At 50.3% G+C, this 120977-nt stretch overlaps 2 protein-coding genes and 2 long non-coding RNA genes across 6 annotated transcripts; 3 read left to right on the top strand and 1 right to left on the bottom strand.

Annotated features, from left to right (window-relative positions):
• Nucleotides 1-5111: 5111 nt before the first annotated feature.
• ppp1r35 (protein phosphatase 1, regulatory subunit 35) lies at nucleotides 5112-22167 on the top strand. 3 transcript variants are annotated; one of them, XM_078200850.1, is made up of 5 exons: nucleotides 5112-5274; nucleotides 8343-8620; nucleotides 11197-11647; nucleotides 13669-13799; nucleotides 20704-22167. In XM_078200850.1, the coding sequence occupies exons 2-5, from the start codon at nucleotides 8378-8380 to the stop codon at nucleotides 20878-20880; spliced, it is 1002 nt and encodes a 333-aa protein (XP_078056976.1). In that variant the 5' UTR covers nucleotides 5112-5274; nucleotides 8343-8377; the 3' UTR covers nucleotides 20881-22167. The 3 variants fall into 3 exon arrangements, with proteins under 3 accessions (XP_078056976.1, XP_078056974.1, XP_078056975.1); XM_078200848.1 differs by having other exon boundaries at nucleotides 5112-5283; XM_078200849.1 differs by having other exon boundaries at nucleotides 5182-5246.
• Nucleotides 22168-23381: 1214 nt separating this feature from the next.
• On the top strand, nucleotides 23382-34280 carry LOC144481724 (uncharacterized). The gene is made up of 3 exons (XR_013495760.1): nucleotides 23382-23474; nucleotides 26784-26876; nucleotides 29418-34280. It is a non-coding gene; the product is annotated as an uncharacterized LOC144481724 (long non-coding RNA).
• An 11024-nt stretch (nucleotides 34281-45304) lies between these two features.
• Nucleotides 45305-49135, top strand: LOC144481728 (uncharacterized). Its single transcript, XR_013495763.1, has 2 exons — nucleotides 45305-46102; nucleotides 46158-49135. It is a non-coding gene; the product is annotated as an uncharacterized LOC144481728 (long non-coding RNA).
• LOC144481697 (7SK snRNA methylphosphate capping enzyme-like) lies at nucleotides 48762-74813 on the bottom strand. The gene is given in 5 exon segments (XM_078200836.1): nucleotides 48762-52699; nucleotides 58993-59119; nucleotides 63743-63961; nucleotides 73177-73677; nucleotides 73679-74813. Coding segments are annotated over 5 exon segments (1890 nt in total). The 5' UTR covers nucleotides 74666-74813; the 3' UTR covers nucleotides 48762-52643.
• Nucleotides 74814-120977: the final 46164 nt, after the last annotated feature.

Here is a 120977-nt window from a genome sequence, read left to right as displayed (position 1 = left end):
CCCCTCACTCTCTCTCTCCCCCCTCACTCTCTCTCTCCCCCTCACTCTCTCTCTCCCCCTCACTCTCTCTCTCCCCCTCACTCTCTCTCTCTCTAACTTATCTCTCTCTTTCTCTCCCACTCTCCCCAGCCCCTGTTTGTTGACCTGCCGTCCGAATTGAACCAGTTTTCCGTCGGCAGTCGATTTGCAATGTGTAGGATGAGCGGATATAGTTTCCCCAGGGAGTTCAAACTCTGCCGGTCCTGGGGGGTGGTGGGGGGGGGTGTGTCAGAGACCCCTCTCCGCCTTGGGCTTTCACTGTCGGTCTAACCCTGAGCCGCACGCAGGCTCCCCCGCGCACAGTTGGTGGGATTCTGTGTTTGTTTGTGAAGGGTGCGGCCTGGGATTGCGATGTGCGGACCCCGTGTGGACAATCAGGGTGAGTGGGGAAGCTCAGAATTATTTTAATTTTGCTCGTTAGCTCCCCCCCCCATGGCTAAGCTGGTGACTGCATAACCCCAGTGCCCCCCCACACCCCCCTCACTCTGTGTGTGTTTCAGGGGGAGGGGAGTGCGAGTGTCGGGGGGGGATGGGGTTGTGAGTCGATCGCGGAGCGGCCCCAGATTGGCTGCCAGTTACCCTCCCGGTACCGTACCGGCGAATCCTGGCCCCCCTGCTTACGGCCCGTTCACTGACGAGTGACCCCCCAAGAGGGAAGGGCGGATTGCCAGGATGGCAGCGGGCTTGGCAAGGGGCGATTGGCGGGGTTTAACTGTTTGAGCTTGGTCCGGGCCGCAGGGGAGGTGGGGGTGTCTGTGTGGTGGGGGGGAGGGGGGGGGTGCTGTCCGAGAGACCAGTCCCCAACTCCGGGGTGGGGGTCCCTGTCTATGTGGACTCCACGCAAGAGGTTGGGGCAGAGAGTGGGGGAGGAGGGAGGGGGAGAGCGTGTGTGTGTGGGAGGGAGGGGGAGTGAGTGTGTGTGAGGGAGGGAGGGGGAGAGTGTGTGTGTGTGGGAGGGAGGGGGAGAGTGTGTGTGTGAGGGAGGGAGGGGGAGAGTGTGTGTGTGAGGGAGGGAGGGGGAGAGTGTGTGTGTGAGGGAGGGATGGGGAGAGTGTGTGTGGGAGGGAGGGGGAGAGTGCGTGTGTGAGGGAGGGAGGGGGAGAGTGTGTCTGTCGGGGAAGCGGAGTGTGAGGGGGATGGCGGTTGTGAGCATCGGGGGTGAGCTGAGGGGCACAGTAGCAGTACTGTTCAGCTCATCTCTCTCTCTGTCTCTCTCTCTCTCTCTGTCTCTCTCTCTGCCTCTCTCTCTCTCTCTGTCTCTCTCTCTGTCTCTCTCTCTCTCTGTCTCTCTCTCTCTCTCTGCCTCTCTCTCTGTCTCGCTCTCTCTCTCTGTCTCTCTCTCTCTCTGTCTCTCTCTCTCTCTGTCTCTCTCTCTCTCTGTCTCTCTCTCTCTGTCTCTCTCTCTCTCTCTGTCTCTCTCTGTCTCTTTCTGTCTCTCTCTCTCAGATGTTACCCAGTCACAGAGCAAGTGGACATTGCACCACAATCTAGAATATATTACCCCAAAGGCCTTGGGGGAGGGGGGGGGGGGGGGGGGGAGATTTGGGACAGATTCTCCTTAATCTTCTATATGAGGTGCTTTTTAAATTATTAACCATATTGGTGTCACTCTGAGAGACAGCCCCCCTCACCGCCCCCACCCCCCCCTCACCGCCCCCACCCCCCCTCACCGCCCCCACCCCCCCTCACCGCCCCCACCCCCCCTCACTGCCCCCACCCCCCCTCACTGCCCCCACCCCCCCTCACCGCCCCCACCCCCTGTCTCCCAGGCCAGACCGACGGAAAGCCAGCACCTTCTGTTACAGGGTCAGGACAGAAAAAATATATATTGAAAAGGCTTTGCTATTGAGTATTTTAATTAATATAAATTCACAATAAAAGTAATTCTATTAAATTCCACCCGTGTGTACGCTGTCTTACCCACGCGCTAGAGAGAGCCCAGGCTGGAGGGGCCAGTTCCTCCCACCGTTTCCCCACAGTGCTCCAGCAAGATTAACCCTGAGGGGGAAGTGAGAGGGGGGACAGGGGGAAAGGGAGAGGGGGGACAGGGGGAGAGGGAGAGGGGGGGACAGGGGGAAAGGGAGAGGGGGGGACAGGGGGAAAGGGAGAGGGGGGGACAGGGGGAAAGGGAGAGGGGGGGACAGGGGGAAAGGGAGAGGGGGGGACAGGGGGGAAGGGAGAGGGGGGACAGGGGGGAAGGGAGAGGGGGGACAGGGGGAAAGGGAGAGGGGGACAGGGGGGAAGGGAGAGGGGGGACAGGGGGGAAGGGAGAGGGGGGACAGGGGGAAAGGGAGAGGGGGGACAGGGGGAAAGGGAGAGGGGGGACAGGGGGGAAGGGAGAGGGGGGACAGGGGGGAAGGGAGAGGGGGGACGGGGGAAGGGAGAGGGGGGACAGGGGGAAAGGGAGAGGGGGGAACAGGGGGAAAGGGAGAGGGGGGACAGGGGGAAAGGGAGAGGGGGGACAGGGGGAAAGGGAGAGGGGGGACAGGGAGAGGGGGGACGGGGAAAGGGAGAGGGGGGACAGGGGAAAGGGAGAGGGGGAAAGGGAGAGGGGGGACAGGGGGAGAGGGGGAAAGGGAGAGGGGGGACAGGGGGAAAGGGAGAGGGGGGACAGGGAGAGGGGGGACAGGGGGAAAGGGAGAGGGGGGGACAGGGGAAAGGGAGAGGGGGGGACAGGGGAAAGGGAGAGGGGGGACAGGGGGAAGAGAGAGGGGGTGGGGGCGCAGGGGGTGTGGCAGGAAGGGAGAGAAGCAGGGGGCAGGGAGAAGATGGCAGGGGAAGGGAGAGGGGGCAGAGGGAATGGAGAGTGGGGCAAAGGGGTGGGAAAGGGAGAGGGGGCAGAAAATATTGCCGGGAATGGTTCCAGCGATGAGCTTCAGTTATGCAGACAGATTGGATGAAGATGGGGCTGTCTTCCTTGGAGAAGAGATGGCATGGAGGTGGACGTGATGGAGGTGTTGGTAACCACAGGAGGGTCTGGGACAGAGTGGATGGGGGAGGCAGTGAGGGGATGGGGAAAACCGTTCCTGTGAGTTTGCGAACCGGAGGGGTGTAAAACTATCGGCAAAGGCAACAGGAGGAAGAAAAACCTTTGCACCCAGCGAGTGGTTTGGATCTGGAATGAGCTACCTGAGAGTGAAAGCGGGTTGGGGGGAAAGCTTATCACACTGCTGTTTGTGGGAATTTGCTGTGCACATTACAGTGGGTCATGGGGGGTTATCACACTGGGATCTTGCTGTGCACATTACAGTGGGTCATGGGGGGTTATCACACTGGGATCTTGCTGTGCACATTACAGTGGGTCAAGGGGGGTTATCACACTGGGATCTTGCTGTGCACATTACAGTGGGTCAAGGGGGGTTATCACACTGGGATCTTGCTGTGCACATTACAGTGGGTCATGGGGGGTTATCACACTGGGATCTTGCTGTGCACATTACAGTGGGTCATGGGGGGTTATCACACTGGGATCTTGCTGTGCACATTACAGTGGGTCATGGGGGGTTATCACACGGATCTTGCTGTGCACATTAGTGGATCATGGGGGTTATCACACTGGGATCTTGCTGTGCACATTATAGTGGGTCATGGGGGGATTATCACACTGGGATCTTGCTGTGCACATTACACTGCGTCATGGGGGTTATCACACTGGGATCTTACTGTGCACATTAGTGGGTCCTGGTGGGAATTATCACTGGGATCTTGCTGTGCAAAGTACAGTGGGTCATGGGGGGGGGCTATCACACTGGGATCTTGCTGTGCACAGTACGGTGGGTCATGGGCAGGGGCTGTCACACTGGGATCTTGCTGTGCACAGTACAGCGGGTCATGGGGGAGGGGCTAACGCTGTGTGGGTGGGGATACCGCCCGCCTGCACTGGTCTGTCAATCATTACATTATTCGGGCTCCGATTGGTCGAAGTCCCTTTGGCTACCGCCCCCTACCCCGTCAATCACTTCAGCTCCGCGTTCTGATTGGTCTATTCCCCTTTGGTCACCGCTCCCTGTCAATCAGTTCCAGCTTGCTGATTGGTCGGCGTCTTGTTCAGTTACCGCCCACTTGTCCTGTCAATCACCTTTACACTGCGGTCCGATTGGTCGTTTCCCAATCCGCTTCCCACCTCCCCCGCTTGGTCACCGCCCCTTTCCCTGTCAATCACTTGCAGTGGCCCCCGCGCTGATTGGCTGTTACCCCTTCACCCCGCCCACTTGCGCTGTCAATCACCTCAGCGCCGCGCTCCGATTGGTCCTTTCCCACAACCGCCCACTTTGGTCACCGCCCCTTCCTCCATCAATCACTTGCCCCGACGGGCGCGCTATTGGCTGCCGTTACTTCACCCCGCCCACTCGCACTGTCAATCACCTCAGCACCGCGCTCCGATTGGAAGCTTCCCACGCGCTCCTCTTTGGGCACCGCCCCTTCCCCTGTCAATCACTTACCGCTGCATTGATTGGCTGCCACCCCTTCTGGGTCCCGCCCCCACATCCGTCAATCAGCGACCACGCCGCACTCTGATTGGTCTGTCCTTCCCCCATTTCGTTAAACGCCCCTTCCCTTGTCAATCACTTGCCGTGGAGCCCGCGCTGATTGGCTGCCGCCCCTGCTTCACCCCACCCACTAGCTTGTCAATCACCTTCGTTCGATGCTCCGATTGGTCTCTTCGCACACGCGCCCCTCTTGGGACACCGCCCCTTTTCCCTGTCAATCACCTGCCGTGGACCCCGCGTGCTGCCGCCCCCTTTCGTCGCCCCGCCCCCTACATCTGTCAATCACTGACTGCGCCGTGCTCTGATTGGTCGTTGCTCCTGTCAGTCACTGACTGGGCCGCGTTCTGATTGGGCGCTGCCCGGGCTTTGGTCACCGCCCCTATCCCCTGTCAATCACCTGTCAAGGACCCCCGCGCTGATTGGCTGCCGGCCCTTCCCCAGCCCGCCCCCACGGCTGTCAATCACTGACTAGGCCGCGCTCTGATTGGTCGCTGCGGCCTTTGGCCCTCCCCCCACTGTCAATCAGCTCCCAGGTCCGCTCTCCCATTGGCTCCTCCTACCTGTCAATCACCCGGCCCCTCCCCCCGAGTTCCCGGGGTGACGGTTGGGCGTCCTGCAGCCGCTTGTCTTGTCAATGAATAGATAATTAAATGATTCAAATGGGCGGATGGGATGTTGGTTAAAGCCCGGCTCGGCTGCAGCTTTCCTCGGCCGAGGGTGAAGCGGTTCGAGCCCGGATCGGAGTGTGCGTGAGGTGAGAGAGGGGGATGGGATGGGGACAAGATGGCGGCTGGTGGGGGGGTGGGGACAAGATGGCGGCTGGTGGGGGGGGTGGGGACAAGATGGCGGCTGGTGGGGGGGGTGGGGACAAGATGGCGGCTGGTGGGGGGGGTGGGGACAAGATGGCGGCTGGTGGGGGGGGGTGGGGACAAGATGGCGGCTGGTGGGGGGGGGTGGGGACAAGATGGCGGCTGGTGGGGGGGGGTGGGGACAAGATGGCGGCTGGTGGGGGGGGTGGGGACAAGATGGCGGCTGGTGGGGGGGGTGGGGACAAGATGGCGGCTGGTGGGGGGGGTGGGGACAAGATGGCGGCTGGTGGGGGGGGTGGGGACAAGATGGCGGCTGGTGGGGGGGTGGGGACAAGATGGCGGCTGGTGGGGGGGTGGGGACAAGATGGCGGCTGGTGGGGGGGTGGGGACAAGATGGCGGCTGGTGGGGGGGTGGGGACAAGATGGCGGCTGGTGGGGGGGTGGGGACAAGATGGCGGCTGGTGGGGGGGTGGGGACAAGATGGCGGCTGGTGGGGGGGTGGGGACAAGATGGCAGTGGTGGGGGATGGGGACAAGATGGCGGCTGGTGGGGAATGGGAACAAGATGGCGGTAGGGGATGGGAAGAAGATGGCGGCGGTAGGGGATGGGGACAAGATGGCGGCGGTAGGGTTGGGGACAAGATGGCAAAGGTGGAGAGAAGATGACGGCGGTGGGATGGGAACAAATTGGCGGTGGTGGGGACAAGATGTGGGGGTGGCGAGATGATGGCAGAGAGGGACGGGGCATGATGGTAGAGGTGTGGAGAAGGTGGGGGGTGTGGGGAGAAAATGGCAGCTGGTGGGTGTGGGCGACCAGATGGCAGCGGTGGGGAGAAGATGACGGCTGTGGGGATGGGGAGGATGGTGACGGGGACGGGATTGCAGCTGGGGGGATGGGGACAGGATGGCCACGGAGGGGGTTGGGGACAAGATGGCAGCTGGGGATGATGGGGACAAGATGGGATGGCACAGTGATTAACACTGCTGCCCCACAGCACCAGGGACCCGGGTTCGGTTCCCGGCTTGGGTCACTGTGTGGAGTTTGCACATTCTCCCCGTATCTGCGTGGGTTTCCTCCGGGTGCTCCGGTTTCCTCCCACAGTCCAAAGATGTGTGGGTTAGGTGGATTGGCCATGCTAAATTGACCCTAGTGTTAGGGGTCTAGCTAGGGTAAATGCAAGGGGTTATGAGGATAGGGTCTCTGTGGGATTGTGGTCGGTGCAGACTCGATGGGCCAAATGGCCTCCTTCTGCACTGTAGGATTCTATGGTTCTACGATAAGATCAGTAAGAAGTCTCACAACACCAGGTTAAAGTCCAACAGGTTTATTTGGCAGCACAAGCCACAAGCTTTCGGAGCACTGCCCCTTCATCAGGTGAGAGGGAGCTGTGTTCACAAACAGGGCACATATAGACACAAACTCAGTTTACAAGATAATGGTTGGAATGCGAGTCTTTACAGGTAATCCAGTCTTAAAGGTACAGACAATGTGAGTGGAGAGAGGGTTAACCACAGGTTAAAGAGGTGTGTATTGTCTCCAGCCAGGACAGTTAGTGAGATTTTGCAAGCCCAGGCAAGTCGTGGGGATTACAGATAGTGTGACATGAACCCAAGATCCCAGTTGAGGCCGTCCTCATGTGTGCGGAACTTGGCTATCAGTTTCTGCTCAGCGACTCTGCGCTGTCGTGTGTCGTGAAGGCCGCCTTGGAGAACGCTTACCCGAAGATCAGAGGCTGAATGCCAGTGACTGCTGAAGTGCTCCCCCACAGGAAGAGAACAGTCTTGCCTGGTGATTGTCGAGCAGTGTTCATTCATCCATTGTCGTAGTGTCTGCATGGTTTCCCCAATGTACCATGCCTCAGGACATCCTTTCCTGCAGCGTATCAGGTAGACAACGTTGGCCGAGTTGCAAGAGTATGTACCATGTACCTGGTGGATGGTGTTCTCACGTGAGGTGATGGCATCCGTGTCGATGATCCGGCACGTCTTGCAGAGGTTGCTGTGGCAGGATTAGGTGGTGTCGTGGTCGCTGTTCTCCTGAAGGCTGGGTAGTTTGCTGCGGACAATGGTCTGTTTGAGGTTGTGCGGTTGTTTGAAGGCAAGAAGTGGGGGTGTGGGGATGGCCTTGGCGAGATGTTTGTCTTCATCGATGACAATGTTGAAGGCTCCGGAGAACATGTCGTAGCTTCTCCGCTCCGGGGAAGTACTGGACAACGAGGGGTACTCTGTCCACCGTGTCCCGTGTCCAAGGCGGCCTTCACGACACACAACGCAGAATCGCTGAGCAGAAACTGATAGCCATGTTCCGCACACATGAGGACGGCCTCAACCGGGATCTTGGGTTCATGTCACACTATCTGTAATCTCCACGACTTGCCTGGGCTTGCAAAATCTCACTAACTGTCCTGGCATCTCTTTAACCTGTGCTTAACCCTCTCTCCACTCACATTGTCTGTACCTTTAAGACTTGATTACCTGTAAAGACTCGCATTCCATCCATTATCTTGTAAACTGAGTTTGTGTCTATCTATGTCCTGTTTGTGAACACAGCTCCCTCTCACCTGATGAAGGGGCAGTGCTCCGAAAGCTTATGGCTCGTGCTACCAAATAAACCGGTTGGACTTTAACCTGGCGTTGTGAGACTTCTTACTGTGCCCACCCCAGTCCAACGCCGGCATCTCCACATCATGTCGACAATAAGATGGCAGGGGTGGGGAATGGGGACAAGTTGGCGGCAGCAGTGGAAACAAGATGGTGGCGTTAGGGATAAGATGGTGGCTGTGAGGGTGGGGAGAAGATGGGTGACCCGGTTCTTTCTTGTGGATGGTTATCTTATGGGAAGAGGCTGTTTTCCCATCTGAAGCCTCAGTGTTTAACTCATTCCCTCCCACTGAAAACCTTTACCTTTCAGGTCTGTAAATATTATCTTTGTTGTATTTCTGTGCCGGCTTTGAGGCAGGAACGTCTACGTAAGTGAGCGTTTTAGCCACCTATTCTTTTTACAGAGTAAGCGGGCGTTTGGACCCCACCACCGCGGAAGATGAAGACCGACACCCTGGGCTTCCCAGCCAAGATGTACACCCCTCAGAATTACATGGATGAAGACAGCCTGCCCATTCGGGCAGTCCCGGCGCCTCTGCTCGTGGGGCCAGATCGGATGGACTCCCTTTCAGAGTTGGATGTTTCCCTGACGCCGGACAAGATCGGCAAATCGGTGGGGATACTGAAGAGGCGGGAAGGGCCGGACGGCGATGGGGTGCGAGGGAAAGTCAGCCGTCGGCAGGTAATGGGGAACCCATGAGGTCCACAAATTCTATCAACAGTTTTGTGGATTTTAGATATTAAATATAAATATTTAGCACTAAAAGAAAACTTAAACACGCACGATTACATTTACACAGCTAAATTTCGTCTTTCAGAACATTCCCCTCAAAAGATTTCCTACTTGGTTAGATTCACCAATAAATATCTCTTTAGATGATAATATCTTCATAGAGTCATACAGGTTAACAGCATGGAGACAGGCCCTTCGGCCCAACTTGTCGATGCCGCCCTTTTTTTAAAACTACTAAACTAGTTGACCGAGTTTGGCCCATATCCCTCTAGACCCATGTAACTGTCTAAGTGCTTTTTAAAAGACAAAATTGTACCCGTCTCTACTATTACCTCTGGCAGCTCGTTCCAGACACTCACCACCCTCTGTGTGAAAAAGTTGCCCCTTTGGATCCTTTTGTATCTCTCCCCTCTCACCTTAAACCTATGTCCTCTAGTTTTAGACTCCCCTACCTTTGGGAAAAGATGTTGGCTATCTAGCTGATCTGTGCCCCTCATTATTTTATAGACCTCTATAAGATCACCCCTCAGCCTCCTACGCTCCAGAGAAAAAAGTCCCAGTCTATCCAGCCTCTCCTCATAACCCAAACCATCGAGTCCCGGTAGCATCGTAATCAATCTTATAGTATCTTATAGATATTTAATCTATAAAATCCGGTAATGTTACCACAATATGGTCACAATATGATTACAGTAAGAGTTTTAACAACACCAGGTTAAAGTCTAACAGGTTTATTTGGTAGCAAATACCATTAGCTTTCGGAGCACTGCTCCTTCGTCAGATGGAGTGGAAATCATTTCCACTCCATCTGACAAAGGAGCAGCGCTCCGAAAGCTAATGGTATTTGCTACCAAATAAACCTGTTGGACTTTAACCTGGTGTTGTTAAAACTCTTACTGTGTTCACCCCAGTCCAACGCCGGCATCTCCACATCACAATATGATTGCCAGAAGAAATTAGATATAGCTCTTGGGGCTAAAGGGAGATGGGGGGGATCAGGATATTGAATTTGATGATCAGCCATGATCAAAAAGAATGACGGAGCAGACTCGAAGGGCCGAATGGCGTCCTCCTGCTTTTATTTTCTACTCTATTTCTAACCCCCAGGCAACTATTTAGACATTCCAGGGACCCTCCGCAGGCCCTTCCTCTCCAGAGAGACCCTCCATCACTGCACGTACCAGCTTGAAGGCCTGAGTGTTTGGCGTGAGTTTTCTGACCAATACCCAATATAGGCCCATATATTTCCAAGGCCTGGTCAGATGACGCGAGTACAGAACCATTAAGGATCATTCTCTCCCCATTCTCTACGGAGCAGGCCACCGGTCACAGTGTTTGGCACTTTGTTTCTCCCGTAGCTCTTTTACGCAGTATTTACAGCAGGGAAACAGGCCATTCAGCCCAGCTGCCTCTGTGCTAGTGTTTATTCTCCGCATGAGCCTCCTCCCAACTCAACAAACCCGATCCTTTTCCCACTCATGTCCATCTCGTTTCAATGCTGTAGTGGGCCAGTATCAGTAAGTTTAGTTTATTTATTAGTGTCACAAGTCGGCTTACATTAACACTGCAATGAAGTTACTGTGAAAATCCCCTAGTCGCCACACTCTGGCGCCTGTTTGGGTAACACTGAGGGAGAATTTAAGTTTAAACTTTATTTATTACTGTCACTAGTCAGCTTACATTAACACTGCAATGAAGTTACTGTGAAAATCCCCTAGTCACCACACTCCGGTGCCTGTTCGGGTAACACTGAGGGAGAATTTAAGATTAAACTTTATTTATTACTGTCACTAATAGGCTTACATTAACACTGCAATGAAGTTACTATGAAAATCTCCCAGTCGCCACACTCCAGCACCTGTTTGGGTAACACTGAGGGAGAATTTAGCACGGCCAATGCACCCTAACCAGCAGGTCTTTCGGAGTGTGGGAGGAAACTGGAGCACCCGGAGGAAACCCACGCAGACACGGGGAGAATGTGCAGACTCCGCACAGACAGTGACCCAAGCTGGGAATCGAACCCGGGTCCCTGGCGCTGCGAGGCAGCAGCGCTAACCCACTGTGCCACCGTGCCGCTCAAAAGCATATGGAAATGTTCTTGCCCAGGATTGAACCAGGGACCTTCGCGTGAGACGAATGTGATAACCACTGCCCTACAGAAACAGGCACAGAATAAGACGTGGCCATTCAGCCCCTCAAACCTGCTCCACTCAACTTATTATGATTATTCTATCCTTTGGGAAACTGCCAAGTACTTATCCGATAGTGGTAAGCTTTCCACATACACCAGCCATGGGCAGGATTTGGTGGGGGGGGGAATGGGGGAAGAAACTTGTTCCACAGCACCCACTAACTAGCCGGATCCCATTACAGCATTGTTCCAGGCAGTTGTTTACATGCAGGAATTTGACTCAGCCACAGTGAAGGAAAGGCAGGATATATTTCCAGCTCAGGGTGCCGAGCGTCTTGGCGGGCATCTTGCAGATGGGTGTTTGCAGATTGTCCACATTTGCTTTTGCTTGCAGGTGCGGTTTGACACTGGCTCCGAGTCCGAGGGCTGTGCCAAGGCAGAGGTCACCCCCGGCCACCCGGAGAGCAGGCAGGAGGAGGCCGCCAGCCCTGTGAACCTAGCCCTGGAATCGGCTCCCGTAGGCAGCGACTCGAACGTCCAGGCTCCGACCAACCCGTCCTCCTTTTTCCCCACCGACCGGCAGGATAAAGGCCCGGCCCACGGCGGCTCGCGGAAGGTTAAACACCCCCGGCCGAGCAGGCACCCGGGGCGGGGAGCGCAGCGGGCGCGTGCCGAGGAGCCTGGGGACTGTCCCTTGGCCAGCCCCGAGTATAACACCACCCTGGCACTGGGGCAGGAGCTGCAGCAGCTGAGGGAGGCGGGCTTCGACGCCAGGCAAGCTATCGCACAGCAGCTGAGGAAGTCGTCAGTGACGCGTCAGTGCGTGGAGGGGAAAGTGGCGGAAGGTAAAGGGCGGAGGCGATGTGCGGTGCCGTAAGATATCGGAGCAGAATGAGGCCACTCGGCCCATCCAGCCTGCTCGCCTTGGCTGATACGTTTCTCAACCCCATTCTCCCACCTTTTCCCCGTAACCTTTGATCCCAACTCTGTCTTAAATATTGAGGAAACCCACGCAGACACGGGGAGAACGTGCAGACTCCGCACAGACAGTGACCCAAGCCGGGAATCGAACCCGGGTCCCTGGCGCTGTGAGGCAGCAGTGCTAACCCCACGGTGCCGCCCCTGGATTCAGCCCGCTCCCTTATCCGATAAGATTGCGGCTGTTTGCGTTTTGGAATTTCACATTCCCATCTACTCCCAGTGACCTTTGATACCCTTGCCTAACCAGAGTCTGTCTACCTCCGCTTTCAAATAACCTCGCCTGCTGGGGCACAGAGTTTCAAAGTCGCCCAACCCCCCTGAGAGAGAGAGAAAAATAAACTTCATGTAAGGTGCAGATCAGCCATTCTCTCTGAGGGGGGAACGGCCAAACAAAGCCAAGGGGCTGAATAGTTGCCAGCCCCTTCCCGTCCGCCATTCCACCCGCGAGGAATCTAACCGGTTACTGTAGAGGTCTGGAGATACAGAAAACAGATGGGAGGGGGAATTAGAGAGTGGGACTGGTGGAGGGGGAGATGGTCAAGCGAGCCCTTTCTTGCAGGAATACGTGTGTGTGTGTGTGGAGAATCCGTCGCAATTCAAAACGTGAGATGGGGGGAAAAGAGAGAGAGCCAAATGTTTCATTCCCGACTTTTCTGCTGGCCTGGAACCAGAACTTAGCAATCTTCTTCACAGCGTCAGGGCCCCGGGTTCGATTCCGGCCGTGGGTCACTGTCTGGAGTTTGCATGTTCTTCCCCCCCCACCCCGTGTCTGCGTGGGTTTCCTCCGGGTGCTCCGGTTTCCTCCCACAGTGCGAAAGATGTGCAGGTTAGGTGGATTGGCCGTGCTAAATTGCCCCTTAGTGTCCAAAGATGTGCAGGTTAGGTGGATTGGCCATGCTAAATTGTCCCTTAGTGTCCAAAGATGTGCAGGTTAGGTGGATTGGCCATGGAAAATTGCCCCTTAGTGTCCAAAGATGTGCAGGTTAGGTGGATTGGCCATGCTAAATTGCCCCTTAGTGTCCAAAGATGTGTAGGTTAGGTGGATTGGCCATGCTAAATTGTCCCTTAGTGTCCAGAGATGTGCGGGTTAGGTGGATTGGCCATGTTAAATTGTCCCTTAGTGTCCAAAGATGTGCAGGTTAGGTGGATTGGCTGTGCTAAATTGCCCCTTAGTGTCCAAAGATGTGTAAGTTAGGTGGATTGGCCATGCTAAATTGTCCCTTAGTGTCCAATGATGTGTGGGTTAGATGGATTGGCCATGCTAAATTGTCCCTTGGTGTCCAAAGATGTGCAGGTTAGGTGGATTGGCCATGCTAAATTGCCCCCTAGTGTCCAAAGATGTGTAGGTTAGGTGGATTGGCCATGCTAAATTGTCCCTTAGTGTCCAAAGATGTGCAGGTTAGGGGGATTAGCTGGGTAAATGTGCAGAGTTACAGGGACAGAGCCTGGGTGACCCGCTCTGTCGGAGAGTCGGTGCAGACTCAATGGGCCAAATGGCCTCCTTCTGCGCTGTAAGGATTTTATGAAGACTTTCTTCATCCAACAGCAGTTAAACTCTTAATTAAAAACTGAAGATATTGGAAATATTCCTGCAATGTCTGCGGAGAGAGAGAGAGAGAGAACAGAGATAATACTTTGGACCCAGTGACCCTTCAAAGGGGTGACAGATGATATGGGCGCAGGTTAGGAGCTGCTGAGATTGTGGAGCGTGAGGGGTGGCGGTGTCGCTGTATTCAAGTGTGGGGGTAACCAAAGAGTGGGTGAGGGAATCTGGTTCGGGGCCCACTCCCTCACCCGAGCGGGGCGGTGGGGGGGGGGGGGGGGGGGGTGTGTGTGTGGGGGGGCTCAACACAAAGCAGCCTGTGACCCGTGAGTTCTGTTGCAGGCCTGAATGTGCCAAAGGATCTGCAGCGTTACAAAGGACTGGTGAGCCTGGAGGTGCCTGTGGATGAGGTGCTGAGTGTGGCCGTACAAGAGAAAATGATGCTGGTGAGGCCAAAGGCTGTGAATAAGAAGGTAACTGTTGTAGGGCGCTGGGTACCATTCGGTCGGTCTTAATGACGTCCCGTAGCTTTAACTGTGTGTGTGTATTAACTCTTAACAACCCCGTACGTATACACAGTAAAGGGTTCCAGCTCGGAGCTGACTCCACACGCAGCACACGGCTCTGTCCGACACTCACTTGGGTGGGTCATGTGCTCTGTTATACATCACTGAGTGGGCGGTACTGTACTGTACTCGGTCCCACATTAACCCTATCCCTGCCAGACCCTCATAATACAGCAGCAGCTCGCTTGCACAGAGTTAGCCTCTCAGCTGGGAAAAAGAGCAAACATTCCCAATCTCGGGACGTCCTAGAGCACTTTATAGAATCGTAAAAATGGTTGCAGCACAGAAGGTGGCCATTCAGCTCCCCCATGCTGGTCCTCTGCAAAAACAACGAACCCACTTTTCCCTGGCCAATTTTGTTCTCCTTTGATTCAATTTGATTTATTATTGTCGCATGTATTGGGAGACAGTGAAAAGTATTGTTTCTTGCGCACTATACAGACAAAGCATACCGTTCATAGAGTACATAAGGGAGAAGGATTTGATTTGATTTATTATTGTCACATGTATTGGGATACAGTGAAAAGTATTGTTTCTTGCGCGCTGTACAGACAAAGCATACCGTTCATAGAGTACATAAGGGAGAAGGATTTGATTTATTATTGTCACATGTATTGGGATACAGTGAAAAGTATTGTTTCTTGCGCACTATACAGACAAAGCATACTGTTCATAGAGTACATAGGGGAGAAGGATTTGATTTATTATTGTCACATGTATTGGGATACAGTGAAAAGTATTGTTTCTTGCGCGCTATACAGACAGAGCATACTGTTCATAGGGAAGGAAAGGAGAGGGTGCAGAATGTAGCGTTACAGTCATAGCTAGGGTGTAGAGAAAGATCAACTTAATGCGAGGTCGGTCCATTCAAAAGTCTGACGGCAGCAGGGAAGAAGCTGTTCTTGAGTCGGTCGGTGCGTGACCTCAGACTTTTGTATCTTTTACCCGATGGAAGAAGGTGGAAGAGAGAATGTCCGGGGTGCGTGGGGGTCCTTGATTATGCCGGCTGCTTTTCCCCGAGGCAGCGGGAAGTGTAGACAGAGTCAATGGATGGGAGGCTGGTTTGCGTGATGGATTGGGCTACATTCACGACCCTTTGTAGTTCCTTGCGGTCTTGGGCAGAGCAGGAGCCCCAGACCAAGCTGTGATACAACCAGAAAGAATGCTTTCTATGGGGCATCTGTAAAAGTTGGTGAGAGTCGTAGCTGACATGCCAAATTTCCTTAGTCTTCTGAGAAAGTTGGTGGGCTAACTATCGTGTCAGATAATTATCCGTTCTCTTTGCGAGGTTTCGACTCCATCTGCCTCTGCCACACACTCAGGCAACATATATCGATGTTTTTTTTTGCAATGTATTCACTGTTGTATTGTAGGAAACATGGCAGCTGTTTTACGCACAAGATTTCACAAACAGCAGTGTGATAATGAGCAGAGAGCGGTCGGTGGAGTGGGCAGATAGGTGGCAAATGAAGTTCAATGCAGAGACGTGTGAGGTGTTGCATGTTGGTAGGAAGGACATGGGGCAACAATCAAAGGGGTAAAACTCTTAATGGGGTGCAGGAGCAGAGGGATCTGGGTGTATATGAGCATTGAAGGTGGCAGGAGAGGCGGCGAGAGCAGTTAATAAAACATATAATATTCTAGGATTTATCAATAGAGGCATAGAGTACGAGAGCAAAGAGGTTTGTGCTGAACTTGTACTAGTTAGACCCTCAGCTGGAATATTGTGTACAGTTCTGGCCGCCACGGTGTAGGAAGGATGTGAACACATGGGAGAGAGCGCAGGAGAGGTTTACAAGAACCTTCAGTGAGGAGGATACATTGGAGATGTCGGGACTGTTCTCCTTGGAGAAAAGAAGGCAGAGGGGAGATTTAATAGAGATGCTCAAAATCATGAGGTGACTGGACAGAGTAGAGAGGGAGAAACTGTCCCCGATCGTAAGAGGATCGCGAACGAGAGATTTAAAATGATTCGCAAAAGGAGCGGATGCAATGTGAGGAAAAATGTTTTCACCCAGCGAGTCTGGAATGCTCTGCCTGGTGGTGAGGTGGAGGCAGCTTCAATCGAGGGGGAATTGGATGATTATTTGAATAGAAACAACGTGGGGGGGGGGGGGGGTACGGGGGAATGGGCACCGAGTGGAGGAGCCAGTGCAGACAGGATGGGCCGAATGGCCGCCTTCTGCAACCTAACAATTGTGTGATTCTGTTTTGGGGCTATTGGGTGAATATTGGGCCTGGGACACCAGGGAGACATCCCCACTGCCCTCCTTCGAACATTGCCGTGGGCCATTTTACAATCGGGGAAAAGTGTGAGATCGACCGCTTTGGACCTCAGAAAGAGAGGTCAAAGCAAGGAATTCCCCCGGATTCCAGAGTAATCTCACAGCCAGCGTAAAAGATCAGGGAATTGGAAACTGAGGACAGTTAGGTTCAGAGCCTTGTACAAAGTCAGTGTCGGTGGATTTTTGAGTTGGGTTACACTCAGTGAGAGGACTGCGACAGCCTGAATGGCTCTATTAGTAAAGCTCTGAAATACACCGAGGGATGCCTGTTCCTGTGACAGAAGTAAAACAAGCAACTGCACTCGTGGGCAGTTTTATAGAAACGCAGCGCGGCTACACAGACACAATCGTAGCACAGGCGGTCGGCTCATCGCATCCACTCTCTGCAGGACCAACTCAGCTTGTCCCGCTCTCTCCCGCCTTTCCCCCCCAGCCCTGCAAATCTTTCCTCTCCCACTAACAATCCAGTTCTCTATCAGAAGCCCCGTGTTCAAATCTGCCTCCCGCGCACTCTCAGGCAGCGCACTCCGGACCCTAAACACTGGCCGCGTTAAGAGTTTTTCCCCTTGTGTCGCCACTGCGGTTCCGACGGCAGTGTGGACCAGAATCTCTCTGGAACAAATTTGGACGTTTTTTTTTGGGAACAGCTTTCCTGTTGCGGCTGGAATGGAAACTCTGCCCCAGTGGGAAGCTGCGGACTGTGCAGGAATGGTGACTTGGGCTTGGCCCAAGTACATAAATCACTACAAACTAGTGGGGTGGAACGAAAGACTAGCGGACGTCAGCCTTTATCCGGAGGGAGCTGGAGTACAAAGTAATGGAGCTTGTCCTCTCGTAGCCTCTTCACCCTCCCTCGTCTCCACACTCTCTTCTATCTTAACCTGCCCGAGGTTTCTCTTTAAACCAGTGAGAGGAGATCATGGCTAATGTCACAAGACCAGTTAATCCAGAGGCCCAATCCAGTACATTACTCGTCACTGGACTAGTCATCCAGAGGCCAATGCCCTGGGAACGCAGGTTTAAATTCCACAATGGAATCCGGTAGCGTTTAAATTCATTCGATTAGGCCACATTTGGAATACTGCGCACAGTTCTGGTCGCCACGCCACCCCCGAAGGATGTGGGATCTTTGGAGAGGGCACAGAAAAGGTTTACCAGGATTTTGCCTGGCCTGGAGGGTATTGGCTAGGAGGAGAGATTAGTCAAACTTGGTTTGTTTTCACTTGTACATCGGAGGCTGAGGGGCGATCTGCTAGAGGTTTACAAAATTATGAGCTGCATGGATAGAGTGGAGAGTCAGAGTATTTTTCCCAGGGTAGAAACGTCAATTTTTTATTCATTGGTGGGACATGGGCGTCGCTGGCTGGACCCAGCATTTATTGCCCATCCCTAGTTGCCCCTTGGAGGGTAGTTGAGAGTCAACCACATTGGCTGTGGCTCTGGAGTCACATGTAGGCCAGACCGGGTAAGGACGGCAGATTTCCTTCCCTAAAGGAACCAGATGGGTTTTTCCGACAATGGGTCATCAGTAGATTCTTAATCCCAGATATTTTTTATTGGATTTGAAATTCCACCATCTGCCGTGGCGGGGATTCGAACCCGGGTCCCTCAGAACATTAGCTGAGTTTCTGGATTAATAGTCTAACGATAATACCGTCGCCTCTCCTCTAATTATTGTCAATTGTTAGGGGACGTAGGTTTAAGATAGAAGGGGGGAAATTTAAAGGAGATGTGAGAGGTAAGCTTTTTTTACACAGAGGAGGGGAATGCATTGCCAGAGGGGGTGGTGGAAGCAGATACAACAAGAGTTTAAGAGGTATCTTGGTAGCAAATACCATAAGCTTTCGGAGCACTGCTCCTTCGTCAGATGGAGTGGAAATGTGCTCTCAAACAGTGCAAACAGACAGAATCAAGTTGCAGAATACTGATTAGAATGCGAATCTCTACAGCCAGCCAGGTCTTAAAGGTACAGACAATGTGGGTGGAGGGAGCATTAAGCACAGGTTAAAGAGATGTGTATTGTCTCCAGACAGAACAGCTAGTGAGATTCTGCAAGCCCAGGAGGCAAGCTGTGGGGGTTACTGATAATGTGACATAAATCCAACATCCTGGTTTAGGCCGTCCTCATGTGTGCGGAACTTGGCTATCAGTTTCTGCTCAGCGACTCTGCGCTGTCGTGTGTCGTGAAGGCCGCCTTGGAGAACGCTTACCCGAAGATCCAAGGCTGAATGCCCGTGACTGCTGAAGTGCTCCCCCACAGGAAGAGAACAGTCTTGCCTGGTGATTGTCGAGCGGTGTTCATTCATCCGTTGTCGTAGCGTCTGCATGGTTTCCCCAATGTACCATGCCTCGGGACATCCTTTCCTGCAGCGTATCAGGACGACCTTTGTCGTCCAGTACTTCCCCGGAGCGGAGAAGCTACGGCATCTCCCCCGGAGCCTTCAACATGTCATTGATGAAGACGAACATCTCGCCAAGGCCATCCCCACACCCCCAATTCTTGCCTTCAAACAACCGCACAACCTCAAACAGACCATTGTCCGCAGCAAACTACCCAGCCTTCAGGAAAACAGTGACCACGACACCACACAACCCTGCCACAGCAACCTCTGCAAGACGTGCCGGATCATCGACACGGATGCCATCATCTCACGTGAGAACACCATCTACCAGGTACACGGTACCTACTCTTGCAACTCGGCCAACATTGTCTACCTGATACGCTGCAGGAAAGGATGTCCCGAGGCATGGTACATTGGGGAAACCATGCAGACGCTACGACAACGGATGAATGAACACCGCTCGACAATCACCAGGCAAGACTGTTCTCTTCCTGTGGGGGAGCACTTCAGCAGTCACGGGCATTCAGCCTTGGATCTTCAGGTAAGCGTTCTCCAAGGCGGCCTTCACGACACACGACAGCGCAGAGTCGCTGAGCAGAAACTGATAGCCAAGTTCCGCACACATGAGGACGGCCTAAACCGGGATGTTGGATTTATGTCACATTATCAGTAACCCCCACAGCTTGCCTCCTGGACTTGCAGAATCTCACTGGCTGTCCTGTCTGGAGACAATACACATTTCTTTAACCTGTGTTTAATGCTCCCTCCACTCACATTGTCTGTACCTTTAAGACCTGGCTGGCTGTAGGGATTCGCATTCTAATCAGTATTCTGTAACTTGATTTTGTCTGTTTGCACTGTTTGAGAGCACATTTCCACTCCATCTGACGAAGGAGCAGTGCTCCGAAAGCTTATGGTATTTGCTACCAAATAAACCTGTTGGACTTTAACCTGGTGTTGTGAGACGTCTTACTGTGTTCACCCCAGTCCAACGCCGGCATCTCCACATCATAAGAGGTATCTTGACAGGTACATGAATAAGCAGGGAATAGAGGGATATGGACCACATAGAGGCAAAGGTCTTTAGTTTAGATAGGGACCATGTGTCAGCGCAGCTTGATGGGCCGAAAGGCCTGTTCCAGTGCTGTACTGTTCTTTGTTCCAGGCGTTTCCACAAAGAAGATCTAACAGAAACCTGAAGCATAATCTCACTGGGCGCATTTACTGAATAAGAGAAACAAGGATAAAAGCAGCTTTATTAAGTGTTTCCGTTTACACAACTGAGAAAGAGGTAAAAATATCTGAAGTCGGTAAATATACCTCTTGAGGCTGGTATGAGTCAAAATAGAGTAGGCTTTATTCTCACAAGCTTGTGGGAGAACCTGACCCCTTGAAAGCGGAAGCCAAAGTTCTCTCTGAACACAAGAAGCGTGGACATTTATACATCAGGGTTCCCAATACAAGTCATGAAGCAAAGTCCAGTTAACAGTCCTTGATCATAAATTATAGTTCCTTTAACAGCTTCTGATAGTCTCTAACCATAATCCAGAGACTATCTGGTATCCTTGGGTCATAAAGCACAATTCCCCTGGTAGTTGTAGTCCAGATGCCACCTCTGGTCCCCCTGCTCTTCCCGCAGCTTTTCCTTTGAAGTGACTGTGTGCGATTGCAGCTGTCCCAGTGGGAGTCCTCCTTCAAACGGCCATTCTCGCACTCTACCATTTGGTAGCTGCTTCCTTTGTTTAAATCATACACAAGCCTACGGAAAAAGTAAGACTTACAACCCAACATCTACATTTAACTGTCTGTTTTATCAGAATGATATAAACAAGCGAGGGAACCAAGAACCAAATGGCTTATACTCCTACCAGGAGCAATATAGACAAAGGGGAGACTAGCCATAAGGAAGGGTTATGTTTGTGATACATTCTAGGTACAAAGTTCAACCTTTTAGGTACAAAATACATTGAGTACAAAAAAAACATTAACCCTTTCCCTTCTTCATATCAGTGATAGAAGGGAAATTAAAAATAAATTACGGTGTGAGGGTGGGGGCATATTAAGTTTGTTACGATAATGGGACATAAGATAGGTAAGGTCTTGAGGCCCGGCTGGTTTAAAGGGCCAGGACCTCGAGTGAGGGAGATGCAGGAGTGTTGATCTGTTTTGGTTTTGTCCTTGCAGCAGGCGGATGGGACGGAAGCGCCTGACCTGATGATATTCTACAATCCCCTGGAGCTGTTGGCCGAGACCCCCTACCTCTCCGTGGAGGGCCTGCCACCACTGAAGGTGCAAGCCCAGCCCAAACCGGCAGCTTCCCCCTTCGACCTCTACCGCAAACTGAGGCAGTGGGAGGCCTAGCGCCCAGGGGGGCTGCGGGGACTGGGTGTACAAAGCAGAGCAATATTTATTATTCCTTTCACCCGTTCGTGCTGACGATACCTGGCCGATCTTGCAGCATCGCTGGACAGCACAGGGTGCGAGTCTTTTTAAAAATTGAAAGGCAGAGGCTTCCGTGTTTCCCGTACCTCGTGCTGCTTAAATAAGTATCGCGAGGTTCTTCGAGGTCTTTGACATGTCTATATTCACCAATATCGACCAACAACTCCATTCCGATCTTGGATTTACCCATCAGTGAGGCAACAGTGGTGTGAACAGCCCCTTTCCCGAACCTCCAGGCCCAGTTCAAACAGGAGCAAACCAGCTCACAAGAAATATGAATGTAAATAGGATGTTGAGAGGCCAGTCGGCCCTTCCTTCACCTCCCCATTGTCGAGCCACAGATTCGACACCCTTTAGAGAACGCAGAGTTGTCGATGTTTCCCGATGCCCTTGCTGGAAGATGCCAAGCCTTCTCCCCAGGGTGGGCTGTTTGGGGTTGGATAGCACGGGTGCTACGCCTGCCGCTGCTTCTTGTGGAGGCTGCAGTTGTGGCCCGTTAGCAACCTTGCTCAGACAGCGAACGGGACCAGTGACGGGGTCGATCTGATTCTGGGGCCGTTGGCTAAGGAAGGAACGTTAACCGGGGCAATGTTACTAACATCCAGATCCGCTGCACAGTGCGAATGCCTGGCATCAAGTGGGCAAGTGCCCACCAAACCAGCACGACTGTCCCACTCCCTGAGGGGCTCAAAATCACCCCATCCACCATTTCCTGGCTCTTCCCTTAGCCACTTACAACTGAAAGATGTTGAGGGTGGCACAGTGGTTAGCGCTGCTGCCTCACAGCGCCGGGGACCCGGGTTTGATTCCCGACTTGGGTCACTGTCTGTGTGGAGTTTGCACGTTCTCCCCGTGTCTGCGTGGGTTTCCTCCGGGTGCTCCGGTTTCCTCCCAGTCTGAAAGACGTGCTGGTTAGGATGCATTGGCCGTGCTAAATTGTCCCTCAGTGTTACCCAAACAGGCGCCAGAGTGTGGCAACTAGGGGATTTTCACAACAACTTCATTGCGGTGTTAATGTAAGCCAACTTGTGACACTAATAAATAAACTTAAAATCCATGATCTTGTCCATGGGAACGCAAGCACTCACTTCCTTAATGTACGTTGCCAATTTTAACAGTATTTTGTAATTTGTTACGTCACAAACTGTTGCAAGTGTATTTTTCTTTACATAAATTAAAGCTGATTCTTTTATACTTTTGTCTCCCAACGTTGACTTGTGTCAATTTTTTTGATTTGATTTATTGTTGTCACATGTATTGGGATACAGTGAAAAATATTGTTTCTTGCGCGCTATACAGACAAAGCATACCGTTCATAGAGTACACAGGGGGGAAGGAAAGGAGAGTGCAGAATGTAGTGTTACAGTCATAGCTAGGGTGTAGAGACAGATCAACTTAATGCGAGGTAGGTCCATTCAAAAGTCTGACAGCAGCAGGGAAGAAGCTGTTCTTGAGTCGGTTGGGACGTGATCTCAGACTTTTGTATCTTTTTCCCGACGGAAGAAGGTGGAAGAGAGAATGTCCGGGGTGCGTGGGGGGTCCTTGATTATTTTGGCTGCTTTTCCCCGAGGCAGCGGGAAGTGTAGACAGAGTCAATGGATGGGAGGCTGGGTTTGCGTGATGGATTGGGCTGCATTCACAACCTTTTGTAGTTCCTTGCGATCTTGGGCGGAGCAGGAGCCCAGACCAAGCTGTGATACATCCAGAAAGAATGCTTTCTATGGGGCATCTGTAACTGTTGGTGAGAGTCGTAGCTGACATGCCAAATTTCAAAAGGCAATTGCGTTTTTTTTAAAAACTGGTCAATGTGACTTACCGTGAAGTGGTGTGCTGTCACCTGTGTGAAACCAATGCCTCCATTCATTGGGAGCTTCTCAGTGCTTAGCCCAACAGGGATAGGACAGATGGAACGGTCTGGGTAAGATGCTCTGTCGGAGAGTCCGTACAGGACCGATGGGCTGAATGGCCTCTTCCTGCACTGGAGGGATTCTGTGTTAAAGTTACTCAGTGCACCAGAGCTAGTCTCTCTTTATCTGTTAGGAAGGTCGGCAGGTGATTTATGCACAGCAAGATCCCACTAACAGCACTAAGACGTGGGTCAATACTGGGCCAGAAGAAAACCTGTTCTGCTCTCAAACCGTGATAGGAGATGGGTAAAAGACATTTGGCGGGAAAAGTGAAGAGATTTGGCAATGCCTGCAAAGTGTGGCATTTGAATGGCAAGTTGACTGGGGAGGGCAGCACACTAAAGCCAAGGCTGCATCACCGCGCAAGCGCAGTGGGGGCAGAGGCACAAAAGTGGACGCCGTGGCACTGAGGAGCTGCTGTGGTAGAACGCAGGCGCGGTGGACGGCAGTGCCGGCGCCGCGCAGGCGTAGTGTCACAAACAGGCCGCACATGCGCAGAAGCGGTAACAGCGGCCCCGGCGAAAAATGGCGCGAAACGGCGGCGCCGATCTTTCGGCCGCTGAATTCGAGGCGGCAAAACTGGCTTTCCAGCGGAGCATCAACCAGGTGAGAGGCGGCACTGAGGGAAAATAGGGTACCAGCAACCGGGGGGTGAGGTGAGAGAGCAAAAAAATCCCCAAAAGTTAAAATTCACCAGAATTAACCCGGCATAGAGAGAGAAACTGGATCAGAAACTAACCCCGGGATGGAGAGAAACCGGGTTAGAAACCGAAACTAACCTGAGATAGAAACTGGATCAGAGACTAACCAGGGATGGCGAGAAACCGGGTTAGAAACCGAAACTAACTTGGGATTGAGAGGCTGGGTTAGAAACCAAAACTAACCTGAGAGGGAGAGAAACTGGGTTAGAAACAGAAACTAACCCAGGATAGAGAGAGACTGGGTTAGACACAGACCTCTATTAGGTCGCCCCTCATCTTCCGTCTTCCCAGTGAGAACAACCCCAGTTTACCCAATCTCTCCTCATAACTAAGCCCTTCCATACCAGGCAACATCCTTGTAAAAAACCCAGGATAGAGAGAGAGAGACTGGGTTAGACACAGAAACTAACCCGGGATAGAAAGACAGAGACCGACCGGGTTAGACACAGAAACTAACCCGGGATAGAGAGAGAGACCGGGTTAGACACAGAAACTAACCCGGGATAGAAAGACAGAGACCGGGTTAGACACAGAAACTAACCCGGGATAGAGAGAGAGACCAGGTTAGACACAGAAACTAACCCGGGATAGAGAGAGAGACCGGGTTAGACACAGAAACTAACCCGGGATAGAGAGAGAGACCGGGTTAGACACAGAAACTAACCCGGGATAGAGAGAGAGACCGGGTTAGACACAGAAACTAACCCGGGATAGAGGGAGAGACCGGGTTAGACACAGAAACTAACCCGGGATAGAGGGAGAGACTGGGTTAGACACAGAAACTAACCCGGGATAGAGAGACAGAGACCGGGTTAGACACAGAAACTAACCCGGGATAGAGAGAGAGACCAGGTTAGACACAGAAACTAACCCGGGATAGAGAGAGAGACCGGGTTAGACACAGAAACTAACCCGGGATAGAGAGAGAGACCGGGTTAGACACAGAAACTAACCCGGGATAGAGAGAGAGACCGGGTTAGACACAGAAACTAACCCGGGATAGAGGGAGAGACCGGGTTAGACACAGAAACTAACCCGGGATAGAGAGAGAGACCGGGTTAGACAGAGAAACTAACCCGGGATAGAGGGAGAGACCGGGTTAGACACAGAAACTAACCCGGGATAGAGAGAGAGAGACCGGGTTAGACAGAGACACTAACCCGGGATAGAGAGAGAGACCGGGTTAGACACAGAAACTAACCCGGGATAGAGAGAGAGACCGGGTTAGACACAGAAACTAACCCGGGATAGAGAGAGAGACCGGGTTAGACACAGAAACTAACCCGGGATAGAGAGAGAGACCGGGTTAGACAGAGAAACTAACCCGGGATAGAGGGAGAGACCGGGTTAGACACAGAAACTAACCCGGGATAGAGAGAGAGAGACCGGGTTAGACAGAGACACTAACCCGGGATAGAGAGAGAGACCGGGTTAGACACAGAAACTAACCCGGGATAGAGAGAGAGACCGGGTTAGACACAGAAACTAACCCGGGATAGAGAGCGAGAGAGACTGGGTTAGACACAGAAACTAACCCGGGATAGAAAGACAGAGACCGGGTTAGACACAGAAACTAACCCGGGATAGAAAGACAGAGACCGGGTTAGACACAGAAACTAACCCGGGATAGAGAGCGAGAGAGACTGGGTTAGACACAGAAACTAACCCGGGATAGAGAGCGAGAGAGACTGGGTTAGACACAGAAACTAACCCGGGATAGAGAGACCGGGTTAGACACAGAAACTAACCCGGGATAGAGAGACCGGGTTAGACACAGAAACTAACCCGGGATATAGAGAGAGAGACTGGGTTAGACACAGAAACTAACCCAGGATAGAGAGAGGGAGAGACCGGGTTAGACACAGAAACTAACCCAGGATAGAGAGAGAGACCGGGTTAGACACAGAAACTAACCCGGGATAGAGAGAGAGAGACTGGGTTAGGCACAGAAACTAACCCGGGATAGAGAGAGGGAGAGACCAGTTTAGACACAGAAACTAACCCTGGATAGAGAAAGAGAGAGACTGGGTTAGACACAGAAACTAACCCTGGATAGAGAAAGAGACTGGGTTAGACGGAGAAACTAACCCGGGATAGAGAGAGAGTGAGACCGGGTTAGACACAGAAACTAACCCGGGATAGAGAGAGAGACTGGGTTAGACACAGAAACTAACCCAGGATAGGGAGAGAGAGAGAGACTGGGTTAGACACAGAAACTAACCCAGGATAGAGGGAGAGACCGGGTTAGACACACAAACTAACCCGGGATAGAGAGAGAGTCCGGGTTAGACACAGAAACTAACCCAGGATAGAGAGAGAGAGACTGGGTTAGACACAGAAACTAATCTGGGATAGAGAGAGAGAGAGACTGGGTTAGACACAGAAACTAACCCAGGATAGAGAGAGAGAGAGAGACTGGGTTAGACACAGAAACTAATCTGGGATAGAGAGAGAGACTGGGTTAGACACAGAAACTAACCCAGGATAGGGAGAGAGACCGGGTTAGACAGAGAAACTAACCAGGGATAGAGGGAGGGAGAGAGACCGGGTTAGACACAGAAACTAACCCGGGATAGAGGGAGAGACCGGGTTAGACAGAGAAACTAACCCGGGATAGAGAGAGAGACCGGGTTAGACACAGAAACTAACCCGGGATAGAGAGAGAGAGAGACTGGGTTAGACACAGAAACTAACCCGGGATAGAAAGTGAGAGACCGGGTTAGACACAGAAACTAACCCAGGATAGAGAGAGAGACCGGGTTAGACACAGAAACTAACCCGGGATAGAGAGACTGGGTTAGACACAGAAACTAACCCGGGATAGAGGGAGAGACCGGGTTAGACAGAGAAACTAACCCGGGATAGAGAGAGAGACCGGGTTAGACACAGAAACTAACCCGGGATAGAGAGACCGGGTTAGACACAGAAACTAACCCGGGATAGAGAGACTGGGTTAGACACAGAAACTAACCCGGGATAGAGGGAGAGACCGGGTTAGACAGAGAAACTAACCCGGGATAGAGAGAGAGACCGGGTTAGACAGAGAAACTAACCCGGGATAGAGAGACCGGGTTAGACACAGAAACTAACCGAGGATAGAGAGACTGTGCTGCAGTGCTTTGCAAAGGCGCAGGCAGAGCAGCGAATGGAGGCAGTGACAGGATGTGGTTTCCTTTCGAGTTGCACCCTCTGAGTCCTCGCTGTTTTCTGACAGGAGCTGGAGGAAGCAGTGCTGCTGATGGCTCGATTGAACCAGAACCTCTGCCACTGGGCTGAGAAAACGGGCGACGTGGAGAAAATGGCACAGGTCAGTGTCTGCGATTCACGCTGTTACCACCTCAGATATTGATTCGCCCCGTGTTGTGCTTTCACTTCTACCCACTGAAGGGGCGGCACGGTGGGTTAGCACTGCTGCCTCACAGCGCCAGGGACCCGGGTTCGAATCCCGGCCTTGGGTCACTGTCTGTGCGGAGTCTGCACGTTCTCCCCGTGTCTGCGTGGGTTTCCTCCGGGTGCTCCGGTTTCCTCCCACAGTCTGAAAGACGTGCTGGTTAGGGTGCATTGGCCGTGCTAAATTCTCCCTCAGTGTTACCCGAACAGGCGCCGGAGTGTGGCGACCAGGGGATTCTCACAGTAACTTCATTGCGGTGTTAATGTAAGCCTACTTGTGACACTAATAAGTAAACTTTACTTGATGGAAGTTGCCACACCGTTGAGAGTTAGTGGGTGCCTCCCATCACTCGTCACCGACAAAGCTACACGAGTGAGAGAATCAGCACCCGGTATTGATAAATCCCAGGTAGCGGCTACACTGTCGGAATGAGCATCCCCCCTCCTTTATTGGCAAATTTCTACCTTCTCCTGACTTGTGCATGGTCTTTCCAGTGATGCTAAGATTAGACTGATTCGGCACGGCGGCACAGTGGGTTAGCACTGCTGCCTCGCAGCGCCAGGGACCCGGGCTCGATTCCCGGCTTGGGGTCACTGTCTGTGTGGAGTCTGCATCTTCTCCCTCCGTGTCGGCGTGGGTTTCCTCCGGGTGCTCCGGTTTCCTCCCACAGTCCGAAAGATGTGCTGGTTAGGTCGTGCTAAATTGCCCCTTAGTGCCAAAGATGTGCAGGTTAGGTGGATTGGCCATGCTAAATTGCCCCTTAGTGTCCAAAGATGTGCAGGTTAGGTGGATTGGCCGTGCTAAATTGCCCCTTAGTGTCCAAAGATGTGTGGGTTAGGTGGATTGGCCATGCTAAATTGCCCCTTAGTGTCCAAAGATGTGCAGGTTAGGTGGATTGGCCATGCTAAATTGCCCCTTAGTGTCCAAAGATGTGCAGGTTAGGTGGATTGGCCATGCTAAATTGCCCCTTAGTGTCCCAAAGATGTGCAGGTTAGGTGGATTGGCCATGCTAAATTGCCCCTTAGTGTCCAAAGATGTGCAGGTTAGGTGGATTGGCCGTGCTAAATTGCCCCTTAGTGTCCAAAGATGTGTGGGTTAGGTGGATTGGCCGTGCTAAATTGCCCCTTAGTGTCCAAAGATGTGTGGGTTAGGTGGATTGGCCGTGCTAAATTGCCCCTTAGTGTCCAAAGATGTGCAGGTTAGGTGGATTGGCCATGCTAAATTGCCCCTTAGTGTCCAAAGATGTGTGGGTTAGGTGGATTGGCCGTGCTAAATTGCCCCTTAGTGTCCAAAGATGTGCAGGTTAGGTGGATTGGCCATGCTAAATTGCCCCTTAGTGTCCAAAGATGTGCAGGTTAGGTGGATTGGCCATGCTAAATTGCCCCTTAGTGTCCAAAGATGTGCAGGTTAGGTGGATTGGCCATGCTAAATTGCCCCTTAGTGTCCAGAGATGTGCAGGTTAGGTGGATTGGCCATGCTAAATTGCCCCTTAGTGTCCCAAAGATGTGCAGGTTAGGTGGATTGGCCATGCTAAATTGCCCCTTAGTGTCCCAAAGATGTGCAGGTTAGGTGGATTGGCCATGCTAAATTGCCCCTTAGTGTCCCAAAGATGTGCAGGTTAGGTGGATTGGCCATGCTAAATTGCCCCTTAGTGTCCCAAAGATGTGTAGGTTAGGTGGATTGGCCATGCTAAATTGCCCCTTAGTGTTCAAAGATGTGCAGGTTAGGTGGATTGGTCGTGCTAAATTGTCTCTTAGTGTCCAAAGATGTGCAGGTTAGGTGGATTGGCCATGCTAAATTGCCCCTTAGTGTCCCAAAGATGTGCAGGTTAGGTGGATTGGCCGTGCTAAATTGCCCCTTAGTGTTCAAAGATGTGCAGGTTAGGTGGATTGGCCGTGCTAAATTGCCCCTTAGTGTTCAAAGATGTGCAGGTTAGGTGGATTGGCCATGCTAAATTGCCCCTTAGTGTTCAAAGATGTGTAGGTTAGGTGGATTGGCCATGCTAAATTGCCCCTTAGTGTCCAAAGATGTGTAGGTTAGGTGGATTGGCCATTCTAAATTGCCCATTAGCGTCAGGGAGATTAGCAGGGTAAATACCTGGGGTTGCAGGGAAAGGGCCTTGGTTGGTGCAGACTCGATGGGCCAAATGGCCTCCTCCTGCACTGTAGGGATTCTGTGATCCAGCAGTGTGGCCAGTTGTAAATCCTTGTGCTGAGTTTTACACTGAAGTTCCATCACTCGAATAAACAGCCCCAGTATTGCACCATCCTGGAACAACTTAATTCAATATCGTAACTCGCCCCTCTGCCCCCTGCCCCCGCGAGCTTGCTCCCGCGCTCTCCCTGGCTCCCGCGTTCTCTCTCTCTCTGGCATAGCTTTGCTGAGAGCAGTCCTCCCACTCTGTGACTGCCAAAGTCCTCCTAAATACCCGTTAACCTGCTCGTCTTTCCCCGTCAGGTGTGGAGTATGTTTCAGAACAGACTGGCCACCCTCAGGAGCGCCGCGACGGCCATGAACAAGCGGACGGAGGTTCCTCCGAGCTGAGGGGCTGGCGATCGTGCTGCAGGAGGGCGGTTGGGACTTGCTGGAGCACCGAGCAGGAAGTGGCGGCGAGGTAGATAGAGAGAGGGAGAAGGAGGGAGGGGGGGAGTGGCCACCCTGCAAGTGTTTCATTAACCACGGATTTTCTTTGTATTTTCCTTGCCTCACTCGAATTTTGGGCTTGTTGATACGGTGGCGTGTTGGTGCAGGGGGACAGGGGTATCTGGGACAGTCCCGGGTTAGCCACAGGATAAACTCTCACTCCAGACTGTGCAGCCTTGCCGTGTGAAGGCCCAGAGCCAATTGAAGCTTCAAGCATCGAATCTCTCGATGTTCCCCCAGCATCGGTATACACACACACTCCGACTGTAACGCTGACACCAGGGAGAAAAGGGTCTTTTTTTGTGCCTTAACTCTCCGAAACAACGGCGTGGCGGAAGCCTCGCCGGGTTTGAACCTCCCCGTATCACGGAACGCCAAAGCTGAAAGCGCTCCTTTGTGTTCCTGCGGCCCGCCCACCGGCGCTCTGGGGCGGTTGGACGAAGTGGCCCGCAAGGACCCTCTTCAGCTGAACCAGGTCACTTGCACCGCGAGACCTCCCGCCCCCCATTCAATGTCGGGGGCACGCTTGCTTCGGACGGCCGTCTCCTCAGAGTGAGAACGCGGAGGGGAAGCACTGTCGGGCAAACAGCAGGAGCCAAGCGTCAGCGATACCGGTGTGTCTCAAAGCCGAGGGAGCCCGCTAAGATCGTGGGAACCCTTTAATATTCGGGCAGCGATTTTTGTATCTTAATCCAAAACCGTCCGACTGATTCCTTCTGCTGTCACATCGGTGTTAGCGGTAATCTGCGTTTCACCCTGCCAGCTACATCCTGTCCAGGGTTAAGTGACTGTGCAATTGGTCCCTAGCTGTTTGAGTTGTGAGGATGTGTCATTTTCACTGGGTGCCTTTAATATAATCACTGCTACGTTGCCATGCCAAATCTGCCGCTTTCTAAATGCTCCCAGGCTTAAGGATTTATAACATTCATGTTTATCTTGCACTCAACATGTATGTGAAATATTAAAAGTCTTGCCTACGATGTTCCTGTCTCCGATGCCTAAAGCATACCTCTAATGGAAGTACCTGTAATGGACGTGCCTCTAACGGGAGTGCTTCTAACGGGAGTGCTTCTAACGGGAGTGCTTCTAACGGACGTGCCTCTAACGGACGTGCCTCTAACGGACCTACCTCTAACGGACCTGCCTCTAACGGACCTGCCTCTAACGGACCTGCCTCTAACGGACGTGCCTCTAACGGACGTGCCTCTAACGGACGTGCCTCTAACGGACGTGCCTCAAACGGACCTACCTCTAACGGACGTGCCTCTAATGGCAGTACCTCTAATGGACGTGTTTCTAACGGACGTGCCTCTAACAGACCTACCTCTTCTCAAGCTGACCGTGTCCTTCGTGGGGAGAGGAGTGAAAATCTGCTCTCCTGCATTGCTATTCCATTCTGCCTCTATGGCAATTGCTGCCTTCCCCACATCCAAAGCATTTGCAATCCAGCCTCGGCCCTTTCAGCGCAGTCACTTAGCCAGTGACAGTTCCTCTGTGTGATGGCGCTTGAGGCGGTTGGCTCTTGAGGCACTGACTTTGAGGCGGTTGACGTGTTAACTTTGCCGAACGAGCAGTAGATTTGGGATCCTCGAGGAGGAGTGGATCCCCGTGGATCCAGAATGGTCAGGGGGAAACCGGAACTTCATTCCACACTGCTCCCATCCTCAACATTGTAGAGATATCCCTTATTCTACCAGCCTCCAGGCACTTCCGAAAAGCTTACACCACCCATCTCGGCACAGTGGGTTAGCACTGCTGCCTCACAGCGCCGGGGACCCGGGTTCGATTCCCGGCTCGGGTCACTGTCTGTGTGGAGTCTGCACCTTCTCCCCCTCCGTGTCTGCGTGGGTTTCGTCCGGGTGCTCCGGTTTCCTCCCACAGTCCGAAAGACGTGCTGGTTAGGGTGCATTGGGCCGTGCTAAATTCTCCCTCAGTGTTACCCAAACAGGCGCCGGAGTGTGATGACTAGGGGATTTTCAGAGTAACTTCATTGCGGTGTTAATGTAAGCCGACTTGTGACAGTGATAAATAAACTTTAAAAACTTTTCACTCCATCCAAAAACCCCTCACATTCCCCCCCCCCCCCCCCCAGGACGACCTCCAAAAACACTCTCAGATCCTGCAGTATAATTTCCGCTACAAAACACATTGACCTTTCCAGCTAATGGTCTGTCTTTCTGACATTATTTGCTACCAAATAAACCTGTTGGACTTTAACCTGGTGTTGTGAGACTTCTTACTGTGTTCACCCCAGTCCAACGCCAGCATCTCCACATCATTTCTGACATTACAACAGCGATGACACTTCCAGAGCACTTCCTCACCTATAACGCACGTTCGGGCATTCTGAAGTCATGAGCGATGAAATATTTACGCAAGTATCTTCTTTTTAATCGTGTTAGGGTCCAGATCAGAAACTTCAAGGTGTAGTATGAAGTTAGCTCAAGTGGGGAAAAACATAAAGGTGGGTACATAAAATGGCTGCCTGGCACATAACAAGGTTACCTGGGAAAGAGACATGAAGCAGGCACTGACTTTTAGCGCAGACAGCTACTTGAAATTAAAACATGAAGGACAGACAGTTATTTACATGCCGGGAACAAATACTGCAGGGAGCCAGTCAGGGCTTGAGGCACTTTTAAGATGAGGACAGACCCGGGACAGTAGGGTCTGATAAAGAGATTAGCCGCAGATGGGAACGGGAATACATAAATGCAGGAAAACCAATCACTGTATGTATAGACCGAAAATAAGTCATTGACAAATCACTAAAAGAGGAAATGTATCCATTCTATGAAACAATGCGATGTTAAAAGCCAATGTCTGTATCTGTCTGGCTGTAACGATGTGTTAACTATCGATCCTACTCAGCTATAACGATGTGTTAACTGGTTAATGTCCGGATGATCCATTGTCTGAGAAGTATAAAAATGAACCACTCCTATTGTATCATTGAGAGAAGGTAGCTGCTAAAGTACTGCGGAGTGCCAGTGCCTTTCTCCACAAAGCTTCGTTAAATAAAACTGTATTGTTGAAACCTCCAAATCTGACTCCGGTGGTTTTCCCACAACAATTGGCGTAGTCGGCTAGGATCCTATTGCTGGTAAGCTGGTACAGCTTCGATCGATTGGCCACAATCGGGGTCGAGATCGCTGAATCTGTGGGAGTCGGACAAGGTCAAGAATACAGTTTGAAAGGGGTTAAACTTAAGGGGTATTTGTAGTAATAAGTATTGTTGTATATGATACAGTGATAAGTACTAACTGCTGATAGTGATAAGCAACTGTTGCTTGTGCTGACCGACAAGAGGACAAGGTAGTGCCTGTGTCAAACACCCAGCCTTAGACCGGTTGTTAAGAGGGGAAATCCCCCACGCGCTGGTCAGGAATTGAAGTGGGCAAAGAGACACCAAGGGCACTTAGGATTGTGAAGCACAAGCGGCAGAGGTCGGTTAACATCAAACTCTGCAGTGGCGAACAAACGCAGAGTTGCCATCTGATTGCATGAAAGTTTGTAAAGTTGGGTATTGGGACTGTCAATGTTGTGAAAAGCGGGGCGGAAAAGGAGCTTGATCAACTCTGACCTAAACCGGACTCCGGTGGAGAAGCACATTGCCGAGGTGGTAATAGTGGAAGCCGTGAGTATAAATTGAAACCTTGAGACGGTAGCGAAACACGGTGCTGGAGTAGTAATAGTGGCCGGGGGTAGTGAGGTCCCTACGGTAGAGAGCACACTTTACTAGGGACTAATCTTGGCTGCACGGTGCCTAAAACACGTAGCCAAGGTGGCAATAGTGACCGGGGGTATTTCTTCTTTTTCAATGGTACGGCCACCAATTATTTGTCCTACCCTTACCCCCAGGCGGTGGCAATAGGGACCCTACTTCCCAGCATGGTTCCTTGTCCGAGCCACTGGGGGCCCACCGGGTCATCACCGTCCAATCAGAGAAACTCAGGCTGTATGCCCAGTAGAATAGATATGCCTTGGACTACCTGCTGGCTCGACAAGGAGGCCTGTGTGCCATAGTGAAGGATCACTGCATACTGGGACTAGATAAGGTCACTACTAATCTCACTAATTACCTGAACCAAATTGACCAGCAACTAGGGTCTATTAGAGAGGGCAAGGGATTGGGGGAATGGGAACTGTCAGGATGGCTTGGTTGGTTGAAGAATGTGGGGTTATATGCCATACTCTTGGTTCTGTGTATAAGTATTGGAATTGGCATTATAAAGTGTCTCATCGCGCGGGTGATGACCACCTTGGAATCGATAGGATCGCGACCGACTCAACCGATGATGGTCGCCACGAGTGAGGACGAGGAATACAAACCCAGACTGGACGACGAGGTCCAGGAGGAAGCCCGACGAGAAGTGGAGGCAGAATTGGATGCGGAGGATGAGGGAGATAAAGTAATATTGGACTTGATGAAAATACAATTGTAACCTGAATTGAACGAGCCACGGCGACGTTAGTGGTTATCACAGACTGATAAAAGGGGGGAATGTGGATGTAAATATATGTGTAGCGTTGATGTTTTTGGCGCCGGTTCTGAAGCAGTATTTAAACTGTAAAAAGCGCGGGGACTGGGTTCAGTCTCTGATGGCTGGAGGCTTCGGTAACCCGCACCGTTACGGAAGGCTGATCCGACATCGTAAAAGGGAATAAAGAAGTTAAACAGTTACCTGGAGTTGAATCGATTCTTGTCGAAGCCAAGCCTGATAAAGAGTATTTCCAGATTCACAGTGAAGTCCGCGAGATGGCAGCTAATGAAGTAAAGAGGGGATCTGCAGGTTCTCTCATTGCAGTTTACATGACAGACAGACAAGCATTAATAAAGAGGATGCAGAGGGATGGCTGGGATACTTCTCAGACCTTAGAGCAACAGAGAAAGTGGATAGATAAAAGAAAAGAGAAACAAGACAAAGAAGATAGGAGTATTGTTAACACATCAGTTAGCTGGTCTAATTGAGCGAGTAGTCGCCTCTACTAAGAAGCGGAGTGAAGATAAAGAAAGGATTAGAGAATTAGAATCCAGAGTGAGGGAACTGGAAAAGCAAAACCAGGTTTTAGAAGAAATGCAATGGAGAGGGATACAAACCCAGACTGGACGACGAGGTCCAGGAGGAAGCCCGACGAGAAGTGGAGGCAGAATTGGATGCGGAGGATGAGGGAGATAAAGTAATATTGGACTTGATGAAAATACAATTGTAACCTGAATTGAACGAGCCACGGCGACGTTAGTGGTTATCACAGACTGATAAAAGGGGGGAATGTGGATGTAAATATATGTGTAGCGTTGATGTTTTTGGCGCCGGTTCTGAAGCAGTATTTAAACTGTAAAAACTCTTCCTCTATCTCCTTATGAGTCCACACAACAGGGACCAACCGCTCCTTCAGAGGAGTGGGAAGCGCTAGAACACAACTTAGCGCCAGTAACCCGAGGGGGAACAGATGCGCAGCCAAAGGCAAATTATAAACCCTTCATCCCAGTTGAGAGACAGCAGATAATGGCTTCCCTGGGTAAATTACAACCTAGAAGCGCAAACACTAAATTCTGGGAAGAATTAGACACATTCTGGGTAGGACACCAATTACACCTGAGAGACGTACACCAGCTGGTCAGGACAGCCTGTCCAGCGGATAAGTGGAGGCAGGTAGCAGGTGGACCCGCCGCTCCTTCAGCACAGGATTATAATGGGGGACGGTGGACACATGCAGTCGCCCTAACATCGGAGATAGATGCCCAACAGACACCCTTCACCTAGTTTAAAGCAGAGATTCAGAGGGTATTAGGGAATGCTCCCACTAACTGGAGCAGAATTACCACAACAAAACAGTTAAAAGGGGAAGGAGCTTCTGAATACGGGGAACGGTTGTTCCAGGTATATCAAGAGTGCTCAGGACGAGGAAACCCAGGTCGAGGAGATCGAGCGTTCATCCAGGCTTTTAAGGATGGACTCTCCAGCGCTCACCAGGCCATCCTAAAAATGGAAGTGATTATGTCCCAAGATTACGATGAGTTGGTAGAGTGGGCTAGCGGCGTACCGGGAGAAGAGAAATCCCAGGCTAGAAAGAGTAGCAGCCGACAGTAACGGGAATGGAACAAAGTCTAAACTGACTTGCCACAATTGTGGCCGGCAAGGACACTTTGCGAGGGATTGCGGGGCTCCACGGAAAGGGAACAGATTTGGGAACAGTGGGAAACATTGCAGCCACTGTAATAAATATGGACACACAGAAGCAGTGTGTCGGAATAAGCATGGGAGACCCCCGACCCGATCCATGACCGATCCATGACCACCGGAGGAACCTGGTGTTGTTAAACTTCTTACCGGAGGAACCACAGGACCTCCGAGGTCAGCAAGACTGACGGTCTGCAGCCCCCATCCACAAGGGTAAGAAGGAGGGAAGGATTTACGTGTCAGCACTAGTAGGGGGCAGGCAATGTGAGACGCTAGTGGACACAGGAGCATCCATATCTGTCACCGACCTACCCTTACCCACTACAAATAAAGTGATTTACCTGACCGGGATAGGAGGGAACAAAACACCCGCCTACCTGAGCGAGACCACGTTCGTAGAGATAAATAATCTGTATATACCAATGAGGTTCTATGTGTGCAAAAATAACAAGGGTACAATAATGGGAAATGATCTGATGGAAGAATATGAGATTCTGATAGACTGTGGAAAGGGAGAATTAATCTGGCCAAGACAGGACGGTCGGAAAACTAGAATAGGGAAACTGACAAGTCACCTCGAAACTATTAAGGTGGCAGGAAGAGGCTGACACTAAACTAAAAACAGAACTGATATCAGCCCCTGGACTAGGATTACCCGATTCTAATAAGGACTTCCATATCCATTGTCACAATGAGGGAGGGTTCTATTCCGCAGTGGTAACACAGGACCATGGCGACAGACCCATAGGATATTATTCCACCGCAGAAGGGTTGGTAGTCACCGGACTGCCAAGGTGCATAGCCGCCTTGGATTGTGCCGCCTGGGCTGTAAATGTTAGCGAGCCAGTAATCATGGCAGGGAATATAATCCTTCACACCAAACACACCTTGGTGGAAATGTTGAACACGGGAAAACTAAGGTCAGTCTCAAACATGAGATGGGCTAAGTGGGAAGCTGTCCTCCTACCTCCCAGCAAGTCCGTGATAATAATAAGGGATACAGGGAATAACCCAGCAGAAGGGATTTTAGACGAAGGAGAGCCACACAATTGTGAAGATGTAGATAGGGACGAAGGAGAGGGTAAGGATATACCCTTAATAACAGCTGAGGAGATCCTTTTTGTGGATGGGTCACGCAAATATGTGGCGGGATCACCCCGGACAGGGTGGGCAGTAGTAAATGACAAATTAGAGACAGTAAGGTCAGAAAGGATTGACAAGAGGTCTATCCGCGCAAGTGGCAGAACTAGTGGCACTCACACAGGCACTAGAGTTATCTGAAGATAAAACAGTGAACATCTATACAGACAGTCGCTATGCATTCGGAGTCATACATGACTACATGGGGAACTCGCCAATTGTCTCCTGTCCTAAGGCTAACTGTGCCGCCCTGTCTGCGGCTTGGTTCCCTTTGAAATTTAACCAGTCCGGGTTATCTCTTCCTGGCTCTTTCTGGTGCGTTTTAATTTTGATCACTGCGGCTTCTCTAGGTCTCTCGCTAGCTCTCAACAAAGCCTCAATTCTCTGCTGGTGCTTGATAGGGGTCCCTCCTGTGGTTATGAACCCTCTTCTTCCCCAAAGGGAACATCTGCAAATAGATTTCACAGGGCCACTACCACAGTCCCGTGGCAAAACCTATTGTCTGGTTATTATAGACCAGTTCACCAGCGTTCCCTACTACAAATTGTACTGCTACCACGGCGGCTAGGATACTGGCAGAGGAGGTAACCCCTAGATGGGGTGTACCCCTACAAATCGATTCGGACCAGGGGACGCATTTCACTGGAAAGGTGGTAAAAACAGTTTGCCAATTAATGGGGATAAAACAAAAATTTCACATCCCCGACCACCCACAGAGCTCTGGAATGGTGGAACGTATGAATAAAATGCTAGCTAAAGCCATACAAACATCGGGAAGAAGGTGGACAGAGGTATTGCCCACTATACTAATGAGATTAAGAGCTACCACAAACCGGACAAGCGGATTAACCCCTTATGAGCTAATGACAGGACGGGCGATGCAGTTACCAGAAAGCATCACAACAGGTGGGACCGATGTCGGTCCACTAAAAGATAAAATCAGGAGATACGTTTTGGACCTGAGCACCCAGCTAAAAGGGATGCGCAAATCGGTAAAAGATAATCAGGAAATAAAAGACGCAGAGAGAGAGCTTGAGATGCTTCCTGACGTCCCAACAGCGGGAAGTCGCGTCCTAGTGAATATATTACCCGACAAACCAGGGTTTGCACCAAAATGGAATGGGCCACATGAGGTTATAATTAGTGGAGACACCCGTGCCTGTATAGACATAAGAGGGAGAGGTGTCTGGAAACACTGGACACAGCTAAAAATATACAAGGGAATAAATGAGTAACTGAATTAATGAACTAACAGAACTGCTTTCCTCAACACAGGCAAAGACTGCAAGCAAGAACGACTGGCGCGCGCGGGTTGATAGATAATATAACTTGTAAAGATTATATGAATTATAGTGTTAGGTTTGATATTTGATCGTTGCGAATATGTATGTAATCGCGTATGTAACTGTACTACTTTGCGTTGTCGCGACTGTAAATTTGACTGGGCTGGAAGATAATTTGTTTTACAAAGCTCACATACATTTACATGGGAATCGAACTGTATGTTACCCATTAGCACAATCGGTAGAAGCCCTATTTGTAGCCACCCCTGGGTGGACCCCTCATGACTTATATACTGTAGATACATCAGATACACCCTGTAAGGGACAAATTGGCAAATATAAAAGAGGTTTACATGGGAGATGTGTGGGACTTGTAAACCCCACAAATCCTGCAACAGGTGGGAGGAAAAGCTTGTTCAGATACTGCAAGCTATCCGCTTTGTTTCACGGGGCAGGGATGGGGATGTGCCTATGCCTTAGTCCCTAAGAATGATTCCTGCGTACAGACGCAGTGTGTCCGTCAACATTGTCGGGTTAATAAGGGACAGTTTACTTGCACTTGTGATGAACAGAAATGTCTGAATATAACCGCGGGAAGACAGCTTATTTGTGGGCAATGCAATGGAACTCACGTAAGCTCAGCCAGATGGACATACCCATTTGATACTTACCAGGTGATGGGATCAAACGGGGAGTCAAGTAAACCGAACAATTGGCAATATGAACAAACTCATAATCAAGACACTAAATGTTACCGGGCTAAGAAGGGATGTGTGTTCCTCGTCAATGGTACTTACACGACAGAAACACCAAACCTCCCAAACCGTTTTGCAGTAGGAACAATCGGACCACTGACTGTTCCATGCCCTCAGAAGGGGCATATTCGGAGGAGAATAGTAACTCGGGTTATCAGCAAAGAATTCTGCGCTGATTGGGAAGCCCCCGGTACAATGGGATCCTCACTGGGATATGGGTTCCTTGGAGCCTTATCTCTGGGGGGGGGGGGGGGGGCAGCAGGAGTGATTGGTGCAAAGAATAGAAATCATATTGTTTGTGGACTAACAATCCTGGGAAACAGCAGTTCAAAAGCACTGGAGGCTGTTAACCACGAAATGGCTGAACTGAGATTGTATGCTCAGCAGACACGATACGCAGTGGACGACCAGTTAGCACAACAAGGGGGAGTGTGTGCAATCATAGGCAACAAATGCATAACCCATGTCACAGACGAGTCCTATAATATTACACAGGTCATCAATAGCATCAGAGAACAACTTGATAGCTTCAGACAGGGACCCAAGAAGGGAAGTAACTGGCTGGAATGGCTAGGGGGGGGGGGGTCCTGGGAATCTTACACAGTCTGAAAGATGGGCTGGTGCGTACACTTATTTAAAAGTGTTAAGTTTATTTATTAGTGTCACAAGTCAGCTTAGATTAACACCGCAATGAAGTTACTGTGAAAATCCCCCTAGTCGCCACACTCCCGGCGCCTGTTCGGGTAACACTGAGGGAGAATTTAGCACGGCCCAATGCACCCTAACCAGCACGTCTTTCGGACTGTGGGAGGAAACCGGAGCACCCGGAGGAAACCCACGCAGACACGGGGAGAACGTACAGATTCCGCACAGACAGTGACCCAAGCCGGGAATCGAACCCGGGTCCCTGGTGCTGTGAGGCAGCAGTGCTAACCCACTGTGCCCCCGTGCCATAGTTCCCATGCTTTTGCTTGCAGCCCTTTTTAAACAAAGGCACAACATTTGCCACCCTCCAACCTTCAAGCACCTCACCCGTGGCTGTCGATGATTCAAGTATCTCTGCTAGGGGACCCGCAATTTCCTCCCATAATGTCCCAGGGATATATCTACCCTTGATGAGCTTTAAGACTTCCAGCACCGCCTTCTCTGTTAGATGTGCACTCCTCAAGACATCACTATTTATTTCCCCAAGTTCCCTAACATCCATGCCTTTCTCAACAGTAAATACTGATGAGGAATATTCATTTAGGATCTCACTCGTCTCTTGTGGATCCACACGGATCCTTGTGGCGTACCACAGATCCGTGCTGGGCCCCCTATTGTTGGTCATTTATATAAATGACATAGATGACTATATGCGGGGTAGGATCAGTAAGTTTGTCGATAACACAAAGATTGGCCGGGTGATTAACAGTGAGCTTGAGAGTCTTGGGTTACAGGACGATACAGGCGAGATGGTCAAACGGGCAGATAAGTGGCAGATGGAATTTAACCCTGAAAAGTGTAAGGTGATGCACTCTGGAAGGAGTCATTTGATAAGGAAGTATACGATGAAAGGTCTGACACTGGGAAGTTCCAAAGAACAAAGGGATCTTGGCGTGTTTGTCCGTAGATCTCTGAAGGCAGAAAGGCAGGTTAATAGGGTGGTGAAAAAGGCACAAGTCACACTCGCCTTTATCAATCGGGGTATAGATTACAAAAGCAGGGAGGTCACGATGGAGTTGTATAGAACTTTGGTGAGGCCACAGCTGGAGTACTGTGTGCAGTTCTGGTCGCCACATTATCGGAAGGACGTGATTGCACTGGAGGGAGTGCAGAGGAGATTCACCAGGATGCTGCCTGGGATGGAACATTTAAGTTATGGGGAGAGGTTGGATAGGCTTGGGTTGTTTTCGTTGGAGCAGAGAAGACTGAGGGGGCGACCTGATCGAGGTGTTCAAGATTATGAGGGGCATGGACAGGGTGGATAGGAAGCAGCTGTTCCCCTGAGTTGAAGGGTCAGTCACGAGGGGACACAAGTCAAAAGTGAGGGGTGGGAGGTTCAGGGGGGATTTGAGAAAAACCTTTTTTATTCAGAGGGTGGTGAGGGTCTGGAATGCGCTGCCTGGGAGGGTGGTGGAGGCGGGATGCCTCACATCCTTTAAAAAGTACCCGGATGAGTACTTGGCACGCCATAACATTCAAGGCTTCGGGCCAAGTGCTGGCAAGTGGGATTAGGTGGGCAGGTCAGGGCCTTTCATGCGCCAGTGCAGACTCGATGGGCCGAAGGGCCTCTTCTGCACTGTAGTAATCCGTGATTCTGTGACAGATGACCTTGTTGATCCTTAAGAGGCCCTACTATCTCCCTAGTTACTCTTTTGCCCCTTATGTATTTGTAGAATCTCTTTGGATTCTCCTTTGCCATATCTGCCAATGCAATCTCGTGTCCCCCTTTTGACCTCCTGATTTCTCTCAACTCTACTCATAGATAGAAATCATAGAAACCCTACAGCACAGAAAGAGGCCATTCGGCCCATCGAGTCTGCACCGACCACAATCCCACCCAGGCCCTACCCCTATATCCCTACATATTTTACCCGCTAATCCCTCTAATCTACGCATCCCAGGACACTAAGGGGCAATTTCAGCATGGCCAATCAACCTAACCCGCACATCTTTGGACTGTGGGAGGAAACCGGAGCGCCCGGAGGAAACCCACGCAGACACGAGGAGAATGTGCAAACTCCACACAGACAGTGACCCGAGCCGGGAATCGAACCCAGGTCCCTGGAGCTGTGAAGCAGCAGTGCTAACCACTGTGCTACCGTGCCGCCCCAACACCCTACACCCTCTATACTCTTCAAGGGATCCACTTGATCCCAGCTGCCTATGCATGTCATGTGCCTCCTTCTTCTTGACCAGGGCCTCAATATCCAGTTATCCAGGGTTCCCAACTTCTACCAGCCTTGCCCTTCACTCTAAGAGAAATGTGCTTACCCTGAACCCTGGTTAACATGCTTTTGAAAGCCTCCCACTTACCAGACATCCCTTTGCCTGCCAACAGACTCCCCCAATTAACTTTTGAAAGTTCCTGCCTGTTGCCATCAAAATAGGCCTTGCCCCAATTTAGAATCTCAACTTTTGGGCCAGACCTATCGTTCTCCATTAAAACCAATGGAATTATGGTCACTGGTCCCAAAGTGATCCCTCACTAACACTTCTGTCGCCTGCCCTTCCTTATTTCCCAAGAGGAGGTCAAGTTTTGCCCCCTCTCTAGTCGGGCCATCCACATACTGAATGAGAAATTCCTCCTGAATGCACTCAACAAATTTCTCTCCATCCAACCCTCTAATACTATGGCTGTCCCAGTCAATGTTGGGAAAGTTAAAATCCCCTATTTTTCTTGGGGCTATCTGTAATCTCCTTACATATTTGCTCCTCAATTTCCTGCTATTTTGGGGCCTATCAAAGTGATTTCCCCCTTCTCATGTCTACCCATATAGACTCAGTGGCCGAACCCTCGGATATATCCCCTCTCAGTACGGCCGTGATGCTTTCCCTATCAAAAGTGCAACTCCCCCTCCTCTCTTACCTCCTGTTCTATCTTTCCTATAGCATCTGTACCCTGGAACATTGAGCTGCCAGTCCTGTCCCTCCATTAGCCATGTTTCAGTAATTGCTATAATATCCCAGTCCCAGGTACCCATCCATACCCTGAGTTCATCTGCCTTGCCCGTCAGGCCTCTTGCATTGAAATAAATGCAGTTTAACCTGGACTTCCCTTGCTCTCTGCCCTGCTTTTGTCTGATCTGTCTGGTACTAGGATTACTGACACTGCCTTTACTATTTAATGTACTCTCTTTAACTTCTGTGCTGTCCTTAACCTTCTCTTGTAGGGAACATTAAAACTGACAAAGCCCCAGGGCCTGATGGCATCTATCCTCGACTGCTCAGGGAGACGAGAGATGAAATTGCTGGGCCTCTGACGGAAATCTTTGTCGCTTCTTTGGACACGGGTGAGGTCCCTGAGGATTGGAGGATAGCGAATGTGGTCCCGTTGTTTAAGAAGGGTAGCAGGGATAACCCAGGAAATTATAGGCCGGTGAGCTTGACGTCCGTGGTAGGGAAGTTGTTGGAGAGGATTCTTAGAGACAGGATGTATGTGCATTTAGAACGGAACAATCTCATTCGTGACAGACAGCATGGTTTTGTAAGAGGGAGGTCGTGCCTTACAAATTTGGTGGAGTTTTTTGAGGAAGTGACAAAAACGGTTGATGAAGGAAGGGCCGTGGATGTTGTCTATATGGATTTCAGTAAGGCATTTGACAAAGTCCCACATGGCAGGTTGGTTAAGAAGGTTAAGGCTCATGGGATACAAGGAGAAGTGGCTAGATGGATGGAGAACTGGCTTGGCCATAGGAGACAGAGGATAGTGGTCAAAGGGTCTTTTTCCGGCTGGAGGTCTGTGACCAGTGGTGTTCCGCAGGGCTCTGTACTGGGACCTCTGCTATTTGTGATATATATAAATGATTTGGAAGAAGGTGTAACTGGTGTAATCAGCAAGTTTGCGGATGACACGAAGATGGCTGGACTTGCGGATAGCGAAGAGCATTGTCGGGCAATACAGCAGGATATAGATAGGCTGGAAAATTGGGCAGAGAGGTGGCAGATGGAGTTTAATCCAGATAAATGCGAAGTGATGCATTTTGGAAGAAATAATGTAGGGAGGAGTTATACAATAAATGGCAGAGTCATCAGGAGTATAGAAACACAGAGGGACCTAGGTGTGCAAGTCCACAAATCCTTGAAGGTGGCAACACAGGTGGAGAAGGTGGTGAAGAAGGCATATGGTATGCTTGCCTTTATAGGACGGGGTATAGAGTATAAAAGCTGGAGTCTGATGATGCAGCTGTATAGAACGCTGGTTAGGCCACATTTGGAGTACTGCGTCCAGTTCTGATCGCCGCACTACCAGAAGGACGTGGAGGCATTAGAGTGCAGAGAAGGTTTACCAGGATGTTGCCTGGTATGGAGGGTCTTAGCTATGAGGAGAGATTAGGTAAACTGGGGTTGTTCTCCCTGGAAAGACAGAGAATGAGGGGAGATCTAATAGAGGTGTACAAGATTATGAAGGGGATAGATAGGGTGAACAGTGGGAAGCTTTTTCCCAGGTCGGAGGTGACGATCACGAGGGGTCACGGGCTCAAGGTGAGAGGGGCGAAGTCTAACTCAGATATTGGAGGGATGTTTTTTACATAGAGGGTGTTGGGGGCCTGGAATGCGCTGCCAAGTAGGGTGGTGGAGGCAGGCACGCTGACATCGTTTAAGACTTACCTGGATAGTCACATGAGCAGCCTGGGAATGGAGGGATACAAACGATTGGTCTAGTTGGACCAAGGAGCGGCACAGGCTTGGAGGGCCGAAGGGCCTGTTTCCTGTGCTGTACTGTTCTTTATTCTTCTGTCTCCTGACCCCTTTGCGAAACTAGTTTAAACCCTCCCGAGTGACTCTTGCAAATCTGCCCGCCAGGATATTAATCTCCCTCCAGTTCAGGTGTAACCCGTCCCTCTTGAGAACAGGTCACCCCCTTCCCCAGAAGAGAACCCAAAGATCCACAAATCTAAATCTGTGTCCCTCATAATTTTGTACGCCTCTATCAGATCCTTCCTCAGTCTTCTCTGCTCTAAGGAAAACATGATGTGGAGATGCCGGCGTTGGACTGGGGTGAACACAGTAAGAATTTTAACACCACCAGGTTAAAGTCCAACAGGTTTATTTGGTAGCAAAAGCCACACAAGCTTTCGGAGCTCCAAGCCCCTTCTTCAACCTGAAGAAGGGGCTTGGAGCTCCGAAAGCTTGTGTGGCTTTTGCTACCAAATAAACCTGTTGGACTTTAACCTGGTGTTGTTAAACTTCTTACTAAGGAAAACAACCCCACCTTCCTCCAGAGCCCCAGCCCAGTGCAATCACGTCCTTCCTATAATGTAGGGACCAAATCTGCATACAGTACCCTGGCTGTGGCCTAACGAGTGTTTTATACAGCTCCATCATCGTGACCTCCCTGTTCCTATATTCTCTGCAAGGGTTAATAAAGGCAAGTCTCCCATATATCATCTCCATTTTAAATGGGGGGAAAACCCCTATTTTTAAACAGTACCCCATTGTTTCAGATTCCCCGCCACGAGAAACAGCCACTCAGTGTCTACCCTGTCAAGCCCCCATCAGGATCCTACATGCTTTGATCAGATCACCTTGCACTTTTCTAAGCAACTTGTACAGGCCTGACTCGCTCAACATAATATGGAGATGCCGGCGTTGGACTGGGGTAACCACAGTAAGAAGTCTCACAACACCAGGTTAAAGTCCAACAGGTTTATTTGGTAGCAAACACCACTCGCTTTCGGAGCCCAACGGAGCTCAACATATCCCAAAGACAACTAAGTTTCTCGTCAATTGTAACCCCCGGGACGTCGATGGGTACTTGGCAATCATAGCGCACAGTTTAAGGTGTTTTTTTAAAGTTTATGTTAAAGTTTATTTATTGGTCACAAGTAAGGCTTACATTAACACTGCAATGAAGTTACTGTGAAATTCCCCTAGTCGCCACACTCCGGCGCCTGTTCGGGTCAATGCACCCCTAACCAGCACGTCTTTCAGACGGTGGGAGGACACTGGAGCACCCGGAGGAAACCCACGCAGACACGGGGAGAACGTGCAGACTCCGCACAGTGACCCAAGCCAGGAATCAAACCCAGGTCCCTGGCGCTGTGAGGCAGCAGCGCTAACCACCGTGCCGTCCACGAGTGTCACAAGAAGTCTGACATTAACACAACAATGAAGTTACTGTGAAAATCCCCCAGTCGTCACACTCTGGCGCCTGTTTGGGTAACACTAAGGGCAATTTAACACGGCCAATGCACCCTAACCAGCACATCTTTGACACTAATGGGCAATTTAACATGGCTAATCCACCCTAACCAGCACATCTTTGACACTAATGGGCAATTTAACATGGCTAATCCACCTGACAAGGTCCCTCATGGCAGACTGGTGCAGAAGGTGAAGTCGCATGGGATCAGAGGTGAGCTGGCAAGGTGGATACAGAACTGGCTCAGTCAAAGAAGTGGAGATGCCGGCGTTGGACTGGGGTGAACACAGTAAGAAGTCTCACAACTTGGACTTTAACCTGGTGTTGTGAGACTTCTTACTCAGTCAAAGAAGACAGAGGGTAGCAGTGGAAGGGTGTGTTTCTGAATGGAGGGCTGTGACAAGTGGTGTTCCTCAGGGATCAGTGCCGGGACCTTTGCTGTTTGTAATATATATATATAAATGATCTGGAGGAAAATGTAACTGGTTTGATTAGTAAGTTTGCGGATGACACAAGGGTTGGTGGATTTGCAGATAGCGATGAGGACCATCAGAGGATACAGCAGGATATAGATCAGTTGGAGACTTGGACGGAGAGATTGCAGATGGAGTTTAATCCGGACAAATGTGAGGTAATGTATTTTGGAAGGTCTAATACAGATAGGAAATATACAGTAAATGGCAGAACCCTTAGGAGTATTGATAGGCAGAGGGATCTGGGTGTACAGGTACACAGGTCACTGAAAGTGGCAACGCAGGTGAAAGTAGTCAAGAAGGCATACGGCATGCTTGCCTTCATCAGCCAGGACATTGAGTTTAAAAATTGGCAAGCCATGTTGCAGCTTTATAGAACCTTAGTTAGGCCGCACTTGGAATATAGTGTTCAATTCTGGTCACCACACTACCAGAAGGATGTGGAGGCTTTGGAGAGGGTACAGAAAAGACTTACCAGGATGTTGCCTGGTATGGAGGGCATTAGCTATGAGAAGAGGTTGGAGAAACTTGGTTTGTTCTCACTGGAACGACGGAGGTTGAGGGGCGACCTGATAGAAGTCTACAAGATTATGAGGGGCATGGACAGAGTGGATAGTCAGAAGCTTTTTCCCCAGGGTGGAAGAGTCAATTACTAGGGGGCACAGGTTTAAGGTGCGAGGGGCAAGGTTTAAAGATGTACAAGGCAAGTTTTTTTCTTTTTTTTAATAAAAAACACAGTAGTGGGTGCCTGGCACTCATTGCCGGGGGAGGGAGTGGAAGCGGATACGACAGTGACTTTTAAGGGGCATCTTGACAAATACATGAATAGGATTGGAATAGAGGGATATGGTCCCCAGGAGGGTAGAGCGTTTTAGTTCAGACTAGGAGCATGGTCGGTGCAGTCTTGGAGGGCCGAAGGGCCGGTGCTGTAATTGTCTTTGTTCTAACCTGCACATCTTTGGACGCTGGAGGGACAATTTAGCACAGCCAATCCACCTAACCTGCACATCTTTGGACGCTGGAGGGAAGAATATAGCATGGCCAATCCACCTAACCTGCACATCTTTGGACGCTGGAGGGACAATTTAGCACAGCCAATCCACCTAACCTGCACATCTTTGGACGCTGGAGGGAAGAATATAGCATGGCCAATCCACCTAACCTGCACATCTTTGGACGCTGGAGGGACAATTTAGCATGGTCAATCCACCCAACCTGCACATCTTTGGACACTAAGGGGCAATTTAGCATGGCCAATCCACCTAACCTGCACATCTTTGGACACTAAGGGGCAATTTAGCATGGCCAATCCACCTAACCTACACATCTTTCGGACTGTGGGAGGAAACCGGAGCACCCGGAGGAAACCCACGCAGACACGGGGAGAACGTGCAGACTCCACACTGACAGTGACCCAAGCCGGGAATTGAACCCCGTGTCCCTGGCGCTGTGAGGCAGCCGTGCTAACCACTGTGCCACCATGTGTGTGTGTGTAACAATCAAAGGTCCACTCCGTAACTAAAGACACACCACAGTGTCAGCAGCAGGTCTCATGTCCGATCCGCAGTTCGTGAGGGCGGGCTGGAGAAAGAGAGATGGCGGTTGGACACGAACGAGGGCCAATTTCAAAATAACGTCAGACGGGGGGGGGTGGGAGGCAGCGTTAACACTTTATATTCTTTTATTTGTAATGACACTTGATGTATTTTTGACATTGGATTTTTGCAGCATTTTATTTTTTTTTTACAAAAATTCACAAATGACAATTTTATTCCTGAAACTTTTTTTTTTATATCAAAGACAACATTTTATTTACTTTTTTTTTCTTAAAAATCTAGAATCTCAAGTTTATTTGCACTTAACCAGCCCCCTGTAATGCAGACACGTACGTACAGCTGCCCTGCCCACCCTACCCTCCCTGTTTGGAAGCTGCAGTGAACCAGTTGTCAAAGATACAGTTTTATCATATTATCATCATCATCCTGTACGGAGAGCTGGTAAATAGAAAGAAAAAAAAGCACCTCTTTTACAAGCCGTGGCTTCATTTAGTTTTTTTTTAAAGTAGAGAAGAGAGAAGTTATCGAGAGACCAGTGCAAGCGCCAAGGGGGGCTCGGTCGATTTCTAGATTGCAATCGCCGCCGAGGCTTGCGGCCCGGGTCGTGAGGCAGCCAGCCACACAGGGGCTCCTCCTTTCCCCCCCCCCAGGAGCAACCGTTCAGTTTGTCCACGGGAGGAGGATTGCTAAACCCGTGAAGGGCGCAGGAGGACAGCGTGGGACGGCGGGGAGGCAAAACGCACGCGCCGCGGCCAACTCAATCGAGACGCTGAGCGGGACCATTAATACAACCCCGACATTGCTCACCGGGTCGGCACTGACGACATTCCCACCCAGGCCTGGACCCCGTGCTTCTCATATTTACCCTGCTAATTCCTCCCCCTCCCCCTGACACTAAGGGGCAATTTAGCACGGCCAATCCCCCTAACCTGCACATCTTTGGACACTAAGGGATATCTTTTCCAGGAATCTAAACTATGAAATGCAGAATCCGCAGGATTCGAACCTGCGCAGGGAAACCCCAAAAAAGGAGTTCTAGTTCATTGCCTTAACCACTCAGCCATGACGACATCAATTTAGCATGGCCAATACACCTAACCCACACATCTTTGGACACTAAGGGGCAATTTAGCACGGCCAATCCCCCTAACCTGCACATCTTTGGATATGAAGGGGCAATTTAGCATGGCCAATACACCTAACCTACACATCTTTGGACTGTGGGAGGAAACTGGAGCACCCGGAGGAAACCCACGCAGACACGAAGGGGGGGGCGAACGTGCAAACTCCACACAGACAGTGACCAGAGGCCGGAATTGAACCTGGGTCCCTGGTGCCGTGAGGCAGCAGCGCTAACCACCGTGCCGCTGTCAATCCAAGTTCCTCCAACCTTTGTATGGGGGGGGGGGGAAAAAGAGAGAGATGAGGTTGAAAGTTCCAGAATCAGCAAGGGCCACGGGATCAACTGGACACACCCCTGAAGGAAGAGGTTCTCTGCTCCCAGGTTACGCTTCAACCAAAAAAAAGGTAGAAGTCATCTGTGTCAGCAAACAAAAAGGGATTCCGGCAATTCCTTTACTCAAAAAGGCATCGCCATCCACGCGCGCAGAAACCTCCCACCTCTTCAAAATACAAGGAAGGATCCTCAACACCCGAAACCCAGATTGAGAAAATGACTGCCCGTAAATGGATGCCAAAATTCTTGGCGACGGTAGGTTTCTAGAATTCGAAATGTCAGCCGGATTCAGAAGCGAATTTACAGGCGAGCGTTTGGAAGGGGGGGGTAGGGGTTGAAATTCTAATCTGGCCGAAAAAAAAAATCATTTAAGTGCCTTGTAGATAAAAATGGCGAGAGAGAGAGAGAGAGAGTGGGAACACGAAACGTCCCCTCTCCTCCCGCTCACCACAAAGTAAAACCCACCGCGCTGGTGCTCCCCGGATCACCGCACTCGCCACCGACAACCAAGACCTTCAGATCAGAAACCTGCAGGCCGTGTCCGCCCCCCCCCCCCCCCCGCCGCATTTAATACTGATCTTCCAGAGCGGCTGGGCTGCAGGTCTGATCGGCTACGGAGGTCGTTTCCCCCCCCCCCCCGACCCTCCCCGCCTGGGTGGAGTCTACAATCGGAGCAGCACCCGAGACGTAGGGATGTCCCAGCGAGAGGCTCAGAGTGAAGCTAATTATTTCACGACACGCCAAAACGGTTTTTGGCACTGGCCCCAAGGCTTGACCTGGTCTACCAATGATTGGGGTGGGGAAGGAGGGAAGGAGAGAGAGACAGAGACAGAGAAAGCAAATCACATTTCCTTGAAAAGCACAGCAGAATGGTTAACTCTCCTCGGATCCTGGGGTGTGTGTGTGTGCGTATAGACCCAAATCACTCGTAAGGCCTTGAACTCCCAACCTTTTACTTTTAATATTTCCCCCTCACCCCCGCCTCACTTGCCGGGAGAACAAACAACAAAATCCTCTTATTTTAACACAACGCGTTTTAAGCGTTAGATCTCCCCCCCCCCCCCGTCCCCCCCCCGTCCCTGTCAGCCCGCACACTGGCCTTACGAACAGGAGCGTAGGAGGGCTAAGATGAGAGGGAGGGTTAAGGTGAGAGCAGTCAGGAGGGTTACGATGTGGAAACACAACAGCGAATGGCCTGTGGAAGTCAGAACAACCTCAAACTTTTAGAATAGAGAGAGAGAGAGAGAGAGAATTACAACAACGTTCATTACCATACAGGGATTCCGCAGGGAATATTTACAAGTGCATTGCAACAAGCGCTTGGCAAAGGGGGTTACTGCATTCATCCAACTGCGTCACTCCTCATCTAACTCACTGGTCCAGATTTTGGGGAGGGGGGGGGGGAAAGAGTGTGTGTTAACATGCACTTCATTCTGTATCTATACAGATTAACCCCAGTTTACAAAATATGTTTGGGGGAGGGGGCATGCGTTGTGTGGTGGGGGTTTAACGTCTCCCCGATGCAGTAAAACTTCTCCAGCACACGCACGCACGCAAATCACACAAGGTCTTGGCTTGTTTCTAAAGAAGCCGGAAAATTGGGTTTTATAAAAACAGCAGAACTTTAGAGAGAGAGAGAGAAAACAGGTGCATTCTCCCCGGCGTCGTCGCAATTAATTATCCCTTTGTAAAAAGGAGCTCCTAGTCTAAGGTTTTGCTTGCACACCAATCCCATCGTTACATTCATTCCCAACTCTCTCTCTCCAGCCTCTACCCACCATACACACACATACACACAGTCTAAATTTGAAGGGGTTTATTTATTTTAAAAGTCGCTAGAGTGGTATCTAGGACAATCCCACTCTTATCTGTTAGCAGAGAAGGCCAAACCACAGTCTGAAAGACTGGGCTGTTTGCGTGGGGTGTGGTGGCGGGGGGGAAGGGGGCGCTCAGACTAATCGCGTTAAAATTATTGAGACGGCATTCCGTGGGCCAGGAGCAAAGACGCAAGCTGTCCCCGGCTCCCAGCACTAGTCGGGGGAAAGAGCGGGAATCCCGACCACAGCAGCTCACAGTGACCTCTTGGCTTCACCCCCCCTGCTTCCAAATACTTTGTTGCTCACTCGCGCGCACACACACACACACACTCGCTGCCCCATTTACAAACGCATGGGGGCTTGTCGTACTACTGCACGCACGGTGGTTCAGTATTTTTAAAACTCAGGGGAGGAGGCAGGGATAGACTGGGATGTATTTGTTGGGAGTCTGGGGAGGGAAAGGGAGAGAAAAAAAAAAAAAGAACGACCTTCCTCCCCGCAGAACGAAAAGGGTTGCGAGAGCCGGAAGCAGTTCAGAGAGTCACGCAGGGAAGGAAGGTTCAGCAACGACGACGCAGGCGATTTTCTTTTTTTTTTTGTCAATTTCTTTGGATGATGTGGCATGCGGGCGTTCCAGACCCGCCGGCGACTGGCGTCGCTGCGAATACCAGCTGTAGACCGGTCGATGGAAGCTGGCCACCCAGAACAGAGCAGCCCGGCCTGATCCGGCCTCACACTCTTGCACGGCCAACCGTGCCAGCGGAACGAAGATGGCCTTGATTGCGGCTGGAAGCCCAATGAGTCTCGGGGAGCGGGTGGTTTACACAGTCTCCAGCAAAGACTTTTCTGGTGGGGGAAGCGGGGAGGGAGGGAGGAAAGAACGCAGTGGCAAAATGATCCTACGTTCAAGTGGCTGCCGTGCTGGGTGGCAACGTCTCATGTTGAAGAGCGAAAACGATGAGAAAAAAGATGTAGGTCTATCTTGGTAGTTCCTCCTGTGGCGTCCATTCATAACAAAGGTCCGTGCCTCTCCGTGCCGATCCACAACAGATGCAGCCCGCTCGTACAGTTTGGCAGAGAAAGGGGGGTGAGCTCCTCAGGAGAGAGACAAAGCACCAATAATACTGGCACTCTGCGTGTAAATTCAAGTTCCCCCTTCCTTTAAAAAAAAAAATCACACGACGTCTTTCCTCACCTAAAGCCGGCAAAAGCAGTTCTTGTTTTTTGTAACCCCCAAAACGTTTTTTTTCCTGTTTTTATACATTCGTTGAGCCTTTTTTTTTCCACGTGAAGCAGATCGGGGAGAACTTCCGGGCAATTTAGAACAACCAAAAAAAAAAGAAGACACAAGGCAGGCAATGCTCGTGACGATAGGCCGCTTGTCCTGTGCAAGGTCTTCCCATTGGCGTTGACGAGAGAGAGGAGAGAGAGAGAGAGAGACACACACAGAGGCGCGATGGTCAGGACTGAGCCACCCAATGAACTAAAGAAACAGGAAAATGGCAGCCAGGAGCTGGCTTTGGAAGTCTTAGTTCGCATTAGATGGACGACCTTTGTGGAAGAGATAAATTGGTCGCTGGAACCCTGCGGAGAAAATCAATCAGCTTCGTTGGACATTCAACAACAACAACAAATAAATAAATAAAAACGCAGATTGTAAAATAGACAATGTCAGCGTCTGTACAGGGAGGACAATCCAAACGTTAAGGCTCCCTGCCACTTCACTCATCTTAAATCTGTAGGACTTTTGGGGGATGATAGGGGGGGGGCGATGAGCTAGTGGTGTTATCATAGAAACCCTACAGTGCAGAAGGAGGCCATTCGGCCCATCGAGTCCGCACCGACCACAATCCCACCCAGGCCCTGCCCCCACATATTTTACCCACTAATCCCTCTAACCTACGCATCCCAGGACTCTAAGGAGCAATTTTTTTTTTTAAACCTGGCCAATCAACCTAACCCGCACATCTTTGGACTGTGGGAGGAAACCGGAGCACCCGGAGGAAACCCACGCAGACACGAGGAGAATGTGCAAACTCCACACAGACAGTGACCTGAGCCGGGAATCGAATCCGGGACCCTGGAGCTGTGAAGCAGCAATGCTAGCCACCGTGCTACCGTATCGCCAGACTAATAATCCAGAAATTCAGCTAACGCTCTGGGGACCTGGGTTCGAATCCCCGCCACGTCTGATAGTGGAATCTGAATTCAATTGGAGAGGGGATGGTCTAGTGGCATTATCGCGAGACTATTAATCCAGAAACTCAGCTAACGCTCTGGGAACCCTGGGTTCGAATCCCCGCCACGGCAGATGGTGGAATTTGAATTCAGTTTTTTAAAAAATAAATCTGGAATTAAGAATCTACGGATGACCCATTGTCGGAAAAACCCATCTGGTTCACTAATGCTGCAACTGTACAGGACCTTGGCGAGACCACATTTGGAATATTGTGTGCAGTTCTGATCACCTCACTATAAGAAGGATGTGGAAGCGCTGGAAAGAGTGCAGAGGAGATTTATCAGGATGCTGCCTGGTTTGGAGGGTAGGTCTTATGAGGAAAGGTTGAGGGAGCGAGGGCTGTTCTCTCTGGAGTGGGGGAGGCTGAGGGGAGACTTAATAGAGGTTTATAAAATGATGAAGGGGATAGATAGAGTGAACGTTCAAAGACTATTTCCTCGGGTGGATGGAGCTATTACAAGGGGGCATAACTATAGGGTTCGTGGTGGGAGATAGAGGAAGAATATCAGAGGTAGGTTCTTTACGCAGAGAGTGGTTGGGGTGTGGAATGGACTGCCTGCAGTGATAGTGGAGTCAGACACTTTAGGAACATTTAAGCGGTTATTGGATAGGCACATGGAGCACACCAGGATGATAGGGAGTGGGATAGCTTGATCTTGGTTTCAGATAAAGCTCGGCACAACATCATGGGCCGAGGGGCCTGTTCTGTGCTGTACTGTTCTATGTTCTAATGTCCTCTAGGGAAGCCAGGTTTACCAGGCTGATTCTGGGGATGGCGGGACTGATGTACGAGGAGAGATTGACCAGGTTAGGATTATTTTCGCTGGAGTTCAGATGAATGAGTGGGGAACCTCAGAGAATTATAAAATTCTAACAGGACTAGACAGGGAGGAAGTCCCCGATGGCGGGGGAGTCCAGAACCAGGGGTCACAGTCTGAGGATTCAGGGTAGACCATTTAGGACAGAGATGAGGAGACATTTCTTCACCCAAAGAGTGGTGAGCCTGTGGAATTCATTACCACAGGAAGTAGTTGATGCCAAAACATTGAATGTATTGAAGAGGCGGCTGGATACAGCACTTGGGGCGAATGGGATCAAAGGTTATGGGGGGAAAGCAGGATTAGGCTATTGAGTTGGATGATCAGCCATGATGGTGATGAATGGCGGAGCAGGCTCGAAGGGCCGAATGGCCTCCTCTTGTCTTATATGTTTCTGTGAAATCTGCCGTCTTTACCCGGTCTGGCCGACATGTGACTCCAGAGCCACGACAATGCGGTTGACTCTTAACTGCCCCCTCTGAACAAGGGATGGGTAATAAATGCTGACCCAGCCAGCGACGCCCGTGTCCCGTGAATGAATAAATAATGACAGCATAACAGTGATGTTATTAATCGCAAGGCCGGGACATCGAGACACGAGTTCCGATCCCACCAAGGCAGCTGGGGGAAATGGGACATTACTAATCGTGGAGCTGGGACAACTGGTCTGGAGACACAGGTTCCAATCCTCTTGGCCAACCAAATAAACTAAATCAAATTAGCAAGGGGACAATTTAAAAAGGGGCAGCTCACAAAAGGAGGGGGAAAAAGTTTATTTATGAGTGTCACAAATCGGCTTACATTAACACTGCAATGAAGTTACTGTGGGAATCCCCCAGTCATCACACTCCGGCGCCTGTTCGGGTAACACCGAGGGAGAATTTAGCACGGCCAATGCACCCTAACCAGCACGTCTTTCAGACTGTGGGAGGAAACCGGAGCACCCGGAGGAAACCCACGCAGACACGGGGAGAACGTGCAGACTCCACACAGACAGTGACCCGAGCCGGGAATCGAACCCGGGTCCCTGGCACTGTGAGGCAGCAGTGCTAACCACCGTGCCGCCCCCAACCGCTCGCGGAAAGGAAACAAGTCAAATTAAAAGCAGATTAAAAAGGGGTCAATAATCCACCCCAGTCCCTGCGGTGCCCAGCGGGCACGGAAGGCATTAACAGTGCCCTCAGACACCGCGTGCTCCCTCACTCCAGGGACACCCGGCCTCCAATATAGCCGCGGTAGAGGGGCAGACAGTCGGGTTGGACGACCCCCTGGGTCGCCCCGCTGCCTGGATCTGTCGACGGCAAGTTTTGCCAGACACAGGAGGCAGCTTGGGGACGGACGGACGCGGAACGGGACATTTCTAATCGCAAGGCTGGGACATCGAGACAGGATTTCCGATCCCACCAGGGCCGCTGGGGGAAAATCAGCATCAAGCCTGGAATAAAATATTAAGTTTCTCCCCCCGTGGGTTTCCTCCGGGCGCTCCGGATTCCTCCCACAGTCTGAAAGACGTGGTGGTTATTGGGCCGTGCTAAATTCTCCCTCAGTGTTACCCGAGCAGGCGACGGAGTGTGGGCGACTAGGGGGATTTTCACAGTAACTGCATTGCAGCGTTAATGCAAGCCTCACTTGCGACTAATAAATAAACTTTAAAGTTTCATCAACAACATTCGCATGTTAAAGACACATTTGATTCACGGATGTCCTTTGGGGACAGAACTCTCATTTCAGACGATCCACTCGGAAATGTTTCTCTCGCCACTGCACTGCCCGACTTGCTGAGTATTTGCAAGTTTGCTTTCGTCAAAGTATCGCGTTCGTGTGCAAGCCACTGCCTTTCTACGAGACTCGGTGACCTGCAGCGTAGCTACATGTTCCCAATTAACGGGAAGAAGGAAGAGCACAATATTGCCAAACGGAACATCAAATCCATTTACCATTAACAGGTACCCTTCATTAGACTTTGCAAAGCCACGCCATAACCTAGCTGGGGGGGGGGGAAGGGAAAAAAAAAAGATGGACTGGATGGAGTACGGTGTGCAGTTCTGGTGGTCACATTATAGGAAGGACGTGAACGCACTGGAGGGGGTGCAGAGGAGATTCACCAGGATGCTGCCTGGGACGGAGCGTTTAAGTTATGGGGAGAGGTTGGATAGGCTTGGGTTGTTTTCGTTGGAGCTGGGAAGGCAGGGGAGTCTAAAACTAGAGGGCATAGGTTTGAGGTGAGAGGTACAAAAAGATTTTGAAAGGGTGCAGAGGAGATTTACAAGGATGTTGCCTGGATTGAGTGGCATGCCTTGTGAGGATAGGCTGAGGGAGCTCGGTCTTTTCTCCTTGGAGACACGTAGGATGAGAGGAGACACGGTCGCACAGTGGGGTTAGCACTGCTGCTTCACAGCTCCAGGGACCTGGGTTCGATTCCCGGCTTGGGGGTCACTGTCTGTGTGGAGTTTGCACATTCTCCTCGTGTCTGCGTGGGTTTCCTCCGGGTGCTCCGGTTTCCTCCCACAGTCTAACGATGTGCGGGTTAGGTTGATTGGCCAGGTTAAAAATTGCCCCTTAGTGTCCTGAGATGCGTAGGTTAGAGGGATTAGTGGGTAAATATGTAGGGATATGGGGGTAGGGCCTGAGTGGGATTGTGGTCGGTGCAGACTCGATGGGCCGAATGGCCTCTTTCTGTACTGTAGGGTTTCTATGATGATGAGACCTAATAGAGGTATATAAGATGTTGAGAGGCATAGATCGGGTGGACTCTCAGAGGCTTTTTCCCAGGGTGGAAATGGCTGCTACGAGAGGACACAGGTTTAAGGTGCTGGGGGGTAGGTACAGGGGAAATGTTGGGGGGGGAAGTTTTTCACACAGAGGGTGGTGGGCGAGTGGAATCGGCTGCCGTCAGTGGTGGTGGAGGCAAACTCAATAGGGTCTTTTAAGAGACTCCTGGATGAGTACGTGGGACTTAATAGGATGGAGGGTTATAGGTAGGCCTAAAAGGTAGTTGGGTTGGACAACCCCCTGGGTCGCCCCGATATGTTCGGCACAACTAGTGGGGCCGAAGGGCCTGTTTTGTGTTGTAGTTTTCTATGTTTCTAAAAAGGGGCCAGAGGGGCAATTATTTCCCCCCCACATAGAGGGTGGTGTCTGGAACGAGCTGCCAGAAGTAGTAGTCAAGGTGGGTACAATTTTGTCTTTTAAAAAGCCTTTAGACAGTTACATGGGTAAGATGGGTATAGAGGGATATGGGCCAAATGTGGGCAATTGGGACTAGCTTAGGGGTTAAAAAAAAAAGAAGGGGCGGCATGGATAAGTTGGGCCGAAGGGCCTGTTTCCATGCTGTAAACCTCTATGACTGAGGGGGCGACCTGATTGTGTTCAAGATTATGAGGGATATGGACAGGGCGAATACGGAGCAGCTGTTCCCCTTAGTTGAGGGGTCAGTTACGAGGGGACACAAGTTAAAAGTGAAACTGAGGGGGGTGGGAGGTTTAGGAGGGATGGGAGAAAAAGCTTTTTTTACCCAGAGAGAGGGTGGTGAGGGTCTCCAATGCGCTGCCTGGGAGGGTGGTGGAGGGGGGGGGGGGGGGGGGGGGGTGCTTCACATCCTTTAAAAAGTACCCGGATGAGTACTTGGCACATCATAACATTCAAGACTACGGGGCCAAGTGCTGGCAAGTGGGGTTAGGTGGGCAGGTCAGGGCCTATCATGCGTCGGTGTGAACTCGATGGGCCGAAGGGCCTCTTCTGCAGTGTGGGATTCTGTGAAAAGACAAGCCTTCAGCCCATCCAATTTTATCCCTGCAGGATATCATCCTTGCCACCCACCTCCCCATTACGGCATTTAACCGCTTTCTTCAATGGATTCATCCTCTTGTACAGGAAGGGACTACTTGCCGTCATTGCAGAACTTTCCTTCCACAACCTCACACATTGAAGGGCCGAATGGCCTCCCCAATCTGCTCCGCCATTCATCACCATCATGGCTGATCATCCAACTCAATAGCCTAATCCTGCTTTCCCCCCATAACCTTTGATCCCATTCGCCCCAAGTGCCATATCCAGCCGCCTCTTCAATACATTCAATGTTTTGGCATCAACTACTTCCTGTGGTAATGAATTCCACAGGTTCACCGGGTGAAGAAATGTCTCCTCACCTCCGTCCTAAATGGTCTACCCTGAATCCTCAGACTGTGACCCCCTGGTTCTGGACTCCCCCCACCATCGGGAACATCCTCCCTGCATCTACCCTGTCCAGTCCTGTTAGAATTTTATAAGTCTCTATGAGATCCCCCCCCCTCATTCGTCTGAACTCCAGTGAAAACAATCCTAACCTGGTCAATCTCTCCTCATACATCAGTCCCGCCATCCCCGGAATCAGCCTGGTAAACCTTCGCTGCACTCCCTCGAGAGCAAGAACATCCTTCCTCAGAGAAGGAGACCGAAACTGCACACAATACTCCAGGTAACAACCCATGGCTTGTGGGCTTTGGGAATCTGAGAATACGCCCCTGGTTTGTGGGTGCCATCCTACTAAGTAGCCCCTGTTTCTGCAAGGGTCCAAAACAGTGAAAGAGGAAGAGAACTCTTGTTAGAGCAACGCGGAGGGCATCCTTAAATCTGCCGTTCAACCTTAAATGCCAGGCAATCAATCATTAAGACAGGGGGCTGCCATTCGGCCCATCGTGCTGGCCCGCTAACAGGCCATTCTGCAATGGGCCAGCACCACCACCACCACAGCCCAAACATCCCCCTGGCTGAGCAGCAAAGGGGCAAGTAACAGGGTCAAAGCTACACCCCCCCCCCGCCCCTTCGGAACTACCCCTTACCTTTAGAGGTGCTCTGAGGCGTTCCCACCAGCTCGTAACTCGAGAATCCAACCTCCGGGGACAATAGGTAAGACGTAAACTGTTCTGGTTTAAAGAGGATCTTATAATAGTTCTTGTAGATTGTCTCCTGAAGAAAAGAAAAAAAAAATAGATCTTTTCAAGTGGCCGGAATCGGACAACTGTAAACACTGGCGGCGATTGGACAGGATTAAGCGAGGGAGTGACCTCGACGCTGGAACCAAATTCAGTCAGGAATCCGATTAGCCTTCATCTGGTGAGGAAGGAGACGGAAAAGAATCCGAATCCCGACAGTGCAGAAGGGGGCTATTCTGAGCCTGCACCAACAACAATCCTACCCAGACCCTATCCGCATAACCCCACGTATTCACCGTTAATCCCCCAGACACGTGGGGCAATTTAGCACGGCCAATCCACCTAACCCGCACGTCTTTCGGACTGTGGGAGGAAACCGGAGCACCCGGAGGAAACCCACGCAGACACGGGGAGAACGTGCAGACTCTGCACAGACAGTGACCCCAAGCCGGGAATCGAACCCGGGTCCCTGGCGCTGTGAGGCAGCAGTGCTAACCCGCTGTGCCAGTTTGGGATAGTCGTTATTCAGTTTTGGTTTAAAGTTTATTAGTGTCATAAGTCGGCTTACATTAACACTGCAATTAAGTTATTGTGAAAATCCCCATGTCACCTGTTCGGGTACAGAGCGAGAATTTAGCACGGCCAATCCACCTAACCCGCACATCTTTCAGACTGCGGAAGGAAACCGGAGGAAACCCACGCAGACACGGGGAGAACGTGCAGACTCCGCACAGACAGTGACCCAAGTTGGGAATCGAACCCGGGTCCCTGGCGTTGTGAGGCAGCAGTGCTGACCCACTGTGCCACCATTCCAGATGTGGAGATGCCGGCGTTGGACTGGGGTGAACACAGTAAGAGTTTTAACAACACCAGGTTAAAGTCCAACAGGTTTATTTGGTAGCAAATTATATAAAATTATGAAAGGCATAGATAGGGTGAACGGTGGGAAGCTTTTCCCCAGGTCGGTGGTGACGTTCACGAGGGGTCATAGGTTCAAGGTGAAGGGGGGGGGAGGTTTAACACAGATATCAGAAGGACATATTTTACACAGAGGGTGGTGGGGGCCTGGAATGCGCTGCCGGGCAAGGTGGTGGAGGCGGACACACTGGGAACGTTTAAGACTTATCTAGACAGCCACATGAACGGAGTGGGAATGGAGGGATAGAAAAGAAATGGTCTAGTTTGGACCAGGGAGCGGCACGGGCTTGGAGGGCCGAAGGGCCTGTTCCTGTGCTGTATTGTTCTTTGTACTTTGTACAAATACCATTAGCTTTCGGAGCGCTGCTCCTTCGTCAGATTCCACCATTCCAGAACCAGGGGGCACCGATTCAAGGCGAGCGGCAGTAAGTGTAGAGGGGAAAATGAGGAAGAATTTTTTTTTTAAAAATACACCGGGGGTGGTGGATGTCTGGAATTCACTGCCTGAGTTGGGTTTGGAGGCAGAGACCCTAAACTCCTTTAAAAAAGAACTTGGGGATCTGCTCCTTAAAGTGCTGTTAGCCACAAGGCTATGGATCGGGTGCAGGAAGGTGGGATTAGAAAGGGCACCTGGGAGCCCTCGGGCTGGCATGGACAGGATGGGCTGATTGGCCTCCACCTGTGCTGCAGCTTCTCTCTGATGCCAACGATCCCATTAGCCACCGCCAGGGTGCAGGAACACCAGTCCGAAAACCTATTGGGCGAGCCCACACCCAAGTTAAAAAGTTCCACTTATGGTAACTGGAGGACAACCTTCCTGGGTTTAAATTCACCGCTCCGGTGATTCAACGTTGGATTCCGGCTCGAGTCAACAACACCGTTTCTCACTCCACAAACCGGTGTCAGATCACAGACTCCTCAAAGTACATCCAATGCCGTTTACCACAGGGCAGGGCGGACTGACGTGCAGGGGACTTCATTCTTTGGAGAATTAACGATCAACTTTTAATGCTAATATTTGGTACTTGTAACCCGGAGCGTTTTATAAGAATAACCCCAGAAATTTGATCCGGGGATGAGATAAGCTGTCTTGTGTCTGCTAAGTACAAATATCGATTTGATTTATTATTGTCACATGTACTGGGATGCAGTGAAAAGTGTTGTCTCTTGCGCGCTATACAGACAAAGCATACCGTTCATAGAATACATAGGGGAGAAGGATTTGATTTATTATTGTCACATGTATTGGGATACAGTGAAAAGTATTGTTTTTTGCGCGCTATACAGACAGAGCATACCGTTCATAGTGTACACAGGGCAGAAGGATTTGATTTATTATTGTCACATGTACTGGGATACAGTGAAAAGTATCGTTTCTTGCACACGATACAAAGCATACCGTTCATACAGAAGGAAATGAGAGAGTGTAGAATGTGTTACGGTCATAGCTAGGGTGTAGAGAAAGATCAACTTAATGCGAGGTCGGTCCATTCAAAAGTCTGACGGCAGCAGGGAAGAAGCTGGTAAGTTGACACCAGCCAGTTTCAAAGATAAATTCTTTAACACCCATAATCCGGGGTCAGGTTCCCCAGCCTGCCCACTCCGACCTTGGGACCCTCACCCCCGAGGGTGCCGCCTTTTGGTGAGCCGCTGTGGCTCGGATCTTCGCACACCAGAACACACGCGGCTGCAGATTAGGACACCGAACAGCAGGGTAGCGTCACTGCCAAGCCCAACAGCATTGTGTGGTGACTGGGAAGCAGCTTGGAGCAGCCGCCATCCTGGCCGGATAACCCCCCCGCCCCCCCCAACCTACGCTCAGGCCAGGTGAAGCATGCCAAGGGACCAGTCAAACCCTGGCTCTCTCTCTCTCTCTCTGTTGTAAACTCACCCGCCTTTCGCCAACTGGATTTTGCTCAATTTCTACACAGGCAAATCACTTAGAAAAGTAAAATTCCCCAATGCAGCTTAAATATATGTTGTGAATGAAGCCCAGTCCATCACGCAAACCAGCCTCCCATCCACCATAGAAAGCATTCTTTCTGGTTGTATCACAGCTTGGTATGGGGCTCCTGCTCTGACCAAGACCGCAAGGAACTACAAAGGGTCGTGAATGCAGCCCAATCCATCACGCAAACCAGCCTCCCATCCATTGACTCTGTCTACACTTCCCGCTGCCTCGGGGAAAAGCAGCCAGCATAATCAAGGACCCCCACGCACCCCGGACATTCTCTCTTCCATCGGGAAAAAGATACAAAAGTCTGAGGTCACGTACCAACCGACTCAAGAACAGCTTCTTCCCTGCTGCCGTCAGACTTTTGAATGGACCTACCTCGCATTAAGTTGATCTTTCTCTACACCCTAGCTATGACTGTAACACTACATTCTGCACTCTCTCCTTTCCTTCTCTATGAACGGTATGCTTTGTCTGTATAGCACGCAAGAAACAATACTTTTCACTGTATCCCAATACATGTGACAATAATAAATCAAATCAAATCCTTCTCCCCTATGTATTCTATGAACGGTATGCTTTGTCTGTATAGCACGCAAGAAACAATACTTTTCACTGTATCCCAATACATGTGACAATAATAAGTCAAAGAGTGTCCAGGCAGCTGGAACAATTAGAAATCTTTCACACAATCATTCTTCTTCCCCCAGAGCCCACCATTACACAAAGGGCAAGTAGATAACTAGATTACACATTTCCACTCCTGGACCCAAGCGACAGCACTAAACCATCCTGGGAGGGGTTACCGCTGACCAGGAACTGAACTGGAGCCAGCCATAGAGACACTGTGGCTATCAGAGCAGGTCAGAGGCTAGGAATCCTGTGGTGAGTAACTCACCCCCTGACTCCCCCCACAAAGCCTATCCACCATCGACAAGGACACAAGTCAGGAGTGGGATGGAACACTCCCCAACTTGCCTGGATGAGCGCGGCTCCCAACAACTCAAGAAGCTCAACACCCTCCAGGACAAAGCAGCTTGATTGGCCCCCCATCCACAAACACCCACTCCCTCCACCACCCAGGCAGCTGTGTGGACCGTCTACAAGATGCACCGCAGCGACTCACCAAGGCTCCTTCGGCAGCGCCTTCCAAACCCACCACCTAGAAGGACAAGAAATACCTGGGAAACACCCCCACCTGGAGGTTCCCCCTCCGAGACACGCACCATCCCGACTGGGAAATATATTGGCCATTCCCTTATTGGGTCAAAATCCTGGAACTCCCTCCCTAACAGCACTGTGGGTGTACCTACACCTCAGGAACCGCAGCGGGTTCAAGATGGCGGCTCACCCACCGCCTCCTCAAGGGGCAATTATTGATGGGCACTAAATGCTGGGTCCAGCCCGTGAGCAAATATACATATATGGAGAGGCGATGGCCGAGTGTTATTATCGCCAGAATATTAATCCAGAAACTCAGCGAATGTTCTGGGGGACCCGGGTTCGAATCCCCGCCACGGCAGATGGTGGAATTTGAATTCAATCAAAAAATATCTGGAATTAAGAATCTACTAATGACCCATTGTCGGAAAAACCCGTCTGGTTCCCTTTAGGGAAGGAAATCTGCCGTCCTTACCCCAGTCTGGCCTACATGTGACTCCAGAGCCACAGCCAATGGGGTTGACTCTCAACTGCCCTCCAAGGGGCAACTAGGGATGGGCAATAAATGCTGGGCCCAGCCAGCGACGCACATGTCCCACCAATGAATAAAATATAAATATTTACTGTAAGTTTCCGCCGCTTCCCATATGAAGACCAGGGCTGTGGTTCGAGGATGAAGATCCCACCAGGCCGCAGGTGCCTGTAGATGCGTTTGAACATCCGTTTTAGACCCTCGTCACCCCAGTTAAGATGAATCCATTTCGTCAAGCTCAAGCACAGAACGACATCGTACTCCGCTCTCTGCGTCTCCAGCAACTCATCCTTCTCCAGTACGTAGTTTCCCTGTCGAGAGAGAGAGAGACTGCTTGAATACCTGGGTCACTCCATGCAAACACCGCTCAGTGCGACTGAGTTACACTTTAGAAGCTGGTGCTTCCCCTCAGGGAGCAGCTAGACAAACGGGCGGCACGTCACTACTGCCCCACAACGCCAGGGACCCAGGCTCGATTCCCCGCTCACATAGGCATAGAAGATAGGAGGAGGAGGAGGCCATTCGGCCCTTCGAGCCTGCTCCGCCATTCATCACCATCATGGCTGATCATCCAACTCAATAGCCTAATCCTGCTTTCCCCCCCATAACCTCTGACCCCATTCGCCCCAAGTGCTATATCCAGCCGCCTCTTGAATACATTCAATGTTTTGGCACCAACTGCTTCCTGTGGTAATGAATTCCACAGGCTCACCGGGTGAAGAAATGTCTCCTCACCTCCGTCCTAAATGGTCTACCCCGAATCCTCAGGCTGTGACCCCTGGTTCTGGACTCCCCCCACCATCGGGAACATCCTCCCTGCATCTACCCTGTCTCGTCCTGTTAGAATTTTATAAATCTGAGATCCCCCCTCATTCGTCTGAACCCCAGGGAAAACAATCCCAACCTTGTCAATCTCTCCTCACACATCAGTCCCGCCATCCCCGGAATCAGCCTGGGAAACCTTCGCTGCGCTCCCTCCAGAGCAAGAACATCCTTCCTCAGAAAAAGGAGACCAGCTTGGGTCACTGTCTGTGCGGAGTCTGCACGTTCTCCCCGTGTCTGCGTGGGTTTCCTCCGGGTGCTCCGGTTTCCTCCCACAGTCCGAAAGACGTGCTGGTTAGGGTGCATTGGCCGTGCTAAATTCTCCCTCAGTGTTACCCGAACAGGCAGAGTGTGGCGACTAGGGGGATTTTCACAGTAACTTCATTGCAGCATTAATGTAAGCCTACTTGTGACGCTAACAAATAAACTTTAGGTTAAGTGCATTGGCCGTGCTAAATTCTCCCGCAGCGATGTGGAGATGCCGGCGTTGGACTGGGGTGGGCACAGTAAGAAGTCTCACAACACCAGGTTAAAGTCCAACAGGTTTATTTGGTATCACGAGCTTTCAGAGCGCTGCTCCTTCATCACCTGGTGTTGTGAGACTTCTTACTTCTCCCTCGGTGTTACCCAAACGGGCGCCGGAATGTGGCGACTCGGGGATGTTCACAGCAAGTTCATTGCAGTGTTAACGTCAGCCGACTTTTAAACCTTATAAACAAAGGCGGACAACTCCCAGAACCAGGTTGTGCAGCAGTGACGAAAGTTTAAACCCACGTCCGTGCAGTGTGGACCTGACGGCTGGAATCTGTGTTCCTGGACGAGGGAAGAGCGGCCATTAGCTCAGCGCTGGCCACCATTTTGGGTGTGAGGGGCAAACTGAGCAGAAAGTCTGACAGCAGGCCAGTAGATCACTCCCCCCCCCCCCCCAGGAAGATACGTTGGTCAGCCTGGGCTAACTGTTATTATTGCCCAAGGTTTGAAGGCTGCGGATTCTTGTCTGACAGGATTGAGTTGCTTGTCTGGACGCGGTGGCATGTTGAAGGAGATTTCCATTGGCAACGTGCCATAAACCCACCCTCCTCCCCATCTCATTCCGAAGGAAGCTAAAGGATCCCGTGGTGCTATTTAAAGACTAGTGAAACTCCCTGGTGCTCTTGCCAACATTTTTCCCTTCAGCTGACGCAATTAAAAAAAGTTGAAGCAGTCACTCATCTCAGCGCTTGCTTGCGGAGCTTTGGGCTGCTGCGTGTTTTCGGTGGCAGAGTGGGTCCGCCTTTCAGCGACAGGGACCCGGGTTCAAATTCCCGGCTCGGCTCACCGTGTGGAGCTTGCACATTCTCCCCGTGTCTGCGTGGGTTTCCTCCTGCAGTCCGAACGAGGTGCTGGTTAGGGTGCTCAATTGACCCTCGTCTCAGGGGGATTAGCAGGGTAAAACGTGTGGGGTGATCATCATAGAAACCCCACAGTGCAGAAGGAGGCCATTCGGCCCATCGAGTCTGCACCGACCACAATCCCACCCAGGCCCTACCCCCACATATTTTTACCCGCTAATCCCTCTAACATACGCATCTCAGGACTCTTAAGGGGCAATTTTTAACCTGGCCAATCAACCTAACCCGCACATCTTTGGACTGTGGGAGGAAACCGGAGCACCCGGAGGAAACCCACGCAGACACGAGGAGAATGTGCAAACTCCACAGAGACAGTGACCCGAGCCGGGAATCGAACCCGGGACCCTGGAGCTGTGAAGCTGCAGTGCTAACCACTGTGCTACCGTGCCGCCCCAATGTGATGGGGTGGGATTGCGGTCGGTGCAGACCCCAAGGGCCGAACCACCTCCTTCTGCACTCGTCAGGATTCTATGACTCCCCGGGAGGCTGGCCCGGGGATGTCCGAGACGCAGCGAGGCACTGTGTGAATGGCACGTCGGATGGCAAGTGTTTGGAGCATTTTAGTGACAAATGGTTGTGCTCACCGCTCTAGTCTGCCTGCTCAGACAAGCCCGTCCAAAAACAAACACAAGCCAATTTATCCAGTTCAGACTGGGTCAGGAACTGGTTTCAGAACACACTGAGTGATAGATTGGGAACTGGGTGATAGGCGAAACAGAACTGCAGAGGGGGTGATTTATTCTAAAACAGGTGGGCGGAGGAAGTGGGCAGAGCTTTCTCAGAGATTACAAGCCGTTTAGCAAAGTCCCAGAGGGGGGAACGGGGTCAGACAGGACTGAAAACACACGATCTGTTGAGATCGACAGAGGTTGCGGTCAGCCGCCAGCGATCGAGCAATGAACTGAGAGCCACACACGCACACAGCTTACCCACAATGTGGCCCCAAATCAGGACCCGAGGACCGGGAACCACTGCGGGCGGCCCTCAAAAGTTTACTTATTCGTCACAAGTAAGGCTTACGTTAACACTGCAATGAAGTTACTGTGAAATTTCCCTAGTTCGCCACACTCCGGCGCATGTTCGGGTCAATGCACCCTAACCAGCACGTCTTTCAGGCTGTGGGAGGAAACCGGAGCACCCGGAGGAAACCCAGGCAGACACGGGGAGAATGTGCAGACTCCGCACGGACAGTGACCCAAGACCGGGAATCGAACCCGGGTCCCTGGCGCTGTGAGGCAGCAGTGTTACCCCACGGGGTGAAAGCGCTGCAAAGCTTCTGCACCCAAGTTCACAATCCAGGAACTCCCCACCAAAAGGAGGTCCGGCTGAGACACCAGTTAGACCTCAGCTGGGATATTGTGTACAGTTCTGGGCGCCACAGTGTAGGAAGGATGTGAACGCTTTGGAGAGAGCGCAGAAGAGGTTTACAAGAACGGTCCCAGGGATGAGACAATGGATAGATTGAGGGGTTGGGACCGTTTTCCTTGGCGAGGAGGCGGCTGAGGGGAGATCTGATACAAGTGTTCAAATCACGAAGGAGCTGGACAGAGTAGAGGGGGGGGGAGAAAGTGATTCCGCTCGGAAAAGGATCGAGCACGAGGGGGGCACTGGGTTAAAGCGATTTGCAAAAGAAGCGAACGAGATGCGAGGAAAACCTTTGACACCCAGCGAGTGGTTGGGGTCTGGAATGCGCTGCCTGGAAGTGCGATGGAGGCAGGTTCAATCGAGGCCTCCCAGAGGGAACTGGATGATTATTTGAATGGAAACCACGCGCAAGGGGTACGCGAAACACAATGCCCATGACGCTCGTTTGGAGAGACAGTACAGACATGATGGGCCAAATGGCCTCCAAGTCTGAGGTCACGTACCAACCGACTCAAGGACAGCTTCTTCCCTGCTGCTGTCAGACTTTCGAATGGACCTACCTCGCACCAAGTTGATCTTTCTCTGCACCCTAGCTGTGACTGTAACACTAACATTCTGCACCCTCTCCTTTCCTTCTCTATGAACGGTATGCTTTGTCTGTATAGCGCGCAAGAAACAATACTTTTCACTGTATCCTAATACATGTGACAATATCATCAAATCCTTCTCCCCTAAGTACTCTATGAACGGTATACTTTGTCTGTATAGTGCGCAAGAAACAATACTTTTCACTGTATCCCAATACATGTGACAATAAATCAAAAGTTCTGTGATTAACAGCACCATGGGTGCACCTACGCCACACGGGACAGCAGCGGGTTCAAGGTGGCAGCTCACCCACCATCTTCTCAAGGGGCAATTAGGGAGGGGCACTAAATCCTGGACCCAGCCAGCGACGCCCATGTCCCAAGAATTAATACAAAAGAAAATTTACAAGTGGCGACAACTCAACTCACTCCAGATCAGCTCACCTGCTCGAGACAGTTAATAAAATCAAAAGCGGGTGTGGCAGCCCAAGATGCACCTTGGAACTGAAACTCCTAGCGTCAGCCCGTCACCATTTCAAACGAACAGAGCATGCTTTAAAAAAAAAATTTAGCTTACAGTGAGGAGAACCACCGATATTACCCATCAGGAAAGGGACTGCAAATAACGGAGATGGGGTGTGGGGTGAGGAAACACAGGCTGGACACCTCGAAGCATTCGGGCTCCCCATCCCGACTCCACACGGGCCAGTTAACTCGGCAAAGCTACGCCTGGTCAAACGGGACAGGTCCCAGGTGGAGTTCCCAACCTTGCGGCAAACCGGATCTCGAAGCACTGCTACCAAACTGGTGCGGCGACAATAATCTCTCCCTCAAATGTCGACAAAACGAAGGGGATTGGCATCGGCTTCAGGAAGCGTAAAGGAGAACATGCCCCTGTCTACATCAATGGGGAAAGGGTCGAGAGTTTCAAGTTTTTAGGTGTCCAGATCACCAACAACCTGTCCTGGTCCCCCCCATGCCGACACTATAGTTAAGAAAGCCCCACCAACACCTCTACTTTCTCAGAAGACTAAGGAAATTTGGCATGTCAGCTACGACTCTCACCAACTTTTACAGATGCCCCATAGAAAGCATTCTTTCTGGTTGTATCACAGCTTGGTCTGGGCTCCTGCTCTGCCCAAGACCGCAAGGAACTACAAAAGGTCGTGAATGTAGCCCAATCCATCACGCAAACCAGCCTCCCATCCATTGACTCTGTCTACACTTCCCGCTGCCTTGGGGAAAAGCAGCCAGCATAATCAAGGACCCCCATGCACCCCGGACATTCTCTCTTCCACCTTCTTCCGTCGGGAAAAAGATACAAAAGTCTGAGGTCACGCACCGACCGACTCGAGAACAACTTCTTCCCTGCTGCTGTCAGACCTTCGAATGGACCTCCCTCGCATTAAGTTGATCTTTCTCTACACCCTAGCTATGACTATCACTACATTCTGCACACTCTCCTTTCCTTCTCTATGAGCGGTATGCTTTGTCTGTATAGTGCGCAAGAAACAATACTTTTCACTGTGTTCCAATACATGAGACAATAATAAATCAAATCCTTCTCCCCTATGTACTCTATGAATGGTATGCTTTGTCTGTATAGCGTGCAAGAAACAATACTTTTCACTGTATCCCAATACATGTGACAATAACAAATCAAAAACACAAACACGCTTAGCCCCTTTTGTTCGTTCACATGTTACGGGCACCTCGCCGCTCACTGTCCATCCACCCCTCCACCCCCCCCCCCCCCCCCCGACAGTCGTGGAGGTGTGCCGCCTTCAATACGACCGAGCGGGCTTGCTCGGCCATTTCAGGGGATCTGCTAAAAGAGCCAGCCACAATGCTGTGGGCCGGGAGTCACGTGTAGCCCAGGGGGAAGGACGAACAGATCTCCCTCCCTGAAGGACATTAGCGAACTGGATGGGATTTTATTCCAGGAACAACGCTAATTTTACTATTCCAAATGTATTCATTTAATTAAATATTTAGATGCAGTTGGGATTTAAATTCCCCAGCTCCCGCGACAGGATTTGAACCGTGTCTCCCCGGATCATTGATCTAGGCCTCTGGATTGCTAGTTCACTAACAGTACCAGTGAGCTCCCAGGATAGGATAGTCCTCCCAGGATAGTGCAGTGCCACTGTGCCAACAACAGAAATCCAGCGTGCAGGAGCAATTAGTGTTTCCTCACGGCCAAATCCCAACCGAGGGGCACGCAGCAAATCCAACAGCTCGATTAGTTATAGTTTATTTATTAGTGTCACAAGTCGGCTTACATTAACACCGCAATGAAGTTACTGTGAGAATCCCCTAGTCGCCACACTCCGGGCGCCTGTTCGGGTAACACTGAGGGAGAATTTAGCACGGCCCAATGCACCCTAACCAGCACGGCTTTCCGGACTGTGGGAGGAAACCGGAGCACCCGGAGGAAACCCACGCAGACACGGGGAGAACGTGCAGACTCCACACAGACAGTGACCCGAGCCGGGAATCGAACCCAGGTCCCTGGTGGCTGTGAGGCAACAGTGCTAACCACTGTGCCACCCGTACAGTTGTTCAGATGGGGGGGGGGGGGGGGGGGGGGGGGGGCGCGTACCTCCCCAGCACCTGAAACTGAAGTGTCAATAGAGCAGTCTGTGTGCACACACGCACGCTTCTGTATTTTCCCCCTCCTGCCCGCAAGCCTTTCTGCACCCAACCCAGGTGTTTGCCGCTGTTTGTTTTCGAAGCACCCCCTTCGAAAGGTTCGGTCAAATGGTTGCAGGAGGTGCCAGACTTGGCGAATTTAAACCACTGAACTACATCGATGGTGTTACTTATTTTGGAGAGTTAACTTCAACCTCCCAAAGAGGATACAGGTGGTGGAGGACGGGGGTTGGAATTAGCTTCAGAGGCCAAGAAGCTTTTCAAATATAAAATGTGAGGTGATTCATTTTGGTAGGACTAATTTAAATGTGGATTACAGGGTCAAAGGTAGGGTTCTGAAGACTGTGGAGGAACAGAGAGATCTTGGGGTTCATATCCACAGATCTCTGAAGGTTGCCACTCAAGTGTGAAGAAGGCCTATAGTGTGTTAGCTTTTATTAACAGGGGCTTGGAGTTTAAGAGCCGTGGGGTTATGCTGCAACTGTACAGGACCTTGGTGAGACCACATTTGGAATATTGTGTGCAGTTCTGGTCACCTCACTACAAGAAGGATGTGGAAGTGCTGGAAAGAGTGCAGAGGAGATTTACCAGGATGCTGCCTGGTTTGGAGGGTAGGTCTTATGAGGAAAGGTTGAGGGAGCGAGGGCTGTTCTCTCTGGAGCGGAGGAGGCCGAGGGGAGACTTAATAGAGGTTTATAAAATGATGAAGGGGATAGATAGAGTGAACGTTCAAAGACTATTTCCTCGGGTGGATGGAGCTATTACAAGGGGGTATAACTATAGGGTTCGTGGTGGGAGATACAGGAAGGATATCAGAGGTAGGTTCTTTACGCAGAGAGTGGTTGGGGTGTGGAATGGACTGCCTGGAGTCAGACACTTTAGGAACATTTAAGCGGTTATTGGATAGGCACATGGAGCACACCAGGATGATAGGGAGTGGGATAGCTTGATCGTGGTTTCAGATAAAGCTCGGCACAACATCGTGGGCCGAAGGGCCCGTTCTGTGCTGTACTGTTCTATGTTCTATAATTAAGCCCCAAGGTGACAAGAGGGAGAAATGTGAAAGCTGGAGGAGTGATGTTAGATTCAGGGGGGAGAGGGGGAGAGGGGGAGAGGGGGAGAGGGGGAGAGGGGGAGAGGGGGAGAGGGGGAGAGGGGGAGAGGGGGAGAGGGGGGCAGTACTTTCTGAGCTACGAATAAACCTGCATCTTTATGCATTGGGCAGACAGACAGCGTGAGGAAGCCACCGCGAAGGAAAAGCCACAAGCCACTGCCCCGCACTCATCACCACACTGTGGACAGGCCCTCAATGCGTTTCAGATCAGCAAGGCCGACCAGGCAGCGTGCGTGCCGTGGAAGTTCGCTGCGTCGGCTAAAGCACGGAGGCACCATTTTAAAAAACGGGGTTTGAAAAGCCACCAAAACCACACAGCGACGAGCGGCGACAGATCAGGGGAAAGCCCTGGAGGGGGGGGGGGCGGGAGTGCGGAGCATGCTGCCAAGCTGGGAGTTGAACCCTGTGAGGTAGCCGTGGTGACCACTGTGCCACCGTGTCGGAGAGGCATCGCTGTTTAAGCCGAACCCAATCTCCTTCCCCCCCCCCCGACCCCGCTGGAGACACACACACGGGCAAGATCCCGCGGTGCCAATGTATTTAACATCATCCGATCCTGTCTGAACATCACCCACTGCCCGTCTGGGAAAGGCAGAGTGAGACTCTGGACACCTTCCAGCCAGTGCACTCCACACCCAAAGCGCAACTCACACCTTCCCAGCAACCCGGGGCAATGCAGGAGCATTCAATTTACCCACTCCCACCATGGCGCCTGTCCCGTGACCACCTCACCCCCTCCCATACCCCCTCCCGGGTGCCGTCACCCCCTCCCGGGTCCCCTCACCCCCTCCCATACACCCTCCCCGTGTCCCCTCACCCCCTCCCATACACCCTCCCCGTTATCCCCTCACCCCCTCCCATACACCCTCCCGGGTTCCCTCACCCCCTCCCAGGGTTCCCTCACCCCCTCCCAGTGTCCCCTCACCCCCTCCCAGTGTCCCCTCACCCCCTCCCAGTGTCCCCTCACCCCCTCCCAGTGTCCCCTCACCCCCTCCCATACACCCTCCCGGGTTCCCTCACCCCCTCCCATGTCCCCTCACCCCCTCCCGTGTCCCCTCAACCCCTCCCATGTCCCCTCAACCCCTCCCGTACACCCTCCCTGTGTCCCCTCACCCCCTCCCATACACCCTCCCCGTGACCCCCTCCCGTGTCCCCTCACCCCCTCCTGTGTCCCCTCACCCCCTCCCATACACCCTCTCCCTCCCTGCATGCACCCCTCCCCATACACCCTCCCCACATGAAGCCCACCCCCTCGTGTCCCCTCATCCCCTTCTCATACACCCTCCCCCTCCCCTCATCATGCCCCTCACACCCTCCCCGTGCCTCCTCCTCGTCCCCTGCTCCCTCACCTCCACCCCCTGCCCCCACCCCCACCCCCAAGTCTCCCTCCCCCAACATGCGTTCTGTGCTCCCAAACCTCTCACCCCTGTTCCTCCCACTCGCCCCTTGCTCTCTCTCCCGCCCCGTTCCTCTGCCTCCCTCTCCCTCCCCGCTCACTCCCTCCCCTAGGCCCAATGCTCCTCCCCCACCTCTCACCCTCTCTATGCTCCCCCCACCCACCCCGACCACCGCCGTTCCTCCCCCGCAGCACCCACCTGGATGAAGGTGACGTTGTTGGGGAACTCAGGCACACAGCGGTCGACGGCCACCGGGGGCGCCGCAATGGGCCCCTTGCACTTGGTCAGCGAGAGGGGGAAGCGGCGCCTGGCCGGCCCGGGCCCGGCCCCCTGCGACGGCAGCACGTCCTGCGACAGGAAGTGGCGGATGTTCTGGCGGGCGGAGTGGACCAGGCCCCCGTCGATGTCGATGCCCACGATGCGCGAGGGCTGCAGCTCCTTGGCCACGCGCAGGGTCAGGTGGCCCGCGTTGCAGCCCAGGTCCAGGACGTCCCGGCCCCGGAACCAGTCCGGCTTGAAGACGCCAAGCCGGGGGTCCTCGCCGCGGCCGGGGTTGCGGTAGCCGTAGTACTTGGTGTAGTTGCCGTACTGGAACCGCTTGTGCTTGCTCTGGAAGAGGGGCTGAGCCTTGCCGTCGCGGTGCAGGCTGGGGTGCCGCTGGTAGCTGTGCTGGTGATGGTGCGGCGCCTTCCCCTTTGAGCTTCTCCGCCGGCTGCCTTTTCGCCTCGGCGCCCGCGAGCCGGGGCTCCTCCTCCCCGCCGCCCTTCCCTGGCTCAGACTTGCTGGAGGTCCGGCGGCGCTTGCGGTGCCGGTTGCCGGCGGAGGTGGACTCCGAGCCGCGCAGCACCGGCGACACAATCTCGTCCCGGCAGTTGATGACGGTGTTGAGCTCGTAGGGCTGGGGCCCCTCGGGTTCCGCGGGGGCCTCACCGGCACCGCCTGCCGTTGCCACGGCCGCCGCCGCCGGCGGCGGATTCTGACCGGCGGCGCAGTCCCGGGCGCCGGGGTCCGGCACGGAGGCCTGGCCCTTCTCCGCCGGCTCGGCAGCAGCAGCCTGCGCCGGCTGGCTGGGCGGGTGGTGGTAGTGCCGGTGGCGGCGCTTGCGGCCCAGCTTGAGGGGCGACGGCAGCACCTCGGAGTCGGTGTTGAGGTTGAGCGGGTCGGTGATGTCCTTGGGGATGAGGATCTCCACCGGGTCGCGGTTGCGGCTGGGCAGGGGCGACGACTTGGGCGTCTCGGCGTTCAACGCCTTGTTGACGTCCTCGTCCAGCAGGCTGTTGAGGTTGAGCGGGTCAAAGATGTTGCCGCCCAGCAGGAAGTTGCTGGGCAGCACCGGGTCGCAGTCGGAGTTGGCCCGGCGCCGCCGCTTGAAGCCCGGGTGCTTGAAGCCCACATTGAGGCTGTTCCGCCGCTTGAAGGCCCGTTGCTGCTGCTGCTGCGGCTGGAGGCCGTTCCTGGGCCGGCTCAGCTCTGCCGCGTTCTCGTCACCCCCCAGCCCGTCCTTGGGGCCCGGCGACAGGGCCGCCTCCTCGCTGACGGGGGTCAGACCCCGGCCCGGTTGCCGGCGGGGGTGATGGTGGTGAGGCGGGCGGTTCAGCTCCTCCACCCGCGCCCCGATGGCCGACAGGTACTCAGGCTTCAGGAGGGTCACCTCCCGCAGGGGGTCTTCGTTGACTGACGTCGCCATCCCCCGAGGCGTCAAGCGGGCATGGGCCCCGGCAGCCGAGGGGAGGAGTGGGGGGGGGGGGTCACCAGCAGTGACGGACAGCTGGGCTCCACTGAGCTGCACTGGTCTAAGCCTAACCCCCACCTACGCCAATGGGGCAGCCCATTTACCAGCCCAACCCTTCCCCCACCACAGAGTCGACCCCAACCAGCCCCACCCCCCCCTGACAAGCCCCGCCCCAATCAACAAGCCCCACCCTGACTTAGTTGCCCCACACGCCAACTTACAGCAGCCCCACCCCCAATCAACAAGACCCCCCACCCCCACAGACAAGCCCCACCCCAATCAACAAGCCACACCCCCACTTAGTTGCCCCACCCCCAATCAACCACACCCCAACTTACAGCAGCCCCACCCCCCCAGCAGACAAGCCCCTCCCCAAACAAGCCACACCCCCACTTAACAGCAGCCCCTCCCCAATCAACTCTCCACACCCCCACCTCACAGCAGCCCCACCCCAATCAACAAGGCACCCCCCACCAGACAAGCCCCTCCCCAAACCAACCACACCCCACTTAACAGCAGCCCCTCCCCAATCAACTAACCACACACCCCCACTACAGTAGCCCCTCCCCCACCCCCCCACTACAGTAGCCCCTCCCCCACACAACCAGCCCCTACCCTCCCCCCCCCCCACTCCAGCAGCCCCTCCTCCCCCCCCAAAGTCACGTCGCCGTTACGTCCTCTAACGGAATCCCACGTCGCCCGTGACGTCACCACGCCTCATCAGCATATATGAATTATTCATATTCGGGGGGCCTCGCGAACAATCAATCCGCCCCCCCTCCTCTCTCTCTCCAGGGGGATTGTTTATCTCCCTCTCTCTCGCCACTTGACAGTTTCCTTTCCCAGAGAAAATTCCAAAATGGCAACTTTACAGCCTCGATGGTCAAGTTTTGTGGAACTTAAAGCGGTGACAGGAATAAAATAAAAATCCCCCACACCCGGGCTCATTAATTCGGGTGGGTTAATACTTTTATCCCCTTAAAACAAATTTAAAAATACTTTACGCCCCTCTGTCTCCCCACCCCTTCTCTTAACTCCCCCAGACCCTACAGCGACTAACGCGCACTCGCTCTGTCGCCTCAGAGTGCGCTTGCGTCTCCTTTTATACCCGGCCGGAGCCCCACCCCCCCACTTTCGTCCCGCCCCCAAAGGACGCGGGGCTGCGCCAATCAGCGGCCGGCCCGCTCCCCAAACGACCTAATTGACGTGCCGCTCCACCAATAGGGAGGCGACATCTGCCGTCCAGCCTCTGACTGACGTGCGGTTGCTCCAATCCGCTTGCCCGGCCGGACCGTTGATGGGCGTCTGGGGCGGTAACCAACGGTTGGACCAATCAGCGGGGAGGGAGCCGGCGTTGATTGACGTCCCCGCTGGACCAATGGGCGGACGGAGTTGGCGCTGATTGACGTCCGGGCGGACCAATGGGCGGCGGGCTGGAGGCCCGTCTCCCACCCTGATTGGCGCCGAGGGGGGGCCCGGCCAATGGCGGGCGGGCATCGCGTGTCCCGCCTTGAATGGCAGGGCGCGAGACCAATCAGCGGGGAGGCAGCCCCGAAACGGACTTTGATGGACGTGAGGTCCGGCCAATGAGCGGCTGCCCATTCCTTGATTGACAGGGGGCTCGACCAATGGGGCTGGAGGGGAAAGACGGGGGCCGGGCGGCTCAGGCCAGGTGCTGCCCTCTTCCAGCCAATGGGCGTCGAGTGGGTGGGCGGGGCTAGCTGACTGGGAAAGGGCGGGAGGACGAGACAGAGTCGCCCCCGGGCTGAATAAAACACCTTGCCTGTTTTTATTTTTTATGAACGCCTTATGGCAGCCATCGGTGGAAAGGACACGATGCGCCCCGTCTGGGCGCGGAAACAATTTAAAAATAAACCCTCCACGCCCCACTTTCCGTCAGGCGAGCGGCGCGGCCACCTATCTCCCAGGGACAACAAACCCAATGGAGAGGGGAGAGGGGAGGGGAGAGAAAATCATCGGATGGCTGCCGGGCACGGGCTGCAGGGGGTTTCCAGCAGCACCCCCTCCCCGTCCCCGTTTTTTAAACCGTCCTTTTTCTTGCTGTTGTTGTTTTTAGGTTTCAAGGGCACTTCCGGCGGAGGTAGGTGCCAAGGCAACTTCCGGCGGTAGTGGGTGCCAACCAAAGGCACTTCCGGCGGAGGTGCACGTCAAGTGGCAGACCCTGGAGGCGCGGTGCACGCCGGGAGTTGTAGTTCATCCCTCTCTCTCTCTCTGTTCCCCCACCCATCCAGAGCAACCACTCAGCATGGCACCTGCACCATGCCACTACATTGACTCTCCCCACCACCCACTGCACAAGAGGTGGGCACCCATGGGTGGGGCGAGGGGCAGGAGGGGCACATGCACCCAATGATCATGGATAGAATCCCAACATTTCAGCAGGAGGCCATTCGGCCATGGCCAATCCACCTAACCTGCACATCTTTGGACACTAAGGGGCAATTTAGCATGGCCAATCCACCTAACCTGCACATCTTTGGATACTAAGTGGCAATTTAGCACGGCCAATCCACCTAAGTTGCACATCTTTGGACACTAAGGGGCAATTTAGCATGGCCAATCCACCTAACCTGCACATCTTTGGACACTAAGGGGCAATTTAGCACGGCCAATCCACCTAACCTGCACATCTTTGGACACTAAGGGGCAATTTAGCATGGCCAATCCACCTAACCTGCACGTCTTTGGATACTAAGTGGCAATTTAGCAAGGCCAATCCACCTAACCTGCACATCTTTGGACACTAAGAGACAATCCCACCCAGACCCGATCTCCGTATTTACCCTGCTAACCCCCCTGACGCTAAGGGTAATTTAGCATAGTCTCTCCCCTTATTGGGGAGGTGATGGCCCGAGGGGTTAAATCGCTGGACTATTAATCCAGAAACTCAGCTCATGATCTGGGGACCTGGCGTTCAAATCCCGCCACGGCAGATGATGGAATTTGAACTCAGTAACAAAAATATTTCTGGAATTAAGAATTTACTGATGACCCATTGTCGGAAAAACCCATCTGGTTCCTTTAGGGAAGGAAATCTGCCGTCCTTACCCTGGCCTGGCCTACATGTGACTCCAGAGCCACAGCCAATGTGGTTGGCTCTCAGCTACCCTCTGAAATGGCCTAGCAAGACACTCGGAACAGGGGAAACTAGGGATGGGTAATAAATGCTTGCCCAGCCACAGGTGCCACAATGAATAAAAAAATAAACTTAAGGGGCAATTTAGCACGGCCAATCCACCTAACCTGCACATCTTTGAATACTAAGAGGATGAGGGGAGACTTAATAGAGGTGTATAAAATTACGAAAGGCATAGATAGGGTGAACGGTGGGAAGCTTTTCCCCGGGTCGGTGGTGACGTTCACGAGGGGTCATAGGTTCAAGGTGAAGGGGGGGAGGTTTAACACAGATATCAGACGGACATATTTCACACAGAGGGTCGTGGGGGCCTGGAATGTGTTGCCGGGCAAGGTGGTGGAGGCGGACACACTGGGAACGTTTAAGACTTATCTAGACAGCTATATGAACGGAGTGGGAATGGAGGGATACAAAAGAGTGGTCTAGTTTGGACCAGGGAGCGGCGCGGGCTAATTGTTCCTTGTTTCTCGTTTCAAGGCTTCATTCTATGATCATCTTGCTGGTGCCAGTACAGAGCGAGACTGCGGATAGTTGGGAACCTGTCTCGGGGGCAGGGAATTCATATGGTGTTCGTGGAAGTGGAAATGACTAGGGTTGGGAAGCATTTTCCGATCAGGGCCATTGTGACCTCCTGGACTCGTTTCGATCGCCTCAGGGGGTCGGAGAGGAATTTCCCAGATTTCTTTTCCCCATATTGGCCCTGGGGTTTTCACTCTGGGTTTTCGCCTCTCCCTGGAGATCACATGGTCTGGAATGGGGGGGTGGGGGTGAGTTAATAGGTTGTGATGAACAAAGCATCGTAGCTGTGAGGGACAGCTCGGTGGATAGGATATTGGTATGTAGATAGGCTGGAAAATTGGGCGGGGATCCTGGATTCAGGATTCAATCCTGGACCGGGGAGCGGCGCGGGCTTGGAGGGCCGAAGGGCCTGTTCCTGTGCTGTATTGTTCTTTGTTCACCCGGAGGAAACCCACGCAGACACGGGGGAGAACGTGCAGACTCCGCACAGATAGTGACCCGAGCTGGGAATCGAACCTAGGTCCCTGGCTCTGTGAGGCAGCAGTGCTAACCACCATGCCTCCCTTTACAAATATTGGAATTCAAAGCCCGATAATACTCCACAGGAACCACTGTGCAAGAGTTGTATTATTGGTAATAGGTGATATCAGACCCACCTCCCTACCTGTAGCTATTTTTAAATATTCGGCTGTTTAAGGACAAAGATAGCGAGTTCTTGGTGCATTATTAACTGCAAGGAAAGCTTTCGTACATAGAGCACTCCTTCTGTTGGAGTGTCCGCTGCAGCTCAGTTGGCAGCCCTCCTGTCTCTCAGTGGTAAGCTCCTAGCTTCAAGTCCCCTTTCCACACGCAATAGGAGCAGGAGTAGGCCATTCGGCCCCTCGAGCCTGTTCCGACCCGCTATTCAGCAAGACCATGGCTGATCAGTTTGTGTTTCTAATTCCACATTCACCCTCTACCCCCACCCCCTGCTCCCATGACAATAGCAAGAATCCCTCACATAACAAGAATCTATCTCCCTCTGGCTTAGAAATGTTCAGGCCCCCCTTCTCCCCACCCAAACACCACCGCCTTCTGAGGCAGAGAGTTCCAAAGTCACGCAGACCTCTCAAGAGAATTTTTCTTCACCTCACATCACCGTTCAAACAGGGTGGCCCCCCCTATAGCTCCGGGCACAGCCACAAGAGGAATCATCCTTTCCACGTCCACCTTGTCGAGAGTATTCAGGACCTGATAGATTTCAATCGAGTCACACAAACAGCGCCCCCACCCCTGCACCTCACTCTCCAAAGAGTCACAGAAACACCCAGGGCAAAATGAGGCCATTCTGGCCATCGAGCCTGCATCAACAACAACCCCACCCAGGCACGATCCTCGTGACGCCATATATTTGGCCTGCTAACCCCCCTGACACTAAAGGGCAACCTTACATGCCGATTCACCTAACCTGCACATCATTGGGCACTAAGGGGCAATTTAGCACGGCCAATCCACCTCACCCACACATATTTGGACACGAGGGGGCAATTTAGCATGGCCAATCCACCTAACCTACACATCTTTGGACACTAAGGGGCAATTTAGCATGGCCAATCCACCTAACCTGCACATCTTTGGACACTAAGGGGCAATTTAGCATGGCCAATCCACCTAACCTGCACATCTTTGGACACTAAGGGGAAATTTAGCATGGCCAATCGACCTTACCCGCACATCTTTGGACACTAAGGGGCAATTGAGCATGGTAAATCCCCCTAACCTGCACATTTTTGGACACTAAGGGACAATTTAGCATGGCCAATCGACCTTACCCGCACATCTTTGGACACTAAGGGGCAATTGAGCATGGTAAATCCCCCTAACCTGCACATTTTTGGACACTAAGGGGCAATTTAGCATGGCCAATCCACCTAACCCACGCATCTTTGGACACTAAGGGGCAATTTAGCATGGCCAATCCACCTAACCTGCGCATCTTTGGACACGAAGGGGCAACTTAGCATGGCCAATCCCACATCTTTGAACACTAAGGGACAATTTAGCACCTCACCCACACATATTTGGACACTAAGAGGCAATTTAGCATGGCCACTCCACCTAACCTACACATCTTTGGACACTAAGGGGCAATTTAGTATGGCCAATCCCTCATCTTTGAAAACTAAGGGGCAATTTAGCATGGCCAATCCACCTAAACGGCACATCTTTGGACAATAAGGGGCAATTTAGCATGGCCAAGCCACCTAACCTGCACATCTTTCGGCACTAAGGGACAATTTAGCATGGCCAATCCACCTAACCTGCACACCTTTGGACTCTAAGGGGCAATTTAGCACGGCCAATCCACCTAACCTGCACATCTCTGGACACTAGGGCAATTTACCATGGCCAATCCACTGAACCTGCCTATCTTTGGACACTCTGGGGCAATTTAGCATGGCCAATCCAAGTAACCAGCGCGGCTTTAGGACTGCAAGGTAACCGGAGCACCTGGAGGAAACCCACGCAGACACGGGGAGAACGTGCAGACTCCGCACAGACAGTGACCCAAGCCGGGAATCGAACCTGGGTCCCTGGCGTTGTGAGGCAGCAGTGCTAACCACTGTGCCACCGTGCTGTCCCATTTCATTGATTGATGAAGGCAAATGTCCCATGTGCCTTAATTCACCACCCTATCAACATGCCCTTCTGCCTAAATATTACTCAATGACAATTGTTCTTCAGGTAGTGGTGAGCTTGTTGTCCGTCTCGAAAACTCATGAGTCTGCAGCAACTCAGTGAATGTTATTTGAGTCGCAAAGGGTGTTGATGACTGTATGCTCTTAATGCTCTTGTCTCATCAGCCTAGCTCAGTGTTTCTCAAGCATCTCCGGCTATGGAACCATTTTGACCTCCCCAGAGGTACCAACAGAACTACTCAGAAACATTCTTACTTTGGAGAGTTCAAAAACAAGAAACTGATTGTATTCACGCAATCGGTACGAACATACAAAATCACATTGATAAACCTACTTTCCGTTTCGTATATCTATACATTTATTAAAATTTGTAAGTTCTCTCCTTTTCAACTAATACTCAAGTCTAACCTTTTTGCCATTTTTAATGGTGAATAACAGAATGTGTCAATAGCAGAATAAAGGACAGCACTGTCTGAGAGTGAAATAGCAGAATGTGTTAATAGCAGAATAAAGGTCAGCACTGTCTGAAAGTGAAATAGCAGAATGTGTTAATAGCAGAATAAAGGTCAGCACTGTCTGAGAGTGAAAGAGCAGAATGTGTTAATAGTAGAATAAAGGTCAGCACTGTCTGAGAGTGAATTAGCAGAATGTGTTAATAGTAGAATAAAGGTTAGCGCTGTCTGAGAGTGAAATAGCAGAATGTGTTAATAGCAGAATAAAGGTCAGCACTGTCTGAGAGTGAAAGAGCAGAATGTGTTAATAGTAGAATAAAGGTCAGCACTGTCTGAGAGTGAAAGAGCAGAATGTGTTAATAGTAGAATAAAGGTCAGCAGTGTCTGAAAGTGAAATAGCAGAATGTGTTAATAGCAGAATAAAGGTCAGCACTGTCTGAGAGTGAATTAGCAGAATGTGTTAATAGTAGAATAAAGGTTAGCGCTGTCTGAGAGTGAAGTAGCAGAATGTGTTAATAGTAGAATAAAGGTCAGCGCTGTCTGAGAGTGAAAGAGCAGAATGTGTTAATAGCAGAATAAAGGTCAGCACTGTCTGAGAGTGAAAGAGCAGAATGTGTTAATAGCAGAATAAAGGTCAGCACTGTCTGAGAGAGAAAGAGCAGAATGTGTTAACAGCAGAATAAAGGTCAGCGCTGTCTGAAAGTTAAATAGCAGAATGTGTTAATCACGGAATAAAGGTCAGCAGAGTCTGAGAGTGAAATAGCAGAATGTGTTAATAGCAGAATAAAGGTCAGCGCTGTCTGAGAGTGAAATAGCAGAATGTGTTAATAGCAGAATAAAGGTCAGCGCTGTCTGAAAGTTAAATAGCAGAATGTGTTAATCACGGAATAAAGGTCAGCAGAGTCTGAGAGTGAAATAGCAGAATGTGTTAATAGCAGAATAAAGGTCAGCACTGTCTGAAAGTGAAATAGCAGAATGTGTTAATAGCAGAATAAAGGTCAGCAGTGTCTGAAAGTGAAATAGCAGAATGTGTTAATAGCAGAATAAAGGTCAGCACTGTCTGAGAGTGAAAGAGCAGAATGTGTTAATAGTAGAATAAAGGTCAGCACTGTCTGAGAGTGAAAGAGCAGAATGTGTTAATAGTAGAATAAAGGTCAGCGCTGTCTGAAAGTGAAATAGCAGAATGTGTTAATAGCAGAATAAAGGTCAGCACTGTCTGAGAGTGAAGTAGCAGAATGTGTTAATAGCAGAATAAAGGTCAGCGCTGTCTGAAAGTGAAATAGCAGAATGTGTTAATAGCAGAATAAAGGTCAGCACTGTCTGAGAGTGAAGTAGCAGAATGTGTTAATAGTAGAATAAAGGTCAGCGCTGTCTGAAAGTGAAATAGCAGAATGTGTTAATAGCAGAATAAAGGTCAGCACTGTCTGAAAGTGAAATAGCAGAATGTGTTAACAGCAGAATAAAGGTCAGCACTGTCTGAGAGTGAAATAGCAGAATGTGTTAATAACAGAATAAAGGTCAGCATTGTCTGAGAGTGAAGTAGCAGAATGTGTTAATAGCAGAATAAAGGTCAGCACTGTCTGAAAGTGAAATAGCAGAATGTGTTAACAGCAGAATAAAGGTCAGCACTGTCTGAAAGTGAAATAGCAGAATGTGTTAAAGCAGAATAAAGGTCAGCACTGTCTGAGAGTGAAGTAGCAGAATGTGTTAATAGTAGAATAAAGGTCAGCGCTGTCTGAAAGTGAAATAGCAGAATGTGTTAATAGCAGAATAAAGGTCAGCACTGTCTGAAAGTGAAATAGCAGAATGTGTTAACAGCAGAATAAAGGTCAGCACTGTCTGAGAGTGAAAGAGCAGAATGTGTTAATAGTAGAATAAAGGTCAGCACTGTCTGAAAGTGAAATAGCAGAATGTGTTAACAGCAGAATAAAGGTCAGCACTGTCTGAAAGTGAAATAGCAGAATGTGTTAACAGCAGAATAAAGGTCAGCACTGTCTGAGAGTGAAAGAGCAGAATGTGTTAATAGTAGAATAAAGGTCAGCGCTGTCTGAAAGTTAAATAGCAGAATGTGTTAATCACGGAATAAAGGTCAGCAGAGTCTGAGAGTGAAATAGCAGAATGTGTTAATAGCAGAATAAAGGTCAGCACTGTCTGAAAGTGAAATAGCAGAATGTGTTAATAACAGAATAAAGGTCAGCATTGTCTGAGAGTGAAGTAGCAGAATGTGTTAATAGCAGAATAAAGGTCAGCACTGTCTGAAAGTGAAATAGCAGAATGTGTTAATAGCAGAATAAAGGTCAGCACTGTCTGAGAGTGAAAGAGCAGAATGTGTTAATAGTAGAATAAAGGTCAGCGCTGTCTGAGAGAGAAAGAGCAGAATGTGTTAACAGCAGAATAAAGGTCAGCACAGTCTGAGAGTGAAGTAGCAGAATGTGTTAATAGTAGAATAAAGGTCAGCGCTGTCTGAAAGTGAAATAGCAGAATGTGTTAATAGCAGAATAAAGGTCAGCACTGTCTGAGAGTGAAATAGCAGAATGTGTTAATAGTAGAATAAAGGTCAGCGCTGTCTGAGAGAGAAAGAGCAGAATGTGTTAACAGCAGAATAAAGGTCAGCACAGTCTGAGAGTGAAGTAGCAGAATGTGTTAATAGTAGAATAAAGGTCAGCGCTGTCTGAAAGTGAAATAGCAGAATGTGTTAATAGCGGAATAAAGGTCAGCACTGTCTGAGAGTGAAATAGCAGAATGTGTTAATAGCAGAATAAAGGTCAGCACTGTCTGAAAGTGAAATAGCAGAATGTGTTAATAGTAGAATAAAGGTCAGCGCTGTCTGAGAGTGAAATAGCAGAATGTGTTAATAGCAGAATAAAGGTTAGCGCTGTCTGAGAGTGAAGTAGCAGAATGTGTTAATAGCAGAATAAAGGTCAGCGCTGTCTGAGAGTGAAATAGCAGAATGTGTTAATAGCAGAATAAAGGTCAGCACTGTCTGAAAGTGAAATAGCAGAATGTGTTAAGAGTGGAATAAAGGTCAGCGCTGTCTGAAAGTGAAATAGCAGAATGTGTTAATAGCAGAATAAAGGTCAGCACAGTCTGAGAGTGAAGTAGCAGAATGTGTTAATAGCAGAATAAAGGTCAGCGCTGTCTGAAAGTGAAATAGCAGAATGTGTTAATAGCAGAATAAAGGTCAGCACAGTCTGAGAGTGAAGTAGCAGAATGTGTTAATAGCAGAATAAAGGTCAGCACAGTCTGAAAGTGAAATAGCAGAATGTGTTAATAGCAGAATAAAGGTCAGTGCTGTCTGAGAGTGAAGTAGCAGAATGTGTTAATAGCAGAATAAAGATCAGCACTGTCTGAAAGTGAAATAGCAGAATGTGTTAATAGCAGAATAAAGGTCAGCACTGTCTGAAAGTGAAATAGCAGAATGTGTTAATAGTAGAATAAAGGTCAGCACTGTCTGAGAGTGAAATAGCAGAATGTGTTAATAACAGAATAAAGGTCAGCATTGTCTGAAAGTGAAATAGCAGAATGTGTTAATAGTAGAATAAAGGTCAGCGCCGTCTGAGAGTGAAATAGCAGAATGTGTTAATAGCAGAATAAAGATCAGCACTGTCTGAGAGTGAAATAGCAGAATGTGTTAATAGTAGAATAAAGGTCAGCGCTGTCTGAGAGTGAAATAGCAGAATGTGTTAATAACAGAATAAAGGTCAGCACTGTCTGAAAGTGAAATAGCAGAATGTGTTAATAGCAGAATAAAGGTCAGCACTGTCTGAGAGTGAAATAGCAGAATGTGTTAATAACAGAATAAAGGTCAGCACTGTCTGAAAGTGAAATAGCAGAATGTGTTAATAGTAGAATAAAGGTCAGCACTGTCTGAGAGTGAAATAGCAGAATGTGTTAATAGTAGAATAAAGGTCAGCACTGTCTGAGAGTGAAATAGCAGAATGTGTTAATAACAGAATAAAGGTCAGCATTGTCTGAAAGTGAAATAGCAGAATGTGTTAACAGCAGAATAAAGGTCAGCACTGTCTGAAAGTGAAATAGCAGAATGTGTTAATAGTAGAATAAAGGTCAGCGCTGTCTGAGAGTGAAATAGCAGAATGTGTTAATAGTAGAATAAAGGTCAGCGCTGTCTGAGAGTGAAATAGCAGAATGTGTTAATAGTAGAATAAAGGTCAGCACTGTCTGAAAGTGAAATAGCAGAATGTGTTAATAGTAGAATAAAGGTCAGCACTGTCTGAGAGAGAAATAGCAGAATGTGTTAAGAGTAGAATAAAGGTCAGCACTGTCTGAGAGTGAAATAGCAGAATGTGTTAAGAGTAGAATAAAGGTCAGCGCTGTCTGAGAGTGAAATAGCAGAATGTGTTAAGAGTAGAATAAAGGTCAGCACTGTCTGAAAGTGAAATAGCAGAATGTGTTAAGAGTAGAATAAAGGCCAGCGCTGTCTGAGAGTGAAATAGCAGAATGTGTTAAGAGTAGAATAAAGGTCAGCACTGTCTGAAAGTGAAATAGCAGAATGTGTTAATAGTAGAATAAAGGTCAGCGCTGTCTGAAAGTGAAATAGCAGAATGTGTTAATAGTAGAATAAAGGTCAGCACTGTCTGAGAGTGAAATAGCAGAATGTGTTAATAGCAAGCTAATAGACTGTTATCATTGATTGTGAAAGGAATTGATTACAAAAGTAGGAATATTATGCTTCAGTTATGCAGGGCCTTGGGGAGATCACATCTGGAGGATTGTTTATAGTCTTGGTTGTCGGCTAGTCAAAAAGAAAAAGCAAGCATTTGTCAAAGCTAGGAGGCTGGGAACACATGAAGCAAGTGTGGAATACAAGGAAAGTAGAAAGAAACTTAAGCAAGGAGTAAGAAGGGCTAAAAGGGGTCATGAAAAGTCATTGGCCAGCAGGATTAAGGAAAATCCCAAGGCTTTTTACACATATATAAAGAGCAAGAGGGTAGCCAGGGGGAGAGTTGGCTCACTCAAGGACAAGAGAAGGAATCAATGTGTGGAGCCAGAGGAAATGGGCGAGGTATTAAATGAGTACTTTGCATCAGTATTCACCAAAGAGAAGGACTTGGTGGATGATGAGTCTGGGAAAGGATGTGTAGATAGTTTGAGTCATGTTAAGATCAAAAAGGAGGAAGTATTGGGGTTCTTGAGAAACATTAAGGTAGACAAGTCCCCAGGGCCTGAAGGGATATACCCCAGAATACTGAGAGAGGCAAGGGAGGAAATTGCTGGGGCCTTGAGAGAAATCTCTGTATCCTCACTGGGCTACAGGGAAGGTCCCAGAGGATTGGAGAATAGCCAATGTTGTTCCTTTGTTTAAGAAGGGTAGCAAGAATTATCCGGGTAATACAGGCCGGTGAGCCTTACATCAGTGATAGGGAAATTATCGGAGAGGATTCTTCGAGACAGGATTTATTCCCACTTGGAAATAAGTGGATGTATTAGTGAGAGGCAACATGGTTTTGTGAAGGTCGTGTCTCACGAACTTGATCGAGTTTTTTGAGGAAGTGACGAAGATGATTGATGAGGGGAGGGCAGTGGATGTTGTCTACATGGACTTCAGTAAGGCTTTTGACAAGGTCCCTCAATGAACCGGGCCAAGTGTTAGATTTGGTTGTGGGAGAACACTTTGGAGATAGTGACCACAATTCGGAGTCTTTTGTTATTGCAATGGAGAGGGATAGGGCCGTACGGCAGGGCAAGGTTTACAATTGGGGGAGAGGTAATTATGATGCGATTAGGCAAGAATTAGGGGGCATAAGTTGGGAACAGAAACTGTCAGGGAAAGGCACTAATGAAAAGTGGAACTTTTTCAAGGAACAAATACTGGGTGTCCTTGATAGGTATGTCCCTGTCAGGCAGGGAGGAAATGGCCGAGTGAGGGAACCATGGTTCACGAAAGAGGTGGAATGTCTTGTGAAAAGGAAAAGGGAAGCTTATGTAGGGATGAGGAAACAAGGTTCAGATGGCTCGATTGAGGGTTACAAGTTAGCAAGGAATGAGATGAAAAAGGGGCTTAGGAGAGCTAGGAGGGGACATGAGAAGTCCTTGGCGGGTCGGATCAAGGAAAACCCCAAGGCTTTTTACTCTTATGTGAGGAATAAAAGAATGACCAGGGTGAGGTTAGGGCCGGTCAAGGACAGTAGTGGGAACTTGTTTATGGAGTCAGTAGAGATAGGCGAGGTGATGAATGAATACTTTTCTTCAGTGTTCACCAAGGAGAGGGGCCATGTTTTTGAGGAAGAGAAGGTGTTACAGGCTAATAGGCTGGAGGAAATAGATGTTCGGAGGGAGGATGTCCTGGCAGTTTTGAATAAACTGAAGGTCGATAAGTCCCCTGGGCCTGATGAAATATATCCTAGGATTCTTTGGGAGGCAAGGGATGAGATTGCAGAGCCTTTGGCTTTGATCTTTGGGTCCTCGCTGTCCACGGGGATAGTGCCAGAGGACTGGAGAATGGCGAATGTTGTTCCTCTGTTTAAGAAAGGGAATAGAAATGACCCTGGTAATTATAGACCGGTTAGTCTTACTTCGGTGGTTGGTAAATTGATGGAAAAGGTCCTTAGGGATGGGATTTATGACCATTTAGAAAGATGCGGATTAATCCGGGATAGTCAGCACGAATTCGTGAAGGGCAAGTCGTGCCTCACAAATTTGATAGAATTTTTTGAGGAGGTAACTAAGTGTGTTGATGAAGGTAGGGCAGTTGATGTCATATACATGGATTTTAGTAAGGCGTTTGATAAGGTCCCCCATGGTCGGCTTATGATGAAAGGGAGGAGGTGTGGGATAGAGGGAAAGTTGGCCGATTGGATAGGTAACTGGCTGTCTGATCGAAGACAGAGGGTGGTGGTGGATGGAAAATTTTGGGACTGGAGGCAGGTTGCTAGCGGAGTGCCGCAGGGATCAGTGCTTGGTCCTCTGCTCTTTGTGATTTTTATTAATGACTTAGAGGAGGGGGCTGAAGGGTGGATCAGTAAATTTGCTGATGACACCAAGATTGGTGGAGTAGTGGATGAGGTGGAGGGCTGTTGTAGGCTGCAAAGAGACATTGATAGGATGCAAAGCTGGGCTGAAAAATGGCAAATGGAGTTTAACCCTGATAAATGTGAGGTGATTCATTTTGGTAGGACTAATTTAAATGTGGATTACAGGGTCAAAGGTAGGGTTCTGAAGACTGTGGAGGAACAGAGAGATCTTGGGGTCCATATCCACAGATCTCTAAAGGTTGCCACTCAAGTGGATAGAGCTGTGAAGAAGGCCAAAAGTGTGTTAGCTTTTATTAACAGGGGGTTGGAGTTTAAGAGCCCTGGGGTTATGCTGCAACTGTACAGGACCTTGGTGAGACCACATTTGGAATATTGTGTGCAGTTCTGGTCACCTCACTATAAGAAGGATGTGGAAGCGCTGGAAAGAGTGCAGAGGAGATTTACCAGGATGCTGCCTGGTTTGGAGGGTAGGTCTTATGAGGAAAGGTTGAGGGAGCTAGGGCTGTTCTCTCTGGAGCGGAGGAGGCTGAGGGGAGACTTAATAGAGGTTTATAAAATGATGAAGTGGATAGATAGAGTGAATGTTCAAAGACTATTTCCTCGGGTGGATGGAGCTATCACAAGGGGGCATAACTATAGGGTTCGTGGTGGGAGATATGGGAAAGATATCAGAAGTAGGTTCTTTACACAGAGAGTGGTTGGGGTGTGGAATGGACTGCCTGCAGTGATAGTGGAGTCAGACACTTTAGGAACATTTAAGCGGTTATTGGATTGACACATGGAGCACACCAGGATGATAGGAAGTGGGATAGTTTGATCTTGGTTTCAGATAAAGCTCGGCACAACATCGTGGGCCGAAGGGCCTGTTCTGTGCTGTACTGTTCTATGTTCTAAACGTCAGTGCTGTCTGAAAGTGAGATAGCAGAATGTGTTAAGAGCAGAATAAAGATCAGTGCTGTCTCAAAGTGAAATAGTAGAATGTGTTAATAGCAGAGTAAAGGTCAGCGCTGTCTGAGAGTGAAATAGCAGAATGTGTTAATAGCAGAATAAAGGTCAGCACTGTCTGAGAGTGAAAGAGCAGAATGTGTTAATAGCGGAATAAAGATCAGCACTGTCTGAGAGTGAAGTAGCAGAATGTGTTAATAGCAGAATAAAGGTCAGCATTGTCTGAGAGTGAAGTAGCAGAATGTGTTAATAGCAGAATAAAGGTCAGCACTGTCTGAAAGTGAAATAGCAGAATGTGTTAACAGCAGAATAAAGGTCAGCGCTGTCTGAGAGTGAAAGAGCAGAATGTGTTAATAGCAGAATAAAGGTCAGCACTGTCTGAGAGTGAAGTAGCAGAATGTGTTAATAGCGGAATAAAGGTCAGCATTGTCTGAAAGTGAAATAGCAGAATGTGTTAATAGCGGAATAAAGGTCAGCGCTGTCTGAGAGTGAAATAGCAGAATGTGTTAATAGCAGAATAAAGGTCAGCACTGTCTGAGAGTGAAATAGCAGAATGTGTTAATAACAGAATAAAGGTCAGCACTGTCTGAGAGTGAAATAGCAGAATGTGTTAATAGCAGAATAAAGGTCAGCGCTGTCTGAGAGTGAAGTAGCAGAATGTGTTAATAGCAGAATAAAGGTCAGTGCTGTCTGAGAGTGAAGTAGCAGAATGTGTTCATAGCAGAATAAAGGTCAGCATTGTCTGAGAGTGAAATAGCAGAATGTGTTAATAGCAGAATAAAGGTCAGCGCTGTCTGAGAGTGAAGTAGCAGAATGTGTTAATAGCAGAATAAAGGTCAGTGCTGTCTGAGAGTGAAATAGCAGAATGTGTTAATAACAGAATAAAGGTCAGCACTGTCTGAGAGTGAAATAGCAGAATGTGTTAATAGCAGAATAAAGGTCAGTGCTGTCTGAGAGTGAAGTAGCAGAATGTGTTCATAGCAGAATAAAGGTCAGCATTGTCTGAGAGTGAAATAGCAGAATGTGTTAATAGCAGAATAAAGGTCAGTGCTGTCTGAAAGTGAAATAGCAGAATGTGTTAATAGCGGAATAAAGATCAGCACTGTCTGAAAGTGAAGTAGCAGAATGTGTTAATAGCAGAATAAAGGTCAGCACTGTCTGAGAGTGAAATAGCAGAATGTGTTAATAGCAGAATAAAGGTCAGCACTGTCTGAGAGTGAAATAGCAGAATGTGTTAATAGCAGAATAAAGGTCAGCGCTGTCTGAAAGTGAAATAGCAGAATGTGTTAACAGCAGAATAAAGGTCAGTGCTGTCTGAAAGTGAAATAGCAGAATGTGTTAATCGCGGAATAAAGGTCAGCATTGTCTGAAAGTGAAATAGCAGAATGTGTTAATAGCAGAATAAAGGTCAGCATTGTCTGAAAGTGAAATAGCAGAATGTGTTAATAGTGGAATAAAGGTCAGCACTGTCTGAGAGTGAAAGAGCAGAATGTGTTAATAGCAGAATAAAGGTCGGCACTGTCTGAGAGTGAAATAGCAGAATGTGTTAATAGCAGAATAAAGGTCTGAGGTATCTAAAAGCAAAATAGCAGAATGTCGGGGACACTGTTGCAGTTCCTGGAGGGAGGGGAAAGGATGAGAACATTGGTGGGACCCAGTTGAGGGCAATGTCAACTACAATGGGTGAAACCTGGATGTCAGGTATAAGGAAAATGTATCAGTAGCACCACTGTGGAAGTTAGCCTCAAAAGTGATGTGACGGAGGTGGAGAAACTGGGAGAATGGAATGGAGTCCCTGCAGAGAGTCGGGCATAAAGAGCTGTCGTCGAGGTAGCTGTGGGAGTCAGTGGGCGTGTTATGAATATTGGTAAACAGTGTGTCACCAGAAATGGAGGCAGAAGGAAGGGAGGTGTCGGAGATTGGAGTGTGTGAAGTGAATCGTAGAATCCCTACACTCGAGAAAGCGGCCATTCAGCCCATCGAGTCTGCGCCAACCACAATCCCACCTCGGCCCTATCCCTGTAACCCCATGCATTTACCCTGGCTGGTACCTCTGATACTAATTTAGCACGGCCAATCCACCGAACGCGCACATCTTCGGCCTGTGGGAGGGAACAGGAGCACCCGGAGGAAACCCACGCAGACACGGGGAGAACGTGCAGACTCCGCACAGACAGTGACCCAAGCCAGGAATCAAACCCAGGTCCCTGGCGCTGTGAGGCACTGTACCCCGTTTGGGCCCTAGTGGTGGTGAAGGGGTGGTAATTAGAAGCAAAATAGATTCATTTTTTCCAGGTTCCAGCGAGGCGGTGAAGTGGCACCGATTCCAGTCATCGATGTACCGGAAAGAGAGTTGTGGGTGGGGGGAGGGACCTGATCAGGACTCCAGCAAGGAATGTTCCACATTCAGGGTGGCACGGTGGCACATTCCGAAGATGTGCGGGTTAGGTTGATTGGCCATGCTAAAATTGCCCCTTAGTGTCCTGAGATGCGTAGGTTAGAGGGATTAATGGGTAAATATGAAGGGATATGGGGATAGAGCCTGGGTGGGATTGTGGTCGGTGCAGACTCGATGGGCTGAATGGCCTCTCTCTGTGCTGGAGGGTTTCTAAGATTCTAAGATTCTAAAGGATCCGGGTTCAATTCCCGGTGGCACGGTGGTTAGCACTGCTGCCTCACAGCGCCAGGGACCCGGGTTCGATTCCCGGCTTGGGTCACTGTCTGTACGGAGTCTGCACGTTCTCCCCCCGTGTCTGCATGGGTTTCCTCCGGGTGCTCCGGTTTCCTCCCACAGTCCGAAAGATGTGTAGGTTAGGTGGATTGGCCATGCTAAATTGCCCCTGAGTGTCAGGGGGACTAGCGAGGGTAAATATGTGGGGTTTAAGGGATAGGAGCTGGGTGGGATTGTTGTCAGTGCAGACCCGATGGGCCAAATGGCCTCCTTCTGCACTGTAGGGATCCTATATTCCAACAATAAACAGACATAACCAGGGCCAACACTGGTACCCATAGCCAATGGGTAAATAATTGGCAAAGGAGATTAGACATAGATAAATGTGAGACAGTGCATTTTGGCAGAAAGATTACAGGGCACAACTATTAATTGGAGTGCGCCAGTCTCAGCGGGTAAGAGTAACAAAGGAATCTCCGAGTACAAACGCGTCAATCATTAAAAGTTTACAAGGTCGTGAAGAGAAGACGGGGTTAATGCTAAACTTACATCAACTTTGTATTGAACCTTGGTTCGACCACAGTGTGTGCAGTTCAGGTGGCATGTTATAATAAAGGTTAGAAAGGCCAGGAATGGGAGGGTGGGTATGTGTGTGAGGACAATAGGTACCCAGGGGAGGTGGGCGAGGTAAGTGGGAAGCATAGTAGATGGGTAGGGTGATACTGGGTAGAGTGATACTGGGGTAGAGTGATACTGGGTAGGGTGATACTGGGTAGAGTGATACTGGGTAGAGTGATACTGGGTAGAGTGATACTGGGGTAGAGTGATACTGGGGTAGAGTGATACTGGGTAGAGTGATACTGGGGTAGAGTGATACTGGGTAGGGTGATACTGGGTAGAGTGATACTGGGTAGAGTGATACTGGGTAGAGTGATACTGGGGTAGAGTGATACTGGGGTAGAGTGATACTGGGTAGAGTGATACTGGGGTAGAGTGATACTGGGGTAGAGTGATATTGGGTAGAGTGATACTGGGGTAGAGTGATACTGGGGTAGAGTGATACTGGGGTAGAGTGATACTGGGGTAGAGTGATACTGGGGTAGAGTGATACTGGGGTAGAGTGATACGGGGTAGAGTGATACTGGGGTAGAGTGATACGGGGTAGAGTGATACTGGGGTCGAGTGATACTGGGTAGAGTGATACTGGGGTAGAGTGATCCTGGGGTAGAGTGATCCTGGGGTAGAGTGATACTGGGGTAGGGTGATACTGCGTAGAGTGATACTGGGTAGAGTGATACTGGGGTAGAGTGATACTGGGTAGAGTGATACTGGGGTAGAGTGATACTGGGGTAGAGTGATACTGGGGTAGAGTGATACGGGGTAGAGTGATACTGGGTAGAGTGATACGGGGGAGAGTGATACTGGGGTAGAGTGATACTGGGGTAGAGTGATACGGGGTAGAGTGATACTGGGTAGAGTGATACTGGGGTAGAGCGATACTGGGGTAGAGTGATACTGGGGTAGAGTGATACTGGGGTAGAGTGATACTGGGGTAGAGTGATACTGGGGTAGAGTGATTTTGGGTAGAGTGATACTGGGGTAGAGTGATACTGGGATAGAATGTTACAGGGGTAGAGTGATACTGGGGTAGAGTGATACTGGGGTAGAGTGATACTGGGGTAGAGTGATACTGGGTAGAGTGATACTGGGGTAGAGTGATACTGGGGTAGAGTGATACTGGGTAGAGTGATACTGGGGTAGAGTGATACTGGGGTAGAGTGATACTGGGGTAGAGTGATATTGGGTAGAGTGATACTGGGGTAGAGTGATACTGGGTAGAGTGATACTGGGGTAGAGTGATACTGGGGTAGAGTGATACTGGGTAGAGTGATACTGGGGTAGAGTGATACTGGGTAGAGTGATACTGGGTAGAGTGATACTGGGTAGAGTGATACTGGGGTAGAGTGATACTGGGTAGAGTGATACTGGGTAGAGTGACACTGGGGTTGAGTGATACTGGGTAGAGTGATACTGGGGTAAAGTGATACTGGGGTAAAGTGATACTGGGGTAGAGTGATACAGGGGTAGAGCGATACTGGGTAGAGTGATACTGGGTAGATTGATACTGGGTAGAGTGATACTGGGGTAGAGTGATACTGGGGTAGAGTGATACTGGGTAGAGTGAAACTGGGGTAGAGTGATACTGGGTAGAGTGATACTGGGTAGAGTGATACTGGGGTAGAGTGATACTGGGGTAGAATGATACTGGGGTAGAGTGAGACTGGGGTAGAGTGATACTGGGGTAGAGTGATACTGGGTAGAGTGATACTGGGGTAGAGTGATACTGGGGTAGAGGGATACGGGGTAGAGTGATACTGGGGTAGAGTGATACTGGGGTAGAGTGATACTGGGTAGAGTGATACTGGGGTAGAGTGATACTGGGTAGAGTGATACTGGGGTAGAGTGATACTGGGTAGAGTGATACTGGGGTAGAGTGATACTGGGTAGAGTGATACTGGGTAGAGTGAAACTGGGGTAGAGTGATACTGGGTAGAGTGATACTGGGTAGAGTGATACTGGGGTAGAGTGATACTGGGGTAGAGTGATACTGGGATAGAGTGATACTGGGGTAGAGTGATACTGAGGTAGAGTGATACTGGGTAGAGAGATACTGGGGTAGAGTGATACTTGGGTAGAGTGATACTGGGGTAGAGTGATACTGGGTAGAGTGATACGGGGTAGAGTGATACTTGGGTAGAGTGATACTTGGGTAGAGTGATACTGGGTAGAGTGATACGGGGTAGAGTGATACTGGGGTAGAGTGATACTGGGTAGAGTGATACGGGGTAGAGTGATACTTGGGTAGAGTGATACTGGGGTAGAGTGATACTGGGTAGAGTGATACTGGGTAGAGTGATACTGGGGTAGAGTGAGACTGGGTAGAGTGATACGGGGTAGAGTGATACTGGGGTAGGGTGATACGGGGTAGAGTGACATTGGGTAGAGTGATACTCGATATAGAGTCATAGAGGTTCACAGCATGGAAACAGGCCCTTCGGCCCAACTTGTCGATGCTGCCCTTTATTTTTAACCCCTAAGCTCGTCCCAATTGCCCACGTTTGGCCCATATCCCTCTCTACCCATCTTACCCATGTAACTGTCTAAATGCTTTTCAAAAGACGAAATTGTACCCTCCTCTACTACTACCTCTGGCAGCTTGTTCCAGACACTCACCACCCTCTGTGTGAAAAAATTGCCCCTCTGGACCTTTTGTTCCTCTACTCTCTCCTCTCAAACCTATGCCCTCTCGTTTTAGACTCCCCTACCTTTGGGAAAAGGTATTGTCTAGCTGATCTGTGCCCCTCATTATTTTGTAGACCTCTATAAGAGCACCCCTCAGCCTCCTACGCTCCAGAGAAAAAAGTCCCAGTCTATCCAGCCTCTCCTTATTACTCAAACCATCAAGTCCCGGTAGCATCCGAGTAAATTTTTTCTGCACTCTTTCTCGTTTAATAATATCTTTTCTGTAATAGAGTGACCAGAACTGTACACAGTTTTCCACAGTATGGATAGGGTTGGTAAAGTAGGTAGCTGTGTGGGCGCGGATGTCAGGACAGGAGGGATAGTCAGGTTGGGGGCTAGGCAGATTGGGTTGGGGGCACAGTTTGGTGTCCGCGGTTTGGTCAGGTCGAGGGGTAGATGGTATCGGTTCCCTTGGCGGTGGGTAGTCAGTGAGATGTAGGCGGGTTGGGTTGGATTGGAGGGGTAATCGGTAGAGGGTCGGGGGGGGGGAGGCAGCCTGAGTGATTCAGGGCGCCAGCTCTGTAGTTACCCAGGAGTTAGACTAGGTTTCAATCCGTCCAACATTCACCACCCAGCTCTGTGGCACGGATCTGTCCAAAGTCTCCGACTCTCACTCAGAGTTGGAGACGTTTGTGGAGGGTGCCTGGGAGCAGAGGTTATTGCCCATCAGAGGTTCACCCATTGGGTGGTGGGCATCTGGGACTCACTGCTTGAAAGGGTGGCAGAGGCAGGGACCCTCACACTATTGAAGAGGCATTTAGATGAACACTATGCCCAAGCGCACAAGGCTACGGACCTTGTGCTGCAAAATGGGATGAGAATAGATGGGTGCTTGATGGCTGGCATACACACGATGGGCCGAAGGGCCGCTTGCCGTGCTGTAAAATTCAATTGCCGGCAACCTCCGACCTCGCTGCTGGGATTATCAAGAGCTGCAGCAGTGAGTGGAGTTTTGGCTGAGCGCCAAATTCTCCGTTCCTGCTCGCAGCGGTGGCTGGAACGAACAAGATCGGACAATCCTGCCCCATGGCTCTGGAGGATGTAGATTTGAGGCTCCTTTAGGATCAGCCATGATTGTATTGAGTGGCCTGAGAGGGGCCGAATGGCCTATTGTTACACCATATTTTGACCCGTCGGTATGTATTATACATGCGCAGGATTTTGGCAGACTAACGGTATAGAATCATGGAATCCCAAGAGTGCAGAAGGAGGCCATTCGGCCCATCGGGTTTGTACAGCGTCTCCGACAGAGCAACTCACCCAGGCCCCTTCACGTAACCCTACCTGTACTTGTCCAGCTAATCCACCTGACCTGCACATCTTTGGACATTAAGGAACAATTTAGCACGGCCAATCCCCCTAACCCACACATCTTTGAACACTAAGGAGCAATTTAGCATGGCCAACCCATCTAACCTACACATCTTGGGACACGAGGGGACAATTTAGCATGGCCAATCCCCCTAACCTGCATATCTTTGGACACTAAGGAGCAATTTAGCATGGCCAATCCACCTAACCTGCACATCTTTGGACATTAAGGGGCAATTTAGCATGGCCAACCCATCTAACCTACACATCTTGGGACACGAGGGGACAATTTAGCATGGCCAATCCCCCTAACCTGCATATCTTTGGACACTAAGGAGCAATTTAGCATGGCCAATCCCCCTAACCCGCACATAGAAACATAGAAACCCTGCAGTGCAGAAAGAGGCCATTTGGCCCATCGAGTCTGCACCGACCACAATTCCACCCAGGCCCTACCCCCATATCCCTGCATATTTACCCGCTAATCCCTCTAACCTACGCATCAGGACACTAAGGGGCAATTTTAGCATGGCCAATCAACCTAACCCGCACATCTTTGGACTGTGGGAGGAAACCGGAGCACCCGGAGGAAACCCACGCAGACACGAGGAGAATGTGCAGACTCTGCAGAGACAGTGACCCAAGCCGGGAATCGAACCCAGGTCCCTGGAGCTGTGAAGCAGCAGTGCTAACCACTGTGCTACCATGCCGCCCATCTTTGGACACGAAGGGGCAATTTAGCATGGTCAATCCACCTAACCCGCCCACAGAGGGCTGTGGAGGCCGAGACGTTGAGCGTCTTCAAGACAGAAATTGATAAATTCTTGATTTCTCGAGGAATTAAGGGCTATGGGAAGAGAGCGGGTAAATGGAGTTGAAATCAACCATGATTGAATGGTGGAGTGGACTCGATGGGCCGAATGGCCTTACCTCCGCTCCTATGTCTTATGGTCTTATGGTCTTATCTTTGGACACTAAGGGGCAATTTTGCATGGCCAATCCATCTAACCCGCACATCTTTGGACACTAAGGGGCAATTTAGCATGGCCAATCCACCTAACCTGCACATCTTTGGATACTAAGGGGCAATTTAGCATGGCCAATCTACCTAACCTACACATGTTTGGACACTAAGGGACAATTTAGAATGGCCAATACACCTAACCCACACATCTTTCGACACTAAGAGGCAATTTAGCATGGCCAATCCACCTAACTTACACATCTTTCGACACTAAGGGACAATTTAGCATGGCCAATCCACCTAACCTAGACATCTTGGGACTCTAAGGGACAATTTAGCATGGCCAATCCACCTAACCTACACATCTAGGGCGGCACGGTAGCGCAGTGGTTAGCACTGCTGCTTCACAGCTCCAGGGTCCCAGGTTCGATTCCCGGCTCGGGTCACTGTCTGTGTGGAGTTTGCACGTTCTCCTCGTGTCTGCGTGGGTTTCCTCCGGGTGCTCCGGTTTCCTCCCACAGTCCAAAGATGTGCGGGTTAGGTGGATTGGCCAGGTTAAAAAAAAAATTGCCCCTTAGAATCCTAAAATGCGTAGGTTAGAGGGATTAGTGGGTAAATATGTGGGGGTAGGGCCTGGGTGGGATTGTGGTCGGTGCAGACTCGATGGGCCGAATGGCCTCCTTCTGCACTGTAGGGATTCTATGATTCTATGATCTTTGGACACTGAGGGACTATTTTATAATCTATAGTATACATATGAAAGAACGCTGAATCAGTTGGGCCAAGGTTGTGAAAGTTGCTCAGGTTGAGTTGGGGAGGTTCAGGTCACACAGGTTCTGGGAGTTGGGAGGGAGGAGGGGGAGGGGGTGGCTGGCAATGGAAAAACGGTTTCGACTTGCGGCCGCCGCCAGGCGCTCGCCGTAGAGCGCGGCACGCGTGCGCAGTGGGAGGAGGTGGGATCGAGGCTGGAGGTGAATGTGAACGGAGAAGCGGCGGGCAGTACCACGCACGCGCAGTGAGTGGTTGGGGCGGGCCGGGGGGGGGCGAGGAGAGGGCGGGGTTTGAATGTGAATGGGAGAAGCGTTGGAGTGCGGCACGCATGCGCAGTCAGAGGACGGGGCGGGGCCAGAATAGGAGAGGGCGGGGTTTGAATGTCAATCGCAAACGCGGTGGAGATCGACACGCGTGCGCAGTGGGAGGAGGTGTCCGCCGGAGAACGGTAGGCATGCGCATTGGGAGGAGATAGAGAGATAGAGAGAGAGAGAGAGAGGGGCACGCGTGCGCAGTGGGAGGAAGTAGCCCGCGGAGATCGGCACGTGTGCGCAGTGGGAGGAGGTGGCGCGCAGAGAGAGCGGCACGCGTGCGCAGTGGGTGGAGGCGGCCGGGTGGGGCCGGCAGGAGGAGGGGGGTGTGGTCAGTCAGCCCGTGCGCTGATTGGCGGGAGGCCCAGTTGGCGCCAAGGGAGCGGGCGGACGGAGCGGGAAGATCGAGGCGGAGAAGCAGCGGGGGGGACACGGAGGCTGCAGCCAACATCAGGAGACAGGAGAGAGGGGAGAGCCGGGGGGGGGGTAAAAAACATTCCCGCCTGTGGCTCAGCTCCCCTCAGGAGCCTCACCCTCCCCTCAGATTAAACATAGGCACAGGCGTCAAAATTCAGTCAGAATCAAACCTTCCCTAAAGGCAAGGTGGGTCAGAAATACAATCATACTGAATAATACTGAGAATAATACTGAATAATACTGAGAATAATACAGTAATACTGAGAATAATACTGAGAATAATACTGAATAATACTGAGAATAATACTGAATAATACTGAGAATAATACTGAGAATAATACAGTAATACTGAGAATAATACTGAGAATAATACTGAATAATACTGAGAATAATACTGAGAATAATACTGAATAATACTGAGAATAATACAGTAATACTGAGAATAATACTGAATAATACTGAGAATAATACTGAGAATAATACAGTAATACTGAGAATAATACTGAGAATAATACTGAATAATACTGAGAATAATACAGTAATACTGAGAATAATACTGAGAATAATACTGAATAATACTGAATAATACTGAGAATAATACTGAATAATACTGAGAATAATACTGAGAATAATACTGAATAATACTGAGAATAATACTGAATAATACTGAGAATAATACTGACAGTAATACTGAGAATAATACTGAATAATACTGAGAATAATACTGAATAATACTGAGAATAATACTGAATAATACTGAGAATAATACTGAATAATACTGAGAAAAGTACTGAATAATAATACAGTAATACTGAGAATAATACTGACAGTAATACTGAGAATAATACTGAGAATGATACTGAGAATGATACTGAGAATGATACTGAATAATACTGAATAATAATACAGTAATACTGAGAATAATACTGACAGTAATACTGAGAATAATACTGAGAATCATACTGAATAATACTGAGAATAATACTGAGAATAATACTGAGAATCATACTGAATAATACTGAGAATAATACTGAGAATAATACTGAATAATACTGACAATAATACTGAATAATACTGACAATAATACTGAATAATACTGACAGTAATATTGACAGTAATACTGACTAATATTGACACTAATACTGACAGTAATACTGACTAATACTGACAATGATACAATAATACTGACAGTAATACTGACAGTAATACTGACAGTAATACTGACAATAATACAGTAATACTGACAATAATACAGTAATACTGACAATACTGACAGTAATGCTGACAATAATACTGCTGTGAGGAAACTGGCTCCACCACCGGGGAGGATTAATAATCAAAGGGGGAAAGTAACCCTGGGGTCAGCGCCCATCAGAAAGGGGTCACTGCATTTACCTCGTACCCATCCGCCACCCAACTATACAGGAACGGCCGGTAAACGGTCCGTCAAACATTCACCCATCAGAAAGGGGGTCACTGCATCTGTGTCTACCCCGATACCCACCCAACCGTCCAGGAACGGGGGGGTAAACGGTCCGTCAGACAGTCGCCCATCAGAAGGAGGCCACTGCGCATCTAACCCGACCCCCACCCAACCGTACAGGAACGGTGGGGCAAACGGTCTGTCAAAGAGTCGCCTATCAGAAAGGGGGGTCATACAAACATAGAGGATAGGAGCAGGAGGAGGCCATTCGGCCCTTCGAGCCTGCTCTGCCATTCATCACCATCATGGCTGATCATCCAACTCAATAGCCTCATCCTGCTTTCCCCCCATAACCTCTGATCCCATTCGCCCCAAGTGCTGTATCCAGCCGCCTCTTGAATACATTCAATGTTTTGGCATCAACTACTTCCTGTGGTAATGAATTCCACAGACTCACCACTCTCTGGGTGAAGAAATGCCTCCTCACCTCCGTCCTAAATGGTCTACCCCGAATCCTCAGACTGTGATCCCTGGTTCTGGGCTCCCCCCACCATTGGGAACATCCTCCCTGCATCTACCCTGTCTAGTCCTGTTAGAGTTTTATAAATCTCTATGAGATTCCCCCCCACCTCATTCGTCTGAACTCCAGTGAAAACAATCCTAACCTGGTCAATCTCTCCTCAGACATCAATCCTGCCATCCCCATCCCACACTCAACTATACAGGAACGGGAGGATAAACCGTCCGTTAAAACAGTGTGCCCCCAAAAAAACCCTGGAGGTGGGGGGGGGGGGGGGTGACGACATTCCAGACCTCTCCGGGTCTGGAAACGAGAGGGGGAGAATCTTCCCGAAGGAAACTTCTGTGAGATGCTCAGAAGTGGCAGGACGAACCTCCCCGCCCCCCCACCCCGCCGCCTGTCCATCCGGGAAGAGCAGCGGAAGAGGTGGCAGCGGGATGAAAGGTTCACAGGGCTGGCTGGGATCAGCGTTCAGGAATAGCGGAACGGACTTTGGAAGCGGTGGGACGGATGTTCCATAAAATACCGGGATGAGATGTTCAAAACCGGCAGGATAAAGGTTTAAAAACAGTGGGATGAGTGTTTTTAAAAATACCGGGATTAATGTTCCAAACTACCGGGATGGACGTTCAAAAACAGTGGGATGAGTTCCAAAAATTCCGGGATGAATGTTCTGAAAACAGAGGGATGAGTGATCTAAAAATATTGGGGTTAGTGTTCCAAACTACCGGGATACAAGAACAAAGAAAATTACAGCACAGGAACAGGCCCTTCGGCCCTCCAAGCCTGCACCGACCATGTTGCCCGACTGAACTAAAACCCCCTACCCTTCCGGGGACCATATCCCTCTATTCCCATCCTATTCATGTATTTGTCAAGACGCCCCTTAAAAGTCACTACCGTATCCGCTCCCACTCCCTCCCCTGGCAACAAGTTCCAGGCACCCACCACTCTCTGTGTAAAAAATCTGCCTCGTACATCTCCTTTAAACCTTGCACCTCGCACCTTAAACCTGTGCCCCCTCGTAATTGACTCTTCCACCCTGGGGAAAAAGCTTCTGACTATCCACTCTGTCCATGCCCCTCATAATCTTGTAGACTTCTCTCAGGTCGCCCCCTCAACCTCCGTCGTACCAGTGAGAACAAACCAAGTTTCTCCAACCTCTCCTCATAGCTAATGCCCTCCATACCCCAGGGCAACATCCTGGTAAATCTTTTCTGTCCCCTCTCCCACGCCTCCACATCCTTCTGGTAGTGTGGCGACCAGAATTGAACACTCTATTCCAAGTGCGGCCTAACTAAGGTTCTATAAAGCTGCAACATGACTTGCCAATTTTTAAACTCAATGCCCCGGCCGATGAAGGCAAGCATGCCGTATGCCTTCTTGACTACCTTCACCACCTGCATTGCCACTTGCAGCGACCTGTGTACCTGTACACCCAGATCCCTCTGCCTATCAATACTTCTAAGGGTTCTGCCATTTACTGTGTATTTCCTATCTGTATTAGACCTTCCAAAATGCATTACCTCACATTTGTCCGGATTAAACTCCATCTGCCATCTCTCCGCCCAAGTCTCCAACTGATCTATATCCTGCTGTATCCTCTGATGGTCCTCATCGCTATCCGCAAATCCACCAACCTTTGTGTCGTCCACAAACTTACTAATCAAACCAGTTACATTTTCCTCCAAATCATTTATATATATATTAGAAACAGCAAAGGCGCCAGCACTGATCCCTGAGGAGCGCCACTTGTCACAGCAGTGACAAAAAGGTCAGAAGCAGTGGGATGAGTTCCAAAAATTCTGGGATTTACCTTCAAAAATTACCAAGACAGGTGTTCAAAAATAGTGGTGTAAACGTTCCCAGAATACCATGATATATATGTTAAAAAAAACAGTGGGATGAGTGTTTGGAAACTGAAAAACAAACCTTCCTAAACTACTTTCAAAAACAGATAAATGTTTTAAAAATTAGTTCAATAAATATTCAAAAGTAGTGGTATAAATGTTCCCGCAATTCTGGGGTATGCAGGAGACATGGTTAGTAAGTTTGCAGATGACACCAAGATTGGTGGCATAGTGGACAGTGAAGAAGGTTATCTCGGATTGTAACGGGATCTTGATCAATTGGGCCAGTGGGCTGACGAATGGCAGATGGGAGTTTAATTTAGATAAATGCGAGTTGATGCATTTTGGTAGATCGAACCGGGGCAGGACTTTACTCAGTTAATGGTAGGGCGTTGGGGAGAGTTACAGAACAAAGAGCTCGAGGGGTACAGGTTCATAGCTCCTTGAAAATGGAGTCACAGGTGGACAGGGTGATGAAGAAGGCATTTGGCATGCTTGGTTTCATTGGTTAGAACAGTGAACACAGGAGTTGGGACGTCTTGCTGAAGTTGTACAAGACATTGGTGAGGTCACACTTGGAGTACTGTGTACAGTTCTGGTCACCCTATTATAGAAAGGATTTTATTAAACTAGAAAGAGTGCAGAAAATATTTACTGGGATGCTACCGGGACTTGATGGTTTGAGTTATAAGGAGAGGCTGGACAGACTGGGACTTTTTTCTCTGGAGTGTAGGAGGCTGAGGGGTGATCTTATAGAGGTCGATAAAATAATGAGGGGCATAGATCAGCTAGATAGTCAATATCTTTTCCCAAAGGTAGGGGAGTCTAAAACTAGAGGGCATAGGTTTAAGGTGAGAGGGGAGAGATACAAAAGGGTCCAGAGGGGCAATTTTTTCACACAGAGGGTGGTGAGTGTGGAACGAGCTGCCAGAGGCAGTAGTAGCGGCGGGTACAATTTTGTCTTTTAAAAAGCATTTAGACAGTTACATGGGTACGATGGGTATAGAGGGATATGGGCCAAACGCGGGCAATTGGGACTAGCTTAGGGGTTAAAAGAAAGGGTGGTATGGACAAGTTGGGCCGAAGGGCCTGTTTCTCTGCTGTAAACCTCTATATGTTAAAAAATAATGGGATGAGTGAAAACAGTGAGGAAAATGCTTCAAAAATAGTGGGACCAATATTAAACAAAATGGAATAAATGTTCCAGAAATAATGGGATAAAATGTTCAAAAACTAGGATAAATGTTCCAAGATGTGCGGGTTGGGTGGATTGGCCATGCTAAATTATCCCTTAGTGTCCAAAGATGTGTGGGTTAGGAGGATTAGTTATGCTAAATTGAACCTGAGTGTCCAGAGATGCGCAGGTTAGGTGGATTGGCCATGCTAAATTGCCCCTTAGTGTCCAAAGATGTGTGGGTTAGGTGGATTGGCCGTGCTAAATTGTCCCTTAGTGTCCCAAGATGTGTGAGTTAGGTGGATTGGCCATGCTAAATTGCCCCTTAGTGTCCAAAGATGTGCCGGTTAGGTGGATTGGCCATGGTAAATTGTCCCTTAGTGTCCAAAGATGTATGGGTTAGGAGGATTGGTTATGCTAAATTGTCCCTTAGTGTCCAAAGATGCGTAGGTTAGGTGGATTGGCCGTGCTAAATTGTCCCTTAGTGCCCAAAGATGTGTGGGTTAGGTGGATTGGCCATGCTAAATTGCCCCTTCGTGTCCAAAGATGTGCAGGTTAGGTGGATTGGCCGTGCTAAATTGTCCCTTAGTGTCCAAAGATGAGCAGGTTAGGTGGATTGGCCGTGCTAAATTGTCCCTTAGTGTCCAAAGATGTGCAGGTTAGGTGGATTGGCCATGCTAAATTGCCCCTTAGTGTCCAAAGATGTGTGGGTTAGGTGGATTGGCCGTGCTAAATTGCACCTTAGTGTCAGGGGGATTAGCCGGATAAATATGCGTGGTTATGGGGATCGGGCCTGGATGGGATTGCTAATGGAGCAGGCTCGATGGGCCAAATGGCCCTCGTCTATACTGTAGGGATTCTGTGATCCGATGAATGTCTCTCTCTCTCTCTGCCTGTCAGCTGCAGCCAGAAGGCACGTCCTTCTCCAGAGGCGCAGGCAAGCTGGCTTTAGGAAGTGCAGGCTAATTTTAGCTCGGTTCTCGCCTCACATGAACTTGGTGTAGCCTCTCAGCAGTGTGTCGAACACGAGACCTGCATACCACAATCTTGGGAAATGGGAATTACCCATGGGGGGTAATCGCACTTGCCTTAATAGATATTTCTCTGTGTTAATTACAGAGGTTAGAAATATACATGCCTTCCACTTCCAGTTGAAAAATACAACATTGTCATAGCACTCAGTGTAAAATATGTAGCTGTAATTTACTTTGTGTGAAAAAATACTTCAGCTTATAGTCCTTACTTTGAATTCAGGTGGGTTATTGTACTGAATAGGTGTCACTACTTTATACTGCATAGCATGGTAAATACCTCAGCAAGAGCATTAGACTGTACCGTGCACTAAGCAACAGGAATTATAGCAGTTTGTATAATGTTTAAAGTTTATTTATTGGTGTCACAAGTATGCGTACATTAACACTGCAATGAAGTTACTGTGAAAATCCCCTAGTCGCCACACTCAGGTACACTGAGTGAGACTTTAGCATGGCCAATGCGCCTAAAGGGTGGCGCAGTGGTTAGCACTGCTGCCTCACAGCTCCAGGGACCCAGCACTGTCTGTGCGGAGTCTGCACGTTCTCCGCCCGTGTCTGCGTGGGTTTCCTCCGGGTGCTCCGGTTCCCTCCCACAGTCCGAAGATGTGCGGGTTAGGTGGATTGGCCGTGCTAAATTGACCCTTAGTGTCAGGGGGGGTATTAGCTGGGGGTAAATGCGTGGGGTTGCAGGATAGGGGCCCGGGTGGGATTGTAGTTGGTACAGATTCGATGGGCCGAATGGCCTCCTTCTGTACTGCAGGGATTCTGCGGTTCTAACCAGCAGGTCTTTCGCGCGGTGGGAGGAAACCGGAGCACCCGGAGGAAGCCCACGCAGACACGGGGGGAGAACGTGCAGACTCCGCACAGACAGTGACCCAAGCCGGGAATTGAGCCTGGGTCCCTGGCGCTGTGAGGCAGCAGTGCTAACCACTGTGCCGCCCAGTTATTATAGAGAAGTAGAGGACCAGAAAAGACTCCGCACTCCATTGGGAGGCTCATAAAGCCCCGGCATCAACTCCCTCAAAGAATTTGCCGATTTTGCCATGCATTTTTCCGCACTGTCTACTTCGGGTACCTCCTTGATCACGGCTCCACTTAATAACGTGTAACAGATACAGGTTGCAAGAATTACAAGATTTAAAGTTGCAGTCAGCATTCAGGATAGTCAGTGTAACATAGAAGGTGTAATAAGTGTCTCAGGAATAGCAATTATGGTGTTCGGTAAATACTACAATTATATCATTTTCTTCATTCCAATTTTATGAGGGTCCAGATCCTTAAATTTTCTTCCAGTATCTGTGGCCTCTAATGGATGGTGCATTCTGGAGGGTTGGAAGTTAATGTGTTGCTTTGCTTCTACCCTTTATTTCTCTGAGTTATTGAGTGCTGACGACAGATTCTCTTGCCCCAGTTTTATCTCCCCGCACTTGTGAAGAAATACTTTGTCCAGGGCCTGAGGTTAAAGGGAGCACGTTAACTGCATCGGCCAAAAGCCAATTAAACCCGCGGGGGGTTGGCGCAGTGGGTTAGCACTGCTGCCTCACAGCTCAGGGGACCCGGCTCGATTCCGGCCTCGGGTGACAGTCTGTCTGGAGTTTCCACATTCTCCCCATATCTGCGTGGGCCTCCTCCAGCTGCTCCCATTTCCTCCCACAGTCCAAAAATGTGTAGGTTAGGGTGGATTGGCCATGGGAAATTTCCCTTTAGTGTCCGAAGATGGGCGGGTTAGGTGGATTGGCCGTGCTAAATTGCCCCTTAGTGACCAAAGATGTGTAGGTTAGGTGGATTGGCCATGCTAAATTGCCCCTTAGTGACCAAAGATGTGCAGGTAGGTGGATTGGCCATGCTAAATTGCCCCTTAGTGACCAAAGATGTGCAGGTAGGTGGATTGGCCATGCTAAATTGCCCCTTGGTGTCCAAAGATGTGCAGGTAGGTGGATTGGCCATGCTAAATTGCCCTCAATGTCCAAAGATGTGCAGGTTGGGTAGATTGGCCATGCTAAATTGCCCCTTAGTGTCCAAAGACAAAGTAAACCCATCTGGTTCACTGATGTCCTTTAGGGAAGGAAATCTGCCGTCCTTACCTGGTCTGGCCTACATGTGACTCCAGAGCAACAGCAATTTGGTTAACTCTCAAGTGCCCACCAAGAGCAACGAGGGATGGGCAATAAATGCTGGCCAACCAGTAACTCCCATGTGCCATGAGTGAATAAAAAAAGATGTGCGGGTTAGGGAGATTGGCCATGCTAAATTGTCCCTTAGTGTCCAAAGATGCACAGGTTAGGGGGATTGGCCATGCTAAATTGCCCCTTTGTGTCCAAAGATGCACAGGTTAGGGGGATTGGCCATGCTAAATTGCCCCTTAGTGTCCAAAGATGCACAGGTTAGGGGGATTGGCCATGCTAAATTGCCCCTTAGTGTCCAAAGATGTGCGGGTTAGGTGGATTAGCCATGCTAAATTGCCCCTTAGTGTCCAAAGATGTGCGGGTTAGGTAGATTAGCCATGGGAAATATGTGTGGGGTTTTGGGGATCGGGTTGGGGGAGAGAGCCTGGGTAAGATACTCTGTCAAGAGTCATGCAGACGTTATGGGCCAAATGGCCTCTTCTGCACTGTCGGGTTTCTATGATTCTTTTCACACCAGGTGGGCTGAGAGCAGGATAACAGTTCGGTGGATCATCAGTGCTGCATTCTGCTTAGTTTCCCAGTGGCTCAGGCAGTAGTTGTGTGACACAGGCCGTAAGGTTCGTCTAGTTGATAGGGTGAAGGCATCGTTGCCCATCTCTGATTGCCCCCGAGAAGGTGGTGAGCTGCCTTTTGGGCCACTGCAGTCCACGTGGCGTAAGTACACCATGGTTAGGGAGGGAATTCCAGTGTTTGTTCCTGCATTGATGAAGGGACGGCGATATAGTTCTAAGCCAGGATGCTGTGTGGCTTGGAGGGAACGAAAGACCTAAGGCGGTTGACGGAGGTGCCCCAATCGGGTGGGCCACTTCGTCCTGGGTGGTGCAGAGCTTGTTCTCATTAGTTCCTGGGATGTGGACGCCGCTGGCTAGGGCCAGCAGTGTTTTTGCCCAGCCCGAATTTGTCCCTTGAAAAGGTGATGGTGAGCCGCTTGTCTTGATCTGCGGCTGTCCCTGTGGTGTAGGTACACCCACAGTGCTGTTAGGGAGGGCGTTCCAGGATTTTGACCCAGTGACAGTGAAGGAACGGCTGATATATTTCCAAGTCGGGATGGTGAGTGGCTCGGAGGGGAACCTCCAGGTGGTGGCGTTTCCCTTGTGTCTGCTGCCCTTGTCCTTCTGGAGGGCAGAGGTTTGGGTTTGGAAGGTGCTGTCGAAGGAGCCTTGGTGAGTCACTGCAGTGCATCTTATAGATGGTACACACGGCTGCCACCGTGCATCGGTGGTGGAGGGAGTGAATATTTGTGGATGGGGTGCCAGTCAAGCGGGGCTGCTTTGTCTTGGATGGTGTCGAGCTTCTTGAGTTGTTGTTGGGAGCCGCACCCATCCAGGCAAGTGGGGAGTATTCCATCACACTCCTGACTTGTGTCCTTGTCGATGGTGGACAGGCTTTGAGGGAGTCAGGAGGTGAGTTACTCACCGCAGGATTCACAGCCTCTGACCTCTTGTATGTATATTTGATTTGATTTATTATTGTCACATGTATTGGGATAGACTGAAAAGTATTGTTTCTTGCGCGCTATACAGACAAAGCATACCGTTCATAGAGTACATAGGGGAGAAGGATTTGATTTGATTTATGATTGTCGCATGTATCGGGATACAGTGAAAAGTATTGTTTCTTGCGCGCTATACAGACAAAGCATACCGTCCATAGAGAAGGAAAGGAGAGAGTGTGCAGAATGTAGTGTTACAGTCATAGCTAGGATGTAGAGAAAGATCAACTTAATGCGAGGTAGGTCCATTCAAAAGTCTGACAGCAGCAGGGAAGAAGCTGTTCTTGAGTCGGTTGGTCCGTGACCTCAGACATTTTGTATCTTTTTCCCGATGGAAGAAGGTGGATGAGAGAATGTCCGGGGTGTGTGGGGTTATTAATTATGCTGGCTGCTTTTCCCCGAGGCAGCGGGAAGTGTAGACAGTCAATGGATGGGAGGCTGGTTTGCGTGATGGATTGGGCTACATTCACCACCCTTTTGTAGTTCCTTGCGGTCTTGGGCAGAGCAGGAGCCCCAGACCAAGCTGTGATACACCCAGAAAGAATGCTTTCTATGGTGCATGGAATACCAATTAAGCGGGGGCTTCTTTGTCCTGGATGGTGTCGAGCTTCTTGAGTTGTTGTTGGGAGCCGCGCCCATCCAGGCAAGTGGGGAGTATTCCATCCCACTCCTGACTTGTGTCCTTGTAGATGGTGGACAGGCTTTGGTGGGGGGGGGGGGGGAGTCAGGAGATGAGTTACTCGCCGCAGGATTCCCAGCCTCTGACCTCTTGTACGGGTACGACTGGTCCAGTCCAGTTTCTGCTCAATGGTAACCCCACCCAGGATGTTGATCGTGGGAGAATTCAACGGTGGTAATGCCCTTGAATGTCATGGGTTGCTGTCTTGTTGGAGGTGGTCATTGCCTGGCACTTGTGTGGCATTAACGTCACTTGTCAGCCCAAGCCTGAATGTTGGCCAGGCCTTTCCGCAGATGGGCTTGGACCGCTGCAACATCTTGAGTGGTCGCAAATAGTGTTGACCATTGTTCGGTCATTGGGGAACATCCCCCTCTCCGATCTTGTGATAGAGGAAGGTCATTGATCAAACAGCTGAAGATGGTCGGGGCCCTACGACCCCCGCCCTGAGGAACTCCTGCTGCGATGTCCCAGGACTGAGATGATTGACCTCCATCCATCCATCCTCCTTCGTGCCAGGTATGACTCCAACCAGGCGGCACAATGCTTAGCACTGCTGCCTCACAGCTCCAAGGACCCGGGTTCGATTCCCGGCTTAGGTCACTGTCTGTGTGCGGAGGAGTCTGCACGTTCTCCCCGTGTCTGCGTGGGTTTCCTCAGGATGCTCCGGTTTCCTCCCACTGTCCGAAAGATGTGCGGGTTGGGTGGATTGGCCGTGCTAAATTGTCCCTTAGTGTCCAAAGATGTGCAGGTTAGGTGGATTGGCCGTGCTAAATTGTCCCTTAGTGTCCAAAGATATGCGGGTTAGGTGGATTGGCCATGCTAAATTGACCCTTAGTGTCCAAAGATGTGCAGATTAGGTGGATTGGCCGTGCTAAATTGTCCCTTAGTGTCCAAAGATATGCGGGTTAGGTGGATTGGCCATGCTAAATTGACCCTTAGTGTCCAAAGATGTGCGGGTTAGGTGGATTGGCCGTGCTAAATTGTCCCCAAGTGTCCAAAGATGTGCGGGTTAGGTGGATTGGCCATGCTAAATTGACCCTTAGTGTCCAAAGATGTGCGGGTTAGGTGGATTGGCCGTGCTAAATTGTCCCTTAGTGTCCAAAGATGTGCGGGTTAGGTGGATTGGCCATGCTAAATTGCCCCTTAGTGTCCAAAGATGTGCGGGTTAGGTGGATTGGCCATGCTAAGTTGCCCCTTAGTGTCCAAAGATGTGCGGGTTAGGTGGATTGGCCGTGCTAAATCGACCCTAGTGTCAGGCGGGGGGTGGTTAGCAGAGTAAATATGTAGGGATACGGGGATAGGGTTTGGGTGGGATTGTGGTCGGTGCGGAGTTGATGGGCCGAATGGCCTCCTGCACTGTAGGGATTCTGTGAATTTTGCCTTTGATTTGATTTATTATTGTCACATGTATTGGGACGCAGTGAAAAGTATTGTTTCTTGCGCACTATACAGACAAAGCATACCGTTCATAGAGTACATAGGGGAGAAGGATTTGATTTATTATTGTCACATGTATTGGGACACAGTGAAACGTATTGTTTCTTGCGCGCTATACAGACAAAGCATACCGTTCATAGAGAAGGAAAGCAGAGAATGCAGAATGTGGTGTTACGGTCATAGCTAGGGTGCAGAGAAAGATCAACTTAATGCGAGGTAGGTCCATTCAAAAGTCTGGCAGCAGCAGGGAAGAAGCTGTTCTTGAGTCGGTTGATACGTGACCTCAGACTTCTGTATCTTTTTCCCGATGGAAGAAGGTGGAAGAGAGAATGTCCGGGGTGCGTGGGGGTCCTTTATTATGCCGGCTGCTTTTCCCCGAGGCAGCGGGAAGTGTAGACAGAGTCCATTGAGTCCAGTTTTTGCTCGGTCTCCTTGATGTGACACTGGGGTCAAGTACTGCCTTGGTGTCAAGGGCTGCCACTGTCCCCTCACTTCTTGAGCCTGGCTCTTTTGTTTGGAGCAAGACTGTGATGAGGTCAGGAGCTGAGTGACCCTGGTGGAATTCAGACTGAGGGTTTTTGAGCAGGTTATTGGCGAGTGAGTGCCGCTTGATAGCACTGTTGACAACACATTCCATCACGTTGCTGATGATTGAGTGTCGACTGATGGGACAGTAATCATCTGGGCTGCTTCTGTGAGAGGCGATCTCATAGAAAGATAAAATCCTAACAGGGTAGATTCATAGAACCATAGAAAATTACAGCTCAGAAACAGGCCTTTTGGCCCTTCTTGTCTGTGCCGAACCATTTTTTGCCTCGGCCCACTGACCTGCACTTGGACCATATCCCTCCACACCCCTCTCATCCATGAACCCGTCCAAGTTTTTCTTAAATGTTAAAAGTATTTACCACTTTATCCGGCAGCTCATTCCACACTCCCACCACTCTCTGCGTGAAGAAGCCCCCCCTAATATTCCCTTTAAACTTTTCTCCTTTCACCCTTAACCCATGCCCTCTGGTTTTTTTCTCCCCTCGCCTCAGCGGAAAAAGGGGATACAGAGAAAAGTATTGTTTCTTGCGCGCTATACAGACAAAGCATACTGTTCATAGAGTACATAGGGGAGAAAGATTTGATTTATTATTGTCACATGTATTGGGGTACAGGGAAAAGTATTGTTTCTTGCGCGCTATACAGACAAAGCATACCGTTCATAGAGTACATAGGGGAGAAGGATTTGATTTGATTTATTATTGTCACATGTATTGGGATACAGTGAAAATATTGTTTCTTGCGCGCTATACAGACAAAGCATACCGTTCATAGAGAAGGAAAGGAGAGAGTGCAGAATGTAGTGTTACAGTCATAGTTAGGGTGTAGAGAAAGATCAACTTAATTAAGTTTATTTTATTCGTGTCACAAGTAGGCTTACATTATCACTGCAAATAAGTTACCATGAGAAAAGGTACCATTGAAAGTCTGACAGCAGCAGGGAAGAAGCTGTTCTTGAGTCGGTTGGTACGTGACCTCAGACTTTCGTATCTTCTTCCCAACGGAAGAAGGTGGAAGAGAGAATGTCCGGGGTGCGTGGGGTCCTTGATTATGCTGGCTGCTTTTCCCGAGGCAGCGGGAAGTGTAGACAGAGTCAATGGATGGGAGGCTGGGTTTGCGTGATGGATTGGGCTGCATTCACGACCCTTTGTAGTTCCTTGCGGTCTTGGGCAGAGCAGGAGCCCCAGACCAAGCTGTGATACAACCAGAAAGGATGCTTTCTATGGTATGTCTAAAAATTGGGAAGCATTAAAGAACAAAGAAAGTTACAGCACAGGAACAGGCCCTCCAAGCCTGCACCGACCATGCTGCCCCGACTGAACTAAAACCCCAACGAAACTAAACTGTCAAATAGCGTCGGAAAGAGAAAACAGGGAAGCCGGGACCAAAAGGCTGAACGACATTGTCATTTTCAGCACAAGCTGGGAATTGTCAAAATGATCCGAAAGGATAACCATCCTGAGTGAAGTACGTTAATCCGGACGTTTGTTCTTTATCCCCCCCCCCCCCAGAGACAGGCGTGTGAAAGAGGGAGACACCCACCCGTTTACCAGATCATTGCAAACTCCACACGAACCAAGTTGAACTGCTCCGGGAGCGAAGCTTGAGAGAGGAGAACATGAAAGACTTCGAAGGTGCGGTTTGCATTGATAACTGTTGATCGAGGATGTTGTGAGCATGCGCTTTACCCCGCAACGAATAATAGTGAGACTTGAGAGGGCGAGGGGTGGCGCAGTGGAATAATTCGGGTTCAGTCACTGGGGGCTGTTTCACTGTTTTTTTGTCTTGAGTGCTGGGCGGACTTGAAACTGAGAGGGTTTCAGTCCAAAGATGTGCGGGTTAGGTTGATTGGCCATGCTAAAATTGCCCCTTAGTGTCCTGGGATGCGTAGATTAGAGGGATTAGCGGGTAAAATATGTAGGGATATAGGGGTAGGGCCTGGGTGGGATTGTGGTCAGTGCAGACTCGATGGGCCGAATGGCCTCTCTCTGTACTGTAGGGTTTCTATGGTTCTATGGTTTCTATCTGTCTTTTGGGCTTGTTTTTAGGCCCCACGCCCTCCCCCCCCCCTCCCCAACGCACCCTGCCCCGCAAAATTCTGAGCGAGCCTGTTGTTCGCTGCAGAAGCCTGTGCGCGGGCCTTAACGCGCCCGAAAGCCTGCAGAGGGAGGTAGTGCGCGTGTGCAGGCCTCTGATGCTGCACGTGCGCAGTCGCAAGGGGTCTGACAGACAAAGAGAGAGCTGTCAGGCCCCTGCTGGTGCAGACGGCCTGAAGCAGCTCCCCCCACCTCCCCCAGAAATCGCGGAGGCGCACACCCTGACATATCCCCCCCCCCGCCGCCGCTGACCCTCCCCGCTGCCCAGATCAATTGCAGAACCACCCCTCCCCCCACCGGTCGCGAAAACCGGCGCCAGTCATGCTAATCGCCTTACGCCCCACTTTATCACCGCGTCGCGCTCGAAAACGGACGCGACGGTAAAATGGCCCCCTCTGTCTCCCACGAGTTCCTTATCTCAGGAGGGCTCTGGGGGCAATAGTCCCCCGTTGTTGAAGAAAATAATAACTGGCCCTAACCCTATCCTTTCACTAGTGTCACTAGGCGGCTTACATTAACACCGCAATGAAGTTACTTTGAAAATCTGCTGGTCGCCACACTCCGGCGCCTGTTCGGGTAACACTGAGGGAGAATTTAGCACGGCCAATGCACCCTAACCAGCACGTCTTTCGGACTGTGGGAGGAAACCCACGCAGACACGGTGGGGAGGACGTGCAGACTCCCGCACAGACAGTGACCCAAACCGGGAATCGAACCCCGGGTCCCTGGCGCTGTGAGGCAGCAGTGCTAGCCACCGTGCCACCGTGCTGCCCGACAGATCCAGCCCACGTTGAGGATTGTGGTGGAGGCTTGCTTCCCAGGTGGCCCACCTTGTACCATCTCGGACACTGTGGAACTGTGGGATCTGCCAGGAGAGAGGGTGGAGTGGAATAAGAGGGCGTACACACTCGTAGGACGGGACACGTTCACCAAAAGCAAAATATGATTTAAACACGAGACATTTCCAAGGTTGTGCAAAGGGATTGTGCAAGGAGCGATTGTAAAGTAAAGGATGAGAAAGTCAGCTTCCATTCATAGAGTCAACAAGAAAGTTCAAACGGCTTATAACTAACATCACCAGAATTAGGACAGGAATTCGCAAAAGCGCTAAGCGGTGTGTGTAGCTTTAACCTCTGGGCTGTACACTCGATGCATCCCCGTTACTTACACAAAGCAAATACTGACCCACATTACCGCCTTGAGTTCTCTGGCTGCCTGCCCCACTAACCACATTATTTGCTGTCCTGATTATGAATTGACACTCAGGGGCAATTTAGCATGGCCAATCCACCTAACCTGCACATCTTTGGATACCAAGGGGCAATTTAGCATTGCCAATCCACCTAACCCGCACATCTTTGGACACTAAGGGACAATTTAGCATGGCCAATCCACCTAACCTGCACATCTTTGGATACCAAGGGGCAATTTAGCATGGCCAATCTCCCCAACCTACACATCTCTGGACACTAAGGAGCAATTTAGCATGGCCAATCCACCTAACCTGCACATCTTTGGACACTAAGGGGCAATTTAGCATGGCCAATCCACCTAACCTGCACATCTTTGGACACTAAGGGACAATTTAGCATGGCCAATCCACCTAACCTGCACATCTTTGGATACCAAGGGGCAATTTAGCATGGCCAATCTCCCCAACCTACACATCTCTGGACACTAAGGAGCAATTTAGCATGGCCAATCCACCTAACCTGCACATCTTTGGACACTAAGGGGCAATTTAGCATGGCCAATCCCCCTAACCTACACATCTTTGGACACTAAGGGACAATTTAGCATGGCCAATCCACCTAACCCGCACATCTTTGGATACCAAGGGGCAATTTAGCATGGCCAATCCCCCCAACCTACACATCTCTGGACACTAAGGAGCAATTTAGCATGGCCAATCCACCTAACCTGCACATCTTTGGACACTAAGGGGCAATTTAGCATGGCCAATCCCCCCAACCTACACATCTCTGGACACTAAGGAGCAATTTAGCATGGCCAATCCACCTAACCTGCACATCTTTGGACATTAAGGGGCAATTTAGCATGGCCAATCCACCCAACCCGCACATCTTTGGACACTAAGGGGCAATTTAGCATGGCCAATCCACCTAACTTACACATCTTTGGACACTAAGGGGCAATTTAGCATGGCCAATCCCCCCAACCTACACATCTCTGGACTGTGGGAGGAAACCCACACAGATACGGGGAGAATGTGCAAACCCAGGCCAGTTCAAGATAACACTCATTCTCCAGGACAGTTGGGGATGGGTAATAGAAATGCTGCCCTGGCCAGCGGCAGGGTGGTACAGTGGTTAGCACTGCTGCCTCACAGTGTCAGGGACCGGGTTCGATTCCCGGCTCGGGTCACTGTCTGTGGAGTTTGCGCCTTCTCCCCATGTCAGCGTGTTTCCTCCGGGTGCTCTGGTTCCTCCCACTTCAAGTTCAAGTTTTTTAAGTGTCCAGATCACCAAGAATCTGTCCTGGCCCCCAATGCCAACACTGTAGTTAAGAAAGCCCACCAATGCCTCGACTTTCTCAGGAGGCGAAGGAATTTTGGCATATCAGCTACGACTCTCACCAACTTTAACAGATGCACCATAGAAAGCATCCTTTCTGGTTGTATCACAGCCCGATATGTCTCCTGCTCTGCCCAAAAACCGCAAGAAACTATGAAAGGTCGTGAACGTAGCCCAATCCATCACGCAAACCCAGCCTCCCATCCATTGACTCTGTCTACACTTCCCGCTGCCTCAGAAAAAGCAGCCAGCATAATTAAGGACCCCACGCACCCCGGACATTCTCTCTTCCACCTTCTTCCGTCGGGAAAAAGATACAAAAGTCTGAGGTCACGCATCAACCGACTCAAAGAACAACAATTAAGTTGATCTTTCTCTACACCCTAGCTATGACTGTAACACTACATTCTGCACTCTCTCCTTTCCTTCTTTATGAACGGTATGCTTTGTATAGCGCGCAAGAAACAATATTTTTCACTGTATATTAATACATGTGACGATAATAAATCAAATCAAATAACAGACCAAAGATGTGTAGGTTTGGTGGATTGGCCATGCTAAATTGCCCCTTAGTGTCTAAAGATGTGAAAGTTAGATGGATTGGCCATGCTAAACTGTCCCTTAATGTCCAAAGATGTGTAGGTTTGGTGGATTGGCCATGCTAAATTGCCCCTTAGTGTCCAAAGATGTGTAGGTTAAGTGGATTGGCCGTGCTAAATTGCCCCTTAGTGTCTAAAGATGTGAAAGTTAGATGGATTGGCCATGCTAAACTGTCCCTTAATGTCCAAAGATGTGCAGGTTAGGTGGATGGGCCATGCTAAACTGTCCCTTAATGTCCAAAGATGTGTAGGTTCGGTGGATTGGCCATGCTAAATTGCCCCTTAGTGTCCAAAGATGTGCAGGTTAGGTGGATTGGCCATGCTAAATTGTCCCTTAGTGTCAGGGGGGTCTAGCTAGGGTAAATGTGTGGGGTTATGTGGATAGGGCCTGGGTGGGATTGTGGTCGGTGCAGACTCGATGGGCCGAATGGCCTCCTTCTGCACTGTAGGGATCCGATGATACTCAAAAATAAACTTTAAAAAGACCGCTATACCACCGACTGCCCCATAGCATTAATGCGGTTGAGGGCTTTTTAAATTCTTGTTGCTGGGGTAGAGGGAGCACCGACAGTAGGGTGAGAACTGGTCATGTACAATACCGTGCAGTAATTAGCAGGAGCCTCGAGTCACAAACTGTCTTTCCCCACACACAGACACACACACACACAGGCTCTGTGGCCCCGCCCGCTGTTTACAATGAGGTAACGCCCGATTTTAAAAAAAAAATTACCTGGTTTTAATTCTGTGCACTTAACCCTTTTTTCCAGAGCTGAGGAAACTGTGTTACACAGACAACCCTGGTGTATTTGAGGTGACTGCGGCAAGCAATGGTAGGTTGTACACGTGGGACCGCCCTGTACACTCAGAGGTGCCAAACGCTTGTATAATTGCTGTGAAAATGAGTAGTCTCACTCCCCCGCCCACCCACCCCCTCCTTCCTCAAAACCCTGCAAAAATCTTCCCTGCTCAGATCATTCTTGAATTCCCCTTTTGAAATCCACGATAAAGTGGTAAAGTGGTAAATGCTAGTCCCCCTGACACTAAGGGACAATTTAGCATGGCCAATCCACCTAACCTGCACATCTTTGGACACTAAGGGACAATTTAGCATGGCCAATCCACCTAACCTACACATCTTTGGACACTAAGGGGCATTTAAGAAAAACTTGGACGGGTTCATGGATGAGAGGGGTGTGGAGGGATATGGTCCAAGTGCAGGTCAGTGGGACTAAGCAAAAAATGGTTCGGCTCAGACAAGAAGGGCCAAAAGGCCTGTTTCTGAGCTGTAATTTTCTATGGTTCTATGATTGAATCTGCCTTCACCACGCTTTTAGAAGTTTATTTATTAGCCTCAGATTTACATTGCAATGAAAGGCGGCACAGTGGTTAGCACTTCTGCCTCAGAGCGGTAGGGACCCGGGTTCAATTCCGGCCTCGGGTCACTGTCTATGTGGAGTTTGCATCTTCTCCCCGTGTCTGCATGGGTTTCCTCCGGGTGCTCCGGTTTCCTCCCACAGTCCAAAAATGTGCAGGTTAGGTGGATTGGCCATGCTAAATTGCCCCTTAGTGTCCAAAGATGTGAAGGTTAGGTGAATTGGCCATGCTAAATTACCCCTTAGTGTCCAAATATGTGCAGGTTAGGTGGATTGGCCGTGCTAAATTGAACCTAGTGTCAGGGGGATTAGCAGAGTAAATGTGTAGAGTTACGGGGATAGGGCCTGGGTGGGATTGTGGCTGGTACGGACTTGATGGGCTGAACCAGATGGGTTTTTCCGACAATGGGTCATCAGTAGATTCTTAATCCCAGATCTTTTTTTATTGAATTCAAATTCCACCGTCTGCCGTGGCGGGATTCGAACCCGGGTCCCCAGAACATTAGCTGAGTTTCTGGATGAATAGTTTAGTGATAATACCATTAGGTCATCACCTCCCCTAATTGCTGTGTTACTTGATGTAAAATTAGTTTTTTTATGTGCTACTTAATATATAATATTAGATAAAATTAACTAAATCGGGATAGGAATTTGTTTTATTTATTAGTGTCACAACATATTGGTAAGGCCACACTTAGAATACTGTGTACAGTTCTGGTCACTCTTTTATAGAAAGGATATTATTAAACTAGAAAGAGTGCAGAAAAGATTTACGAGGATGCTACCGGGACTTGATGGTTTGAGTTATAAGGAGAGGCTGGATAGACTGGGACTTTTTTCTCTGGAGCGTAGGAGGCTGAGGGGTGATCTTATAGAGGTCTATAAAATAATGAGGGGCACAGATCAGCCAGATAGTCAATATCTTTTCCCAAAGGTAGGGGAGTCTAAAACTAGAGGGCATAGGTTTAAGGTGAGAGGGGAGAGATACAAAAGGGTCCAGAGGGGCAATTGTTTCACACAGAGGGTGGTGAGTGTCTGGAACAAGCTGCCAGAGGTAGTAGTAGAGGCGGGTACAATTTTATCTTTTAAAAAGCGTTTAGACAGTTACATGGGTAAGGTGGGTATAGAGGGATATGGGCCAAACGCGGGCAATTGGGACGAGCTTAGGGGTTTAAAAAAAGGGGCGGCATGGACAAGTTGGGCCGACGGGCCTGTTTCCATGCTGTAAACCTCTATGACTCTAAGTCGGTTTACATTAACACTGCAACAAAGTTACTGTGAAAATCCCCTGTTCGCCACACTCCGGCGCCTGTTCGGGTAACACTGAGGGAAAGTTTTAGCATTTTCAATGCACCCTAACCAGCACATCTTTCGGAATGTGGGAGGAAACCGGAGCACCCGGAGGAAACCCACGCAGACACGGGGGGAGAAAGTAAAAAGTAAAGTTTATTTATTAGTCACAAGTAAGGCTTACATTAGCACTGCAATGAAGTTACTGTGAAATTCCCCCAGTTGCCACACTCCGGCATCTGTTCGGGTCAATGCCCCAAACCTGCATATCTTTCGGACTGTGGGAGGAAACCGGAGCACCCGGAGGAAACCCACGCAGACACGGGGGGAGAACGTGCAGACTCCGCACAGACAGTGACCCAAGCCGGGAATCGAACCCGGATCCCTGGCGCTGTGAGGCAGCAACACTCCGCACAGACAGTGATCCAAGCCGGGAATCGAACCCGGATCCCTGGCGCTGTGAGGCAGCAACACTCCGCACAGACAGTGATCCAAGCCGGGAATCGAACCCGGATCCCTGGCGCTGTGAGGCATGCAGTGCTAACCCACCGTGCCGCGCCCCTGACTGGTTTGGCACAATCAGGAACACGGGTGCTGTTAACCCACGGAGCGACGCTTTGGGATTCCAGCCGCACCAGGTTTTCTTTTTTGTCACGCTGCGTGCGGCACCGTTCAGGGAAAAGCTCAGGGGAAGTAAATCTGTCCTTGTCACTAAAAAAAAAACTTTTAAATGCCCAGGTATCGAGAGGAACGCGAAGAGAAGCGCCAGCTTTATAGCCCCGGGCGGGAAGGACAAGATCCTGAAGTCGAAGAAGAAGAAGGATGTCCTGTGCGAGTACTCCTCTGCCGTCCTCGAGGGTCAGAACGGGGAGAGCTCGGAGGGCTCGTACCCCGAGCTGGAAAAGAGAGGCCAGAAAGGCTTTACCCTGAAGAAAAAGAAAGGCGTGTTAGGAAAGAGGCAGACCAAGGCGTCTCTCGACGAAGGCTGCGTAACAAGACCAGGAAAAACTGACAAAGAGAAGGTTAAAGGAAAAGCCAAGTGCATCGGAGGCATGGCTAAAACCAATAAGGTGTGGTTCTTAAATAAGCCATATCTGGACAGATGGTAACATGTCGTGATAAACGCGGCTACTTCCTCAAGACGCCCCTGGAGTAGCCGCGTCAGGTGTAAGTTGGGAAGTTGACATATACATAATCGGGGCTCGTGAACGGTTAGCTGGAGGAAATGCCAAAGTGCGCGGTGGTCAAAATAGGCACGGGGCTGTCAAGTGTTGGTGGGCGTGCAAGGAGAGAAGACCTTGAAATTGCACCCGTTGGTGCTTGTACTCACGTGAAAGTTTAACGAGTTCACATCCAGTTCCCCCCCTCCCCCCCCCCACACACACACACACACACAACCCCGGTCTGCTCTCTTCGCCTGGGTTAGGGATCTGTTTGAACTGAATTTAAAACCAGGATATCTCACACCAGCGGCCTGGCCGCTGATTCTGCCCGACCCCAGCTTCAGGAGTCGTGTGCAGAGTGACCTCGAGGCCAACCC

The sequence above is a fragment of the Mustelus asterias genome, chromosome 31 (genome assembly GCF_964213995.1).
Source record: "Mustelus asterias chromosome 31, sMusAst1.hap1.1, whole genome shotgun sequence".
In the NCBI taxonomy this organism is placed as follows: Eukaryota; Metazoa; Chordata; class Chondrichthyes; order Carcharhiniformes; family Triakidae; genus Mustelus; species Mustelus asterias.
This window is presented reverse-complemented; position numbering and strand designations above follow the sequence as displayed.

What these genes read in the sequence shown, in the direction of transcription:
- ppp1r35 (XM_078200850.1), top strand. Translation starts at nt 8,378, where the DNA reads ATGAAGACCGACACCCTGGGCTTCCCAGCCAAGATGTACACCCCTCAG. An exon ending in GGAAAGTCAGCCGTCGGCAG is followed by an intron (nt 8,621 to 11,196) that starts GTAATGGGGAAC and finishes TTTTGCTTGCAG; the next exon opens with GTGCGGTTTGACACTGGCTC. An exon ending in CAAAGGCTGTGAATAAGAAG is followed by an intron (nt 13,800 to 20,703) that starts GTAACTGTTGTA and finishes TTGTCCTTGCAG; the next exon opens with CAGGCGGATGGGACGGAAGC.